The sequence below is a fragment of the Lissotriton helveticus genome, chromosome 6 (genome assembly GCF_964261635.1).
Source record: "Lissotriton helveticus chromosome 6, aLisHel1.1, whole genome shotgun sequence".
Lineage (NCBI taxonomy): Eukaryota > Metazoa > Chordata > Amphibia > Caudata > Salamandridae > Lissotriton > Lissotriton helveticus.
This window is the reverse complement of record NC_136067.1, coordinates 2,087,070,553-2,087,214,731: the sequence shown is the minus strand read 5'-3', so window position 1 is coordinate 2,087,214,731 and position 144,179 is coordinate 2,087,070,553. Positions and strand designations below refer to the sequence as shown.

Sequence of the window (144,179 nt, the reverse complement as noted above, 5' to 3'; positions counted from 1 at the left end):
GCACCCGCCACCATGGCCTGCTCCCAACGCTCCAGCGAGGCACACATCGAATTCAGAAGCCAGGTGTCAAAATGCCAAAAAGAGGTAGCCGAACAGGTGCGGGTGGGCTCAGGGCTCAGAGCTCAGGAAAGCTGAACTACATCACATATGGGGTGCCTAAGCCCTATCATGGACTACCTACACCCCTCAAAGGAGACCGACACAGTGACAGAGACACAAGCATTTGCACATTTCCTGTACTGAACCATGCCCAGAGCACCGGAAGTACCATTCACACACCCACGCTGGACCTCCATACGACAGCCCAGTACACTCCTCTTACGTATTGAGTGGCTGACAACAAGGCTACATGTCCAAGGTCGTACGCGCTGCCAGTGGGGGAATGGTTGCATCCGCTCTACATAGCACAGTGTAATGTTGTAGGGCCCGGGCCCTCATGCATACATTATGAGCACATGGACACACTTATATAGTTGGTGGGACTGGCTACGGGCACGTGCACCCGGCCCCTTTATTGGCTGGGTCACATGTACAGTGACACCTGTGCTGGATGTGTGTAGGGTGAGTGTAAGCCAGCCCTCACAGAGTTGTTCGTGCTGGCAACAACTACAACAGTGAACAAAAATAGAAACAGAAAACACCAGCATTACTGAGACAACAGCGGAGCATCATGGTGGTAGCCGGAGCAAGTACAGAGGTCACCCAATGAGCAAACAGAAGTGTCCATGAGTTGCAGTGCACTGAGGTTGGGGCACTAGAGCTGAGCGCGCTAATGTGAAGAAAATGTCTAGGATTGTGTCCCTTTGCAGTGGGGGGGTGTCACACCTGCATCATCTTCCTCATCATCATCCCAGGTCTCCCACACTGCCTGAGGTGACATTGCTACGTGAGCTCTCCACAGCACATAACCAAAACAGAACTGGACGATGACTCGTGATGCACTGATTCAGTGGCACCTGGAGTGCTGAGGAGGGTATCGGGGTGATGTTGGCATCCACAACAGGTGTGAGCAGCTCCGTTAGTCTGCCAGTACGGCTGTTTTGAGTCTGGCAGTTGGTGTTTGGAGGTGGTTCTGGCGGTGGTGGCGTGCGCCTCCTGCGGTGATGCGGCATCCGGGCCGGTCAGGACTCAATTTGATGTGTGAGCCCTGGTGGACCGCAGTGTAGGCTGAAGGCAGCGGACAGAGCAGGGCCACTGACACATGACGTTGAAGACCCAAGGCCATCGTCTCAGAGGCCATCCAATATCTCAGAAGACAGGGTCCCTGAGCTGCACAGAGTCAGTAGCCCCAGATGCACTGCGGCCAGCACAGGCATGCCCCCACGGGACAGTGACTTGCGGTGCACTGAGGTAGGGCCACGCGTACTGAGTGGGTCCTCATCGACGTCCAAGGGGAATGTGGCAGAGGGCTGCAGGGGACAGTGGAAGGTGTCCTCCAGGGCATGATGCAGAGGGCAGAAGCCACCCATAAGTGGCAAATTGAGGATTGGAATGCTACTGCCTTGTTACTACCACCAAGTCTGCATCAGCTACATGAGGATGAAGACAACCCCCAGTCCATAGACTCCAATGTCACCAAAGTTCAACCAGAGAGTGTCTATGAATGTCAGGAAACAGACTTAGTGCCACCGGGGTTGAAAGGTGATGCAGACTTTGATGAGGTCGGTACAATGATATGGACTCTGCCATTGCAAAATCAAGACTCAGTCCCAAATGTGTGACCTACTCGACCGCAGTGTAGGCCGGAGGCAGCGGTCATCAGTGGCCCACATCCACGTGTATTTGGCTCACGATGCACAGAGTTGGTGACACCAGGGCAGTTATCGGTAGTGATCGATCACCTTCATAACGATGCTCCTTTTTTTCCTCATGACTGCAACGCATCATCCTCTTACACCACTCCTTGCGTGCAATGATATGTACTCTGCCACAGAAAAATCAAGACTCAGTTCCAAATGTGTCAGAAAAGGGGGTGGTGATGAACAGAGTGTCTGAATTAAGCAGACCACTCTTACCCAGTCCAAAGATCAGGGCTTGATCCATCACCGTTATTTATCTCACTGCCCCATCCCAGCTCAGAACCTGGCTATATGCAAATTAGTCTGTCCCTGGCCCAGTGCATCATGGGAACAGGGCAGACCAAACTACCAAGCCAATTCTTCACCAGAAAGGAGACAAGCTACCGGGGACCGGTTTCTGGCATTTCAGCCTCTTTGGCCCGGCTTGCTTGAATCCTGATGGAGCAGTGAGAAAGGGACTCATGTCTGAGTATACCCTGCCACACCTATAGTGGCCAAAAACGATTCAGAAAAGGGGGGTGGTGATGAACAGAGTGTCTGAATTAAGCAGACCACTCTTACCCAGTCCAAAGATCAGGGCTTAATCCATCACCGTTATTTATCTCACTGCCCCATCCCAGCTCAGAACCTGGCTATATGCAAATTAGTCTGTCCCTGGCCCAGTGCATCATGGGAACAGGGCAGACCAAACTACCAAGCCAATTCTTCACCAGAAAGGAGACAAGCTACCGGGGACCGGTTTCTAGCATTTCAGCCTCTTCGGCCCGGCTTGCTTGAATCCTGATGGAGCAGTGAGAAAGGGACTCATGTCTGAGTATACCCTGCCACACCTATAGTGGCCAAAAACGATTCAGAAAAGGGGGTGGTGATGAACAGAGTGTCTGAATTAAGCAGACCACTCTTACCCAGTCCAAAGATCAGGGCTTGATCCATCACCGTTATTTATCTCACTGCCCCATCCCAGCTCAGAACCTGGCTATATGCAAATTAGTCTGTCCCTGGCCCAGTGCATCATGGGAACAGGGCAGACCAAACTACCAAGCCAATTCTTTGTGGTAAATAAATAAATAATACCCTATTTTTGACTAGACTTATAGCATAACAGATAGCTCAATAAATAAGAGTCAAGATTCGAGGTAGTAGGAGTTTCTGCAGGTTTATTACAGCATAAGGACAGGATCAGGACAACCTGCATAGGAACAGAATGACAGGGCCCAGCAGGACAACTGGGGCCCAGCAGGGGAAAAGAGGCCCAGCAGCTGCTGGGGCTAGGTCTGGGATGAGCGCGCTAACATTTAATAACAAAACATTGACTTATATACATAGCGCGAACACATAGCATTACATTGCAGTAGGCGTAACAGTGGGTGGAGCAGAAGGCGTGACGCGTAGCAGTCGCGAAAGATAACAGTAAAAAGAGGTGTAACTGGGAGTATACATAGACATGTGATGCGAACGTAACAGAATATGTCATGAATGGGCGGAAACATAGGAGGGGGCTACCTAAGGAGCCGGGACCTCTAACCTAATGGTGCGCGAAAACTGGCAATGACGTATTACTAGGAGAAGCTGGGGGCTACGAACTCTGTGCTAGGAGCAGAGACTAGAGTCTGGAGGGTCGGAGCGACATGTACCTAAACCCTATCTGGTATCTGATGTTTAGGGAACATGTTGATATGAACTAGAAGTCATGAGGGGAGAGGCTAACATGACTCTAAGACTGGACCATGCATTATTCTACATGTAGTGCGTGATGAAGAATACTAAATGACCATTAAATACAGTATTTCTCTAACGTGGAGCCGAGTAGGCTAGACAATGACGGAAACTATTGATGCAGTTCAGTAGCTTAGGAATGCAGAAGAGGAGGACTGAACTGATAGCTGGAACTATAACATACTCTTGGCAGACTCAGAGGCAGAGCCAAGCTGCACCGGGCACTGCGAGGCAGGAAGTAAGTGAAGGGTCGAGGATACAGGTGGGGGCTGTATCGCTCCTCAGCGAGGCTTTCAGGAGACAGGAGCTGAATCCAGGGTCCGGGCCCTTTTGAGGCCTAGAAACGGGGATTTTATAATGGAATAACGTGCACACTGAGAAACGTGGCAACATTACTTTACATAGGCCTGATATTCGTAGTATTCACGAGGACTGGAAACTAACATACCAGAGGTGGACACAACTGTAATTGCGTCATTAATCGGACATGGGGAATAACATATGCATATTGGTCATGCACACATAACATATGATGGATGAGGCGTAGGGACACAGAACATGGCAAAATTTACTTTTCCACATTCCCTCCTTGTCACTACGTTTCCATCAGGAAACATCAATTTTCATGATACCATCTATCATTTCATACAGTACCATTTGCTCGTCTCGAATTGTCTTGGAACGGGATTTAGAACGGGGCTTGGGACTAGGAATACAAGAGGTAGCACACATGCTGCAAATCGCAGGGCCACATTGTATACAGAGGCAGCAGCTGAATATGATCGCTACTGCAATACCTAGGAAGGACAGGACTTTCCATCCCCATGCGGAAATTATATTCCAGAACCAACCGGACCATGTCCAGGTGCCTGGATCTTGATGTAACAGATGGGCAATTTTATGGAGTCTGGTTATAGCTGAATAAACAGACGGCGCGTTATTTGGAATGAAAATGCAGCAACTAGATCCGATGACTCTACAGGCCCCGCCCCTATCGGCCAGTATGACGTCAAGGACGAGACGATTTTGCAAAACGACAAATCTCATAGCAGATTGTTCTTCGGTTAGGTTACCTAGAGCAGAGGCAGTCTCATTAACTACAGCTTCAAGGGTTCTTGTTAACCTACGGATCAGTTTACTATTCTGGACAGGTCCTACAAAGAAGAAGAAACCTTTATTGAAATCTGTATACTGTTCTAGAGTAGTTTCAGTATAATCGACAATTGGGGACTCCCTTCTATGTCTAATGTGTACTAGATGTGTGTTTCTGTGATAATCAGATGGGGCTAGGAAAACAGGTGGCAGTAGGAAGGCAATGTAACAGGTTCCCTCCCAATCGAGGGGCAGACGGACATATGCAGTTTGACCACAAATAAAATAAGAATGACGTGAAGCTTTGAAAACAGATTTCCCACTGTCACTATACTGAATAACAGTAGTACATTCACTATGACCTATGTGTATAGAACCATAACTTTGGACACATAATTCGCCTTTGACTGGTAGTACTGAAATAGCAGGTAAGTCTGGAGTAGTATCAGACTGAACATTCAGGACCATGAAATTCGACGAATAATTACCTAAATTATATACTTCATTTTCTAGATCTAAACCTGTCCTGTGGGGAAAACCTTGCTTGTCTGGAAAACATGTACTGTTAAGAAAAGACATATCTGTTGAGGACGACGTTAACGTGGACCATGCTCCACACGAACCATTATGTGAGAATGGATAAGGAAACAGTGGCAGAACTCCCTTCGGTGTCTGGAAAGGGGGGAGTCGACCACACACCCAACAATTAGTGGCATTGCTGGTCTGGTGTGAATAATGTAACATACGGATGAATGTGTTGTTGCGCATAGCGAGGCGGTAAGAATATTCGTGAGGAGGCAGATCACTAAACGTGTGCTCTACTGTAGCATTAGCAGACATATTTACATGAGGAACTGGTAAATACAGGAAAAATGCGTAGCTGGTGCAGGAAATCATTATGCTGAGAAATAATATGAAACTCAGAAAAACGATACATTGAAGTGAACTTCGACTGACTCTCTCACTATGGGGGTCTATTTTATACATGTCAGAAACAATTTAACCGTTTCACCTAGGGGAGGACTTATACAATCAAACTGACTGACTTATTTTACTAGACCTTAATTTAAGCGTATACTCCTGTTGCGGAGTTTTCTCTAACAAGGGAGGGGTTGTAATAATGTCTTGTGCGGGACAGTCCTTAAGAGCAATATTTTGGCAGTCTTTCGAATCCTGGAAAATGTTTTTAGACGCTGGTTTCAATCCTTTGAAAAGTTTTACATGAGAAAGGTGGACCCACCCCTTCCTGCCTTCCAACTTGACGGCAGTTCGGGTGGTCAAGAGGACCTGACGTGGCTCCTTCCAACGTGGTTCCAGCGGACTTGATCTGTCAAAATTTCTGATCATCATAAGGGAGCCTGGAACGATCTCGTGCGGTGCCACCTCGGTATTGTCTGGAAATGCGGCGGCAACCTGTGAACGACATGAGTTGAGGGCAGACATCAAGGAAGCTAGGTAATCTGTCAGCATATTACATGAAACATCGGTAATACTTCGGGGTCTAGGAGTACCCCACATGTTAGGGGGGCGGCCGAATACGACCTCATACGGGGATAGACCTGATCTGGAATGTGCGACCATACGCATATAAAATAAAGCGACTGGCAGAGCTACTAGCCAGTCTACACCTTTGTCCTTACAGACTTTTGCAATGCGGATTTTCAGAGTCTGATTATGTCTCTCTACGAGACCGGCTGCTTCAGGATGGCGTACACAATGAAACTTCCACTGGTACCCTAACAAAAGGGAAACGTGCTTCATTAATTCGGAGGAGAATGGCTGACCGTTATCAGAATATACGACTCTAGGGAGTCCGTATCTAGGGAAAAATTCACGAACCAACTGCTTGGCAGTGGTCGCGGCTGTGTAATCTGGGACTGGATATGCTTCTGTCCACCTGGACAAAGCGCATACTACTACAAGGACATACTTGAAACCTCGACATCGCTCCATCTGAATATAATCCATCTGGAGGACCTCAAAAGGGTGGTCAGGGGGCTGGAAACCACCTTGTTCCACCGGGACACTTTTACCTGGATTAAACTGACAACATATCATACAGGTACGGACTTTCTGCTTGGCTGCAGCTCGTAAATACTTGTTGAACCAAATGTTCTGGATACTGTCTAACATAGCTTTTTCTCCTAAATGTGCTGGACTATGTGCGGTATTGATAATGACTTGAACCATAGAATCGGGGAGAAACCATGTGGCTCTACCCTTCGTTAACCATCCTTGATCTATCTGGACCCCTCCTTGTTCAGACCATTTCTTGATTTCATCGGGGGTAGCATGTAACTGAATATCTATGACATCTTGTGTAGGGTCCTTAACTGTCATGCATGTAATCAGATCTGGAGTATGTGTCATGTTTACTGGAATGTCTGGAGTCTGTGCTGTAAGCTTGGCTGTGCGGTCTGCTAGATCATTACCTTGGGAAATAATGTCAGTGACTTTCGTATGTGCTTTGCATTTCATGATAGCAATAGATGTCGGTAAATGTATGGCATCTAACAGGGCTTGAATAAGGAGACCATGCTGAATCTTGGTTCCATGAGAAGTCATGAAACCTCTCTCCTGCCAGAGCACTCCGAAGTCGTGTACAACTCCGAATGCGTAACGTGAATCTGTGTAAACATTAACTTTCAGGTTCTTGGCGTGTATACAGGCTTGTGTCAGAGCAACTAGCTCTGCTGCTTGAGCGGACAGAGTATCAATACGGTGTGTTTCAATAACTTCAGTGTCAGTAGTCACTGCATACGCGGCGACTAGTTCTCCTGTACTAGTTCTCATACATGAACCATCCACATAAAGTGTCAGGTCAGGATCTGGTAACGGAATGTCTGTCAGGTCTTGTCTTGGCTTTGTCGTAATGTTAACTACTTCCACACAATCATGTGGGTCTGGATTTGAATTAACTGATGGTAACAGTGTAGCAGGATTCAGAACGTTGCAGCGTCTAATTTCTATGTGTGGCTGGAACAGTGTCAATTCATAACCTGTTAAACGTGCAATTGTCAAGTGCTGAGTTTGTGTTCGGTTTAAAAGAACTTCTACTGAATGTGGAACTTGTACTGTCAGGGAATGTCCTAAAACTATGGAATCACTTTGTCTGATAGCTAGTGCTGCAACTGACTTGAGGCACGCAGGCAACGCCTGGGCGACTGGATCTAATGTGCTCGAAAAATAAGCACAGGGCTTGTATTGACCTGCTTGATCTTGTGTGAGAACAGATAATGCTGTACCTTCGCGTTCAGTAACAAAAAGTGTAAAAGGCTTACTGTAGTTCGGTGTAGCTAGAACTGGAGCTTGACATAGGGCTTTCTTTAACTCGTTGAAACTAAGTGTATGTTCAGATGTCCAAGGGAGGACAGTCGATACGGCTGCCTCCTGTGTCGTTAACTGTATCAGTGGCTTGGCTAGAAATGCATACTGGGGAATCCATTGTCTACAATAAGAAGTAAGGCCGATAAAGGCACGTACCTCCTTCTGGGTTCTGGGCTGGGGAAGACTCGCTATTAACTGGATACGGTCGGGTGTCAACTGCCTACCCCTCTTGGACAGCAAGTGTCCTAAGTATACCACTTGCTGGACACAAAATTGAAGCTTCGAAGGTGACACCTTGTGCCCCATCTCGGCTAGAAAATACAGAACTGCAAGTGATGCTCGCTCGCAAGCACGTTCAGAACGGGCTGTGATCAGTAGATCATCGACATACTGGAGCAGGGCAGTGTCAGTTGGCATGTGAATATTGTCTAGTTGTCTCTTGAGTGCTTGACTGTAAATACTAGGGCTTTCTGTGAAACCTTGAGGAGCGCGTGTAAACATATAGCTCCTTCCATTTAAACAAAATCCGAAAAGAAACTGGCTGTCTGGATGAATTGGAACACTAAAAAATGCATTCTTGAGGTCAATGACAGTGAAAAACATGGCTTCGGAATCAATGGCTGTTAACAGGGAAGAGATGTCTGGAACAACTGGGTACTGAGGAATTATACATTTATTAAGCTCTCGTAAATCAATCACTAATCGATATACTGGGGGTGCATTTGGATCAGTACGTTTCATGACTGGAATGATCGGAGAATTGCATACATTGGAGTCAGTTTCTACAACTACTCCTTGAGCCATGAGCTCGTCAATAATTTTGGATAAGGCTGCTACAGCCTCAGGTGGCAATCTGTACTGTCTGATTCGGGGTAACACTACACCTGGCTTGAGAGTCACACGATGGGGTGTGATTTGCATGTAACCTACATCAGTTGGACCTTGCGCCCATAAATGCTGCGGAACATTAGACAATCTTGAATCAAAATCTCGTAACACATAGTGACCCTTAAAGTCACGTAGGAACAGACGTATTCCCTCTGGGGAACAGCAAATAACTGCACCTAACTCTTTCAGTGTCTTAATACCTAACAGATTTTCTGGACATGACTTAGTAAGTAACAGATCAGTAGTACGGGACAATGGACCTACTTCTAGAGTAACTGGCTTTGATATCTCATTAACGATGGGTTTTCCTGAAAATCCAAGGGAAACATTTCTTGAGCCTGAGAGCGGAGCCCCTGGAACTTCGGCATGACTAATTGTGGTCCTACTTGCCCCTGTATCGATCAAAAATTTTCTGTCTTTCCCTAATACTTGGCTGTGAACATAGGGACCTTCTTGATCTACAGGTATCTCGATGAGAGGCAAGCCTACCTCCCTCTCTAGGCTGTTTCATGAATATGACTGGTACTCTGGATACTCAGACTGTGCATACTGGTACATCTGCGATGTAACATGCTGTGTTGCAGCAATAGGCTGCGGTACTGTAACTGTCTGTTGTGCATTCTGTGGCTGAGGAATCTGTGAAACTTGTTCTTGTCTAGGCGGACGTGGTCTTTCTTTAGTCTTACCAGTAGCTATATTATGTTTCAGAACTGCACACTCGTTTATAAAATGACCTGGCTGTTTACAATAATTGCAGTTCCCTTTAACGGGAGCTGCAGGATGACTGGCTTGATTCGGACCCCTCTTCTGACTGTCTTGAGGAACAGATTGTGCAACTAGCACTTTCATTTTCGTGTCTTTCATACGTTTTCTCTCGTGTTCTTGCTCTTCTCTGATTCTATTCTGGTGATACTGGAGCATCTGGAGCATCTGGGACGGAGTATTTGCTTGCCAGGTGCTTTCGACTTTCAAAACTCGGTTTTTAATTTGTGGACTTGAATTCTCGACTAATTTGGTAACGAAAAGATGAGGGTATGACTCACTACTTATCTTGAGACCACTGTTGATACTGAAACATTTCTCGAATCTAGAATAAAAATCGCTAATATCCTCGTCTTGCTTCTGTTTACAGGCTGAGATTGCATCCCAGTCTTCTTTCCTAGTTGTCAATAATCTGGGTAAAACTTGAATCAATAATTCTGGTAATTCTTTACATTTATCTCCAAGACCGGTACCTGGTACTCGTGCCTTGTCTTCAGCTTCTAGAGCTGCCCAATCGATCTTTTTCTCTCCCACCTCCCATTCTTTTTCTTTTAACTTTTCATACACCCCTGCGGGTAACAGGACCTTTAACATTTTAATGATATCTGGGTAAGTGTATTCTCCCATACGGAGCATGTCTTTTAATTCTCTATGGAACCCTGCTGGATCTTTGTCATGACAGGGAATTAATTTCTTCATTTCAAGAAGTTCCATCTTTGAAATCGGAGTGTATACAAACACTCGTTGCATTACGCCACCCGCCCCTTGGACTGGGTGGACTTCTCGTAACGGATTCTGTCTGTCTATGTAAAACGATTTACTTTCTGGGGGTGAGACATGAACAAAATGCGGGTTCAAAAACGTTCTATATTTGTGGCGCTGTTCTAGAATGACAATAATTAAATCGGTACCTAGACCTCTCCATTTATACTGGAGTAACTCGTTCAGGATATCGTGTAACGGGCCTGGATCAGAATGTTGACCCTCATACAGAGTAATGAGGTGCTGGATCATATACATACCCACCAGTCGTTGCTCGGCTGGGGGCAGTTTCAGAAACATTTGTGCCACTATTTCGTCTGGAAAAGTGGTAGAATCAGTAATCCATCGGACTGCTGATCGGGCTAGTTCTTGTTCATGCATGGTACTTAACTCACTATAACCGACTCGTGATTTCAGAATGTGATCGGTAGCTTGAAATACTTGTTCTAGAGAACCTTGTTCTGGTGCTGGATGATGAAAAACAGACTTGGGTTCTAGGCGTAAATGGCGATCTGGAAATCTGGATTTTCCTACATACGCTATTCTGGCGGGATTCTCGTTCTCTTCCTCTTCAGGATCAGAGATACTTTCTTTCTCGCTTACTTGTGCTGCTTTACGCTGTTCGTGTAACCTTACTATTTCTTTACGAATTTTCTTGTACATACTCTCCATGGCACTGACGGTCTTGTGCTTACCCTCGGCTATATTATCACTCCACCTTGTCAGGATTCTCATTTCGGCGGGATCTTTAGACGGGTAATCTTGTTCTCTTATTAGACAATTGATCAGGAACTTTAATATCATGAGCTGAATCTCGGCTTTCCTTTGAGACATAATCTCGCCAATACTTTCTGGATCATCCCCTGTACGGATGAAACGATATATTCTGTCTAGATCTTCTTTCATATTCGGCAAGGTGACTAGATACTCGGTCACTCTCCTTACACGTAAGGAATATAAAACCATAGTATATTCGCCTGGAACTGGATCATAAACACATTCGTTAAGGGCTTGCCTGATTTCTGTAACAGACTTATTACTTTTAGGAGTACGCTGTGATGCTTGAGCATGTAATTCGAGTGCTGATAAACGCTTGTGTGGCGGCGGGGTTTGAGGAGCAGCTCCTCCTGCGGCCCCTAAACTGGAGTCGTCTACTGAGGCTCTACGTCCTGGCAGAGTGGGAAGTGGAACTATAGGCTGGACCGGGGGTACCGTAACAGGTACTCCGGTGTCTGGAGGAACATGAATTACCTGGTTTACAGGAACTGGCGGAGCGCGAACAGGATTGGCATATTCGGGGACTGTGTCGTCCAAATAGGACGAAATAAAAATATCAGCTGCGGTCGGTTTGTGACGTAGCTTGGTCGGAACTAATGGTGGCGGGAAATTACTGGATGCCTCTGGGGTCGCTTTTTGCACACCTTCGGCAAGAAGAGGATACATACCCTTAATAAGGGCATGCCTCTGTCTGTCTGACTGTTCGGTTTTGACTTGTTCACCTATCTCGATTAATTCTCTTTCTTGGGCTCGTTCTTGGGATTCTCTACTTAACTCTGACTTTCTGACTTCCTTTTCCGTTCTTTTATGAGCTTCCTTACGCCATAACTCGATGGCATCTTTCTGTGACTGTCTGGCTTTCTTTTTCCATAATGCTTCTTCTACTCGCATGATACATTCGGCATCCCATGTACCCGATACGGGCCATCTATACTTTTCTTCTAACTGTTTGGTATACTCTACCCACAAATCTAGATACATTATGGCGCTTATGCCATGTTTCTGATACATAAAGTGACCTGGACTGTCCCTAGGCGGGACAGGAACTGCTTCCTCTAACAGACCCTTTCTGGTTTTTAACTGACGTAACTTGGAAAAGAGCGGCATTCTAAACTTGAATCGGAACACAATACAATACACGAAAAACAATAACAATTGGGAAAACAATTCAGGCATACCACGACATTGGAAATACATTAAACAATATCATAACATAACAGTTCGAACAGAATACTACCTGAAAATACTGAAAACAGAAACAGAACAGAATTCTCGAGAACGGAACAGACTAGAGTTGCTGGATGCACTGCTGTAACAGTACGGAACATACCGGTCCCATAAAGGAACGCATCAAGACCCGTATCCACCTAGGTGAACACTTCGTTTGTGGGCTTGGGTACCACCAACCCACGGACCAGGAGTCAATTTAGACTGACCCTGTCTAGATACTACCCCAGCAATGGTACTCACCGGGCAATACGGAACGGAAAGCCTCGGACGGGACTGGACTACGACGGACTTCGGACTTCGGACTTCAGTTACGGGTGGGCCTCCGGATACCTCGGACCTTGGACTCTCGGCTTGGGCTCTGGTCGGGACTCGCCGCGTTCCTCCACCGTCTCGTTTGGATGCTGGACCGCCTCCTCCGTCTCCTCCGTGGGCCTGAGGGATACTTGGAGCAGAAATATCTGCCAGTGCACGGTATGGTTCCGTCACGACTGCAGAGGGTCAGGGGGTCGGCGTGGCTTCACCGACGCGTGGGGAAAGGGCAAGTCCCTGTTCGGGCGCCATTATGTGGTAAATAAATAAATAATACCCTATTTTTGACTAGACTTATAGCATAACAGATAGCTCAATAAATAAGAGTCAAGATTCGAGGTAGTAGGAGTTTCTGCAGGTTTATTACAGCATAAGGACAGGATCAGGACAACCTGCATAGGAACAGAATGACAGGGCCCAGCAGGACAACTGGGGCCCAGCAGGGGAAAAGAGGCCCAGCAGCTGCTGGGGCTAGGTCTGGGATGAGCGCGCTAACATTTAATAACAAAACATTGACTTATATACATAGCGCGAACACATAGCATTACATTGCAGTAGGCGTAACAGTGGGTGGAGCAGAAGGCGTGACGCGTAGCAGTCGCGAAAGATAACAGTAAAAAGAGGTGTAACTGGGAGTATACATAGACATGTGATGCGAACGTAACAGAATATGTCATGAATGGGCGGAAACATAGGAGGGGGCTACCTAAGGAGCCGGGACCTCTAACCTAATGGTGCGCGAAAACTGGCAATGACGTATTACTAGGAGAAGCTGGGGGCTACGAACTCTGTGCTAGGAGCAGAGACTAGAGTCTGGAGGGTCGGAGCGACATGTACCTAAACCCTATCTGGTATCTGATGTTTAGGGAACATGTTGATATGAACTAGAAGTCATGAGGGGAGAGGCTAACATGACTCTAAGACTGGACCATGCATTATTCTACATGTAGTGCGTGATGAAGAATACTAAATGACCATTAAATACAGTATTTCTCTAACGTGGAGCCGAGTAGGCTAGACAATGACGGAAACTATTGATGCAGTTCAGTAGCTTAGGAATGCAGAAGAGGAGGACTGAACTGATAGCTGGAACTATAACATACTCTTGGCAGACTCAGAGGCAGAGCCAAGCTGCACCGGGCACTGCGAGGCAGGAAGTAAGTGAAGGGTCGAGGATACAGGTGGGGGCTGTATCGCTCCTCAGCGAGGCTTTCAGGAGACAGGAGCTGAATCCAGGGTCCGGGCCCTTTTGAGGCCTAGAAACGGGGATTTTATAATGGAATAACGTGCACACTGAGAAACGTGGCAACATTACTTTACATAGGCCTGATATTCGTAGTATTCACGAGGACTGGAAACTAACATACCAGAGGTGGACACAACTGTAATTGCGTCATTAATCGGACATGGGGAATAACATATGCATATTGGTCATGCACACATAACATATGATGGATGAGGCGTAGGGACACAGAACATGGCAAAATTTACTTTTCCACAAAGGAGACAAGCTACCGGGGACCGGTTTCTGGCATTTCAGCCTCTTCGGCCCGGCTTGCTTGAATCCTGATGGAGCAGTGAGAAAGGGACTCATGTCTGAGTATACCCTGCCACACCTATAGTGGCCAAAAACGATTCAGAAAAGGGGGTGGTGATGAACAGAGTGTCTGAATTAAGCAGACCACTCTTACCCAGTCCAAAGATCAGGGCTTGATCCATCACCGTTATTTATCTCACTGCCCCATCCCAGCTCAGAACCTGGCTATATGCAAATTAGTCTGTCCCTGGCCCAGTGCATCATGGGAACAGGGCAGACCAAACTACCAAGCCAATTCTTCACCAGAAAGGAGACAAGCTACCGGGGACCGGTTTCTGGCATTTCAGCCTCTTCGGCCCGACTTGCTTGAATCCTGATGGAGCAGTGAGAAAGGGACTCATGTCTGAGTATACCCTGCCACACCTATAGTGGCCAAAAATGATTCAGAAAAGGGGGTGGTGATGAACAGAGTGTCTGAATTAAGCAGACCACTCTTACCCAGTCCAAAGATCAGGGCTTGATCCATCACCGTTATTTATCTCACTGCCCCATCCCAGCTCAGAACCTGGCTATATGCAAATTAGTCTGTCCCTGGCCCAGTGCATCATGGGAACAGGGCAGACCAAACTACCAAGCCAATTCTTCACCAGAAAGGAGACAAGCTACCGGGGACCGGTTTCTGGCATTTCAGCCTCTTCGGCCCGGCTTGCTTGAATCCTGATGGAGCAGTGAGAAAGGGACTCATGTCTGAGTATACCCTGCCACACCTACAGTGGCCAAAAACGATTCAGAAAAGGGGGTGGTGATGAACAGAGTGTCTGAATAAAGCAGACCACTCTTACCCAGTCCAAAGATCAGGGCTTGATCCATCACCGTTATTTATCTCACTGCCCCATCCCAGCTCAGAACCTGGCTATATGCAAATTAGTCTGTCCCTGGCCCAGTGCATCATGGGAACAGGGCAGACCAAACTGCCAAGCCAATTCTTCACCAGAAAGGAGACAAGCTACCGGGGACCGGTTTCTGGCATTTCAGCCTCTTCGGCCCGGCTTGCTTGAATCCTGATGGAGCAGTGAGAAAGGGACTCATGTCTGAGTATACCCTGCCAGTTCCAAATGTGTGGCCTACTCGAGCTTAGTGTGGCCCGAGGGCAGTAGTCTGTGTGGGCCCACAGACACGTGTGGTTGTAATGCTATGCACAGTCTTGGTGGCACCACATCGAAGGGAGTATAGTGACATAAAATCCGCCATAAATAATGTTCTCTGCCATAGTGTAATGAAGACTCAGTTTCAAATGGGTGACCTACTAGTCCGCTGTGTATGCGGTTAGAGTATGTAAACGAGAAAGGAGTACTGCAGGCCTTGCTCGCGGAGGCCGTGATGGTCATAGCAGGTTGCCAGGGTTGCGGGCCTCGGGTTTGGATCTTGCACCGGCACATGTTGGGCCCTCTTCGACACAGCAGGTGAGCAGTGAGGCCTTGCTGCACAGAAGCGGGCAAGAATGGTTCCGGGACCAGCAGCCTGGGGTGCAGCAGGAGTACAGGATTGCAGGCAACACCCCTCACGGCGACGGCATCGGCCTGTGGCAGGGTGAGGGATGCCGTGCTGGCAAAGATGTTGGCCATTCCAGAAGAGAACCACGCCCAGAGCTAAGTTCTTTTTATTCACACCCCTACACTGGCCTGGCATACGCCGGGCCAGCCCACTCCGCTCACGCTTACAGGAGGGGACGTAACAAGCTACATTTCAGCGATCTTCCCCACTGGCTGGTGTACACTCTAAACACCAGCGGTGTATGTCGACATGGATATGTGTGTGGTCTGCATACTGAAGTCTGTCCATCACATCCATGGCACACTTGGCATAGTGTACATTCTCATTCATCGAGCACTTGCCTCCTTCGCACATGCCTGGTTCCCACTTCTTCTCACAATCTTCTATCGTGTGGTTGAGGTGCCATGCCATTGATGGATTATGTGCATGGCTGGCCCAGGTTCCCACAGTAAGTTGTGTTGTCGTGTCTGGTGGGTGGGCATGTTGTTTGGCATGTTGTATGTGAGTTTGTAACGTGTGCATTACCAGTGTTGTGAGTTGCATGATTGTGGAGTTGAGGTGTGTGGTGTGTTCATTTGGTACTTGCCAACAAGCAGTGCATTTCCTTAGGTGCCATTCTGGTGGCGCTGGTTGATGATGGACTGTCGGTAGATGTAGGAATCATTCACACTGCCTGGGTGGTTGTCGTTGGCGTTGGTGGAGATTCCCCAGTGGTCTAGTATTGCCTGCACATTGATGGAATACGTGTGCTTTCTGTTGCAGTTATTGTGTGCAGTGTTTCCAGGGGGCACAAGTAGGACACGTGTGCATTCAATTGCCCCCAACATGTGCGGGAAGCCAGCTATGGCATAGATGCCTTACTTTGTCTCCAGCTGTTCCTTCGCAGTGTGGGGGAAGTTAAGATAGTGGGGTACCAAGCTGATGATGTCATCCACAACCGTTGTGAGGAACTTGGATTGGGCTGGCTGTGAGACTCCTCCAGCTCTGGCTGTTGTTGGTTAGAAGGTACCAGAGGCCAACACGTGCAGCACTGCCAGCAGCTTTTCTGAGGTGGGATGTTGATTGTCCGCTGTGTTGGTACCGTCAGCCTGTGGGCAATGGTGGTCAGGATGGTTGTCCCTTTGAGCCTGTGGTGGACAATGACATTCTCTGGTGTTGAGTCTGTGAGGTTGGTGCGTTTTCAGGGGGTCGCTGTCTTTGTCCGCGCTGCCTCAGTGTTGATCCGGGTCCGGTAAGGGCGGTCCTGTGGGTGGTGGCGGTGGGTGTAGTGGCCCTCTTTGGTGTCCGGGCTGCATGATCAGTGTTTCCATGGCATCTGTTATTCTTCAGGTGTGGCTCTGACCTGGCCTCCCTTTTCTAGTGCAGTCTGTCATCCGACTTTACACCGGGTAAGAGCAGGTGTTACATTCCTGCTGCTAACGTGCCTTATCGCCTGTTTTGAGATCTTATCGTCGATCTGGCTGGTCGTTTAGAATGTTGCGGAGTGGTGTTGTTGCGGCTTTTGGCACAGGAACACCTACTCTGCCTCTCATTAGTGATTGTTGCCTGAGTCATCTGTGGCGATGTTTTTTGCAGCTGCTATTGCAGGTAAACTGGTGATATGGGTTGTTATCACCAGTTTGTGAATGGGGCGTTAGTTTTATTGCAACTTTGGCTGCGATAAAGTGCAGATAACGCGGTGATAGTTCCTTGAGAATATGCCATACAGTTGCTTGCAGGAGATCCCGAATGTTTTACTTTAATAAGAGTGGCGTTAACACTTTTTTCATATGGACAGCGCAGTTACACAGTTCCATAGGATATGCAGGCAGTCACACTGAATTATTAAATCACAGGTGCAGTTTTCCTATCACGGCCAGTTTCACCTTACTGCTCCAGAAAGGATGTAGGTCAGTTCTTAATCTGTGTACCTCATATCTAAGCTTGGGATTGGGTAATGCCTCTATGTCCGGGAGCCATTCCTCATTTTACCATGAATCATATGCAAATTGGGGGATGTCTTACCCCTAAATTCCCCACGTCATGTTCTCTGTTTGCATTTATTGTTAAAGTGGGAAGCTCCCTCTTCGTGGTCTTAATTACCAGATCTTGTCTATGTGTAGCCAACATTACTCTGCTACATGAGCCTCCCAGTTTTTACTCTGACTCTATTGGCCCATTTCAGTTCACTGTGTGTTATCTCATGTTTACAGTGTGTTGCTACCTTTTGTCAATCACCTGTTGTTAGGCAAAGCCAGAATCTCATCACCTCAACATCTGCAGAGTAGCTCCAGGACGGTAAACTTGTCTCCATCCTAATAGACTGTATCATTGTTGTCTCGGGTAATGTCTGTCGGGTAATAACAGAACTCAAGAACTTCAGGCCCATCTCCCTCCCCACTTCCCAGCCAAGGTCATCGTGAAGGCCCTCAACGTGCAACTCTCCGAGTTCATTGAAGTGAACTACTTCCTGGACACCTCCCAATCCGGCTTCAGAAGTAACTACAGCCTGGAGACCACACTCCTCGCTACCACCTACAACACCCACTCCCTCCTCAACAGGGATGAGACCGCAGCCCTCATCCTACTAGACCTCTCGGCCACCTTCAACACCGTCTCCCACGGCACCCTAATCACAAGACTCCACAACGCCGCCATCTGCAACAAGGCACTGTACTGGATCCACTCCTTCCTCCCTGGCCAGACACAGCGAGTCAAACTACCACCGTTCCTCTCAGAACCCATAGAGATCAGCTGTGGAGTCCCACAGGATTCCTCCCGGAGCCCCACCATCTTCAACGTCTACATGGCCCACCTCGCAGCCATCATCAGAAGCCATGGACTCAACATCATCTCCTACACCGACAACACTCAGCTGATCTTCTCCCTCACCAACGAACCCACAACTATCAGAACCAACTTCCACAGTGGAATGAAGACCATTGCTATTGATGAAAGACAGCTGCATCAACTTGGACAAGACCGAAGTACTCATCCTTGGACTCACCCCTTCAGCTTGGGATGACTCACGGTGGCCAGCCGCTCTGGGCATTCCCCTGACCCCGACACACCACGCACGCAACCTCAGCCTCATACTGGGCTCATCGCTCACTATGAACCACCAAGTCAGTGCAGTTTCCTCAGCCTGCTATGAAAGACATTCAGATGGATCCCCAGAGAATCCAGAAAGACGGCATCCACACACTCATCACTAGCAGACTTGACTACGACAACGCATGGTATGTCCTACCACTGCATAGCCTCATAATTCTGTTGTAGGTTGCCCGGAATCACCCGGAAACAGCTCAATAAACTACAGAAAGTCCAAAACACCACACCCAGACTAGCCCGCAGCCACATCACGCAACACCTCCAACAACTACACTGGCTTCCAATCAACAAGAGAGTCACTTTCAGGCTCCTCACTCACGCCTACAAAGCTCAACATGACGAAGGACTAGCATATCTAAACCACAGCCTCACATTCCATGTAGCTGTCAGACAACTCTGATACTCCCAACTTGCCCTTGCCTCTGTCCCCAGGATCCACATGGCCAGAACTGGTGGAAATGTATTCTCCTACCTCACCGCCAAGCCCTGGAACACCTGGCCTCACCACCTCAGGCAATGCGCATTGCCGACCCTATTCAGGGCTGACCTAAAGATCTGTCTCTTTGAATACTCCTCCACCCAGTCCGATCAGCAGCCCCCCGCACCTTGAGACCCTCATAGGAGAGTAGCCCTCGATTTATTGATTGATTGGCTGATTGATTGACAGCAGGCTTTTTAAACATATACCCTCTTCCTACTTCCAATCCCACTTTCCACTTAAATTTAACATCACAACTCCATAGTGGAATTGCAGGCGAACCCTAGCCGCATATGCATTTAGCACAGGTCTTAAATACATACCACTGTAATCTTTGTTTCATTTCTTTAGACCACTTACTGAGACCATTGCTCTTGTTTTTAATGCTTCGATGTGCTTCTTCCACAAAAGCTTCTTCGCAAACCATACTCCTAGGTATACATATTTGCCTCAACCTCTAGTTTATTTGTACCTAGGGGCCATTCGTATTTGGCTACTTTTTCCCCAAACACCATCACTTTCATTTACCACGTTTCTTCTCGTGATAATATTCCATAAAGACATCCAAGTTCCAGTAATGACAAGATCGTCCGCATATAATAAGCATGCCAAATGTTTGCTGTTCATATGGGAGCTTAACCCTCTTGATGCAGCGAGCAGTGATGGCGAATCTGCTATAGACAGGGAGAAAAGCAGCAGGGCCAAGACACAGCTCTGGCGCGGCCGCTTGTGATTGGTATTTTCTGGGACAGTCTTCCTTCAGTGTCCGTTATTACCTGCGCCCAATTCTGACAAAGAAGTGCTTTGAAAATAGCCAAAACACTCCTAGGGATACCTAGATTTGGACATTTTTCCCAAAGGCAGTGATGATCCACTCAATCAAACGCTGCACAGAAATCAACAAAGCAGCAGCCAATGGAGCCCTTTGTTTTACGGCCTACAGTGAGAGCCCATAGGCTAAAACAGTGATCTGTAGTCGAATGGCCTCCTGAACCCCTCTCCCGTCCTAATGGGACTATATTATGCGTTTCTGCCCATTCTTGGAGCCTTCCCAACATCACTTTAGAAAAACATTTTCTCCCACTTCGAGAGGTTGACTAAGTTATTGTTTTTGGGGTCCGTAAACTCCTCTTTTTTTTATATATCCACTTTATTTTTGCACCATTCCTGCTGTCTTGAATCTTAACAGTTGCTAATATTTTCTGGAAAGCTATGTAGAAGAATATGGCCCTCCAATCTATCTTGGTTTTAATTATAACAGCTGCACAGATTGCTGGCTTCACAGTCCTGGTTAGTTTTAGTGTCCCTATGGTGGCTTTAATAATCTGGAAGGCGTAGTATGTCCTAATTTCCCTCACTACAGTAGACCTTTCCTCCCTTTCTTTTGCCTTCTCCTCACATCCAGCACCAGACATATCTTTTAGGTGCTTTACCCATTCCTCTTCTTCTACAACACACCTCAATGACCTTCCTGTACCTTTCTGCACCAGCTGCCAGACCTTTCTTGTATTGTTAGTTTCTATTGCTTTCTGCATGTTTGTCCAGCAACTCTCCTTATAAGACCTTTTCCTATCGACTATTAATTTTCAATATCTCCGCTTAGCGCTGAGTAGCTGGGATTATTTCTCGTGATCATATTTTATCTTCAAGCTCTTCTCCCATTTTCATATCTGGCTTTTTAGGTTTCTACATTCCCTATCAATCCATAAGTCATAGATTCTTATATAGCGCACGAATCACCAAAAAGGTCTCAAGGCGCTTAGCAGAAAGAGATAACGACCCTTGAGTAAGAAGGTGACACTGGTTAGTTAGGGAAGAGCCATGTTTTCAGACCCTTCCGGAAGGCCATATGGTTAGAAATGGATGAGAGATAAGGAGGCAGTTTGTTCCAGAGTAAGGGGGCTATATAGGAGAATGCCCGACAGCCATTTCTCGTAGTTCTGGCCCTTGGTTGGACCAGAAGGCATTTAGAGCTGGATCTTAGAACTCTGGAAGGCTTGTACGGAACCAGTTTCTTTGCTAGATAAGAAGGACCAGTTCCCAGGAGAAGCTTGTGGACAATACAAAGTATCTTAAAGTGGCTTCTTTGGCGCACAGGGAGCCAGTGTAACTCCCTGAGGCTAGGCAGAGCAGATGACCTAGGGGGCAGGCCAAGCACCAGGCGGGTTGCGGCGTTCTGAACCGTCTGTAGCTTGGTCAACAGACACTCATTTATGGAAGCAAACAAGGCGTTGCCATAATCCAAGCGACTGATAATGAGTCCCTGAATCAAGGGTTTCCTGGATTCAAGGGGGAGCCACTTAAATATCTTACGCAGGCGGCGCAAGAGGCCATAGCAGGTATGGGACACAAGATTAACATGGGATTTCATAGAGAGGGTGGGTTCAATCATGATTCCCAAGTCACGAACCACCTCTTTGGGCTCGGGGCAAGGTCCCATTTCCTGCGGCCACCAATCCTGGGTCCATATCTGCTTGGCCTTACCAAACAGCATTATTTCCGTCTTGCCGCAGTTCAGTTGGAGTTTGTTGACACTCATCCAGTCCTTGATGGCAATCATACATTTCTGGAATCTGGAACGAGTGTCAACAAAATCCAGACTGCAGGTAATCAACACCTGAGTATCATCTGCATAAGATACTGTGGAGAAGCCGTAAGACTTTATTACTTTAGCCAGAGGGGTGAGGTAGAGATTAAAAAGCAGGGGACTTAGAATTGACCCCTGGGGAACTCCAACGGGAAGGGGGATCTTGCTGGATTCCAGGGAGTCCACCTTTACATAGGTGTACCGGCCGGCCAGATAACTCTCAAACCAAGCACTGGCTTTGCCTCTGACACCGATCTCCCACAGTCGTTGATGAAGAATACTGTGGGAGACGGTGTCAAAGGCGGCTGATAAATCCAGCAGGACAAGGACCGCGGACTCACCCCTATCAAGAGAGAGGCGGATATTGTCCACTACCTCCATCACAGCAGTCTCGGTCCCATGAGCAGCCCGGAACCCCGACTGTGAGGGATCGAGGAGACCCTGTTCCTCTATAAATGTTGAAACTCGCTTATTAACAAGATGCTCCAGTACCTTACCAAAGTAAGGCAGAAGCGAGATCGGCCTATAGTTGGACAAGATGGTAGGGTCACTATTGTTTTTTTTTAGAATAGGCTTGATCTGAGCCACCTTCCAGCAACTGGGGAACGAGGCGAGGTCAAATGAAGCATTAAAAATATTGGTAAGAGAGCTAATCAAAGAAGGGGAAATCATTTTACACTTGCGTGGGATCACAGAATCTGTAGGGGAACCAGATTTCACCTTCAAGAGGGTTTCTGACACTTCCTCTGTAGTGATGGTCTCAAATTCCAGAATGGAAGGGGATTCAGTGTGGGCAGGGGCAGCAAGAAGGCAGGGTGGGTCCTCTCTGATTTGGTGGGTATCGAATTTAGGGGTAACAAATGTGGAGTAGATCGACTTAATTTTATTGTCAAAATAAACTGCAAGTGAGTCAACCCACTGAGCTGAGGGCAAGAATGCTGACTGCTCCACCTGCGGAGAGGTGAATTCTTTAACTATTTTATAAAGTTCTTTGCTCGAGTGGGCGGCTTTATTAATCCTGGACGTGAGGTAAGTGGATTTAGCAGCATGAACCCGTTTATAATTCAGACGATTTTCTGGTGTTCCGGTCTTTCTCCACAGTCGTTCCGCCGATCTACTGGCGGATTTATCCGCTTTGAGTTCATCCATGAACCAAGGCGATGCTATAGATTTCACCTTGACTGTTGTTTCAGGTATGATAGTATCCAAAGTACCCCTAATTGATGCTTTTAGCTGGGCTGCGGTTAAGTTGATATTTGTTACATGAGGGTTTGGGGGAGTAAAAGCTGAAGAAAAAGCTTCTAGGGTCAACTTACGCCAGGGACGTACTGATTTGGTGTCTGTGCGTTTGGAAGGCCTGGAGTCAGTTGGTCTGCAAAAACTAAATTTTACAAGGTGGTGATCGGTCCACGTCATAGGTAATGGGGGCTCACAATTAAGGCTAGGAAGATTGGAAAAAATCAAGTCAAGAGTGTGCCCCGCTTGATGTGTCGGTCCAGTGACTCTTTGAGATAGTGATAGCGTTTTTAGAGTAGAAAATAGATGGCAATTATCTTCATCGTGGTCAAGTTCAGCGTGGAAATTAAAGTCACCTATCAAGATGAAATTATCAGTGGCCAATACATGGGAGGCTATTGTATCAAGAAGAACATTGACAAATTTGGTTTTGTCTCTCGGGGGTCTATAAACTAGGGCAGCCCTTCCCAATGGTGTATTGTTGTACAAGATGTTAACTATTAATATTTCAAGCATTGGTTTAATGAAAGAGTCGAGAAGGGTAATGGAGATAGGAGGTCTGGCCGCCACCGCGACTCCTCCGCCTTTCCTACCTTCTCTATCTTGCCTGATTAGATGGTAGTCCTGGGGAAATGCAATAGCCACATCTGGCGAAGCAAGGCTATGTAACCAGGTTTCAGTGAAGTAACAAATGTCAGGCCGCTCCATATCTAAAAGGCTCCAGATCTCAAGAGCATGCTTGGGGATGGATCTAGTATTGAGGTATAGGGCTGATACCTGAATGCATCCTTTGGCTGTGACCGAATTCGTAGGGGCGGAGCAAACAAGATTGGGCAGAGGAATAGCGGTAACTGTGGATTTACAGGTACTAAGCTTCAGTGTGCTCTGCACAACTTGGACTTTATGTACATTCAACGAGTTTCTGGGATTGAGGGCTAATAATTCTTCCCGTGAGTAATGGAGCATGATAGCTAGGGAAGAAACTTACCGCTGTACAGCTAAGGAGGTATGTAGGGGTCGGGACGGCAGGGCGGCGTCCTGGCGCGGACGGGCGCAGACGGGCTTGCCTTTGGCGCGCCGCCGGCGCGCCGCTGCGCGCGTCCGCGCTATGGAGTGGAATATGTAGGAGAAAGAGGCGGGGCAGCTCTGATGACGCTGCTATGTGTTCCCTTGCTGAGTGTCCCTCCGCAACAACCGGCACAAGCCGTGGCGGACCGGGGACCAGCAGGCGGTACGCGTAAGTAAAAGTTAATTGTGGTAGTATTTACTGCAATTTACGAAAAAAAGATGCATTTGTAAAATAAGCAAACATAATGCCACATTAGAGCACGAAGTGCAGTTAAAAATGAAAGCCCAAAATATACGAATACACAGTTCAGTTTTAAATCACTGCTAAGCATGGAAGTATAGCAGAGTCTCTCCACACAGATTCACACAGTGTAAAGCAACGGACGTCAGCTACCTTACAACAGGGGTGCCGCTCTAGCTGCCATAGGTTCTCTTTCACATCCCAACATTGGTCCTTTATTCTATTATTCTATTGCTTGGGTAATCATATCACTATTTCTTGCTATGAAGTTCTCAGGTATGTCTTCCCACTGCATCACCTCAGAGTTCTGTTGTAGGTTGGCCAGACCTTGCAGCTAATCTTCTGAAATCCTGGTGATTAATGTTAGGGTATTCTACCTGTAAGGGGTCTAACTTTTTTAGAGCTGGTCCCCACTGAAATTATTACTAGATTCAGGGGCTGCATCCATGCTGCATTACCTTAAAGCTTATGCTTTTATACCATGAGTATACAAAGATATAATCAATCAGACACAATTGCTTTTTCCATTTCAAAAGGTCTGTCTAGCGGGACTATCTAGGGTATTGCGGCCATTTATACTGAACTTTCCTATTTGGCTCAGATGTTTTACCAGTGCAGCCTCACGCGCTGTAGTTTTACATGCTGGGAATCTTGCAGCCCTAATATTATATGCTCTCGGGGTAACTTTGACCAAGGGGTCTCTTTTACTTGGATCCAGCATGATCATATCCTTACATATAATTTGTGCAAAGTAATTCAAGATCATCCTTGACTCTGAACCGAAATCCTCCAAGCTCCCTGCATGAATTATACATTAATTATGATCAGATCATCATAACCCTTATCCTTATTATGCACCTCCACTTGACAGATCACAGGCCAATTCCTGTTTGCCTTTATTTGTATTATTTTTTTTTCAATATTTCTTGAGATCGGAGTTATCAGCCCTCCCCGAAGGCCGTCCCAAGGCCCCATTTTTATTTAACTTGTAAAAACCCATTGACAGGAGATTCATCACACAGCTATGATTGTTGTAAGCATATTATCACATATATTCTGTAATTTCTTTAAATACTGCTCGACGTAGCATTTTTGTTAAACCTGGCACATTCCAAGATAAGATGCAGAGGCTGTGTGACAACCTTCATTCCTACTCTAGCTCTGCTGCAGCGATTCTGCACATACACAGAACTATGCACAGGAAAACAGGACCTTGGTGTATAGAGGTTGTACCTTCCTACCACCTTAGTGCCCAAAATCCCAAAACCGACAAGCTGTAGTGTCTCACTCATTCTCCTATATGATCACAAAGCTACAAATGATTAGACAACCCAGAACACAAACCTCCTGACTCTCTCAGGAATCACGGTAGCAAGACATACCCTTTTGCTCACTCACTCGCACTTCTCCACAATAAGGATTGTCAGAGTCACTGTATAGTTCAAAATGTTTATTTTAACTATCGTGCTCTATAATGCAGTATACGAGCGGATACCAGCAGCATAATGCATAAGCCTACCACAGTTAGCATTGTTACAATACCATAGAATATGAAGGGGGTGTCATTATATACAGACAGTGGAAAAACAACTATAAGGCCTAACCACCCTCCCCTTGGTAAGTTGTGGTTTATTATATAAAGGACGATCTCTGGGCTTTGTCAGCAAACCTCAAACCTTAGAGCCTAGATGGTAGCTTTACATCAAAGGAACAGCATGGCTCTTCTCCGAAGAAAAGATTTCCCTCCAAATGTGTGTGAACAACATGCAACTCCGAAATATCAAAGCACGAGCTCTCCAGCAGCGCAACTGTGTGTAGCATGTTTTGTCTAGGTAATAGGGACTGACCAGAACAGAATACCAAGGGGCATTTTTATCAACCTTGCACATCGGGTTCAGACTGAACACCAGGATAAACAGAGAAGGCAGAAAGCAGAACGTTCACATGTGAAAGGCACAAACAGAGTCTTGCCAAATAAAGTCATGTAGTAACGAACGCAAAAGCAGCATCATGGCAGCAGAGCTCATGCTAACTTAGCAATGTCGAGAATGACCACAATCGGCCATATAACAGCTCGCTCAGCCACCTCTCCACAGCCACCTCTCCACATTATAGGCAGGGGAGGCTAAGATCGCATTACAGATCACAACTCAATTTGCTTTCTAGTTTTCGTTGAAACAGTACTGTGAAACTGTGACTTTTAATGTTCCTTCTTTATTGTTCTCTACCTGTCTTCTATGCCTATTCTCTTGTCGAGCCAATCTTACTTCGCTGTTCCCTAAACCTGCCGGTGCTTCAGAAAGGGGTTGTTCGACTCACCCTCATCTACTGTTTCATTGTTGGGGACCAATTTCATTCCTTCACTTGACACCTCCTCTTCCGCTCTCCCAAATGCATCTTTCACCATTACTGAATAAACTAAAACTTTTGCGTCCTCCTTCCCTGGTTTACTTTTAGTAAAACCTACTAGCCTTATATCCCTTGATGCCAATGTTTTCAAACTAGAGCATTTAGCTAGGGAGAACAATAACTGCGTGCAGTGTACGGGGAATTAACTTTCTCGTTACCTCAAATTAACTTCCAGGTTAACTCCTCAGAGGCCTCACTTACCTCCAAGTTAGAAGCTGATAGATTTATTATTAGCTGTTGCTTACATTTAATAACATCCAGTTGGAAACAAGCTCTTGATGTTAGCTTTCGATCTTGGTGGAACGCTATAGGTTTTCATCATAGATTAGACTGTAACTATGTCTCACCTGTATTGTGCTGGGTCTGGTGGCTCAGTCGACTAATGCTTCCACTGCAGCGGCCTGTGTCTGACCTCATGGTCTCAGGTTCAAATCCTGGTGGGTCCACTCAGCCTTCCATCCATCTGAGGTTGATAAAATGAGTAACATTTAATTGGGTAACAAATCAGCATCTGTTCTTCAGCATCAAGATACCTATGGGTGAACGTGTTATGTTGGCTATACAGAGATCTGTTATGGCTTCCACTTCCTCCTTATTCATTACTTTCTAGTTCACTTGTGAATAAAACCATTAATGTGTCTGCTGAAGTAAGAAAGCTCCCTTTAACTTACACATCTGCCGTTTTATATTTCATTATTATACAGTTTACAAATATGTATGAGTAATATTTGCTTTTCATAATGTCTAGAGTTTCTATTGTTATTAGCTTTTTAATCTTTATTGCATAGTTATATATATTCTTATTCTTCCCACCTTTCTCTGCCCATATGCACCTTATACATTTACATGTTTTGCAGCGTAACATGTAATAGGATTATACTTGCTATGTATTGGATTTTATATTTATTACTCCTGTCCTATCTGATTATCTTTGAATGTGTCAACTATTATGTGCTTTTTTTTAATTTCAAAGTATTTTATTACATTTTTAAATACATTTATCATCGCTTTACCATTACAGGGTATCAGCCCAAACTGGCTGTCTTTGCCAAGGATACAGGTAAGTGGTATACATGTTTGGCTGTTCCCCTTTCCACTGTCTTGCTAGGAGAATACGAGTGGATGAAAGGGAAAATAAAGAGACTAGAGGAGAGAAGGGAGGAGATAGCATACAAGAAGATTACTTTAGTCGTGGGTCTTTTCTGGGCCTGTGGGGATATGCTTTGTGGCCAGGCGCCCTTCTTCAGTTGAGTTCACGGGAGTACGTAGGGGTCCAGGGACTCGTCCAGTGATGCCCACATTCCCCTGGTTGCTGGTCTCCAGGGTGAGTTCCGCAGGGCGGTACTGTCTGCGCCTCTGAGGTACGTCACCCAATTGAGCCGCCTTTGAATGTCGCCTTAGCTGTATCCTTCCATTTGGAAAGTACCATTTTCACTGCCGAGGTCAGAAGGAGATCCAACAGGTCCCTGTCATGCTGTGAATCTAGCTCTGCGGTCATAAACGCGGTGGCAAGGGTAGAGAACTCTGGTTTTAGTGTGCACCCCAGCGCTTTTTTTATGAAAATGAATATTTTCTCCCAGAACCCTTTCATTTTTGGACAGTAGAAAATGAGGTGTGCTATGTCCCCCTTTTCGTTGTCGCAGTTCCAGCACAGGTTGTTTTCCCTGAGGCCTAGGGCTGCTAGGCGAGCTGGGGTCTTTTCATTGTTCTAAATTAACTCGAATTAACACAAAACAAAAATGAGTTTCTGTTCTAGAGGGATATGTCCGCGTCGTTATATAGCGAGAATCCTATACCTCCCATTGTACACTAACGCCATCTTGTGGCCTTTGATAAACAGTTCTCAGAGTTTAGCTTTTACATGTCCTAGCTAAGTGGGAAATTGGAACTACACAGTTTTATCCCACTTCAGCACACGGTTCAACACACAGTTTCATCCCATCAGCTGTGGAGGCTCTCCCAAGTGTAACTCTTTTGAGTGACAATCTCAGGTAATCTGGGAAAATTACCGAAAGTGTGTTATTCTAACGTAAGATGTGTTGCACTTGGCAGGGATTTTAAACATTATATCCCTAAGGTCATAGGGGTTGTGAAAGATCCAAGCATCATACAAAAAACAGTGCAGCACATGTGCCATGCACATTCAGTGGAAGAGTGTTGAAATAATGGGTGGAAATTGTGTTTCATGTAAATTAATCATTTGCGCATCACCAAGTAAAGTTGCCGATTCTAAGAAAATCTGTGTTTCAATCACATTGCAGAATTACAAAAAACATGTTTAATTTGTGCTTTCCTAATTGCTGATATAATTTAAAATATGTGTAATTACTGTAATGATTACCTACAAATAGTAGGTGCAATCATAACCCGATAGCTGAGCCCCATTAAATTGTGTTGTGTTGGACCTGGCTCCTTTTGCAAGGTTATCCCCAAACCTTTTGCCTTCCTGCACATATTTTTCTGACTTCTTTTGTTGTCATTAGGACTCTGGGCACTTTACCACTGCTAATCAGTGCTAAAGTGCATGTGCTCTTTCCTCTCAACAAGGTATGATTGGTCATATTTGATTTACTTTTGAGTCCCTTGTAAAATGGTATATCATATACTGAGGGCCTGCAAATTAAATGCTACTAGTGGGCCTGCAACACTGCTTATGCCACCCACAGATGTAGCCTTTCAAACCTGACTCAGGCCTGCCACTGCAGGGCCTGTGTGCGCAGATTACTGACACTGTGGCCTGGCATTTAAAACTTCTTTTCAAGCTTTAAATTACCCTTAATTACACATAGGTCACCTCTAAGGTAAGCCCTACATCTCCCCTGAGAAGGGGGTGGTCAACATAAAAGGTAAGACATGTGCCTTTATGTTTGGTGTGTTCTAGTAAAGATAAACAGCTCATTTTCTCACTGATGTGAGACCTACTCCTCTCATTGGCTAACATTGGGAATTCCCTTTTTTGTGGTAGCTCCTGATCTGAAGGGAGTAGTGTTGCCATGTTTGGTATGTTTAGAATGGTGGCGATAAAATCGGGTTACTGGTGTAGTTAAATTTTACATCACTATTTTAGAAATGCCACTTTTAGAAAGTAGCCAATTCTCTGTGCATATGGCTCTTTGTGCTTTGAAGCCTGACTCCAATACACAGCTAGGGCTGGGTGACAGCTACACGTGGTGCATACTTTCCAGACAGCCACAACACAGGAAGGGCAAGGTGTGACAGGGTTACATCTGCATTCACCATCATACTGATGGTCTCCCTGGGCCATGAGAGAGAAAGGTTGTTCACACTTTATATTTGAATAGGTTGTGTCCTGCCCTCACACAAAGGGCTGATTTACCCCCATTGGTCTTCTGGAGCAAGGACTGGGCTGAAAGTGATTGTTGTGCACATCCAAGGGGTCCTTTGAAGTCACCACTTCATCAAAGATTTTTTGAGTATAAGTACTGGTGCTCTGACCCCATGTTTTCTAGTCACTGTGTGGACTGCTGGCTTTACAAACTGCACATTGCCAGAGGACAGCTGTACTGCCAGGAGGAACCACCACTTGGACTACTTGCTTTGTTGTGCTGACCTGCTTCCTGCTGAGCTGCAAGAGGCACTGCCACTCCGTTACAAGTAACTGTGTGCGCTGGCCTGCTTGCTCCTCTTTGTGTCCTAAGTGCTCTCCCACAAAATATTGGCTTTCCCGCGGTTCTCAGAGTTTCAGGCCAGAAAAGACTTGCACCCTTGCTATTGCTGTTGGACTTGAAGTCTGTCAATTAAACAAATAATCAAAACATACGAGAGCTCTATCCTGCCCGAGCACCGTGCTTTTTGCTACCTGGAATTCATGCGCTCTGGCCTGATTGCCAATGTGTTTTGAGGATCACTGAGGTGCACAAGTTTTCATGAGGACCGAGAGTCCTGGGAGGTGAAAGTGACCCGATAGCACCAAAGAATACCCGCCAGCGCGGCCCACTCTGTGACGACTAGCCTTACGGGCTGATTTGCATATGGCCATGTCTGAACTGGGTGGTGTGGTGAGCTTAAAAACGATGGATTTAGGCCCAGATCTCTGTACTGGGGTGAATATATGACATTGTTCTGCATTCTGTCCATCAACTGTTGTTTTTGCATTTCTTACCCAAGCCTCATTTTTCTTCTGGCCCGAGGTCTTTTTGTTTTCTCCTTTCTGAAGCTGCTGTTGATAGTCTGTGCAAGTTTCAGACTATACTGCATGGCATACTATTCCCCTACTTGCAGTGCTTGATTTGTCAAATTAAAATGAAGTGCCAGGGCCTTCGTCAGGAGGCCATGCAGCTTGCACCACCCATTGACCCTGGCGGCGCTGCCAGTGACAGTACCAACACAACTACTAACCCTCACATTCCTATAAGTGGGATAATTCAGACTATTCCAGGAGCCCAATGCTCCGATCTGGTACTCGCAGGTCATCACAAGACAAAATCAGAAACCATTCAGCACAGCAAGAAGAGTTACCAGGAACAACTGTGCGGTGGGGGCGAAACGGTGCCTAGATAGACAAGGATGGTGATAGTGAGAGAGAATGGGAAAAAACCAAAAATAAGTGTGAGGCAAACGGAATGAGAAAGCAACGAAAGGAAAGATAATAGAATGCAAATAAGGAAAGAAAGATGAAAAGACAGAAGAGGAGAATAACAACATGGAAGGAAAACAAAGATAGGATACCATAGAGGGGCGAATGAAGGGCAAGAGCATGATGAAAGAAGAAAGGAGCAAAAAAAATGAAAGAATAAGAATAGGGAAATATGGAAAGGGGACAAAGTAGGAATATATCAAGAACAGACAGAAAGATTGAGAGACAAAATGAAAGGACGCAAACCGAAAGATGGAAAAAAGAACAACATGAAACTGGAAAGAATAGAAAATATAGAAGAAAGATGGATAGAAAGAAGGACAAGATAAAAGAAGAAAATAAGGACAAAAGAAGATTAAAAAGAAAGAATGAATAAAAGAAATGCTAGACAAATTTCTTCCATGCTTTAACATTCAAAATTAAATGCAAATTTCCACGAGAGGATCAGTTCTCACTGGCGTCCAGAAGGAAGGCCAGGGTCGCTCACTTTGTTCTGTAAATTAGTGTCATACAAAGTGGCGAGTATTTTATTGTCCTGGCTACTCCATCAGTGTGAGAACCTCCAGGCCTTGATCTGGTATCATACACTTTCCTAAACTGGCATGAACCCATCCATAGGGGTTCTCCCAGCAGGCAGTGGCATCTTAAAGATTTAGGGGGGCCCTGTTTGTACAGCTTTGAGCTTATGATCCAGTTGAGCTCTTTCATGCCCTCTTTGGCCAGGTCACTGACATTGCACTGTCCAAATTCTAAATCTAAATACATCTGATATTCAGAAATTGTGACGTGTGTTTTCAATATTGTATTATAGTGTCCCTTAGTAATACTTCTGACAATAATCTCTGTGACACCCTCCTATTCTCTGATGTCAGGTCCTGTTTTGACCTGAAAGAAACTTTTTTATGGATGTTGCATGAAATATAAACACACATTTCTCTGAAAAATGTCTGTAATAAACACTCACACAACGGCCAAAATAAAGATAAAGGAAAGGAACATGGTACTTAAAACAAGCTTATCAGGGCAAGACTGTAGAACAGAGCTGGCTCTGTCAGGGGCCCCTGGAAGGCTGGGGCCCCGGGCCAGAGCCCTCGTTGCCCATGTCAAAGGTCTCTGCCAGCAGGAGTGTTACCAGCCCTGACTCTCGAGCTTTACCCATGTCAAAGGTCTCTGCCAGCAGGAGTGTTACCAGCCCTGACTCTCAAGCTTTGCCCCCGGCAAAGGTCTCTGCCAGCAGGAGTGTTACCAGCCCTGACTCTCGAGCTTTGCCCCCGGCAAAGGTCTCTGCCAGCAGGAGTGTTACCAGCCCTGACTCACAAGCTTTGCCCCCGGCAAAGGTCTCTGCCAGCAGGAGTGTTACCAGCCCTGACTCACAAGCTTTGCCCACGTCAAAGGTCTCTGCCAGCAGGAGTGTTACCAGCCCTGACTCTCGAGCTTTGCCCCCGGCAAAGGTCTCTGCCAGCAGGAGTGTTACCAGCCCTGACTCACAAGCTTTGCCCACGTCAAAGGTCTCTGCCAGCAGGAGTGTTACCAGCCCTGACTCTCGAGCCTTGCCCATGTCAAAGGTCTCTGCCAGCAGGAGTGTTACCAGTCCTGACTCTCGAGCTTTGCCCATGTCAAAGGTCTCTGCCAGCAGGAGTGTTACCAGCCCTGACTCTCGAGCTTTGCCCATGTCAAAGGTCTCTGACAGCAGGAGTGTTACCAGCCCTGACTCTCAAGCTTTGCCCATGTCAAAGGTCTCTGCCAGCAGGAGTGTTACCAGCCCTGACTCTAGAGCTTTGCCCACATCAAAGGTCTCTGCCAGCAGGAGTGTTACCAGCCCTGACTCACAAGCTTTGCCCATGTCAAAGGTCTCTGCCAGCAGGAGTGTCACCAGCCCTGACTCTCGAGCTTTGCCCATGTCAAAGGTCTCTGCCAGCAGGAGTGTCACCAGCCCTGACTCTCAAGCTTTGCCCATGTCAAAGGTCTCTGCCAGGAGTGTTACCAGCCCTGACTCTCGAGCTTTGCCCATGTCAAAGGTCTCTGCCAGCAGGAGGGTTACCAGCCCTGACTCTCGAGCTTTGCCCACGTGAAAGGTCTCTGCCAGCAGGAGTGTTACCAGCCCTGACTCTCGAGCTTTGCCCATGTCAAAGGTCTCTGCCAGCAGGAGTGTTACCAGCTCTGACTCTCAAGCTTTGCCCATGTCAAAGGTCTCTGCCAGCAGGAGTGTTACCAGCCCTGACTCTCAAGCTTTGCCCATGTCAAAGGTCTCTGCCAGCAGGAGTGTTACCAGCCCTGACTCTCAAGCTTTGCCCGTGTCAAAGGTCTGTGCCAGCAGGAGTGTTACCAGCCCTGACTCTCGAGCTTTGCCCATGTCAAAGGTCTCTGCCAGAAGGAGTGTTACCAGCCCTGACTCTCAAGCTTTGCCCATGTCAAAGGTATCTGCCAGCAGGAGTGTTACCAGCCCTGTCTCTCGAGCTTTCCCCATGTCAAAGGTGTCTGCCAGCAGGAGTGTTACCAGCCCTGACTCTCAAGCTTTGCCCATGTCAAAGGTCTCTGCCAGCAGGAGTGTTACCAGCCCTGACTCTCAAGCCTTGCCCATGTCAAAGGTGTCTGCCAGCAGGAGTGTTACCAGCCCTGACTCTCGAGCTTTGCCCACGTCAAAGGTCTCTGCCAGCAGGAGTGTTACCAGTCCTGACTCTCAAGCTTTGACCATGTCAAAGGTCTCTGCCAGAAGGAGTGTTACCAGCCCTGACTCTCAAGCTTTGCCCATGTCAAAGGTCTCTGCCAGCAGGAGTGTTACCAGCCCTGACTCTCGAGCTTTGCCCATGTCAAAGGTCTCTGCCAGCAGGAGTGTTACCAGCCCTGACTCTCAAGTTTTGCCCATGTCAAAGGTCTCTGCCAGCAGGAGTGTTACCAGCCCTGACTCTCGAGCTTTGCCCATGTCAAAAGTCTCTGCCAGCAGGAGTGTAACCAGCCCTGACTCTCAAGCTTTGCCCTTGCTGTGGGGTGTGTGTCTTACAATGGTACTGTGCCCTGTGGACACATCCTGCTGCGCTCTGCTGTGTGCTGGAAATGCTGGCACCGGCTCCAGGACGTCAAACACCGGGACAGGCAAGGACAGGGGGCGGCGACTCAATGGGAGGCGGAGTCAGAGGAAGATACAGGTCCATCCCCCGCCCCCCATTGGCCAGCCATGCGAAACGAAGAGGCAGAGGCCTATAAATATGGAGGCTCCACCACTTGGAGTTCAGAGCGTCCCTCGGATATCAAGATGAAGAACACTGGCTGTTACCTGCTCGCCCTGGCCCTTGTGCTGGGCCCCGTGCTCCAGATGTGCGCAGCTCGTGAGTACAGACTCTGTGTGGCTTCTCTACACACTGCCCAGGGGCTGCTCCTCTGCTATGGTGGAGGAGGGTCCCCCACTGCAGATGAGGGCGAGTGTGCGAGCTCCCTTGGAAGGGAGCTGTGTGCAGCTTCAGCACATAAGGGGGGGGGGGGTGCTAGCTTCCTTGGGAGGGAGCGGTGTGCAGCTGCAGCACATGAGGGAGAGGGTGTGAGCTCCCTTGGGAAGGAGCTGTGTGCAGCTTCAGCACATGAGGGAGAGGGTGCGAGCTTCCTTGGGAGGGAGCTGTGTGCAGCTTCAGCACATGAGGGAGAAGGTGCGAGCTCCCTTGGGAGGGAGCTGTGTGCAGCTGCAGCACATGAGGGAGAGGGTTTGAGCTCCCTTGGGAAGGAGCTGTGTGCAGCTTCAGCACATGAGGGAGAGGGTGCGAGCTTCCTTGGGAGGGAGCTGTGTGCAGCTTCAGCACATGAGGGAGAAGGTGCGAGCTCCCTTGGGAGGGAGCTGTGTGCAGCTGCAGCACATGAGGGAGAGGGTGTGAGCTCCCTTGGGAGGGAGCTGTGTGCAGCCGCAGCACATGAGGGAGAGGGTGCGATCTTCCTTGGGAGGGAGCTGTGTGCCGCTGCAGCACATGAGGGAGAGGGTGTGAGCTTTGTTGAGAAGGAGCTGTGTGCAGCTGCAGCACATGAGAGACAGGGTGCGAGCTTCCTTGGGAGAGAGCTGTGTGCAGCTTCAGCACATGAGGGAGAGGGTGCGAGCTTCCTTGGGAGGGAGCTGTGTGCAGCTTCAGCACATGAGGGAGAGGGTCCGAGCTCCCTTGGGATCGAGCTGTGTGCAGCTTCAGCACATGAGGGAGAGGGTGCGAGCTTCCTTGGGAGGGAGCTGTGTGCAGATCCAGCACATGAGGGAGAGGGTGCTAGCTTCCTTGGGAGGGAGCGGTGTGCAGCTGCAGCACATGAGGGAGAGGGTGCGAGCTTCCTTGGGAGGGAGCTGTGTGCAGCTGCAGCACATGAGGGAGAGGGTGCGAGCTTCCTTGGGAAGGAGCTGTGTGCAGCTGCAGCACATGAGGGAGAGGGTGCGAGCTCCCTTGGGAGGGAGCGTTGTGCAGCTGCAGCACATGAGGGAGAGGGTGCGAGCTTCCTTGGGAAGGAGCTGTGTGCAGCTGCAGCACATGAGGGAGAGGGTGCGAGCTCCCTTGGGAGGGAGCTGTGTGCAGCCGCAGCATATGAGGGAGAGGGTGCAAGCTGCCTTGGGAGGGATCGGTGTGCAGCTTCAGCACTTGAGGGAGAGGGTGCGAGCTCCCTTGGGAGGGAGCTGTGTGCAGCTACAGCACATGAGAGAGAGGGTGCGAGCTCCCTTGGGAGGGAGCGTTGTGCAGCTGCAGCACATGAGGGAGAGGGTGCGAGCTTCCTTGGGAAGGAGCTGTGTGCAGCTGCAGCACATAAGGGAGGGGGTGCGAGCTCCCTTGGGAGCGAGCTGTTTGCAGCCGCAGCATATGAGGGAGAGGGTGCAAGCTGCCTTGGGAGGGAGCAGTGTGCAGCTTCAGCACTTGAGGGAGAGGGTGTGAGCTCCCTTGGGATCGAGCTGTGTGCAGCTTCAGCATGTGAGGGAGGGGGTGCGAGCTCCCTTGGGAACGAGCTGTGTGCAGCTTCAGCACATGAGGGAGAGGGTGCGAGCTCCCTTGGGAGGGAGCTGTGTGCAGCTGCAGCACATGAGGGAGAGGTGAGAGCTCCCTTGGGAGGGAGCGGTGTGCAGCTGCAGCACATGAGGGAGAGGGTGTGAGCTTCCTTGGGAAGGAGCTGTGTGCAGCTGCAGCACATGAGGGAGAGGGTGCGAGCTCCCTTGGGAGGGAGCTGTGTGCAGCTTCAGCACATGAGGGAGGGGGTGCGAGCTCCCTTGGGAGGGAGCTGTTTGCAGCCGCAGCACATGAGGGAGAGGGTGCGAGCTGCCTTGGGATCGAGCTGTGTGCAGCTTCAGCACATGAGGGAGGGGGTGTGAGCTCACTTGGGAGGGAGCTGTTTGCAGCCGCAGCACATGAGGGAGAGGGTGCGAGCTCCCTTGGGAGGGAGCTGTGTGCAGCTTCAGCACATGAGGGAGGGGGTGCGAGCTCCCTTGGGAGGGAGCTGTTTGCAGCCGCAGCACATGAGGGAGAGGGTGCGAGCTGCCTTGGGATCGAGCTGTGTGCAGCTTCAGCACATGAGGGAGGGGGTGCGAGCTCCCTTGGGAGGGAGCTGTTTGCAGCCTCAGCACATGAGGGAGAGGGTGCGAGCTTCCTTGGGAGGGAGCTGTGTGCAGCTGCAGCACATGAGGGAGAGGGTGCGAGCTTCCTTGGGAAGGAGCTGTGTGCAGCTGCAGCACATGAGGGAGAGGGTGCGAGCTCCCTTGGGAGGGAGCGTTGTGCAGCTGCAGCACATGAGGGAGAGGGTGCGAGCTTCCTTGGGAAGGAGCTGTGTGCAGCTGCAGCACATGAGGGAGAGGGTGCGAGCTCCCTTGGGAGGGAGCTGTGTGCAGCCGCAGCATATGAGGGAGAGGGTGCAAGCTGCCTTGGGAGGGATCGGTGTGCAGCTTCAGCACTTGAGGGAGAGGGTGCGAGCTCCCTTGGGAGGGAGCTGTGTGCAGCTACAGCACATGAGAGAGAGGGTGCGAGCTCCCTTGGGAGGGAGCGTTGTGCAGCTGCAGCACATGAGGGAGAGGGTGTGAGCTTCCTTGGGAAGGAGCTGTGTGCAGCTGCAGCACATAAGGGAGGGGGTGCGAGCTCCCTTGGGAGCGAGCTGTTTGCAGCCGCAGCATATGAGGGAGAGGGTGCAAGCTGCCTTGGGAGGGAGCAGTGTGCAGCTTCAGCACTTGAGGGAGAGGGTGTGAGCTCCCTTGGGATCGAGCTGTGTGCAGCTTCAGCATGTGAGGGAGGGGGTGCGAGCTCCCTTGGGAACGAGCTGTGTGCAGCTTCAGCACATGAGGGAGAGGGTGCGAGCTCCCTTGGGAGGGAGCTGTGTGCAGCTGCAGCACATGAGGGAGAGGTGAGAGCTCCCTTGGGAGGGAGCGGTGTGCAGCTGCAGCACATGAGGGAGAGGGTGTGAGCTTCCTTGGGAAGGAGCTGTGTGCAGCTGCAGCACATGAGGGAGAGGGTGCGAGCTCCCTTGGGAGGGAGCTGTGTGCAGCTTCAGCACATGAGGGAGGGGGTGCGAGCTCCCTTGGGAGGGAGCTGTTTGCAGCCGCAGCACATGAGGGAGAGGGTGCGAGCTGCCTTGGGATCGAGCTGTGTGCAGCTTCAGCACATGAGGGAGGGGGTGTGAGCTCACTTGGGAGGGAGCTGTTTGCAGCCGCAGCACATGAGGGAGAGGGTGCGAGCTCCCTTGGGAGGGAGCTGTGTGCAGCTTCAGCACATGAGGGAGGGGGTGCGAGCTCCCTTGGGAGGGAGCTGTTTGCAGCCGCAGCACATGAGGGAGAGGGTGCGAGCTGCCTTGGGATCGAGCTGTGTGCAGCTTCAGCACATGAGGGAGGGGGTGCGAGCTCCCTTGGGAGGGAGCTGTTTGCAGCCTCAGCACATGAGGGAGAGGGTGCGAGCTGCCTTGGGATGGAGCGGTGTGCAGCTTCAGCACATGAGGGAGAGGGTGCGAGCTTACTTGGGAATGAGCTGTGTGCAGCTGCAGCACATGAGGGAGGGGGTGCGAGCTCCCTTGGGATCGAGCTGTGTGCAGCTTCAGCACATGAGGGAGGGGGTGCGAGCTCCCTTGGGATCGAGCTGTGTGCAGCTTCAGCACATGAGCGAGAGGGTGCGAGCTCCCTTGGGAGGGAGCTGTGTGCAGCTTGAGCACATGAGGGAGAGGGTGCGAGCTTCCTTGGGAGGGAGCTGTGTGCAGCCGCAGCACATGAGGGAGAGGGTGCGAGCTTCAGTGGCAGGGAGCTGTGTGCAGCTGCAGCACATGAGGGAGAGGCTGCGAGCTTCAGTGGCAGGGAGCTGTGTGCAGCTGCAGCACATGAGGGAGAGGGTGCGAGCTTCCTTGGGAGAGAGCTGTGTGCAGCCGCAGCACATGAGGGAGAGGGTGCGAGCTTCAGTGGGAGTGAGCTGTGTGCAGCCGCAGCACATGAGGGAGAGGGTGCTAGCTCCCTTGGGAGGGAGCGGTGTGCAGCTGCAGCACATGAGGGAGAGGGTGCAGGCTTCCTTGGGAGGGAGCTGTGTGCAGCTGCAGCACATGAGGGAGAGGGTGCGAGCTTCCTTGGGAAGGAGCTGTGTGCAGCTGCAGCACATGAGGGAGAGGGTGCGAGCTCCCTTGGGAGGGAGCGTTGTGCAGCGGCAGCACATGAGGGAGAGGGTGCGAGCTTCCTTGGGAAGGAGCTGTGTGCAGCTGCAGCACATGAGGGAGAGGGTGCGAGCTCCCTTGGGAGGGAGCTGTGTGCAGCTTCAGCACATGAGGGAGGGGGTGCGAGCTCCCTTGGGAGCAAGCTGTTTGCAGCCGCAGCATATGAGGGAGAGGGTGCGAGCTGCCTTGGGAGGGAGCGGTGTGCAGCTTCAGCACTTGAGGGAGAGGGTGCGAGCTCCCTTGGGAGGGAGCTGTGTGCAGCTGCAGCACATGAGAGAGCGGGTGCGAGCTTCCTTGGGAATGAGCTGTGTGCAGCTGCAGCACATGAGGGAGGGGGTGCGAGCTCCCTTGGGTTCGAGCTGTGTGCAGCTTCAGCACATGAGGGAGGGGGTGCGAGCTCCCTTGGGAACGAGCTGTGTGCAGCTTCAGCACATGAGGGAGAGGGTGCGAGCTCCCTTGGGAGGGAGCTGTGTGCAGCTGCAGCACATGAGGGAGAGGTGAGAGCTCCCTTGGGAGGGAGCTGTGTGCAGCCGCAGCACATGAGGGAGAGGGTGCGAGCTTCAGTGGCAGGGAGCTGTGTGCAGCTGCAGCACATGAGGGAGAGGCTGCGAGCTTCAGTGGCAGGGAGCTGTGTGCAGCTGCAGCACATGAGGGAGAGGGTGCGAGCTTCCTTGGGATGGAGCTGTGTGCAGCCGCAGCACATGAGGGAGAGGGTGCGAGCTTCAGTGGGAGGGAGCTGTGTGCAGCCGCAGCACATGAGGGAGAGGGTGCGACCTTCAGTGGCAGGGAGCTGTGTGAGGTGCAGCACATGAGGGAGAGGGTGCGAGCTTCCTTGGGAGGGAGCTGTGTGCAGCCTTAGCACATGAGGGAGAGGGATTCGAGCTGCCTTGGGAGGGAGCTGTGTGCAGCTTCAGCACATGAGGACGAGGATGCGAGCTGCCTTGGTAATGAGCTGTGTGCAGCTTCGGCAGATGAGGGAGAGGATGCGAGCTTCCTTGGGAGGGAGCTGTGTGCAGCTTCAGCACATGAGAGAGAGGGTCCAAGCTTCCTTGGGAGGGAGCTGTGTGCAGCTTCAGGACATGAGGGAGAGGGTTCGAGCTTCCTTGGGGGGAGCTGTGTGCAGCTTGAGCACATGAGGGAGAGGGTGCGAGCTTCCTTGGGAGGGAGCTGTGTGCAGCTTCAGCACATGAGGGAGAGCGTTCGAGCTCCCTTGGGAGGGAGCTGTGTGCAGCTGCAGCACATGAGAGAGAGGGTGCGAACTTCCTTGGGAGGGAGCTGTGTGCAGCTTCAGCACATGAGGGAGAGGGTGCGAGGTTCCTTGGGAAGGAGCAGTGTGCAGCTTCAGCACATGAGGGAGAGGGTGCAAGCTTCAGTGGCAGGGTGCTGTTTGCAGCTTGAGCTGTGTGCAGCTTCAGCAGATGAGGGAGAGGGTGCGAGGTTCCTTGGGAAGGAGCAGTGTGCAGCTTCAGCACATGAGGGAGAGGGTGCGACCTTCCTTGTGAGGGAGCCGTGTGCACACTGACGCTCCCTTAGGGTTTTTTTGTACACAGACGGTGCTCACGGATACGTGTGTCTGCACACTGATGCTTTTGGTGCACTGTGTAAGGCTGCACACTGATGCTTTTGGTGCTCTGTGTAAGGCTGGACTCTGATGCTTTTGGTGCACTGTGTAAGGCGGGACTCTGATGCTTTTGGTGCGCTGCGTAAGGCTGGACTCTGATGCTTTTGGTGCTCTGTGTAAGGCTGCACACTGATGCTTTTGGTGCTCTGTGTAAGGCTGGACTCTGATGCTTTTGGTGCTCTGCGTAAGGCTGGACTCTGATGCTTTTGGTGCGCTGTGTAAGGCTGGACTCTGATGCTTTTGGTGCTCTGTGTAAGGCTGGACTCTGATGCATTTGGTGCTCTGCGTAAGGCTGGACTCTGATGCTTTTGGTGCACTGAGTAAGGCTGGACTCTGATGCTTTTGGTGCGCTGTGTAAGGCTGGACTCTGATGCTTCTGCACTCTGATGCTTTTGGTGCGCTGTGTAAGGCTGGACTCTGATGCTTTTGGTGCTCTGTGTAAGGCTGGACTCTGATGCTTTTGGTGCTCTGTGTAAGGCTGGACTCTGATGCATTTGGTGCTCTGCGTAAGGCTGGACTCTGATGCTTTTGGTGCACTGAGTAAGGCTGGACTCTGATGCTTTTGGTGCGCTGTGTAAGGCTGGACTCTGATGCTTTTGGTGCGCTGTGTAAGGCTGGACTCTGATGCTTTTGGTGCGCTGTGTAAGGCTGGACTCTGATGCTTTTGGTGCGCTGTGTAAGGCTGGACTCTGATGCTTTTGGTGCTCTGTGTAAGGCTGGACTCTGATGCTTTTGGTGCTCTGTGTAAGACCGGACTCTGATGCTTTTGGTGCGCTGTTAAGGCTGGACTCTGATGCTTTTGGTGCTCTGTGTAAGGCTGGACTCTGATGCTTTTGGTGCTCTGTGTAAGGCTGGACTCTGATGCTTTTGGTGCTCTGTGTAAGGCTGGACTCTGATGCTGTTGGTGCGCTGTGTAAGGCTGGACTCTGATGCTTTTGGGTGCGCTGTGTAAGGCTGGACTCTGTAGAGCCCCTGTCTGTGCTCAGCCGTCGTCCGCATTTTAAAAACTGGCTACAATGATCATGAAAACACTTCAGGGGCTGGATCTGAAGGATGAGGCCGCAGACTAACCGACTCTTACATTCTGTTCATTGCAGAGGGCCTCCCGTGTGGTGCGATAGATGAGCGTGTGATAGCAGCGTGCAAGAAAAGCTTTGAGCTCAACGATCGATGTGGCAAGGACAGACTCTGCCCTCCGCCAAAGAAATGCTGCCAAAAGAACTGCAACTTGAATTGCCTTCCATTAGGTAAGGGGGCAATGCAGGGGTCTCCATGGCAACGCCTGGGGGGCTCACACACTTCCGGCTGCTTTGGGTCCGGCAGGGCCACGGAACTGGCACAAAGCAGGGGGCGGGGCCTGATCTTTACCATAAGTGTAAACTGAACATACATTCAGACGGGTAGCGCTGCAGGCAGAGGGCACATTCCATGGCACTGTCAGAGTCCAGCCTGTGCCTCTCTGAGAATAAACCCATTACATCTTCACCCTTCACAAGTGAGCCCAGAGCAGGCCCAGGCGCACCTGACAGACAGACGTCATCCCTGATGCTAAGGTTCGGGAGAAATATCTATATATGTAGAATAATAATGAACCTCAATACATGGCATAGCCACGGTTAGGGGCCCCGGTGCCAAAAAAGGTTCCTTCGAACTTTATTAAGATGCAGAAAAGGAGTGCAAGCTTCCTCCACACACGGAACAGGGGCAGCACTGGCTGCAGCAGTGCAAGCTTCCTCCACACACGGAACAGGGGCAGCACTGGCTGCAGCAGCGCAAGCTTCCTCCGCACACGGAACAGGGGCAGCACTGGCTGCAGCAGTGCAAGCTTCCTCCACACACGGAACAGGGGCAGCACTGGCTGCAGCAGTGCAAGCTTCCTGCACACACGGAACAGGGGCAGCACTGGCTGCAGCATTGCAAGCTTCCTCCACACACAGAACAGGGGCAGCAATGGCTGCAACAGTGCAAGCTTCCGCCACACACAGAACAGGGGCAGCACTGGCTGCAGCAGTGCAAGCTTCCTTCACACACAGAACAGGGGCAGCACTGGCTGCAGCAGTACAAGCTTCCTTTACACACGGTACATGTGCAGCTCTGGCAGCAGCAGTGCAGGCTTCCTCCACACACGGTACATGTGCAGCTCTGGCTGCAGCAGTGCAAGCTTCCTCCACACACGGAACAGGGGCAGCACTGGCTGCAGCAGTACAAGCTTCCTTTACACACGGTACATGTGCAGCTCTGGCAGCAGCAGTGCAGGCTTCCTCCACACACGGAACAGGGGCAGCACTGGCTGCAGCAGTGCAAGCTTCCTCCACACACAGAACAGGGGCAGCACTGGCTGCAGCAGTGCAAGCTTCCTTTACACACGGTACATGTGCAGCTCTGGCAGCAGCAGTGCAGGCTTCCTCCACACACGGTACATGTGCAGCTCTGGCAGCAGCACTGCAGGCTTCCTCCACACACGGTACATGTGCAGCTCTGGCTGCAGCAGTGCAAGCTTCCTCCACACACAGAACAGGGGCAGCACTGGCTGCAGCAGTGCAAGCTTCCTTTACACACGGTACATGTGCAGCTCTGGCAGCAGCACTGCAGGCTTCCTCCACACACGGTACATGTGCAGCTCTGGCTGCAGCAGTACAAGCTTCCTCCACACACAGAACAGGGGCAGCACTGGCTGCAGCAGTGCAAGCTTAATTTACGCACAAAAAGGGCCAGAGTTTGCAGCAGAAGCCTAAGTTTACTACAGAGACAGAGCTAGTAGCACCAGTACAAGCACCCGCAACATGTACAGCACTGGCTGCAGCAGTGCATGCTTCCTTTATGCACAGAACAGGGGCAGCACTGGCTGCAGCAGTGCAAGCTTTCTTCACGCATAGAACAGGGGCAGCACTGGCTGCAGCAGTGCAAGCTTCCTTTACACACGGAACAGGGGCAGCACTGGCTGCAGCAGTGCAAGCTTTCTTCACGCAGAGAACAGGGGCAGCACTGGCTGCAGCAGTGCAAGCTTCCTTTACACACAAAAAGGGCCAGAGTTGGCTGCAGCAGCCCACGTTTACTGCAGAAACAGAGCGAGTAGCACCAGTACACGCACCCGCAACATGTACAGCACTGGCGGCAGCAGTGCAAGCTTCCTTCATACACAGAACAGGAGCAGCACTGGCTGCAGCACTGCAAGCTTCCTTCATACACAGATCGGGGGCAGAACCGGCGGCAGCAGTGCAAGCTTCCTTCACACATAGAACAGGGGCAGCACCGGCTGCAGCAGTGCAAGCTTCCTCCACACACAGAACAGGGGCAGCACTAGCTGCAGCACTGCAAGCTTCCTCTACACACAGAACAGGGGCAGCACTGGCTGCAGCAGTGCAGGCTTCCATCACACACAGAACAGGTGCAGCACTGGCTGCTGCAGTGCAAGCGTCCTCCACACACAGAACAGGCGCAGCACTGGCTGCAGCAGTGCATGCTTCCTCCACAACCAGATCAGGGGCAGCACTGGCTGAAGCAGTGCAAGCGTCTTCCACACACAGAACAGGGGCAGCACTAGCTGCAGCAGTGCAAGCTTCCTTTACACACAGAACAGGGGCAGCACTGGCTGCAGCAGTGCAAGCTTTCTTCACGCATAGAACAGGGGCAGCACTGGCTGCAGCAGTGCAAGCTTCCTCCACACACAGAACAGGGGCAGCACTAGCTGCAGCACTGCAAGCTTCCTCTACACACGGAACAGGGGCAGCACTGGCTGCAGCAGTGCATGCTTCCTCCACAACCAGATCAGGGGCAGCACTGGCTGAAGCAGTGCAAGCGTCTTCCACACACAGAACAGGGGTAGCACTAGCTGCAGCAGTGCAAGCTTCCTTTACACACAGAACAGGGGCAGCACTGGCTGCAGCAGTGCAAGCTTTCTTCACGCATAGAACAGGGGCAGCACTGGCTGCAGCAGTGCAAGCTTCCTCCACACACAGAACAGGCGCAGCACTGGCTGCAGCAGTGCATGCTTCCTCCACAACCAGAACAGGGACAGCACTGGCTGCAGCAGTGCAAGCGTCCTCCACACTCAGAACAGGGGCAGCACTAGCTGCAGAAGTGCAAGCTTCCTTTACACAAAGAACAGGGGCAGCACTGGCTGCAGCAGTGCAAGCTTCCTTCACGCATAGAACAGGGGCAGCACTGGCTGCAGCAGTGCAAGCATCCTCCACACACAGAACAGGGGCAACACTAGCTGCAGCAGTGCAAGCTTCCTTTACACACAGAACAGGGGCAGCACTGGCTGCAGCAGTGCAAGCTTTCTTCACGCATAGAACAGGGGCAGCACTGGCTGCAGCAGTGCAAGCTTCCTCCACACACAGAACAGGGGCAGCACTAGCTGCAGCACTGCAAGCTTCCTCTACACACGGAACAGGGGCAGCACTGGCTGCAGCAGTGCATGCTTCCTCCACAACCAGATCAGGGGCAGCACTGGCTGAAGCAGTGCAAGCGTCTTCCACACACAGAACAGGGGTAGCACTAGCTGCAGCAGTGCAAGCTTCCTTTACACACAGAACAGGGGCAGCACTGGCTGCAGCAGTGCAAGCTTTCTTCACGCATAGAACAGGGGCAGCACTGGCTGCAGCAGTGCAAGCTTCCTCCACACACAGAACAGGCGCAGCACTGGCTGCAGCAGTGCATGCTTCCTCCACAACCAGAACAGGGACAGCACTGGCTGCAGCAGTGCAAGCGTCCTCCACACTCAGAACAGGGGCAGCACTAGCTGCAGAAGTGCAAGCTTCCTTTACACAAAGAACAGGGGCAGCACTGGCTGCAGCAGTGCAAGCTTCCTTCACGCATAGAACAGGGGCAGCACTGGCTGCAGCAGTGCAAGCATCCTCCACACACAGAACAGGGGCAACACTAGCTGCAGCAGTGCAAGCTTCCTTTACACACAGAACAGGGGCAGCACTGGCTGCAGCAGTGCAAGCTTCCTCCACACACAGAACAGGGGCAGCACTGGCTGCAGCAGTGCAAGCCTCCTTTACACACAGAACAGGGGCAGCACTGGCTGCAGCAGTGCAAGCTTCCTTCACGCATAGAACAGGGGCAGCACTGGCTGCAGCAGTGCAAGCTTCCTTCACACACAGAACACGCGCAGCACTGGCTGCAGCAGTGCAAGCTTCCTTCACGCATAGAACAGGCGACGCACTGGCTTCAGCAGTGCAAGCTTCCTTTACACACAGAACAGGTGCAGCACTGCTGCAGCAGTGCAAGCTTCCTCCACACACGGAACAGGGACAGCACTGGCTGCAGCAGTGCAAGCTTCCATCACACACAGAACAGGGGCAGCACTGGCTGCAGCAGTGCAAGCTTCCTCCAAACACAGAACAGGGGCAGCACTGGCTGCAGCAGTGCAAGCTTCCTTCACGCACAGAACAGGGGCAGCACTGGCTGCAGCAGTGCAAGCTTCCTTCACACACGGAACAGGGGCAGCACTGGCTGCAGCAGTGCAAGCTTCCGCCAAACACAGAACAGGGGCAGCACTGGCTGCAGCAGTGCAAGCTTCCTCCACACACGGAACAGGGGCATCACTGGCTGCAGCAGTGCAAGCTTCCTCCACGCACAGAACAGGTGCAGCACTGGCTGCAGCAGTGCAAGCTTCCTCCACACACGGAACAGGGGCAGCATTGGCTGCAGCAGTGCAAGCTTCCATCACAAACAGAACAGGGGCAGCACTGGCTGCAGCAGTGCAAGCTTCCTCCAAACACAGAACAGGGGCAGCACTGGCTGCAGCAGTGTAAGCTTCCTTCACGCACAGAACAGGGGCAGCACTGGCTGCAGCAGTGCAAGCCTGGCTGATGAGGATTATGAATCCGAAACCGGTCCCAGGATGCTTGTTTACGGTCCAGGGAAGACATGGCTTGGCAGTTCGGGCTGGATTGTTCCCATGAGGCACAGGGTCAGACTGATTTGCATATGGCCATGTCTGAACTGGGGTGGCGGAGTGAGCTAAAGAATGGTGATGGATTAAACCCAGATAAGTTGACTGGGGGTGAGAGTTTGATTTGCTCAAACGCTCCGTCCATCATCCCCTTTGGTATCACAATATCTAAATGTAGCCATGGGCATTGCACGATGAAGCCCTGCAGTGACCCTGGCTACACACCAATCAGCCAGTCAACCCACCCATTCCCAACTCGTCACATACTGGCACATGCATCAACAATGCCATTTGCGATTTCTTATCAGCGAAAAATAAAGATCCACTAATAAGGAATAGCAAAAGGCTATGCATGTAAAAAACATGTAAAAATTTGCGATTTCAAAACATTCCTTAATTGCGACTCACATAATTGCGAGTCGCAATTAAGGAATAACTCCCCATTCATTCCTATGGGCCTAGAGGCCTATAGGAATGAATGGGAAGACATTCTCAATTTGCGATTCTCAATTAGAGAATCACAAATTGAGAATCCAATTTCAAGGGTGCCAGGGTGTCAAAAGGACACCCTGTTGCACACCTGAAATCTGCATATGAGGACATCTTGCACACACACATGCCCCAAGGGCATGTATGTGTGTAAAATGGAACTTTGAAAAATGCACTTTTTTGCTAATTACCATGAAGTTCAACTTCATGGTATTTTGCTCCCCCTATTAGCAAAATCGCTATTTTTTTTACTTTAATGCATTGCATTTAAGGAATCTCAATTTACGATTCCTTAAATGCAATGGCAATTTAAGGAATCGCAATTTAGAGATTACTTAAATTGCGATTTTTGCATTTGGGATGATGCAGCCCAAATGCAAAAATACCAGTCGCAAAGGCACAGATTCTGAGAATTTGCCTGTTTGCGACCATTTTTTGCTTTGATGCCTGTGGGCCATAGTTGGCATCCGGGGGGGTGAAAGTGATGACAGAAACCTCAGATCTGTGACTGCGAATCCGAGGTTTAAGTTTCATGCTCCTGCCCTGATAGCAGAAAGAAGGACTCCAAATAGGGACAAAGTAGGCAACAGGGAGAGTACAAAACAACCTTTAAACACTTCGTATGTATGCATGAGAGTGTGTTCTTGAGAGTTAGTGCATGTATGAGCGAAATGTCTGTGTGTTTATGTGTGACTGCGTGAGTGTCATTGAAGGAGTGAGTCAGAGTGAGTGAGAATGAGAGACAGGAAGAGTGAGCACAAGTGAGGATGAATGAGAGTGAGAGAGAAGGACGGGAGTGGTGTGGCGCCGCGGCCAGGGCGACTGACGCTGGAATCTGGGGACCACGGTTCGATCCCCGGCTCCGGCGGCAGGTTAGCCCAGCCCCATGTGACTCTGGGCAATAGCTCGCTTAATCTTCCCGACGGCCCCCAGCGCCTAGAGACCCTTATGGGTGATTGTGCGCTTTACAAATGTGGACTTTTTTACTTTACTATCTGAATGAGTCATAGTCAGAGAATGAGTGAGATAGAGTGAGTCAGAGTGAGAATGAGTGAGATAGAGTGAGTCAGAGTGAGAATGAATGAGAATGACTGATAATGAGTGAGATAGAGTGAGATAGAGTGAGATAGAGTGAGTCAGAGTGAGAATGAGTGAGAATGAGTGATAATGAGTGATAATGAGTGAGATAGAGTGAGTCAGAGTGAGAATGAGTGAGATAGAGTGAGAATGAGTGAGATAGAGTGAGAATGAGTGAGATAGAGTGAGTCAGAGTGAGAATGGGTAAGAAAGAGTGAGATAGAGTGAGTCAGAGTGAGAATGAGTGAGATAGAGTGAGTCAGAGTGAGAATGGGTAAGAAAGAGTGAGATAGAGTGAGTCAGAGTGAGAATGAGTGAGATAGAGTGAGAATGAGTGAGATAGAGTGAGATAGAGTGAGAATGAGTGAGATAGAGTGAGTCAGAGTGAGAATGAGTGAGAATGAGTGAGAATGAGTGAGATAGGTGAGTCAGAGTGAGAATGAGTGATAATGAGTGATAATGAGTGATAATGAGTGAGATAGAGTGAGATAGAGTGAGTCAGAGTGAGAATGAGTGAGATAGAGTGAGATAGAGTGAGTCAGAGTGAGGATGGGTAAGAAAGAGTGAGATAGAGTGAGTCAGAGTGAGAATGAGTGAGATAGAGTGAGAATGAGTGAGATAGAGTGAGTCAGAGTGAGAATGAGTGAGATAGAGTGAGAATGAGTGAGATAGAGTGAGTCAGAGTGAGAATGGGTAAGAAAGAGTGAGTCAGAGTGAGAATGAGTGAGACTGATTGAGTCAAAGTAATTGAGAATGAGTGAGACTGAGACTAAGTGAAACTAGATAAGTCAGAGTGAGAATGAGCGAGACTGAGTGAAATTAACTAAAAATGAGTGACATTGAGTGAGTGAGTTGGAGTGTGTCAGAGTGAGAATGACTGTAAATAAGTGAGTCTGAGTGAGTCCGAGGGAGATTGACTGAATCATAATGAATGGATCTGGATTTAAACTGAATGAATGAATGAATTAATAATCAACTTGTAAAGCACTAACTATGCCCAAAGGCGTCAAGGCGCTGATAGCGGAAGCCAGGTCACAGGAACGTAGATATCAGTACTTTAAAGATTAAAGGGCAAAAAGCCAGGTCTTTAATGATTTATGAAAGAGGGGATGTGACTCTAGACAAGAAATTAAAATAGATAGGGTGTTCCAAAGTTTGGATGCTGCCGCAGCAAAGGCTCTTCCTCCACACTTTGCCTTCCTGAACCTGGTTACTACCAGCCGGTTCTTGTTGGCAGAACGCAGCTGTCTGGCAGGGACATAGCGCTGGAACAGGTATTTGATTACTTCTGGGCCAAGGTTAAAAAGTGCTTCATGATAGATAGATAGGGCCTTAAACAGAATTTGCTTTTCGGCAGAAAGCCAGTACAGTTATTAAATGGCAGGGAAAATCGAATGAAATTTCGGAAACTAAGCGAGACTAAGCAAGAATGAGTGAGTCACAGTGAACTTGAGAGAGACTAATTGAGTCAGAGTGGGATTGAGTGACAGTAAATGAGAATGTTTGAGACTGAGTGGGAATAAATGAGACTGCTTGACATTGAGTAAAACTGAGTGACTGATTGAGGCTGAGTGAGACTGAGACAGAATGAATGTGAATGAGTGAGACTCAGTGAGTCTGAATGAGTTAGGGTGAGAATGAGTGAGTCAGAATGAGTGAGAATGAGTGGGACTGAGTAAGTATAAGTGAGATTAAGTGTGTTTGAGTGAATCAGAATAGGATTGAATAAATCAGGAGGTGTTAATCAGGGAGAGCTTACGAGTCAGAGGGAGGCTGTGTGAGAACGAGTGAGACTGAGTATGGGTGAGTCAGAGTGAGACTGAGTTGAACGGGGACTCAGTGAGAATGAATGAGTCACAGTGAGATGGAGTGAGTCAGAACGATTTAGGATGAGATGGACTTAGTGCGACTGAGTGAGTCAGAGTGCGATTAAGTTAATCAGAATGAGTGAGAGTAAACAAGACTGAGTGAGATTAAGTGAGACAGAGTAAAACACTGGGTGAGTCACTGAGACAGACTGAGTCAGAGTGAGTAAAGGTAAGTGAAAGTACTAATGTGATTAAGTAAATGAGGGTGAGGGAGAATGAGTGATAGAGTAAGACTGAGTGCCAGTGAGTGTGAGCAAACACCCCTCACCCTCTGGGAAGCAGCCAGGCTTACTCATTAGAATTTGGATCAAGGATTGCACTTCACTACTTTTAAAAATCACCAGCCACCACTGCTGTGTCAGCTCATCATAGGGAGGGGAAAAATTAAAGACTGTCAATAAAGTGTTGTTTTGCTTTTATCTTTGGTGTTTGATGAATCAGCATCGAATCCAGCAAGCAGTAGGCAAGATACTCCAGGACCAGTGCTTCAGGTTTTATTATGCAGATCTAATGAGAGGAGAATAAAAGGAAGGATTCAACTATGTTTTAATGTACTTATAACTTTGGCACAGTTTCACTATCAACACAAATTCTGGCAGCCAACTTGTATGTTTAGCCTACTTCTGGGCGAACTTAAAAAAAAACGAAGGACGGGCTTCCTTCGTTTCTATGAGCCCCTGGGTGGGCCAGGTCCCAGAGGCAATGAGCGATACATCTGTGGGGGCCGTGCAGGCCCCCAAAGCCCCAGGGACTGCCACCTCCCCAGGGCTTTATTTATTATGCGGGGGCACGCTGCCCCCTGCAGCCTGGGGGACTGCCACCTCCATGGGGCTTTTCACAAATATGGGCGGGGGCGTCATGGGCCCCCCAAGCCCAGGGGACCACCACCTCCTCTGGGCTCCAATCTAATTAGAGAAGTGTGGGGGGGGCTCCTGCCCCTCCCCATACTGACCCGGGGACTACAACCTCCTCTGGGCACTAAATATGTTAATGTGGGGGTCCGTTGCAGATCCCCGAGGACCACCACCTCCACAGGGCTTTAAACTTGTTGGAGCCCTCCATGTCCCTGGGGACCGCCACCCCCCAGGGCCGGCTCCAGTAATGGAGTGCCCACCCCAGGGACATTGCAGTTTGCTCCCACCCTGTCATTGCAAACTCTGCTTCGCTTCATGGAGCGAGAGCAGAAAACCTCTCGCTTTCATGAAGCAAAGCAGATTGCATTTGGACAAGGGTAGCTGCATGTCAGCAGCTCCCCTTGTCCAAAAGCAATTCGGGCTCCCGCAGGAGGCAGGGAGCCAACTGGGACCACGGACCAGAGGTGGTCCAAGGCCATGCCCCTTTTTACACCACTCTGCAAACGCGCTTCTTTGCAGAGTGGTGGAGAAAGGGGGCATGGCCTGTGTCCACCTCTCATCAATCCCACTATCTGGGGCCTACTGGGGCCTACTGAAGGTATCAGGTAGGCTAGTTGGACCCTAAGAAGCCCCAGCAGCAATAGGGACTTTAATCCCCATCGAAGAGCACGCCAGGGATCGTGTTTGCAGACTGGTGGTCAAAAGGGGCATGGCCTGCAATGAGTACTTACCAATGCTGCTGTGTGGGTCTTACTGGAGGTAATAGGAGAGATAGTTGGCCGCCAAGGTTGTTCTCAGGGTCCAACTACCCCTCCTGTTACCTCCTGTAGAGGTCTTCGGGGGCCCCCCCTTTCTCCACCACTCTGCAAACGCCCCTCCTGGCACACTATGTTTTGGGGGATGAAGTCCACTATTCTCCTGAGGGACTTTGGGGGCTAAGAAGCCCTCCTGGTGCCTCCTGTTAGTCCTACGCAGCGTAATTCCTGAGGGCTGGTCGGAGGTCCAGCCCCCTTTCTCCACCATTTTGCAAACATGGCTACCAATTAAAGAAGCATTTGTAATGTAATAGGTCTCGCATTTGCAAGAGTTAGATGTTGGTGTTGTAAATGTAAACATTTTTACTAATGTTTTTTGAAGTGGAGTGGAGTGGTGTGGATGTATGTTGTGTGTAGTGGAATTATGTGGTATGTTGTACAGTGAAATTATGTGAATAGAAAGTATGTGGTATTTAGTGTATAGGTATTATGTAGAGTGGGATTATGTGTTATAGAGAGTAATTATGTGGTATGGTAGTCTGTGTTATGGAGTGATAACCTCAGGTTTAGTCTTCCTCGTTTCCATAGAAGCTAAACTATGAACTCAATAAGACAAAAAAAGAAGGAATCACTGAGGAGCACTTCTGGACCTAGTCAGAGGAAGGAGCAGGGCCACTGGAATTATGCAACTGCTTGGCTGCACTGACTTTCGCACAATTAAACATCTTCCGCATTAGCCATTTAATCCATCATCTGCTGCCTAATCTACAGATTTGAACAAAAAAAGCCTTGTTTCTAGCTCAAATGTCTGAGACTTTATCAAAAATGCAGCGACAAGTGTGACAGCGTGGTGAAGGTCAGTTGCAAACCTAGAATGGTCACCTGTTTCTTATTGCTAAATTGGGGTGCTAAATTGGTACTAATGGTGTGCAAGCAACTCTTGCCACGTTCTGCATTTCTGTTACTTACTTCTGTACCTTTCTTTCTTTTTCTGCCCTTCTCTTGCCTCTTTCTGCAAAGCTCTTCTACTTTCTGCACCTCTTTTGCCTCTTTCTGCAGCTCTGTTGCCTCTTTCTGCACCTCACTTGCTTTTTCTGCAACACTGTTGTTTTTTTCTTCACTTTTCTTGCCTCTTTCTGCACCTCTGTCGCTTATTTCTGCACTTCTCTTGCTTCTTTCTGCAACACTCCTGTGTGTTTCTGCACCCCTCTTGCCTTTTTTCTGCAATTCTCTTGCCTCTTTCTGCACCTGTTTTGCCTTTCTCTGTGCATCTCTTGCCTCTTTCTGCACTTCTCTTGCTGCTTTCTGAGTTTCTCTTGCTTCTTTCTGCACTTCTCAGGCCTCTTTCTGCACGTCTATTGCCTAGGTCTGCACCTCTGCTGGTTCTTTCTGTATTTCTCTTGCCTCTTTTTGCACCCCTCTTGCCTCTTTCTGCACCTCTGTTGCTTCTTTCTGCACTTCCCTTTCGTGTTTCTCCACCTCTCTTGCTTCTTTCCGCATCCCTGTTGTGTGTTTCTGCATCCCTCTTGCCTTTTTCTGCACATCTCTTGCCTCTTTCTGCACTTCTAATGCTTCTTGCTGCACTTCTCTTGCCTCTTTCTGCACTTCTCTTGCTTCTTTCTGTACTTCTCTTGCCTCTTTCTGCAACCTCTGTTGCTTCTTTCTACACTTCTCTGTGGACTTCTCTTGCCTCTTTCTGCGCTTCTCTTGCTTCTTTCTGTACTTCTCTTGCCTTATTTTCCACTTATCTTGCCTCTTTCTGCAACCATCTTGCCTCTTTCTGCACCTCCGTTGCTTCTTTTTGCCCTTCTCTTGCTTCTTTCTGTACTTCTCTTGCCTCTTTAGCATCCCTCTTGCCTCTGTCTGCACCTCTGTTGGTTCTTTCTTTCTGCAATTCTCTTGCCTCTTTCTGCACCTGTTTTGCCTTTCTATGTGCATCTCTTGCCTCTTTCTGCTCTTCTCTTGCTGCTTTCTGAGCTTCTCTTGCTTCTTTCCGCACTTCTCCGGCCTCTTTCTGCACTTCTATTTCCTCACTCTGCACCTCTGCTGGTTCTTTCTTTACTTCTCTTGTCTCTTTTTGCACCCCTCTTGCCTCTTTCTGCACCTCCGTAGCTTCTTTCTGCACCTATGTTGCTTCTTTCTGCACTTCTCTTGCTTGTTTCTCTACCTCTCTTGCTTCTTTCTGCACCCCTCTTGCATGTTTCTGCACCCCTCTTGCCTTTTTTCTGCAATTCTCTTGCCTCTTTCTGCACCTGTTTTGCCTTTCTCTGTGCCTCTCTTGCCTCTTTATGCACTTCTCTAGCTGCTTTCTGAGCTTCTTTTGCTTCTTTCTGCACTTCTCTGGCCTCTTTCTGCATTTCTCTTGCCTCGTTCTGCACCACTGCTGCTTCTTTCTGTATTTCTCTTGCCTCTTTTTGCACCCCTCTTGCCTCTTTCTGCACCTCTGTTGCTTCTTTCTGCACTACCCTTGCGTGTTTCTCCACCTCTCTTGCTTCTTTCCGCATCCCTCTTGTGTGTTTCTGCATCCCTCTTGCCTTTTTCTGCACATCTCTTGCCTCTTTCTGCACTTCTCATGCCTCTTGCTGCACTTCTCTTGCCTCTTTCTGCACTTCTCTAGCTTCTTTCTGTACTTCTCTTGCCTGTTTTTGCACTTATCTTGCCTCTTTCTACAACCATCTTGCCTCTTTCTGCACCCCTGTTGCTTCTTTTTGCCCTTCTCTTGTTTCTTTCTGTACTTCTCTTGCCTCTTTAGCATCCCTCTTGCCTCTGTCTGCACCTCTGTTGCTTCTTTCTTTTTGCAATTCTCTTGCCTCTTTCTGCACCTGTTGTGCCTTTCTCTGTGCATCTCTTGCCTCTTTCTGCACTTCTCTTGCTGCTTTCTGAGCTTCTCTTGCTTCTTTCTGCACTTCTCCGGCCTCTTTATGCACTTCTATTGCCTCACTCTGCACCTATGCTGGTTCTTTCTTTACTTCTCTTGTCTCTTTTTGCCCCCCTCTTGCCTCTTTCTGCACCTGTTGCTTCTTTCTGCACTTCTCTTGCTTGTTTCTCTACCTCTCTTGCCTCTTTCTGCACTTGTCTTGCTGCTTTCTGAACTTCTTTTGCTTCTTTCTGCACTTCTCTGGCCTCTTTCTGCACCTCTGTTGCTTCTCTCTGCACTTCTCTTGCTTGTTTCTCTACCTCTCTTGCTTCTTTCTGCATCCCTCTTGTGTGTTTCTGCATCCCTCTTGCCTTTTTCTGCACATCTCTTGCCTCTTTCTGCACTTCTCATGCCTCTTGCTGCACTTCTCTTGCCTCTTTCTGCACTTCTCTTGCTTCTGTCTGTACTTCTCTTGCCTCTTTCTGCAACCTCTGTTGCTTCTTTCTGCCCTTCTCTCTGGACTTCTCTTGCCTCTTTCTGCGCTTCTCTTGCTTCTTTCTGTACTTCTCTTGCCTTTTTTGCACTTATCTTGCCTCTTTCTGCAACCATCTTGCCTCTTTCTGCACCTCTGTTGCTTCTTTCTGCCCTTCTCTTGCTTCTTTCTGGACTTCTCTTGCCTATTTCTACACCCCTCTTGCATCTTTCTGCACCCCTCTGTCCTCTTTCTACAGTTCTCTTGCCTCTTTCTGTAACTCTGTTGCTTGGTTCTGCACTTCTCGTGCCTCTTTCAGCACCCCTCTGGCCTCTGTCTGCACCTCTATTGGTTTTTGCTGCAGTTCTTTTGCCACTTTCTGCACCTGTCTTGCCTTTTTACTGCGCATCTCTTGTCTCTGTCTGCACTTCTCATGCCTCTTTCTGCACTTCTCTTGCCTCTTTCTGCAGCCCTCTTGCCTCTTTCTGCACCTCCATTGTTTCTTTCTGCACTTCTCTTGCTTCTTTCTGCACCCCAGTTGCCTCTTATGCATTTCTCTTCCCCCTTTCTGCATTTCTGTTCCTTCTTTCAGCACGTCTCTCACATTTTCCTTCACCTATGTTACTTCCTTCTGCACCTCACTTGCTTCTTTCTGCACCACTGTTGTTTTTTTCTTCACTTTTCTTGCCTCTTTCTGCACCTCTGTTGCTTCTTTCTGCACTTCTCTTGCTTCTTTCTGCACTTCTCTTGCTTGTTTCTCTACCTCTCTTGCTTCTTTCTGCACCACTCTTGTGTGTTTCTGCACCCCTCTTGCCTTTTTTCTGCAATTCTCTTGCCTCTTTCTGCACCTGTTTTGCCTTTCTCTGTGCATCTCTTGCCTCTTTCTGCACTTCTCTTGCTGCTTTCTGAGCTTCTCTTGCTTCTTTCTGCACTTCTCAGGCCTCTTTCTGCACGTATATTGCCTCAGTCTGCACCTCTGCTGGTTCTTTCTGTATTTCTCTTGCCTCTTTTTGCACCCCTCTTGTCTCTTTCTGCACCTCTGTTGCTTCTTTCTGCACTTCCCTTTCGTGTTTCTCCACCTCTCTTGCTTCTTTCCGCATCCCTGTTGTGTGTTTCTGCATCCCTCTTGCCTTTGTCTGCACATCTCTTGCCTCTTTCTGCACTTCTAATGCTTCTTTCTGTACTTCTCTTGCCTCTTTCTGCAACCTCTGTTGCTTCTTTCTACACTTCTCTGTGGACTTCTCTTGCCTCTTTCTGCGCTTCTCTTGCCTTATTTTCCACTTATCTTGCCTCTTTCTGCAACCATCTTGCCTCTTTCTGCACCTCTGTTGCTTCTTTTTGCCCTTCTCTTGCTTCTTTCTGTACTTCTCTTGCCTCTTTAGCATCCCTCTTGCCTCTGTCTGCACCTCTGTTGGTTCTTTCTTTCTGCAATTCTCTTGCCTCTTTCTGCACCTGTTTTGCCTTTCTATGTGCATCTCTTGCCTCTTTCTGCTCTTCTCTTGCTGCTTTCTGAGCTTCTCTTGCTTCTTTCTGCACTTCTCCGGCCTCTTTCTGCACTTCTATTTCCTCACTCTGCACCTCTGCTGGTTCTTTCTTTACTTCTCTTGTCTCTTTTTGCACCCCTCTTGCCTCTTACTGCACCTCTGTAGCTTCTTTCTGCACCTCTGTTGCTTCTTTCTGCACTTCTCTTGCTTGTTTCTCTACCTCTCTTGCTTCTTTCTGCACCCCTCTTGCATGTTTCTGCACCCCTCTTGCCTTTTTTCTGCAATTCTCTTGCCTCTTTCTGCACCTGTTTTGCCTTTCTCTGTGCCTCTCTTGCCTCTTTATGCACTTCTCTAGCTGCTTTCTGAGCTTCTTTTGCTTCTTTCTGCACTTCTCTGGCCTCTTTCTGCATTTCTCTTGCCTCGTTCTGCACCACTGCTGCTTCTTTCTGTATTTCTCTTGCCTCTTTTTGCACCCCTCTTGCCTCTTTCTGCACCTCTGTTGCTTCTTTCTGCACTACCCTTGCGTGTTTCTCCACCTCTCTTGCTTCTTTCCGCATCCCTCTTGTGTGTTTCTGCATCCCTCTTGCCTTTTTCCGCACATCTCTTGCCTCTTTCTGCACTTCTCATGCCTCTTGCTGCACTTCTCTTGCCTCTTTCTGCACTTCTCTAGCTTCTTTCTGTACTTCTCTTGCCTGTTTTTGCACTTATCTTGCCTCTTTCTGCAACCATCTTGCCTCTTTCTGCACCCCTGTTGCTTCTTTTTGCCCTTCTCTTGCTTCTTTCTGTACTTCTCTTGCCTCTTTAGAATCCCTCTTGCCTCTGCACCTCTGTTGCTTCTTTCTTTTTGCAATTCTCTTGCCTCTTTCTGCACCTGTTGTGCCTTTCTCTGTGCATCTCTTGCCTCTTTCTGCACTTCTCTTGCTGCTTTATGAGCTTCTCTTGCTTCTTTCTGCACTTCTCCGGCCTCTTTATGCACTTCTATTGCCTCACTCTGCACCTCTGTTGGTTCTTTCTTTACTTCTCTTGTCTCTTTTTGCACCCCTCTTGCCTCTTTCTGCACCTCTGTTGCTTCTTTCTGCACTTCTCTTGCTTGTTTCTCTACCTCTCTTGCTTCTTTCTGCACCCCTCTTGCGTGTTTCTGAACCCCTCTTGCCTCTTTCTGCACCTGTTCTGCCTTTCTCTGTGCCTCTCTTGCCTCTTTCTGCACTTGTCTTGCTGCTTTCTGAACTTCCTTTGCTTCTTTCTGCACTTCTCTGGCCTCTTTCTGCACCTCTGTTGCTTCTCTCTGCACTTCTCTTGCTTGTTTCTCTACCTCTCTTGCTTCTTTCTGCATCCTTCTTGTGTGTTTCTGCATCCCTCTTGCCTTTTTCTGCACATCTCTTGCCTCTTTATGCACTTCTCATGCCTCTTGCTGCACTTCTCTTGCCTCTTTCTGCACTTCTCTTGCTTCTGTCTGTACTTCTCTTGCCTCTTTCTGCAACCTCTGTTGCTTCTTTCTGCCCTTCTCTCTGGACTTCTCTTGCCTCTTTCTGCGCTTCTCTTGCTTCTTTCTGTACTTCTCTTGCCTTTTTTGCACTTATCTTGCCTCTTTCTGCAACCATCTTGCCTCTTTCTGCACCTCTGTTGCTTCTTTTTGCCCTTCTCTCGCTTCTTTCTGGACTTCTCTTGCCTATTTCTACACCCCTCTTGCATCTTTCTGCACCCCTCTGTCCTCTTTCTACAGTTCTCTTGCCTCTTTCTGTAACTCTGTTGCTTGGTTCTGCACTTCTCGTGCCTCTTTCAGCACCCCTCTGGCCTCTGTCTGCACCTCTATTGGTTTTTGCTGCAGTTCTTTTGCCACTTTCTGCACCTGTCTTGCCTTTTTACTACACATCTCTTGTCTCTTTCTGCACTTCTCATGCCTCTTTCTGCACTTCTCTTGCCTCTTTCTGCAGCCCTCTTGCCTCTTTCTGCACCTCCATTGTTTCTTTCTGCACCCCTCTTGCATGTTTCTGCACCCCTCTTGCCTTTTTTCTGCAATTCTCTTGCCTCTTTCTGCACCTGTTTTGCCTTTCTCTGTGCCTCTCTTGCCTCTTTATGCACTTCTCTAGCTGCTTTCTGAGCTTCTTTTGCTTCTTTCTGCACTTCTCTGGCCTCTTTCTGCATTTCTCTTGCCTCGTTCTGCACCACTGCTGCTTCTTTCTGTATTTCTCTTGCCTCTTTTTGCACCCCTCTTGCCTCTTTCAGCACCTCTGTTGCTTCTTTCTGCACTACCCTTGCGTGTTTCTCCACCTCTCTTGCTTCCTTCCGCATCCCTCTTGTGTGTTTCGGCATCCCTCTTGCCTTTTTCCGCACATCTCTTGCCTCTTTCTGCACTTCTCATGCCTCTTGCTGCACTTCTCTTGCCTCTTTCTGCACTTCTCTAGCTTCTTTCTGTACTTCTCTTGCCTGTTTTTGCACTTATCTTGCCTCTTTCTGCAACCATCTTGCCTCTTTCTGCACCCCTCTTGCTTCTTTTGGCCCTTCTCTTGCTTCTTTCTGTACTTCTCTTGCCTCTTTAGAATCCCTCTTGCCTCTGTCTGCACCACTGTTGCTTCTTTCTTTTTGCAATTCTCTTGCCTCTTTCTGCACCTGTTGTGCCTTTCTCTGTGCTTCTCTTGCTTCTTTCTGCACTTCTCCAGCCTCTTTATGCACTTCTATTGCCTCACTCTGCACCTCTGCTGGTTCTTTCTTTACTTCTCTTGTCTCTTTTTGCACCCCTCTTGCCTCTTTCTGCACCTCTGTTGCTTCTTTCTGCACTTCTCTTGCTTGTTTCTCTACCTCTCTTGCTTCTTTCTGCACCCCTCTTGCGTGTTTCTGCACCCCTCTTGCCTCTTTCTGCACCTGTTCTGCCTTTCTCTGTGCCTCTCTTGCCTCTTTCTGCACTTGTCTTGCTGCTTTCTGAACTTCTTTTGCTTCTTTCTGCACTTCTCTGGCCTCTTTCTGCACCTCTGTTGCTTCTCTCTGCACTTCTCTTGCTTGTTTCTCTACCTCTCTTGCTTCTTTCTGCATCCTTCTTGTGTGTTTCTGCATCCCTCTTGCCTTTTTCTGCACATCTCTTGCCTCTTTCTGCAGTTCTCATGCCTCTTGCTGCACTTCTCTTGCCTCTTTCTGCGCTTCTCTTGCTTCTTTCTGGACTTCTCTTGCCTATTTCTACACCCCTCTTGCATCTTTCTGCACCCCTCTGTCCTCTTTCTACAGTTCTCTTGCCTCTTTCTGTAACTCTGTTGCTTGGTTCTGCACTTCTCGTGCCTCTTTCAGCACCCCTCTGGCCTCTGTCTGCACCTCTATTGGTTTTTGCTGCAATTCTTTTGCCACTTTCTGCACCTGTCTTGCCTTTTTACTGCGCATCTCTTGTCTCTTTCTGCACTTCTCATGCCTCTTTCTGCACTTCTCTTGCCTCTTTCTGCAGCCCTCTTGCCTCTTTCTGCACCTTCATTGTTTCTTTCTGCACTTCTCTTGCTTCTTTCTGCACCCCAGTTGCCTCTTATGCATTTCTCTTCCCCCTTTCTGCATTTCTGTTCCTTCTTTCAGCACGTCTCTCGCATTTTCCTTCACCTATGTTACTTCCTTCTGCACCTCACTTGCTTCTTTCTGCACCACTGTTGTTTTTTTCTTCACTTTTCTTGCCTATTTCTGCACCTCTGTTGCTTCTTTCTACACTTCTCTTGCTTGTTTCTCTACCTCTCTTGCTTCTTTCTGCACCACTCTTGCGTGTTTCTGCACCCCTCTTGCCTTTTTTCTGCAATTCTCTTGCCTCTTTCTGCACCTGTTTTGCCTTTCTCTGTGCATCTCTTGCCTCTTTCTGCACTTCTCTTGCTGCTTTCTGAGCTTCTCTTGCTTCTTTCTGCACTTCTCAGGCCTCTTTCTGCACTTCTATTGCCTCAGTCTGCACCTCTGCTGGTTCTTTCTGTATTTCTCTTGCCTCTTTTTGAACCCCTCTTGCCTCTTTCTGCACCTCTATTGCTTCTTTCTGCACTTCCCTTCTGTGTTTCTCCACCTCTCTTGCTTCTTTCCGCATCCCTGTTGTGTGTTTCTGCATCCCTCTTGCCTTTTTCTGCACATCTCTTGCCTCTTTCTGCACTTCTCATGCTTCTTGCTGCACTTCTCTTGCCTCTTTCTGCACTTCTCTTGCTTCTTTCTGTACTTCTCTTGCCTCTTTCTGCAACCTCTGTTGCTTCTTTCTACACTTCTCTCTGGACTTCTCTTGCCTCTTTCTGCGCTTCTCTTGCTTCTTTCTGTACTTCTCTTGCCTTATTTTCCACTTATCTTGCCTCTTTCTGCAACCATCTTGCCTCTTTCTGCATCTCTGCTGCTTCTTTTTGCCCTTCTCTTGCTTCTGTCTTTACTTCTCTTGCCTCTTTAGCATCCCTCTTGCCTCGTTCTGCACCTCTGTTGGTTCTTTCTTTCTGCAATTCTCTTGCCTCTTTCTGCACCTGTTTTGCCTTTCTCTGTGCGTCTCTTGCCTCTTTCTGCTCTTCTCTTGCTGCTTTCTGAGCTTCTCTTGCTTCTTTCTGCACTTCTCCGGCCTCTTTCTGCACTTCTATTGCCTCACTCTGCACCTCTGCTGGTTCTTTCTTTACTTCTCTTGTCTCTTTTTGCACCCCTCTTGCCTCTTTCTGAACCTCTGTTGCTTCTTTCTGCACTTCCCTTGCGTGTTTCCCCACCTCTCTTGCTTCTTTCCGCATCCCTCTTGTGTGTTTCTGCATCCCTCTTGCCTTTTTCTGCACATCTCTTGCCTCTTTCTGCACTTCTCATGCCTCTTGCTGCACTTCTCTTGCCTCTTTCTGCACTTCTCTAGCTTCTTTCTGTACTTCTCTTGCCTCTTTCTGCAACCTCTGTTGCTTCTTTCTACACTTCTCTCTGGACTGCTCTTGCCTCTTTCTGCGCTTCTCTTGCTTCTTTCTGTACTTCTCTTGCCTTTTTTTGCACTTCTCTTGCCTCTTTCTGCAACCAACTTGCCTCTTTCTGCACCCCTGTTGCTTCTTTTTGCCCTTCTCTTGCTTCTTTCTGTACTTCTCTTGCCTCTTTAGCATCCCTCTTGCCTCTGTCTGCACCTCCGTTGGTTCTTTCTTTTTGCAATTCTCTTGCCTCTTTCTGCACCTGTTGTGCCTTTGTCTGTGCATCTCTTGCCTCTTTCTGCACTTCTCTTGCTGCTTTCTGAGCTTCTCTTGCTTCTTTCTGCACTTCTCTGGCCTCTTTCTGCACTTCTATTGCCTCAATCTCCACCTCTGCTGGTTCTTTCTTTACTTCTCTTGTCTCTTTTTGCACCCCTCTTGCCTTTTTCTGCACCTCTGTTGCTTCTTTCTGCACTTCTCTTGCTTGTTTCTCTACCTCTCTTGCTTCTTTCTGCACCCCTCTTGCGTGTTTCTGCACCCCTCATGCCTCTTTCTGCACCTGTTCTGCCTTTCTCTGTGCCTCTCTTGCCTCTTTCTGCACTTCTCTTGCTGCTTTCTGAACTTCTTTTGCTTCTTTCTGCACTTCTCTGGCCTCTTTCTGCACCTCTGTTGCTTCTCTCTGCACTTCTCTTGCTTGTTTCTCTACCTCTCTTGCTTCTTTCTGCATCCCTCTTGTGTGTTTCTGCATCCCTCTTGCCTTTTTCTGCACATCTCTTGCCTCTTTCTGCACTTCTCATGCCTCTGTCTGTACTTCTCTTGCCTCTTTCTGCAACCTCTGTTGCTTCTTTCTGCCCTTCTCTCTGGACTTCTCTTGCCTCTTTCTGCACTTCTCTTGCTTCTTTCTGCACTTATCTTGCCTCTTTTTGCAACCATCTTGCCTCTTTCTGCACCTCTGTTGCTTCTTTTTACCCTTCTCTTGCTTCTTTCTGGACTTCTCTTGCCTATTTCTACACCCCTCTTGCATCTTTCTGCACCCCTCTGTCCTCTTTACTGCGCATCTCTTGTCTCTTTCTGCACTTGTCATGCCTCTTTCTGCACTTCTCTTGCCTCTTTCTGCAGCCCTCTTGCCTCTTTCTGCACCTCCATTGTTTCTGTCTGCACTTCTCTTGCTTCTTTCTGCACCCCAGTTGCCTCTTATGCATTTCTCTTCCCCCTTTCTGCATTTCTGTTCCTTCTTTCAGCACGTCTCTCGCATTTTCCTTCACCTATGTTACTTCCTTCTGCACCTCACTTGCTTTGTTTCTCTACCTCTCTTGCTTCTTTCTGCACCACTCTTGCGTGTTTCTGCACCCCTCTTGCCTTTTTTCTGCAATTCTCTTGCCTCTTTCTGCACCTGTTTTGCCTTTCTCTGTGCATCTCTTGCCTCTTTCTGCACTTCTCTTGCTGCTTTCTGAGCTTCTCTTGCTTCTTTCTGCACTTTTCAGGCCTCTTTCTGCACTTCTATTGCCTCAGTCTGCACATCTGCTGGTTCTTTCTGTATTTCCCTTGCCTCTTTTTGCACCCCTCTTGCCTCTTTCTGCACCTCTGTTGCTTCTTTCTGCACTTCCCTTCTGTGTTTCTCCACCTCTCTTGCTTCTTTCCGCATCCCTGTTGTGTGTTTCTGCATCCCTCTTGCCTTTTTCTGCACATCTCTTGTCTCTTTCTGCACTTCTCATGCCTCTTTCTGCACTTCTCTTGCCTCTTTCTGCAGCCCTCTTGCCTCTTTCTGCACCTTCATTGTTTCTTTCTGCACTTCTCTTGCTTCTTTCTGCACCCCAGTTGCCTCTTATGCATTTCTCTTCCCCCTTTCTGCATTTCTGTTCCTTCTTTCAGCACGTCTCTCGCATTTTCCTTCACCTATGTTACTTCCTTCTGCACCTCACTTGCTTCTTTCTGCACCACTGTTGTTTTTTTCTTCACTTTTCTTGCCTATTTCTGCACCTCTGTTGCTTCTTTCTACACTTCTCTTGCTTGTTTCTCTACCTCTCTTGCTTCTTTCTGCACCACTCTTGCGTGTTTCTGCACCCCTCTTGCCTTTTTTCTGCAATTCTCTTGCCTCTTTCTGCACCTGTTTTGCCTTTCTCTGTGCATCTCTTGCCTCTTTCTGCACTTCTCTTGCTGCTTTCTGAGCTTCTCTTGCTTCTTTCTGCACTTCTCAGGCCTCTTTCTGCACTTCTATTGCCTCAGTCTGCACCTCTGCTGGTTCTTTCTGTATTTCTCTTGCCTCTTTTTGAACCCCTCTTGCCTCTTTCTGCACCTCTATTGCTTCTTTCTGCACTTCCCTTCTGTGTTTCTCCACCTCTCTTGCTTCTTTCCGCATCCCTGTTGTGTGTTTCTGCATCCCTCTTGCCTTTTTCTGCACATCTCTTGCCTCTTTCTGCACTTCTCATGCTTCTTGCTGCACTTCTCTTGCCTCTTTCTGCACTTCTCTTGCTTCTTTCTGTACTTCTCTTGCCTCTTTCTGCAACCTCTGTTGCTTCTTTCTACACTTCTCTCTGGACTTCTCTTGCCTCTTTCTGCGCTTCTCTTGCTTCTTTCTGTACTTCTCTTGCCTTATTTTCCACTTATCTTGCCTCTTTCTGCAACCATCTTGCCTCTTTCTGCATCTCTGCTGCTTCTTTTTGCCCTTCTCTTGCTTCTGTCTTTACTTCTCTTGCCTCTTTAGCATCCCTCTTGCCTCGTTCTGCACCTCTGTTGGTTCTTTCTTTCTGCAATTCTCTTGCCTCTTTCTGCACCTGTTTTGCCTTTCTCTGTGCGTCTCTTGCCTCTTTCTGCTCTTCTCTTGCTGCTTTCTGAGCTTCTCTTGCTTCTTTCTGCACTTCTCCGGCCTCTTTCTGCACTTCTATTGCCTCACTCTGCACCTCTGCTGGTTCTTTCTTTACTTCTCTTGTCTCTTTTTGCACCCCTCTTGCCTCTTTCTGAACCTCTGTTGCTTCTTTCTGCACTTCCCTTGCGTGTTTCCCCACCTCTCTTGCTTCTTTCCGCATCCCTCTTGTGTGTTTCTGCATCCCTCTTGCCTTTTTCTGCACATCTCTTGCCTCTTTCTGCACTTCTCATGCCTCTTGCTGCACTTCTCTTGCCTCTTTCTGCACTTCTCTAGCTTCTTTCTGTACTTCTCTTGCCTCTTTCTGCAACCTCTGTTGCTTCTTTCTACACTTCTCTCTGGACTGCTCTTGCCTCTTTCTGCGCTTCTCTTGCTTCTTTCTGTACTTCTCTTGCCTTTTTTTGCACTTCTCTTGCCTCTTTCTGCAACCAACTTGCCTCTTTCTGCACCCCTGTTGCTTCTTTTTGCCCTTCTCTTGCTTCTTTCTGTACTTCTCTTGCCTCTTTAGCATCCCTCTTGCCTCTGTCTGCACCTCCGTTGGTTCTTTCTTTTTGCAATTCTCTTGCCTCTTTCTGCACCTGTTGTGCCTTTGTCTGTGCATCTCTTGCCTCTTTCTGCACTTCTCTTGCTGCTTTCTGAGCTTCTCTTGCTTCTTTCTGCACTTCTCTGGCCTCTTTCTGCACTTCTATTGCCTCAATCTCCACCTCTGCTGGTTCTTTCTTTACTTCTCTTGTCTCTTTTTGCACCCCTCTTGCCTTTTTCTGCACCTCTGTTGCTTCTTTCTGCACTTCTCTTGCTTGTTTCTCTACCTCTCTTGCTTCTTTCTGCACCCCTCTTGCGTGTTTCTGCACCCCTCATGCCTCTTTCTGCACCTGTTCTGCCTTTCTCTGTGCCTCTCTTGCCTCTTTCTGCACTTCTCTTGCTGCTTTCTGAACTTCTTTTGCTTCTTTCTGCACTTCTCTGGCCTCTTTCTGCACCTCTGTTGCTTCTCTCTGCACTTCTCTTGCTTGTTTCTCTACCTCTCTTGCTTCTTTCTGCATCCCTCTTGTGTGTTTCTGCATCCCTCTTGCCTTTTTCTGCACATCTCTTGCCTCTTTCTGCACTTCTCATGCCTCTGTCTGTACTTCTCTTGCCTCTTTCTGCAACCTCTGTTGCTTCTTTCTGCCCTTCTCTCTGGACTTCTCTTGCCTCTTTCTGCACTTCTCTTGCTTCTTTCTGCACTTATCTTGCCTCTTTTTGCAACCATCTTGCCTCTTTCTGCACCTCTGTTGCTTCTTTTTACCCTTCTCTTGCTTCTTTCTGGACTTCTCTTGCCTATTTCTACACCCCTCTTGCATCTTTCTGCACCCCTCTGTCCTCTTTACTGCGCATCTCTTGTCTCTTTCTGCACTTGTCATGCCTCTTTCTGCACTTCTCTTGCCTCTTTCTGCAGCCCTCTTGCCTCTTTCTGCACCTCCATTGTTTCTGTCTGCACTTCTCTTGCTTCTTTCTGCACCCCAGTTGCCTCTTATGCATTTCTCTTCCCCCTTTCTGCATTTCTGTTCCTTCTTTCAGCACGTCTCTCGCATTTTCCTTCACCTATGTTACTTCCTTCTGCACCTCACTTGCTTTGTTTCTCTACCTCTCTTGCTTCTTTCTGCACCACTCTTGCGTGTTTCTGCACCCCTCTTGCCTTTTTTCTGCAATTCTCTTGCCTCTTTCTGCACCTGTTTTGCCTTTCTCTGTGCATCTCTTGCCTCTTTCTGCACTTCTCTTGCTGCTTTCTGAGCTTCTCTTGCTTCTTTCTGCACTTTTCAGGCCTCTTTCTGCACTTCTATTGCCTCAGTCTGCACATCTGCTGGTTCTTTCTGTATTTCCCTTGCCTCTTTTTGCACCCCTCTTGCCTCTTTCTGCACCTCTGTTGCTTCTTTCTGCACTTCCCTTCTGTGTTTCTCCACCTCTCTTGCTTCTTTCCGCATCCCTGTTGTGTGTTTCTGCATCCCTCTTGCCTTTTTCTGCACATCTCTTGCCTCTTTCTGCACTTCTCATGCTTCTTGCTGCACTTCTCTTGCCTCTTTCTGCAACCTCTGTTGCTTCTTTCTACACTTCTCTCTGGACTTCTCTTGCCTCTTTCTGCGCTTCTCTTGCTTCTTTCTGTACTTCTCTTGCCTTATTTTCCACTTATCTTGCCTCTTTCTGCAACCATCTTGCCTCTTTCTGCACCTCTGTTGCTTCTTTTTGCCCTTCTCTTGCTTCTGTCTGTACTTCTCTTGCCTCTTTAGCATCCCTCTTGCCTCGGTCTGCACCTCTGTTGGTTCTTTCTTTCTGCAATTCTCTTGCCTCTTTCTGCACCTGTTTTGCCTTTCTCTGTGAATCTCTTGCCTCTTTCTGCTCTTCTCTTGCTGCTTTCTGAGCTTCTCTTGCTTCTTTCTGCACTTCTCCGGCCTCTTTATGCACTTCTATTGCCTCACTCTGCACCTCTGCTGGTTCTTTCTTTACTTCTCTTGTCTCTTTTTGCACCCCTCTTGCCTCTTTCTGCACCTCTGTTGCTTCTTTCTGCACTTCTCTTGCTTGTTTCTCTACCTCTCTTGCTTCTTTCTGCACCCCTCTTGCGTGTTTCTGCATCCCTCTTGCCTCTTTCTGCACCTGTTCTGCCTTTCTCTGTGCCTCTCTTGCCTCTTTCTGCACTTCTCTTGCTGCTTTCTGAACTTCTTTTGCTTCTTTCTGCACTTCTCTGGCCTCTTTCTGCACCTTTGTTGCTTCTCTCTGCACTTCTCTTGCTTGTTTCTCCACCTCTCTTGCTTCTTTCTGCATCCCTCTTGTGTGTTTCTGCATCCCTCTTGCCTTTTTCTGCACATCTCTTGCCTCTTTCTGCACTTCTCATGCCTCTTGCTGCACTTCTCTTGCCTCTTTCTGCACTTCTCTTGCTTCTGTCTGTACTTCTCTTGCCTCTTTCTGCAACCAATGTTGCTTCTTTCTGCCCTTCTCTCTGGACTTCTCTTGCCTCTTTCTTCGCTTCTCTTGCTTCTTTCTGTACTTCTCTTGCCTTTTTTTGCACTTATCTTGCCTCTTTCTCCACCTCTGTTGCTTCTTTTTGCCCTTCTCTTGCTTCTTTCTGGACTTCTCTTGCCTATTTCTACACCCCTCTTGCATCTTTCTGCACCCCTCTGTCCTCTTTCTACAGTTCTCTTGCCTCTTTCTGTAACTCTGTTGCTTGGTTCTGCACTTCTCGTGCCTCTTTCAGCACCCCTCTGGCCTCTGTCTGCACCTCTATTGGTTTTTGCTGCAGTTCTTTTGCCACTTTCTGCACCTGTCTTGCCTTTTTACTGCGCATCTCTTGTCTCTTTCTGCACTTCTCATGCCTCTTTCTGCACTTCTCTTGCCTCTTTCTGCAGCCCTCTTGCCTCTTTCTGCACCTCCATTGTTTCTTTCTGCACTTCTCTTGCTTCTTTCTGCACCCCAGTTGCCTCTTATGCATTTCTCCCCCCCCTTTCTGCATTTCTGTTCCTTCTTTCAGCACGTCTCTCGCATTTTCCTTCACCTATGTTACTTCCTTCTGCACCTCACTTGCTTCTTTCTGCACCACTGTTGTTTTTTTCTTCACTTTTCTTGCCTCTTTCTGCACCTCTGTTGCTTCTTTCTGCACTTCTCTTGCTTGTTTCTCTACCTCTCTTGCTTCTTTCTGCACCACTCTTGCGTGTTTCTGCACCCCTCTTGCCTTTTTTCTGCAATTCTCTTGCCTCTTTCTGCACCTGTTTTGCCTTTCTCTGTGCATCTCTTGCCTCTTTCTGCACTTCTCTTGCTGCTTTCTGAGCTTCTCTTGCTTCTTTCTGCACTTCTCAGGCCTCTTTCTGCACTTCTATTGCCTCAGTCTGCATCTCTGCTGGTTCTTTCTGTATTTCTCTTGCCTCTTTTTGCACCCCTCTTGCCTCTTTCTGCACCTCTGTTGCTTCTTTCTGCACTTCCCTTCTGTGTTTCTCCACCTCTCTTGCTTCTTTCCGCATCCCTGTTGTGTGTTTCTGCATCCCTCTTGCCTTTTTCTGCACATCTCTTGCCTCTTTCTGCACTTCTCATGCTTCTTGCTGCACTTCTCTTACCTCTTTCTGCACTTCTCTTGCTTCTTTCTGTACTTCTCTTGCCTCTTTCTGCAACCTCTGTTGCTTCTTTCTACACTTCTCTCTGGACTTCTATTGCCTCTTTCTGCGCTTCTCTTGCTCCTTTCTGTACTTCTCTTGCCTTATTTTCCACTTATCTTGCCTTTCTGCAACCATCTTGCCTCTTTCTGCACCTCTGTTGCTTCTTTTTGCCCTTCTCTTGCTTCTGTCTGTACTTCTCTTGCCTCTTTAGCATCCCTCTTGCCTCTGTCTGCACCTCTGTTGGTTCTTTCTTTCTGCAATTCTCTTGCCTCTTTCTGCACCTGTTTTGCCTTTCTCTGTGCATCTCTTGCCTCTTTCTGCTCTTCTCTTGCTGCTTTCTGAGCTTCTCTTGCTTCTTTCTGCACTTCTCCGGCCTCTTTCTGCACTTCTATTGCCTCACTCTGCACCTCTGCTGGTTCTTTCTTTACTTCTCTTGTCTCCTTTTGCACCCCTCTTGCCTCTTTCTGCACCTCTGTAGCTTCTTTCGGCACCTCTGTTGCTTCTTTTTGCACTTCTCTTGCTTGTTTCTCTACCTCTCTTGCTTCTTTCTGCACCCCTCTTGCATGTTTCTGCACCCCTCTTGCCTTTTTTCTGCAATTCTCTTGCCTCTTTCTGCACCTGTTTTGCCTTTCTCTGTGCCGCTCTTGCCTCTTTCTGCACTTCTCTAGCTGCTTTCTGCACTTATCTTGCCTCGTTCTGCACCACTGCTACTTCTTTCTGTATTTCTCTTGCCTCTTTTTGCACCCCTCTTGCCTCTTTCTACACCTCTGTTGCTTCTTTCTGCACTACCCTTGCGTGTTTCTCCACCTCTCTTGCTTCTTTCCGCATCCCTCTTGTGTGTTTCTGCATCCCTCATGCCTTTTTCTGCACATCTCTTACCTCTTTCTGCACTTCTCATGCCTCTTGCTGCACTTCTCTTGCCTCTTTCTGCACTTCTCTTGCTTCTTTCTGTACTTCTCTTGCCTGTTTTTGCACTTATCTTGCCTCTTTCTGCAACCATCTTGCCTCTTTCTGAACCCCTGTTGCTTCTTTTTGCCCTTCTCTTGCTTCTTTCTGTACTTCTCTTGCCTCTTTAGCATCCCTCTTGCCTCTGTCTGCACCTCTGTTGGTTCTTTCTTTTTGCAATTCTCTTGCCTCTTTCTGCACCTGTTGTGCCTTTCTCTGTGCATCTCTTGCCTCTTTCTGCACTTCTCTTGCTGCTTTCTGAGCTTCTCTTGCTTCTTTCTGCACTTCTCCGGCCTCTTTATGCACTTCTATTGCCTCACTCTGCACCTCTGCTGGTTCTTTCTTTACTTCTCTTGTCTCTTTTTGCACCCCTCTTGCGTCTTTCTGCACCTCTGTTGCTTCTTTCTGCACTTCTCTTGCCTGTTTCTCTACCTCTCTTGCTTCTTTCTGCACCCCTCTTGCGTGTTTCTGCACCCCTCTTGCCTCTTTCTGCACCTGTTTTGCCTTTCTCTGTGCCTCTCTTGCCTCTTTCTGCACTTCTCTTGCTGCTTTCTGAACTTCTTTTGCTTCTTTCTGCACTTCTCTGGCCTCTTTCTGCACCTCTGTTGCTTCTTTCTGCACTTCTCTTGCTTGTTTCTCTACCTCTCTTGCTTCTTTCTGCATCCCTCATGTCTGTTTCTGCACCCCTCTTGCCTTTTTCTGCACATCTCTTGCCTCTTTCTGCACTTCTCTTGCCTCTTGCTGCACTTCCCTTGCCTCTTTCTGCACTTCTCTTGCTTCTGTCTGTACTTCTCCTGCCTCTTTCTGCAACCTCTGTTGCTTCTTTCTGCCCTTCTTTCTGGACTTCTCTTGCCTCTTTCTGCGCTTCTCTTGCTTCTTTCTGTACTTCTCTTGCCTTTTTTTGCACTCATATTGCCTCTTTCTGCAACCATCTTGCCTCTTTCTGCACCTCTGTTGCTTCTTTTTGCCCTTCTCTTGCTTCTTTCTGGACTTCTCTTGCCTATTTCTACACCCCTCTTGCATCTTTCTGCACCCCTCTGTCCTCTTTCTACAGTTCTCTTGCCTCTTTCTGTAACTCTGTTGCTTCGTTCTGCACTTCTCGTGCCTCTTTCAGCACCCCTCTGGCCTCTGTCTGCACCTCTATTGGTTTTTTCTGCAGTTCTTTTGCCTCTTTCTGCATCTGTCTTGCCTTTTTACTGCACATCTCTTGTCTCTTTCTGCACTTCTCATGCCTCTTTCTGCACTTCTCTTGCCTCTTTCTGCAGCCCTCTTGCCTCTTTCTGCACCTCCATTGTTTCTTTCTGCACATCTCTTGCTTCTTTCTGCACCCCAGTTGCCTCTTATGCATTTCTCTTCCCCTCTTCTGCATTTCTGTTCCTTCTTTCAGCACGTCTCTCGCATTTTCCTTCACCTGTGTTACTTCTTTCAGCATTTCTTTTGCTTCTTTCTGCACCCTTGTTCCCTCTTTCTGCACCTGTTCCCTCTTTCTACACCTCTCTTTCTTGTTCCTGCATCTCTCTTGCCTGTTTCTGCAGTTCTCTTGCCTCTTTCTGCACCCAATTCGCCTCTTTCGGCACCTCTCTTGCTTCTTTCTACATCCCTCTTCCCTTTTTTCTGCGCACCTTTCTTGCCTCCTTCTGCACCTCTCTTGCCTCTGTAGTGTAGCTCCTATTTTCCCAATAGGCTCTGCGCATTGGAATAGTACCTACAGCAGTAAAGGCCTAGGCCAGACGTTAACTAGGTCTACTACTGTCGATACTAGACTTAATTTTTGGGTTTGCCAGCTAAGCTCAGAGTTCGCTAGAAACTTTCTCGAATGTTCAAGGAAGGATTAACTCCCCTGATTAGACAAGAAGGGATTTAGTTTCTGACAACCATAGAACATGACAACTTTGCTCTCCCCTAATCAAGAGTCAATCTCAAGAGTCGTGTGAGCACAAGGCAATTATTTTACTCAGTCAGTACGTGCATTCTTAGTCTCATCAGAATGTAGAGAAAAGGAAGAGACGGGCGTGTTCAATTAAAGATGTTATTTATTGATCAGTCTCTTTTCTCGTACAAGAGAAATGGATCGATATTATTGCGATACTTATAGTTAAGTAAAGTGCATACATTAGAAGCAATAGTATAAAATAATACTGTAAAAACATTGATATGGTTTCTGAGCCATATGATGTTTAAAATGATTAAAATATATTTACATACACATATACATTTGACTAAACGTACTCAACTGGTGTTTCTAAATAAGCCTACCCCGTGTACCTGACCTAAGTCTAATACGTGGGCGGGAATAGAAAGTTACAGTTTAAGTTAAGTTTGTTTTTGCCAAGTGAATAACTAAAGAATTCTCTAGGAGGGGTTATTCAGTTCGGTACCTGGAATTTAGGATGAATGAGGAATGGTATCTCTTTCTCTGCTCTCGATATTCCAGGCTGCCTGCGAGGGCTGCCCAGAAGCGCCGGTGCTGGGTCTCTCGGCTTGAGATAGCAGCGCGTCTCTCAGCGCGTCAGGAAGGCGGGGCTGCTGCCTGCGGGGTCTGCTTCGGCTCTCTGCTTCGGCAAGTATGGCTGCTCCGTCTTGTCACCACGCGTGTGTTTTGCATAGGGCAAGGTCGGCAATATTTATACCTTAAAGGTGCCGGGATTGACGTAAGGATGGACATAGGTACGTCAATAAAGATGTCATACGACTTGCTCGTTAGCACATTCTTTACTAAAGTTCTCTGTGAAATCAAAACAATGGCCGCACGGATTATCCAGGTTTTCATAGGTTTGATTTGTTATGAGAACGTCGTATGCCTTATCAGGGGCTGGAGGAATATCGCTTGTCTAATTAGATCTCAAGCGTTATGACCTAATCAGATAACACGTTCCTGTGCCGTAGTGTGACTGCGTCAGATAACGGTATCTGCATCATGGGGGATTTCTTGCCTCATGGGCTGACTGTTAGTTAACTAGCTAGTAAGTTTAACCAGAATAGGGTCAGGAATAGGGGGATCGATTCAGAACCTATAGAAATACACGACACCCACTCCACGCTAACTATGGTCATATCTACTAATCTATGCATAGTATAACATAGTACAACATACTATAGAGTATAGTGTATACCTTACCCCCCCAAAATACATAAATGCATTTTGAAATTTTCAAATATACTGGAAAATTGCAGTCATATATATTGTATGCACTTAAGCTATGAATTAAATGCAAAAGTAAACACGCATTGTTATGCATTATTGCTTGTTGGTATATGAGAAATACACATGAAATGGCTCTTAATATGGCTATACAGAAAAAAAGTCGAAACCATTTCATCACATAAAATATATTGTGAACATACCAGTGGGCAGCTAAAGTCTATATAAAGTCTATAAAGTATCTAAAAAAATAGAAATCTTAGTTCTCTAGGAATAGTTTCTTACTTTAAGCAGAATATCAGTGTCCCGGGAAAAAATATATAGAAAAATATTTTAGGGGCTTGCTGAAAAAAGTTGCTGTCCGTGAACTGGATTGTAATTGTTCATGTGACTTTATTTTTAAAGTTGAAGGCCGAATTCAGGGAACGCCGTGTGCGAGTTTACTCAAAAGTCTCTATTTCTGTTCCGGAGAGAACATCATATCATTCAGGCTTTCGAAAAAACTGTCAACAGCTTCATGGGAAAGTTCCTCTAAGTTGGAAATAGGGGTAACCATGCATTCGTGCGCATGATTGTCTCCATTGACATTCTGATTTGCATTGCTGACAGAAGGTCGTACCTGTTCGATGCTGCTTTCATCTTGAACTTCACTACTCTTCAATCGCAGTGGTGAAGATTCCAGGAATGCCGTCATCAGAATTGGCAGCCTTTGAGGGCAGCACAGTGCGTGAACCTTGGTAGGAACCAACAGTGTATCTGCATCCACCGGCGCATCCGATTGTAGCGTCAGACAGGTGTCTAACACGCATTCTTCTCCGCATAGCAGACACCTTAGTACAGGTAAAACACACCTTTGCCACATTGGTCGAAATGATAGAAACCAAGTCATGTTTAGGTCTCTAAGCCGGGAGAGTCCCAGGATTTTTGATATCCGGTCCCGGTATCCAATGGCTAGGATCGTATCTTCCATTGTCGTGAGATTTTGTTCTGTGACATGGGTTGCCATAACGAAAAATAAGGACCAGGAATAGGATTCCTGCAATTAGTCCTAGGATCAGGGGAAGTCCGCCAAAAATCGAATGGACGAAATCTGGAAAGATACCCAGTATGGCTTTGAATGGTGTTAATGCCATCGAAAATACTGTCTTAAATACCTTTGAGACCCCAGTGGTATCAGAAATATTTAAGATTTCGCTCAGGATTTCCGCGAAATGTACGGGGGAATTGGTTGATAATAATGTATGTATCTCTGCAGTCGTCCTTGCGACTTGTAGATCATACGTTTCTTTAGATGACGTGAGCCTTGTAGGCGTCTGAAGAAGCACTGTTTTCATTCTGCTTAAAGTGTCTATTCGAATAGAAGTAATTTTCAGACCGGGCCATGCCCTTGCCTCCCTGTCTGGAAAGGAGCTGGGGAACAAAGAACGTCCACAGCACTTGACCTTCGCCGTCGTAGTGACGAGATAAGGAGTCCCGGGCATAAGACTACAGCATCTGCGGTCTACAATAAGAATGTAACTCCCATTATAGAGTCTTTGAAAGAATGGTTCTATTTCAGTTGCAGGTGCGCCTTGCTGGTGACATGAAAGGTTGTATGAATTCCCTTCACAGGCTCCGTGCAAACTAATACCGTTACACAGAAGCGTGCCGCTTAGTGACATAGCACAATTGTTGCCACTAAGAAACACTTTCTGTCCTTTGTTACTGAAACATGCATGTGAATAGGGCAGGTTCCAAGTTGTTTTAAGGTACCCCTTTCCCAATTTCTCGTACATGCCAGCCTGTATATATTTTTGGCAGTATTGAAACCTGAAGGTTGAGATTGGAATATTTATGATTCCGTGGATTATCCATTCACTGACAGGTCGTTCTGACATTGTCATTGGTAATCTTTCTAGTTTTTCAATGCTCAAGATTGTATAATCAGCACCCTTCTGCGCCATACCGATTTGTCTATCAGTAAGGTTAAAGATTTGGAATAGTGACGTAGTGTTGATTAAACGCCAAGGCACGTAGCCTGAACGCAGATTTTGTAACGTCCAGCCAAGCTGTACAATAGAACGCAATTGTGACTGACCATGTTGTAATAACAGTAAGTCTTGCGATAATATATCGATTGCTGAAGACACAATGCTGTCCAATGAAAAAATTCTGGAGGACAGAGTCATTAACCCATTGTCCACTACAGAAAGTGATTTTTCCAAATTAATACGGTCAATTTCCCGTATTCTTTCTGCTGTCTCAATTTGAGGAACCTTCCAGGCCTCATTGTATGCTGCATATACAGAGGCTGCTATGAAACGCTTATGACGCTGTTTGCGTGGTCCCAGTATGAAATCACGCAAGTCAGCACCATCAGTAAGTAAAGTTAGGTGTTGCTTAATTTCAGGCAGTGTGGAAGTTTGTAGCCATTGAAGGCATAATTTGCCCACACTGTAGGTTGTTATTATCCCTGGGTGATGTCTTTGGGGATATCTAGGGTCTGGCCTGTTCATTTTGAAACCCTGTGTTTTATTCAGGAATCTATCTTGACAGTTATTTGTATCTGTGGGCCAGATCAACCATTGTTTCCAATCAGGATGTGTTCTGTTTTGGTTAAGTATATGGTTTATGTCTATATCAGAGTTATTGCTAAACATTGTTGGCTTTGGAATAGACAGGTTATTTAAATCTTTGATTTTTGCTAGGCCAAGACAGGTGGTTTGTTGAACGGTGTCATTTAAAAATATCATTTGTTCTGGGATCATGCAGGCTCTAAACAAAGCTTCTAAACCCTGTACTTGCCATTCTTTTGTACCCCAAACACTTTTCAAATCAACATTTTTGTCCCAATAATCAAATCCAAAGGTATTCATTTTTTCAAAGAAAGAATCTGAATATATCAATTTTGTGTTGGTTATCATGGTTTTCATCCCTGTCTTGTTTGACAATTTGTAATAAAATGTTTCAGCATTAGTTATGTTAAAACCTGAAAAATATGAATATTTGTCATAAACGGTTCTAGAGCTCCCTTTTGGAGGTGTAGCACAATGTTCCCATTGATTATAACTTAAAACATTTCTAGGTTGTGCAGATTTATGCACGAAATGGTTACCATAATGGTTATAGCAGTACATGCTGTCATAATTTGTAGAACCCTGCAAATAATCATGTTTTGTAAATTTAGCAGACATTACTAAGTCAGACATCATATTGTTAATACTTTCAAAGTCCCAATCATCAGCAAATGAGTTTGGTTTTGCAAAGTCACTCAAAGAGATCTTAATTTGGTGTGGATATTTCAGGATCTCGACCGGACCATAAATTTCATAGTCAGTGTTGTCCCAGGCTACCCCACCAGGTATTGGAATTGCTGTGAAGTTGGCTGAAGAAAGTTCTGAAGAAAGTTCTCGTTTCTCGACGTGTGAAGATGTGTGTGGTTTGAGGACCAAGTTGATGTTCTGACTTGCTGTGTCCATTTTAGCATATTTTCCCTCAATGAAGCGTCCCAAGGTAAATACCATGATGAGCCAAAGTATGAGGATAAATGCACCAAAACCCACCCAAAATTCAATCCATGGAGAAATCAGATATGTTTCTTTTAGTTGTTTCAAAAGTTCCTTCGCTTTGTCCTTAAAGGATTTTGATGATGGCTGTGTCTTTTGTTCGCTGAAACCGTCGGAGGAATCATCGAAGTTGATGAAGTAACCAGATGCAGTTCTGTCAATTGTTCCAATTGGTTCAGGATTTTTGTTTCTTGCATTTTCACTTGGTACTTCATTGTAGATTGGTGTGTCTCTGCTAAATGTCTTTATTTGGGTTTTCAGAGGTCTTAGTTCTATTGCATTGTTGCATAGTCCTTGTTGTTCTTCTGTAGGCGTTTCGAATGTGATGAGCCTCTTTGTTAGGACCTCTGTACTGGTAGCAAACCTTGGTGTTCTGCTACTTATTGGGAGTCCACTTGGCCTACCGTTGGTTATCGGCCACATGTTGTGGTTTTACCAGGTCGATGGATACAACTCGGTTCTCCTTTTTTCCAGCAAGTGGCGGTAGTACAACTGATCTTGTCCCGTTGACAGACAATACAGGAACTGCTTTTCTGTAAGAAGGCCCAAATTCCTTCTTTACCGCGATCTTCTCCCTGACTAGATCCCCGACTTTTGGAATCCAGACAGGTCTTGCTGGGACAGGTGGTGATTCTTCAGTGGTTGTTGGCTGTTCTTTCAACTGTATGTTGCTCAGGTCTTTTCTTGTTTTGTTTAAGTCCTGCAAAATAGCCAAACGGTCTTTGACATCAAAGCCTTTTTTCTGTTACCACTGAAGTCTGACTATCAAGGTCAGAGATCAACATCCTAGTTCCGAATAATAATTCGTACGGACTGAATCCCTTCAGAGAATTTCTTGGCAAGTTATTTAGACTACGTTGGACACTTATTAGATGTTTGACCCACCCAGCTCCCGAACCTAATATCCTTTCTATTATAGATTGCTTTCTGTCTTGGTTTTTTCTTTACACCATCCCATACCCTCAGGAAGGAAGTGAGAAGATTCCCGCTGGGCTGTGCTCATTTGGCCATTCTTTCCCCCCCCCAGGCTGGATTGCCTTAGAAAAAGATAAAATTGGTCGAATGTAGCATGCTCTTAGCGTATATGCCATTTAGACTCGCAAATCTTGTATAACAGTCCGGACGTCAGCCGAGTGCTGTGGATCTACATTATAAGTGGGAACTAGCCTGTATATGTTAATCGCAAGCCATTCTTTTTACTGGTAATATTATCTGCCTTGATACGACGAGGTATTAAACTGCTTCTCTCCCCACTGCGATCTCTGTTGCAGTTTGGGCAGTTTTTTACAAACATGGTGTAGTGCAGGCTCATGCCTGGCCACCAGTACCGTGATTGTAATTCTTCCAGAGAATCTTTTAATTTAAGGTGTCTGAGACCCTCGCCCATGTGTGCGTCTGCGATTAACAAGTTTCTCCTGTCCATGTTTGGAATCACTCTATCCCCCACTCCAGGGATTCGAGCAAAAGGAATGGAGTTTGCATCTATGATGTATGTGTAATTGAGTGGATAGTTGATCGGTAACGCCGAGCAGTCGCCTTTTGATGACGTTTTTACTGCCAGCAATGTTTCGCCGTCAATGTATTTTAATGTACGCTTTTTCCGATCTACGGGAGCCGGTTTAGTGGCTGCCGCTGCGGCTGTTTCAGCCAATGAATTCCCTACAACGTGAACGCCATCACGCTGGTGACTCAGTGAGTGTGTCACGTGAGTCTTTGGTAGTTCTTTTTTCAAAAGAGCTACCTGTTCCCAGAGCAGTCTCTGCTTTATTGGTGCATCCGTGTCATCTTTGTAATCGTTCTGAATCCAGGTCTGGAAATCCTTGTTATATGCTTTGACGCAGAAATATGAATCTGACACTATAAGTGTCGGGAATTCGCGATCCGCATTATCTAGCGCCATTTTCAAAGCTAATATTTCAGTTTGTAGTTCTGAATTAGTTTCTACTGAGTGTGATTTTGTTAATAGAGGTCTTAGTTTACCTCCGTGCTACACTTCTTTTGTAATCTCACATGTGGGATTGTATGCATGTTCTCCCCAAACGGAGGGTTGAGCATGTCCGTCTGTATAGATTACACAGGCGTAGTGTCGTAGAGGCATAATGTCGATTGGCAGAGGATACGTTTTTTCATATTTTAGATTTTTTAATTCTTCTAGTTCTTAAAAGACTGTCAACCAGGCAATACTTGATAATTCATATCCTCCGTACTGGATTTTCAGATGGGCAATTCTGGATTTTTTGAAGTTGAATTTGTAACCCTCTGCAGCGAAACCAAGTATTATGGTGTTCACTCTTTTCAAGTGAGTTTCCAAGTCATCATCTGTTAAGTAAATGTCATCGACATAAGATAATGCTTCATCATCATATAGTTGTAGTAATTCTGTTACTCTCGCTGAGAATACCCCCGGGCTGTTCTTGTACCCCTGGGCTAACCGACAGAATTGTTTTTGAGTGCCATTTACTGAGAATGCAGTTAAATATCTGCTCTCTGGTGCTATGTTTTGACAAAAGAATCCGTTGGAGATGTCCAAGGTTGTTTTGTATTTTTTGTGCACTATGTTATTCATTAGTGCAGCACTGTGTGAGTTTTGCACTGCAAAAGTTTTGCAACATGTGTTAAGGTGTCGGTAATCCAAAACTAGACGGTACGAATTGTCTGGTTTGGAGACCGGAAACAAAGGATTGTTCATTTGTGAGGTGCAAGTTTCAATCACCCCCTGGTATTCTAGCTGATCTAGTATTTCATTTACTTGTTTTTTAGCTTCTTGCTTAATTGGGTACTGCCTTTGTGCAGTTGGTTGTGATTTTAACTGGATTTTGTGAGGAGGAGAATCCTCATCCCATCCTACATGATTTTTATATAAAGCAGGTGCTAAGGCCACTGCCCACTTTCTAGCAAGTGTGTATTTTTTATGAATCGGTATTTGATTCGAGAAGGCAGGCATAATTACTTCTTCGCCATGAGGGCACTCCCTGACAAACTCTGGTGGCCAGTCTTTTTCAGCTAGAAGTATGTCATAGCCTTTGGATAGGTTATCCCAAAATAGTCCCCTTATTTTCCTAGTCTTATCTCCCTCTATACGTAATGTTATCTCGTATATTTTGTGGGGCTTGCTAACTCTGGTATCTGCAGTTTCCACTTGAAGGTATTCATTCGTGTCCACTGTCTCCAGATGATCCATAAGGACTTTGCGAGCTATGCTCACCTCTGCTGCGCTGTCTAGCATTGTCTTAGCCCATTCTCCGTTTTTCAGTTGTGTCCTCAGTATTCTCGGCATTGTTAACTACCTTGATACTGGCTACCTTCTTTTTTGGAAATTGTGATTTCTTTTTCAGTTGAGCAGGTTCCTTGTCTTTGGACTTGGCGTGCTCTTCTGATCGTCCTCTTCTTTCCGATTTCTGCGAGGAATTCTGAAAAGATTGAGAGGGACGTGTATCAATGTCTTGATATCTATCAGGTTTTTTAATATTATCCCTATTTCTAAGGTTATATCTATTCCCAGAGGGGTCACTCTGAGGTGACCTTTGTCTCGGGTTTGGAGATTTCTCTCTTCGCCTAGGAGACCTTCCTCTGGACTGGAATTTCTTTTCTTTGGGATTGGATTGTTTGTTCCCATCCCAGTTCTTTTTTGGTGAATTATTATTATTATTAAAAAACATTTTTTCTGGACTTGTAGTCAGTTGCGGTTTTACTGGTATTCCACCTAGACTATCTCTGCCTAGTTCTTCATAGGATTTTTCTATGATTCTGGCAATTTCAGCTGGTTGGTCTGCTATATCTGTCTCTTTTAACCTCTGGCGGATCGCCACGTTTGCTGCTTCACCTTTTATGTTGGCTAGTAATATAGCCGAGACCTGCTTGAAGTCTTTCAGTAATTTCATACCAAGAGTTAAAGCAGGTTCTGGACCGTATTCATCTTGAATTTGTTTAAGCACATCTGGTATTACCGAAATGGATGGAACACCGTGCGTTTTTGTGTAGATGGAAGCAAAGACTGTACCCCAAGTGTCACAGTCCTCAATGTGTGGTGCGATTCCCATTGGGAGACATATAGTCAGAATCCTGTGTTTTTCCAGCGGGGTGGTGTCAGGAAACACCGCCTCTATTTGGGTAATTTTCTGTGCCAACCAGAATGGTATCTGTTCCCGTTTAGCTGGAACTTTACCTAGGCAGGATTGGATGTTCTGTGGTGTAATTTTATTTGTGTTCCCCTGGTGAGGGGTCAGCTGTGGAAGTTTAATCGCTGGCTGAATTGTTGAAGTCCGCATTACATACTGAACTAATTGTCTGTGAATTTTTAGTAGTTGTTTTAGCTGTATTAACAGCTCTGCTGCAGGCATTCTTTCGATGTCTGGATGTGGTGTGTATCCGGCTAAGACCGGCCACGTTGCTCCTGGTCTTCCTAAAGGACCGAGCCTTGTAATGTGATTATTATGTTTTAGGGCGCCATCAAATAAGAGCAAATGCTCTTGGAATTTGAGTGGTACTTCCACCTCCTCGAAAGGAGTGTACTCATTAGGAGGTTCCTCTACTTTGTAATAGTGGAAGTACTTTGTTACAGCAGTTGCTGCTGGAAAATGTATCCATGTATAGTATACCTCTGTCTGCCGATATTCGTGTGCCTCGATTACGAATATGACTGTGCCACCTCTAGGTGTCAGTCCATTTTCTATAAGTTTTAAGGTTATAGATCTTTTTTTGGCGACCGGAATGAGTATTATATCCGCGTCTGCTGCTTGCATGGTAGCATCAGCATCTGCTATTTCAGTAGCTAATCTAGTAACCTCTCGTTCTTCATCGCTGTCCATTTTGCTGACAGGATGGTATTATTTTTATTTGCAGATCAGGTTTTTTATGGAAACAGAGATTAGATGCACAATATTCTGGAACTGTTTTATCCTTCAACGTTGACTAGACCAAAAACCATACATAGGAGTTCCCTCCTGCGAGGTTTTGGAGGATATAATAACCTTTCACCCACTCCAGACGTCTTTGGAGTATTTGGAAAAAGGGGTCTGAGTGAGAAAGCACGACTGAGTTACTCTAAATGTCTTACGTTAGTTTTATCGCCCTTTCCAAACACGTTGGGCGCCATGTAGTGTAGCTCCTATTTTCCCAATAGGCTCTGCGCATTGGAATAGTACCTACAGCAGTAAAGGCCTAGGCCAGACGTTAACTAGGTCTACTACTGTCGATACTAGACTTAATTTTTGGGTTTGCCAGCTAAGCTCAGAGTTCGCTAGAAACTTTCTCGAATGTTCAAGGAAGGATTAACTCCCCTGATTAGACAAGAAGGGATTTAGTTTCTGACAACCATAGAACATGACAACTTTGCTCTCCCCTAATCAAGAGTCAATCTCAAGAGTCGTGTGAGCACAAGGCAATTATTTTACTCAGTCAGTACGTGCATTCTTAGTCTCATCAGAATGTAGAGAAAAGGAAGAGACGGGCGTGTTCAATAAAAGATGTTATTTATTGATCAGTCTCTTTTCTCGTACAAGAGAAATGGATCGATATTATTGCGATACTTATAGTTAAGTAAAGTGCATACATTAGAAGCAATAGTATAAAATAATACTGTAAAAACATTGATATGGTTTCTGAGCCATATGATGTTTAAAATGATTAAAATATATTTACATACACATATACATTTGACTAAACGTACTCAACTGGTGTTTCTAAATAAGCCTACCCCGTGTACCTGACCTAAGTCTAATACGTGGGCGGGAATAGAAAGTTACAGTTTAAGTTAAGTTTGTTTTTGCCAAGTGAATAACTAAAGAATTCTCTAGGAGGGGTTATTCAGTTCGGTACCTGGAATTTAGGATGAATGAGGAATGGTATCTCTTTCTCTGCTCTCGATATTCCAGGCTGCCTGCGAGGGCTGCCCAGAAGCGCCGGTGCTGGGTCTCTCGGCTTGAGATAGCAGCGCGTCTCTCAGCGCGTCAGGAAGGCGGGGCTGCTGCCTGCGGGGTCTGCTTCGGCTCTCTGCTTCGGCAAGTATGGCTGCTCCGTCTTGTCACCACGCGTGTGTTTTGCATAGGGCAAGGTCGGCAATATTTATACCTTAAAGGTGCCGGGATTGACGTAAGGATGGACATAGGTACGTCAATAAAGATGTCATACGACTTGCTCGTTAGCACATTCTTTACTAAAGTTCTCTGTGAAATCAAAACAATGGCCGCACGGATTATCCAGGTTGTCATAGGTTTGATTTGTTATGAGAACGTCGTATGCCTTATCAGGGGCTGGAGGAATATCGCTTGTCTAATTAGATCTCAAGCGTTATGACCTAATCAGATAACACGTTCCTGTGCCGTAGTGTGACTGCGTCAGATAACGGTATCTGCATCATGGGGGATTTCTTGCCTCATGGGCTGACTGTTAGTTAACTAGCTAGTAAGTTTAACCAGAATAGGGTCAGGAATAGGGGGATCGATTCAGAACCTATAGAAATACACGACACCTCTTTCTATAGTTCTCTTGCCTTTTTCTGCAACTCTGTTGCTTCTTTCTGCACTTCTCTTGCCTCTTTCTGCATCCATTTTGCGTCTTTCTGCACCCCTCCTTCTACTTTCTGCACCTCTCTTGCCTCTATCTGCACTTCTCTTTCTACATTTCTGTTGCTTGTTTCTGGATGTCTCTTGCCTCTTACTGCATCTCTTGTGCTTCTTTTTGCACCTCTCTTCCCTCTTTCTGCACCTCCCTTGCCTCTTTATGCACCTGTGTTGCTTTTTTCTGTACTTCCTTTTCCTCTTTCAGCACCTTCCTTGCCTCTGTCTGCACCATTGTTGGGCCTTTCTGCAGTTCTCATGCTTCTTTCTGCACCTCTCTTGCCTTTTTCTGCACATCCTTTGCCTCTTTCTGCACTTCTCTTGCTTCTTTCTGTACTACTCAGGCCTATTTATGCACTTTTATTGCCTCTTTCTGCACCTCTGTTGATCTTTCTGTACTTCTCTTGCCTCTACCTGCACCCCTCTTGCCTCTTCCTGCACCTCTGTTGTTTTTTTCTGCACTTCTCTTGCCTCTATCTGCAACTCTATCGCCTCTTTCTGCAGTTCTCTTGCCTTGTTCTGCCCCTTTGTTGCTTCTTTGTGCCTTTCTCTTGCCTCTTTCTGCATCCATTTTGCTTCTTTCTTTACCTCTCCTGCTTCTTTCTGCACCTGTTGCCTCATTCTGTACCCCTCTTCCCTCTTTTAGGACCCCTCCTTCCACTTTCTGAACTCTCTTGCCTCTATCTGTACTTCTCTTTCTACATTTCTGTTGTTTGTTTCTGGATGTCTCTTGCCTCTTTCTGCACCTCTCTTGCTTCTTTCTGCACACCTCTTTCCTCTTTCTACAACTCCCTTGCCTCTTTCTGCACCTGATGCTTTTTTTTTTAACTTCTCGTGCCTTTTTCTGTGTATTTTTTGCCTCCTTCTGCTCTTCTCCTGCCTTTTTCTGCACTTCTCTTGCTTCTTTCTGCACTTCTCTTGCTTCTTTCTGTACTTCCCCGGCCTCTTTCTGCACTTCTATTGCCTCTTTCTGCACCTCTGTTGGTTGTTTCTGCACTTCCCTTGCCTCTTTCTCCACCTCTGTGGCTTCTTTTAGCACTTGTCTTTATTGTTTTTCCCCCTCTCTTGCTTCTTTCTGCACCCCTCTTGCGTCTTTCTGCACCCCTCTTCCCACTTTCTGCACCTCTCTTCCCACTTTCTACAGTTCTCATGCCTCTTTCTGTACCTCTGTTGGTTCTTCTGTACTTCTCTTGCCTCTTTAGCATCCCTCTTGCCTCTGTCTGCACCTCTGTTGGTTCTTTCTTTCTGGAATTCTCTTGCCTCTTTCTGCACCTGTTTTGCCTTTCTCTGTGCATCTCTTGCCTCTTTCTGCACCTCTCTTGCTGCTTTTTGGGCTTCTCTTGCTTCTTTCTGCACTTCTCCGGCCTCTTTCTGCACTTCTATTGCCTCACTCTGCACCGCTGCTGGTTCTTTCTTTACTTCTCTTGTCTCTTTTTTGCACCCCTCTTGCCTCTTTCTGCACCTCTGTTGCTTCTTTCTGCACTTCTCTTGCTTGTTTCTCTACCTCTCTTGCTTCTTTCTGCACCCCTCTTGCGTGTTTCTGCACACCTCTTGCCTTTTTTCTGCAATTCTTTTGCCTCTTTCTGCACCTGTTTTGCCTTTCTCTGTGCCTCTCTTGCCTCTTTCTGCACTTCCCTTGCTGCTTTCTGAGCTTCTTTTGATTCCTTCTGCACTTCTCTGGCCTCTTTCTGCACTTCTCTTGCCTCGTTCTGCACCACTGCTGGTTCTTTCTGTATTTCTCTTGCCTCTTTTTGCACCCCTCTTGCCTCTTTCTGCACCTCTGCTGCTTCTTTCTACACTTCCCTTGCGTGATTCTCCACCTCTCTTGCTTCTTTCCGCATCCCTCTTGTGTGTTTCTGCATCCCTCTTGCCTTTTTCTGCACATCTCTTGCCTCTTTCTGCACTTCTCATGCCTCTTGCTGCACTTCTCTTGCCTCTTTCTGCACTTCTCTAGCTTCTTTCTGTACTTCTCTTGCCTCTTTCTGCAACCTCTGTTGCTTCTTTCTACACTTCTCTCTGGACTTCTCTTGCCTCTTTCTGCGCTTCTCTTGCTTCTTTCTGTACTTCTCTTGCCTTTTTTTGCACTTCTCTTGCCTCTTTCTGCAACCATCTTGCCTCTTTCTGCACCTCTGTTGCTTCTTTTTGCCGTTCTCTTCCTTCTTTCTGTACTTCTCTTGCCTCTTTAGCATCCCTCTTGCCTCTGTCTGCACCTCTGTTGGTTCTTTCTTTCTGCAATTCTCTTGCCTCTTTCTGCACCTGTTTTGCCTTTCTCTGTGCATCTCTTGCCTCTTTCTTCACTTCTCTTGCTGCTCTCTGAGCTTCTCTTGCTTCTTTCTGCACTTCTCCGGACTCTTTCTGCACTTCTATTGCCTCACTCTGCACCTCTGCTTGTACTTTCTTTACTTCTCGTCTCTTTTTGCACCCCTCTTGCCTCTTTCTGCACCTCTGTTGCTTCTTTCTGCACTTCTCTTGCTTGTTTCTCTACCTCTCTTGCTTCTTTCTGCACCCCTCTTGCGTGTTTCTGCACCCCTCTTGCCTTTTTTCTGCAATTCTCTTGCCTCTTTCTGCATCTGTTTTGCCTTTCTCTGTGCCTCTCTTGCCTCTTTCTGCACTTCTCTTGCTGCTTTCTGAGCTTCTTTTGCTTCTTTTTGACCCTTTCTGCACTTCTCTTGCCTCGTTCTGCACCACTGCTGGTTCTTTCTGTATTTCTCTTGCCTCTTTTTGCACCCCTCTTGCCTCTTTCTGCACCTCTGTTGCTTCTTTCTGCACTTCTCTTGCTTGTTTCTCTACCTCTCTTGCTTCTTTCTGCACCCCTCTTGCGTGTTTCTGCACACCTCTTGCCTTTTTTCTGCAATTCTTTTGCCTCTTTCTGCACCTGTTTTGCCTTTCTCTGTGCCTCTCTTGCCTCTTTCTGCACTTCCCTTGCTGCTTTCTGAGCTTCTTTTGATTCCTTCTGCACTTCTCTGGCCTCTTTCTGCACTTCTCTTGCCTCGTTCTGCACCACTGCTGGTTCTTTCTGTATTTCTCTTGCCTCTTTTTGCACACCTCTTGCCTCTTTCTGCACCTCTGTTGCTTCTTTCTGCACTTCCCTTGCGTGATTCTCCACCTCTCTTGCTTCTTTCCGCATCCCTCTTGTGTGTTTCTGCATCCCTCTTGCCTTTTTCTGCACATCTCTTGCCTCTTTCTGCACTTCTCATGCCTCTTGCTGCACTTCTCTTGCCTCTTTCTGCACTTCTCTAGCTTCTTTCTGTACTTCTCTTGCCTCTTTATGCAACCTCTGTTGCTTCTTTCTACACTTCTCTCTGGACTTCTCTTGCCTCTTTCTGCGCTTCTCTTGCTTCTTTCTGTACTTCTCTTGCCTTTTTTTGCACTTCTCTTGCCTCTTTCTGCAACCATCTTGCCTCTTTCTGCACCTCTGTTGCTTCTTTTTGCCGTTCTCTTGCTTCTTTCTGTACTTCTCTTGCCTCTTTAGCATCCCTCTTGCCTCTGTCTGCACCTCTGTTGGTTCTTTCTTTCTGCAATTCTCTTGCCTCTTTCTGCACCTGTTTTGCCTTTCTCTGTGCATCTCTTGCCTCTTTCTTCACTTCTCTTGCTGCTCTCTGAGCTTCTCTTGCTTCTTTCTGCACTTCTCCGGCCTCTTTCTGCACTTCTTTTTTTTTTTTTTATATATTATTTTTTATTTTTCTCCCCGCAAATTTTTCCATGCATTCCTGTATATGTTACAGCACAAAACAGTTTACAATTTATGCTATACATTACATTCCATTGTTATAATTATAGTACATTATAACTGCAGAGTTCTCCAAGTCTGTCCATGACAGCATATTACCTATATATTGCCTATTTAAATTCAATAATACACAGATATATACCCATTAAGAACTTGACAGCCTACTGAACACTACCCTAGGTTTAACCTGCTGCTTTTCCACCTAGTAATAGGTTGCCATATTCTGCTACCTAGTACCTAAGCTCTTTTGCCTTTCCTCGCATAGATTGCTTTTTCTAGGTTGTACGTAGATAATAGGCTTGCTATCCAGACCTGAAATGAAGGGGGAGCCTTGTCCACCCAATTTCTTGCTATACAAATACGATAGACTGCAAGTGCAACAAAAGTAAACTCTACAAAAATATCATCCACCGTATCCCCAACCCCCAGAATAATTAGTTCATCCGTCATTTTAATCTTAATCCTAAGTGTTTTATCAAAGAACTCTTCGATAGCCATTTTCAGAGTAAACAATTGTGGGCACTGAGAAAACATATGTACAATGTCTGCTCCCGCTGAATTACATCGGGGGCACGTTATCCCTGTTATGCCGCCCCACTGGGCGATCCTAGCCGGGGTATGGTACAGAGAGAATATTGTCTTGAAGTGTTGTGATTGCAGGGTAGCAGAACATAACACTGTCCTAGCAAGATCCAATGACAGCTGAAAAGTTTCACGCCCTGACCCTAGTTTACCCGTCCATTTTTGAGCATATTTCTCTCTTTCATCCGTTTTGGTACCTTTCAGGTCTGCGTACAGTTGTCTTATTGTACAGAGACTAGTTGTTTCTATGTAATCCATAATTTTACATTGTCCCAGCCCTGCCGGGCCGCCTTGTTTTTGCATTAAGAAACTTCTGGTTTGCAGATATTTGTAAAAGTTGTTATGTTCTATCCCGAATTTCGTTTGTAGTGCCCCAAACTGTAGCATATTTCCCTGACTATCAAGCAAATTCCCTATTTTCACTATGCCCTTATTGTGCCAGACCCTCATAGTGAGATCCCTGAAAATGTCCCTTGGTAGTGAGCAGTTTGTGTATAATCTCGTATAGTTATTAAATCTGCCTAATCCAAGTTTTTTTGTCAATCCTTTCCAAACCCTATAAGCCGCCTTTAAAGTCTTGAACCGTGTGTGTTTAAAATAAGTGAAGTCGGTTGTGTTTAGAAACCCATTCTCCGCCCCTTCGCCCAGTAGTGTAGTATATACATTAGTAAACCTTGGCCTAGCTTCCGCTGTGTGATCTGTATCTCCCCGCCAATTAACCCCCGATAATACTGTAAGACAGCAGCCCAGTAATAGAGCCTAAAGTCGGGGGCCCCCCATCCCCCCTTTTCTCTAGATACTGTTAAGTGTCTATAGGCTCTCCTTGTCTTCCCTTTAACCCAGATAAATTTATTCAAAATTGCTTCCAACTTATTGAACCATATGTTATCAAAAAATAATGGAATGGACCTAAACAAAAATAAAACTTTTGGGAATGTTTTCATTTTTATTACGTTAATTCTGCCCATCAGGGTCAAGTGCAGATTGTTGATCCTTTCCGTATTGGCTTTAATTTTCCTCAGTAGTGGGGTCATATTGATTTCAACAAGCCGATCTAAGTCAGCCGTGATCTTAATTCCTAGATAGGTGACCTCGGGAGCAACCCTTGTGTCATGAAAGTGCACCCAGTTATTTTGTATAATTTGTGCCTTCCCTTTATTCAGTGAGTAGCCTGACACTGCCCCAAAGGCTACAGCCTCTTGTTCAATTTCAAAAATAGCCGACCCTGGATTCGGGGTAACCAGCGCCACATCGTCTGCATAAGCAAGTGTTTTGTATTCATGAGATTGTAGCTTTATTGGTAAGATGTTAGGATTCCCTTCCACTCTGCACCTCTGCTGGTACTTTCTTTACTTCTCGTCTCTTTTTGGACCCCTCTTGCCTCTTTCTGCACCTCTGTTGCTTCTTTCTGCACTTCTCTTGCTTGTTTCTCTACCTCTCTTGCTTCTTTCTGCACCCCTCTTGCGTGTTTCTGCACCCCTCTTGCCTTTTTTCTGCAATTCTCTTGCCTCTTTCTGCATCTGTTTTGCCTTTCTCTGTGCCTCTCTTGCCTCTTTCTACACTTCTCTTGCTGCTTTCTGAGCTTCTTTTGCTTCTTTCTGGCCTCTTTCTGCACTTCTCTTGCCTCGTTCTGCACCACTGCTGGTTCTTTCTGTATTTCTCTTGCCTCTTTTTGCACCCCTCTTGCCTCTTTCTGCACCTCTGTTGCTTCTTTCTGCACTTCCCTTGCATGTTTCTCCACCTCTCTTGCTTCTTTCTGCATCCCTCTTGTCTGTTGCTTCTTTCTACACCTCTCTCTTGACTTCTCTTGCCTCTTTCTGCGCTTCTCTTCCTTCTTTCTGTACTTCTCTTGCCTTTTTTTGCACTTATCTTGCCTCTTTCTGCAACCATCTTGCCTCTTTCTGCACCTCTGTTGCTTCTTTTTGCCCTTCTCTTGCTTCTTTCTGGACTTCTCTTGCCTCTTTCTACACCCCTCTTGCATCTTTCTGCACCCCTCTGTCCTCTTCCTACAGTTCTCTTGCCTCTTTCTGTAACTCTGTTGCTTCGTTCTGCACTTCTCGTGCCTCTTTCAGCACTCCTCTGGCCTCTGTATGCACCTCTATTGGTTTTTTCTGCAGTTCTTTTGCCTCTTTTTGCACCTGTCTTGCCTTTTTGCTGCGCATCTCTTGTCTCTTTCTGCACTTCTCATGCCTCTTTCTGCACTTCTCTTGCCTCTTTCTGTAGCCCTCTTGCCTCTTTATGCATCTCCATTGCTTCTTTCTGCACCCCGGTTGCCTCTTTTGCACTTCTCTTCGCCCTTTCTGCATTTCTGTTCCTTCTTTCAGCATGTCTCCTGCATTTTCCTTCACCTATGTTACTTCTTTCAGCATTTCTTTTGCTTCTTTCTGCACCCCTGTTCCATCTTTCTGCACCTGTTCCCTCTTTCTGCACCTCTCTTTCTTGTTCCTGCAACTCTCTTGCCTGTTTCTGCACTTCTCTTGCCTCTTTCTGCACGTCTGTTGCTTCTTTGTGCCTTTCTCTTGCCTCTTTCTACACCCCTCTTGTCTCTTTCTGTACCCAATTTGCCTCTTTCAGCACCTCTCTTGCTTCTTTCTACATCCCTCTTCCCTCTTTCTGCGCACCTCTCTTGCCTCTTTCTATAGTTCTCTTGCCTTTTTTCTGCATCTCTGTTGCTTCTTTCTGCACTTCCCTTGCCTCTTTCTGCATCCATGTTGCTTCTTTCTGCATCCCTCCTTCTCATGCCTATTTCTGTAATTCTCTTGCCTCTTTCTGCACTTCTCTTGCCTATTTCTGCACTGCTCTTGCTTCTTTCTGCTCCTCTCTTGCTTCTTTCTGTACTCCAGTTGCCTCTTTCTGCACTCGTCTTCCCTCTTTGTACACCTCTCTTGTCTCTTTGTGCACCTCTTTGTTCTTTCTGCACTTCTCTTGCCTCTTTCTGTACCTCTGTTGCTTCTTTTTGCACTTCTCTTCCCTCTTTGCGCATTTCTGTTCCTTCTTTCAGCACTTCTCTTGCCTCTTTCGGTACCCCTGTTCCCTCTTTCTGCACCTCTCTTGCCTGTTTCTGCAACTCTCTTGCCTCTTTTTGCAGTTTTCTTTCCTGTTTCTGCAACTCTCTTGCCTCTTTCTACTCTTCTCTTATCTCTTTCTACAATTGTCTTGCCTCTTTCTGCACTTCTCTTGCCTCTTTCTGCACTATTATTACTCTTTCTGCATATCTCTTAGTTTTTTCTACACTTCTCTTGAAATGGGAAGTGCAAGCTGTTAATTTTAAAGGTCTGCATGCTCTCATGACTGAGGTATATGTCTATTTTTACATGTATTCTCACATGTGTTATGGATCTGAAGATGGTAGCTTAAAATGGGGTTGCTTCTCTTATAGATGGTCAAATCTTGTTAGTTCTGCTCTGTCATTCGGTTGCACAGGCAGACATGTTTTATGTAGGTGTTATAGAGCCCCTCAAATGTACTATTGAATATGCATGTGCCCTGTATTAGGAGCAGAAAGGGATACATGCACCATCTTGTACACAAATTTACAGAGTATGTTGTCTGAAACACAGATATTCAAGTTTTTGCACATTTAATTTTATGTAACATGTCACCAGGTAAAAGCAGAGACACACACATGCATACCTTCACAAACTTTGGCAGACTTGCAAAAGTGACAGGGTTAGGATTGCTGTTTTACATTTGGTAGGCCAACAAATTCTGAACAGTCGATGAACAGTAAACCTTCAAGAGAAAAGGGAGGTTTAAGACATCTTGGGAAAAGGATTAATAATTAGGCTACTTTGTACGAATCTGTGGAAAGGTACAGTCGAAGTAGGCTTCTTTCTGCACCTCTGTTGCTTCTTTCTGTACTTCTCTTGCTTCTTTTCTTTTTGTATTTTACCTGTGTTTTCACCCCCGCCGCCATTCAGAAACCTTGGTGTGCCGGTGGTCTGCAGCTTCCCCAGACCTTCCCCCTGCAGCCGAGTAGACGCTGCTGGGGCCCCCGCCATCTTGGTTGAGGGCAGGAGAAGGGCGAGCAGTCCAGTGCTCGGCCCCTCCCACCCTCCCACCCCTCGGCAATACAAAAAGCCCCTAATTCACATTCCCCCTGACTACGATAGTGAGCGCAGTGTGGCAAAAGCGTCCTGAGGCGAAAAGCCGGGTCTTGCCTGCAAATAATCTATGTGTTTAGCGTTTTTAACCACTGTGGCTTTTAACTTCTCTTAACGTTTTTAACTTTGTGGACTGATTTTACTAGTTTGCACAATTGTATTTTACCTGTGTTTTCACCCCCGCCGCCATTCAGAAACCTTGGTGTGCCGGTGGTCTGCAGCTTCCCCAGACCTTCCCCCTGCAGCCGAGAAGACGCTGCTGGGGCCCCTGCCATCTTGGTGGAGGGCAGGAGAAGGGCGAGCAGTCCAGTGCTCGGCCCCTCCCACCCTCCCACCCCTCGGCAATACAAAATGGAGCCATCATCCCGGAGGCGCAGCGGACGGGCGCAGCGGGCGCGCCGTCAGCACACCCAAGGTGCGCCAAAGGCAAGCCTGTCTGCACCCGTCCGCGGCCGGCAGGGGCAAGGGGCACCACACTCTGCCCGGCTGATCACCTACCCCCCATATCAGCTCATCTCCCATTGTATTCCTGGCACCATCCCCTCCCCAGTAGCAACCCTGGTGTCTGCCCTTGGCCTGTCTGCCTTCCCTCCCCGCTCCCCTCCTACGATTGTGTCACAAATTATACCCCCGCATGTCCCACCGTCCTCGATCCCCGACCACCCTTTTACTCCCCATCTCACCCCCCACCGTCTCCCCCTGCTCCTGGTATGATCATTCCCTTATCTCATTCTCCCTTGCCCTTGCCCCCAATGCGAAGCCTCCACTCCGCAAGAACATCTGGGCTAGGAAATGGGGCAAAGCTGACATGCCTTCCTTTTGCTCGTCCCTGGCCAGGACCAGCCCTGACCTCTCAGGCCTCGCCGCCCCTGCCCAGCTGGCAACCATCAACAACTGGCTAACTCAATCAGGCAACAAATTCGCTCCCCTGAGACGCATCACGGTAAAAAGGGCTCACGCAGCCAACAGATGGTTCAACTCAGACCTTAAGGCAAAGAAACTAGCAACGCGGAGAGCTGAGCGAGCTTGGAGGAGAGCCTACTCCCCTACGCTGAAAACCGCTTACCTCTCTGCTCTCCAGATCTATAAAAAAGCCATACTTGAGGCTTAGACAGCTTTCTACTCTAACAGGGTCTTAATGGCCGAGTCCCAGTCCAAAGAAATCTTTGCCACGGTGCACGAATTAGCTGCATCCAACAGAGCCACGGCCACGATCCCCCCTTCCCAGCATCTATGCAACTCGCTCAATGCTTTCTTTCTTGAGAAGGTTGCTAAAATCAAAATTAATATTCCCCTCCCCTCACCAACTTTCGTTAATCCCTCTCCCCCTCCCACTGCCACCAAACTAACCACTATTCCTCCTCTGACCATGGACTCTCTTCCCCCGTTGCTTCAACGGGTAAAATCTGGCTCTCCCCTAGACTTCGGCCTTGCCCACATTCTTAGAGGGATCTACCTAAACTGCCCTGTCCCCCCCCCTCACTCTCCTCAATGACTCGCTCAGCCATGGCATTGTCCCCAACTTTCACAAAGCAGCGGTCGTTATTCCAATCCTGAAAAAACCTGGTGTCGACCCTTCATCCCCTTCCAACTACCGTCCCATCTCCCTATTACCCTACTTGGGAAAAGTTTTGGAAACTCACGTCACCACCACCCTGAGTGCTCACGTGGAAGCAAACCACTGTCTCTCCCCTCGTCAGGCAGGCTTCCGACCGCTACACTCCACAGAGAAGGTAGTGATTTCGGTAATGGATGGACTTCGCGAAGGCATCGACACCAATCTCTCACAGGCCCTTATCCTTCTGGACCCGTCCGCCGCCTTTGACACGGTGGGCCACTCCACCCTCCTCACCCGTGTCAGGGCGGCGGGCATAGAGGGCTCAGCCCTTTCATGGGTTGAATCCTTCCTATGCGATAGGGCTCAAGCGGTCCACCTTGCTGATTTCATTGCCGCTCCACGCAAGGTGGAGTGCGGCGTCCCCCAGGGCTCGTCACTTTCCCCCCTTTTGTTTAACCTTTACATCTACCCCCTCATTTTTATGTTGCAGCAGCTGGAGGTCACGGTATTCAACTATGCCGACGACCTCCAGCTAATCTTTAACCTCTCCCATTCCCCTTCATCCGCTCAGAACGTTCAAACTGTAATGCTATTCATTCAGGACTGGATGAACTGCAACCACCTCAAGCTTAATCCAGACAAGACTGAGTTAGTCCTGACTGGAGGTGGCTGCAGACCATGGTCCCCGTCCTTTTGGCCCCCCTCACTTGGTACTCCCCCACTCCTGGTCCCCAAAGTCAAGACCCTTGGGATCCTGCTAAATGCACAACTTTCTGTACATTCCCAAGTCAGCTCGGTAGTATCCTCCTGTTTCTTCTCCCTCAGGATAATCAGGAAAATATCCCGTTTTTTCTCCCTCCCGGCGCTAAAGGTCATCATAATGGCTATGGTGCTTTCGCGCCTTGATTATGGAAACATAATCTACAATGGCGCACCGGCCTATGCCATACATCGCTTGCAGCTGGTGAAGAACCAGGCTGCCCGCCTGATCTATGGATTGCCCAAATACCATCGTGCCACCCCATTGTTGAAGGCCCTGCACTGGCTGCCTGTGAGAGAACGATCCCTATTCAAACTGGGCTGCCTCACTTACCAGGCCAAGATGGGCACTGCTCCCGAGTTTATCAACTCAGCTATCAGCCCCTACTTACCGGGCAGAGAACTTCGTTCAACCCACATGGCTCTCCTGACCGTACCCCGCTTTAAGAAAAAGAAAGCTGGCGGGGCAAAATTTGCGGCCCTAGCACCAACTTTCTGGAACTCCCTCCCCTTGGGGCTCCGTACCTCACCCTCTTACTTAGAGTTCCGGGAAAATCTTAAAACTTTTCTCTTTTCCAGCGCCTTTTCTACCTGCTGGTCGTAACCCTTAATAGCGCCATGAAACCGCTTGGTATAAGTGCGCTCAATAAATGTTTTTAAATTCAAATTCAAATTAAATTCAAATTCAAATTTTTTTTTGCACCTTTCTTACTCTTTCTGGACTTATGTTGCCTTTTTCTGCACTTCTCTTGCTTATTGTTGCGCATTTCTCGCTCTTTCTGCACATGTCCTACCTATGTAGGCATATTTAGAAATTAGGATTTAAAAAACCTTTCACTGAAAAAACAGAGGTTTCAGGAAAGTTATAGTTAGGAATTAGCAGTTAAAAAGCCTTTCAAATTTACTGAAAGAAAACAGGTTTCAGGGATGTTATAGTTAGTTGGACTTTCACTCGTAAAAAAACCAGAGAAATGTGTCCAATATAGGTTACAAATTGGGGTGGGGTCGCACACTACTCACACACCGGCGGTATCGCCCCTAAGGACTCTGGTTAATGTAGTTACGTGTTCCGCGATGCATCTTCTTTCAATTCTCTGCTATCTTCGCTGTCTTCGCCATCCCTGGACACGTGTTTCGGGGTATGCATACTGGTGTGATTTAGAACCTTATAGCCCTTCTCTTGATTAGAAGGAGGAGGGAAACTAAAATTACATACCTAAACAAGCCTGTGCTCGTCTTTTCTCCTGCCCCGCCCGTTCCGACGCGGTAACCAGTACCGTTGCGCGGAGGGCGGGCCAGGGAGAGCCAGTCACTTCCTGCCGGGACACTCCACGAGCGGTTAGCGCTCTAGTGCACTAATCTGGAGGGCCTATTTAGCCATCGCCCCTTTTGAGCGCGCAGCGATCGCGCGCAGCATCGCCAAAGCAACGCAGAAGACCAGCCAAAGAGCTGCCCGTCTGCGCCCGTCCGCGACAGGACAAGGCAGACTGAGGCATAAAGGCTATAAGGCGAGTTCACGATGATTCCCGGTACAGAAGGTACTAACCATGTCACTTATACACCCGTTACCCTCCGACAGCTACAGCCCAGGGTGATGTGTGATACACGGTTACAATATAAACAGCTTGAAGGGAGTTTCTCTTGCCTCCAATGTCGTTTTCAGTCGGACATGGTAGGAAACACCACTTTCGACAAAGCTTCTAGAACTATAGCTCCCCCGTAATTTAAATGTCTCCTTTTAAATGTACGTTCTATGCCTAAGCACCAACTACAGATTTGGGATCTTATTTTTTCTGAACAACCGGACATTTGTTTTTTTACTGAAACCTGGATAAAACCCCATACAACACCGGCTGTTGTGTTGGGTGTTCCCTCAGGATATAAAATCATACATGTTGACAGGCCCAATAAAACAGGAGGCGGCTTAGCGATCATATTTAAGGATATGTTTAAAGCTACAATTTTAGACAAAATGTGTAGCCCTATGATGGAAATGATGATTTTTAAAATTACAACAGGAAACACATCCTGGAAAGGAGCTCTGCTGTATCGCCCACCACTCCCCAATCCTGATTTTGCTCTGCTCCTCCTTGAAATATTAGCCCCCCATATGAAAGCCAAGGAGGATTTTATCCTCCTTGGGGATTTCAATATACATATGGACAACCCAGAACTTCCAGGAACAATTCATTTAACAGCTGATTTATCTAATCTGGGGCTCAAAGTAATGAACAACGGTGCCACACATATAGGTGGTCATTCCCTTGACCTTATATTCTCCAACTGCACCGAATTAAGATGTCTTCCTGCAAAAAAAATCCTCTGGTCAGATCATTTTCTGATTGAGTTCCATCTGGCTGGACCGACTAAAAGAGTTCAAAAAGCCCTGCCCCCGCCAATTCTTCGTCGAGAATGGCACAAAATTTCTGTCTCCAACTTGCATGAATACTGGGTGCAACCGATAGTCACGGCTGCAGACACAGCTGAGTCTGCACTAGAGAAATTTAATAAATCCTTGAAATCTGCTATTGACACCCTTGCCCCCCTTAAACTGCACAAACAATACCCCCATACCAAACAGGAGAAATGGTATACAGCTGATCTCAGAAAGGAAAAACAAAGATGCAGACGATTAGAAAAAATATGGAGAACATCTAAAAATGAAGAGGCTAGGAAAGCCTTTCACGAGGTTCAGTCATCATATTACAAAAAAATCAAATTAGCTAGGAAAGCCCATTTCTCCGTACAACTGGAGGAGGCAGGAAACTGTCCACGTGAACTATTTAAAATCTTGCAAAATTTTATTAAGCCCACAGCTACTGAAAGTACCGAGGATGCTTCACAATTTCTCTGTGACGAAATTTCTGAGTTCTTTGAGGACAAAATAAACCTGATTTACAATAAAATTTTAACCTCTAAGGGTGGGGTCACTGTATCCCCTCCCCAAGCTAAAACCGTCACTCAGGTCACAAATTCCCTACTTGTCATCCCTCCAGTCACAGATCAAGACCTTGCAACCCTCATCAGCCATATGAAAACTGGCTCTCCCAACGACTTCCTCCCTGCTAAAATAATGGCCCCTCTGATTTCCATCTTAGGTCCCTCGATCCAAGCAGTTATAAACACCTCCCTGGCCAAAGGACAAGTCCCCATGGAATGGAAGATTGCGGTAGTAAACCCAATTAGGAAGAAGGCGACCCTACCCTGGACGGATCTATCAAACCTCCGACCTATCTCTCCCTTGCCATTCATCGGCAAGTTAACAGAGAAGCACGTGAACACCCACTTTTCAACCTATATCGAGACAGCGGATGGCCTAGATCCTTCACAATCTGGATTTAGGCCCAACCATAGCACCGAATCCGCCCTACTGGCTGTCACCAATAACATCAGGATGACGCTGGATAGTGGAGGGTCGATGATTCTGGTGCTATTGGATTTATCCGCTGCCTTCGATACGGTGTCTCACGAATTGCTTCTCGGCCGTTTGAGAGAGATAGGATTGGGAGGCACGGCTCTGTCCTGGATGGAGAGCTTTCTTTCGGATCGCTCTCAAGAAGTCAGATTGGGCTCCTATAAATCCATCGCTAGGGAGCTCACCAGGGGTGTGCCACAGGGCTCATGCCTAAGCCCCACATTATTCAATGTGTACGTGGCCCCCCTGGCTGACTTAGTGAGATCCTTTGGGTTTATACCGGTGTCCTACGCCGATGACACCCAACTTCTGTTCCCTTTTAAGACCTTCTCTCCTGCATTACAAAGAACTTTTGCAGAAGGGATGAGGGCAGTTTCTAAATGGATGGCTGAGAACTGCTTACAGTGCAACGTAGCTAAAACTGAGGTTGTACTCTATGGGGAAGCAGTAACATTATGGTCCAAAGAGTGGTGGCCTCTTGAACTGGGACCTGCCCCTATCCCTAAACAGACCATAAAAAATCTGGGAGTGTTATTCGATCAGTCATTGACATTCAAAGATCATGTCAACCAGGTTGCTGGTACTTGTTTTGGGGTTATTTCACTGCCGAGAAGGGTGTTTCCCTTTCTCCCGGATCACCACAGAAAGACCTTGGTCCAGGCTCTGGTCATCAGTAGACTGGACTACTGTAATGGCCTTCTTTTGTCATCTAATGAAGGCCAATTTAACAAACTTCAAGTAGTCCAGAATACGGCCGCGAGGTTAGTCTTGAATGTTCCATCTAGGACTCCCTCCCGGCCACTACTGATGGAACTCCACTGGTTGCCAGTGCGACTTCGCACCAGATTTAAAATCTTGTGTACAATTCACAAATGCCTGATTGGGAAGGGCCCAAAATTTCTCACCACAGCCTTTCTTCCCTATGTCCCCGGCCGCTCACTACGTTCCAGCAATCTCCAGCTCCTTCAGGTCCCTAAAATTAAAAAAACCCGCCAAGGAGGCAAGGCTCTGGCATATGCAGGACCTGTTCTTTGGAACTCCCTCCCCCTTTCGTTAAAACTCATTACTGATCACCTGTCTTTTCGAAAAATCCTGAAAACTCATCTCTTCTCCAGCATTTAATCATTTCCCGCCATCCACTACCCACTAGTACTGCTCGGGCATAATACCTGGTTCTTCTGTATGACAAAGCGCAGAGATACCCCTTCGGGGGTCTATTCAGGCGCTATAGAAGCATATAAATAAAAATAAATAAATATCACCCCTCGTCAGCAGGGATAGGCAACCCCAGAACACGGACTATCCCTGCTGACGAGGGGTGATACCCTGAAACACGTGTCCAGGGATGGCGAAGACAGCGATACCGCTGGTGTGTGAGTAGTGTGCGACCCCACCCCCATTTGTAGTGTCCCTTATAGGTAGTTGAGCTAACTATAACTCACGCCCCCGCAATGCTCTCGCTGGGTAATCTGCAGGGCTGGTGTAAACCAGAGGACATAGGTCCATGTCCCTGTGATAATTTCTCATCACAGGATACACTGCACTTTATAATGTTCTGTGACTATTACAATGAAATTCGCATGAGATTTTTAGTTCCTCAATTGAGGGGAAAGGCCTTTTTACAGGTTAGACCGGCATTACTTTATCTCCAACTGCTAAATGAGACATGGGATATTTTTAATATTGCCAGTTTTCTAGTTGCAGTGGTTCGTCTTAGGAAAAAAAGGTATCCAATCCTAAACATTGCATGAAAATGTGTGTTATATTTTTCTATGAAATTTCTCTTAAGAGTTTTTAAGCTTTAATGTATTTTATAATTGATCCTGTTGTATTAATTCTTCTTTTAACATCGCCCATACGTCTTATTGATCATATTATTGTATTATATTGTGTATCGTGTACTGTACTTTTATGATTTTAATTTATCGAATAAAGTGATTTCACTGACTGACTGACAGTACAGGCATAGTAAACAATCAATTTATTTATTTTTAAAGTCCGTAATAACATGGATTTTCCTTCTTGGAGTCGAGACTTCCTAAAGCTCTGAGGGAGAGAAAGGGTCCACAAAAGTGCATTTGCATTAGATATAATGAATTAATAACCATCATACAAAAGCAGGAGCCTAGAGTTAGTAAAATCTGCCTGACCTCCAATTGACGAATACGGACTTTAAAAGTGCCTGTGCCTAAAGTGCAAAAGGATCTGAAGATTGATTACAATGATCCAAAATCTGGTTAGGTTCAAACTATCTAAGAAAATAATAAGAGCGATAAAAACAATTATAATGAAGACCAGGAAGTATAGCAGCAAAAGTCTATGCCGTAAGAGTTAACGGCATGACCCGTCATGCAGTACAATTCCATGTTTAGTACAAAACAAAATTAATGGATAGCTACTTATATAAAATCATTTAAGAAATATTAAAATACAAAAGGATTATGTCAGTTACATGGTCAAAGCGTGTTATCTACTAATCCATATTTTACCTAGAAAGTTTGCAACGTCACAGAGAATTAGTATGCTGGAGTCAGATTTTCAGGCATGCAACGCATCACTGTGACAGCGGGTACCTAGCTGTTTGCAAATAGGAGCTATCCGCCTAGATCTCAATTGGTGGTACCTAGGGCATGCCAAAAGTATGTGACTATCATATGCACTCATACACCCATACAGACACTCACACACCGCCACTCACTCATTGAATTACTCACATTCTCATTGGGCCCCCAGCAGAGAGGCCGAGTGCCTCTCCGGTGTGTTACGACGCCTGATTGCAGCGGAGCAGGTTTTTTTGGGTGACAAGTGCTGGTGCATAAGGTGAGATTAAAATGGGCTTACTGCTGACCAAGAAAATTTTAAGTAGGTGGAGAGTAAGGCCAGGTTAAAAAGTTAAGGTGGATGCTGTGATTGAGTAAATTGCTCAAGTGCATCCAAGGTTTAGCTTGTCTATATCTTTACAGCTTCATAATTGTATTGATTTTATTCTTCATTTGCTCCTTAGATATTTAATCTGCTCCTCCACCACCCCCTATTAATGACAAGCTCCTGCTCCGCCTGCGCTTGTCAATGGAGGCGCCGGACAGATCTCGCTCTCCTGTGACCGACATCAAGAATCCTTTCCAGAGTCCACTGCATGAAGGACCCTTCGATGAGGGAAGGATGTGCTTTGCTGACACCTCTGCGTCTTTCTGATCATACCCCTTTAGACAGAATATTAGACAGCCCTGTGTGAGCCCAAAGCATTCAGTAACTCCCTGTACATTGAAGATTACTTGTGGCAGACAGACACGTGTCTGGATAAGATCAATCCCATGTCTTCTGAAGATAGATTTGCATAGCCCATCTCTGACAATACTTTCTAGCTTGCTCAGCGGTGGGGCGCTGTTTAGGGATCATACGGAGGCCACAGCACATCATGAGTGTCTGATAAGAGTATTTGTTGAGCCAGACACAAGCCTGATTTACTTTTGACAATACCAGCTGACCCCCTTGACACTGTCCCTTGGATGAGGGCAGAGCTCCCCTTGACACTGTCCCTTGGATGAGGGCAGAGCTCCCATTGACACTGTCCCTTGGATGAGGGCAGAGCGCCCCTTGACACTGTCCCTTGGATGAGGGCAGAGCTCCCATTGACACTGTCCCTTGGATGAGGGCAGAGCGCCCCTTGACACTGTCCCTTGGATGAGGGCAGAACTCCCCTTGACACTGTCCCTTGGATGAGGGCAGAGCTCCCCTTGACACTGTCCCTTGGATGAGGGCAGGGGCTATAGGTAGATTCAGATCCAGGTGTTGTGTTACTTTGCCTTCTGTCTGTCTTCCATCTATATCCTTGTCTTGTACACTGTGTTACTGTTTCAGAGAAAAGGTAGAATGCCTTGCTTGTAGTTCTGTAATTGATTAAACCAATGTTGAAACTCCAAATACGCAATAAAATCTTAATGCTTTACCATTGTGGGGTGTCATTCTTGTTTGCACTGCACAGAGATTTTATTACTGTACATCGCACTAAAGTAAACAGTGAGGTTTTAATGGACAGACCCTTTGAGAGACAAAAACCTTTACTTTATTGTTTGCTCTGGTTCATTGGCCCATTAATGTAAGTAAATACAAAATGTATGCCACAATTTAAAAGTATAAAATCTTGATAATATACTTCAGCTAAACAAATTCTTTTGCTTCATAAATGCTAAAGGAATACATTAGAATCACAGAAATCATATCATTCACGACATTAAAAATAAACTCCATAAAAATATGTACACCCTTTGTATTCAATCTAACATCAGGACTTCATTAATTTTAAGTTTATACCTCATGCCTTCTGCAAAAAGCTGGATACAGCAAACAGTATGCAAGTATTAGTATCTGCTTTGCATGTCATCAACATCAGCCTTATTTTGCTGATTTCACACCATGAAAGTATATTAACAACATTAAAAAGTATCTCAATAAAAATGCAATACCAGACAAAACGTTGTAAAAAGATTAATTTAAAACCTCAGTTGGATATTAGAAATGACAAAAATAGGGCGGGAAAAAGTAAAAAAGAATCAAAGGGACTGATTTGGATCTTGGCAGATGGGACACTCCATCACATAGGTGACGGACATGCCGTCCGCCGAAATATGAATCTCATAATACCTTATGGCATTTAGATTTCACATCCACTGAAATCTGAATCAGGCCCTAAGTAGTGAGACAGCTTGAAAACAAAACCAAGTTGACTGTCCTGGTTGGTTAAATAAATCACAAACAGTCTACTAAACCTCAGTTTTGGATCTGGGGAGTATTCCGCCTGTGGGTTGAAAAAGCCTCCGAGGAGCCAAGAGATATACATAGGGGGATTGGTGTCACTACAACGCGGTTTTTTACAACGCATTCCGTTACATCGGAATTTTTACAACGCAGGATCCATTACATCGGATGCCATTACAACGCATGGCATTACATAGCAGATGCTATTACAACGCATGGCATTACATCGTAAGTATAGATAAGTATACCTTTTTAAAAAAAATGTAATCAAGTTAATTTAATTAATTTAATTTAATTAATTTAATTAAAATACATTTTAAAATAGTAATTAATTTAATTTAATAGATTTAAATCTATTTATTTAATTTAATTTTAATAAAAAATTTAATTAATTTTAATTAATTAATATAATGAAATTAATTTAATTTAAATATTTTTAAAATTGTAATTAAATTAAATTAATTAAAATTATTTATTTAATTTAATTAAAAAATTTAATTAATATAATATAATTAATTTAATTTAATAAATATATTTTAATTAATTTATAAATGGTAAATATAATTTAATTAGCCCTAAGCACAAACCCAACCCTGAACCCTAAAACACCCCTGTACCCCAAAACCCAAACCCAACCCTGAAACCTAAAAATACCCCTGTACCCCAAAACCCAAACCCTGCCCTGAAACCTAAAAACACCCCTGTACCCCAAAACCCAAACCCTGCCCTGAAACCTAAAAACACCCCTGTACCCCAAAACCCAAACCCTGCCCTGAAACCTAAAAACACCCCTGTACCCCAAAACCCAAACCCTGCCCTGAAACCTAAAAACACCCCTGTACCCCAAAACCCAAACCATGCCCTGAAACCTGAAAACACCCCTGTACCCCAAAACCCAAACCCTGCCCTGAAACCTAAAAACACCCCTGTACCCCAAAACCCAAACCCTGCCCTGAAACCTAAAAACACCCCTGTACCCCAAAACCCAAACCCTGCCCTGAAACCTAAAAACACCCCTGTACCCCAAAACCCAAACCCTGCCCTGAAACCTAAAAACACCCCTGTACCCCAAAACCCAAACCCTGCCCTAAAACCTAAAAACACCCCTTTACCCCAAAACCCAAACCCTGCCCTAAAACCTAAAAACACCCCTGTACCCCAAAACCCAAACCCTGCCCTGAAACCTAAAAACACCCCTGTACCCCAAAACCCAAACCCTGCCCTAAAACCTAAAAACACCCCTTTACCCCAAAACCCAAACCCTACCCTAAAACCTAAAAACACCCCTGTACCCCAAAACCCAAACCCTGCCCTGAAACCTAAAAACACCCCTGTACCCCAAAACCCAAACCCTTTAATTATAATTAATATTAATTAAATTTATTAAATAAAAATTAAATACTTACCTATACTTACGATGTAATGCCATGCGTTGTAATAGCATCTGCTATGTAATGCCATGCGTTGTAATGGCATCCGATGTAATGGATCCTGCGTTGTAAAAGTTCCTTTGTAATAGACTCCCGTTGTAAAAGTTGCGATGTAACGGTGCATCACCACATAGGGCGATGGATAACAATGAGTGTCTTCTTTGCAAGGCTGATATGTTCAGTAGTTTATACATACATGTAATAGATTGGTTCCATGGTAATACGCAAATAACACAGTAGTAATTAACTGATCGTCATTAAAAGACAAAAGCTAAAAACATGTAAAGTACGGTCCATAGTCCATCCAAAACTAACTAGGGTACACAATTCAATATCTCTTCATTCGATCACATAGCAATGGATCATAAAAAAAGACATCAAAGGGCACAATATACAATTGTGGCAAAAAAAATTAGCCACAAAAGAGTAAAATAAGAAGGCATTAGATAAAGTGCAAAAGATATCAATGTAAAAATACTAAGACCCTAAAAACAGTGAATACATCAAGTACCATGTGTATATGTGCCATCAACATATTTAAATGTATAAAAGAGTAACAGATTCAAACACATCATGCCCAATAAATACCATTATTAAAACAGCATTGACTTTCGCAACCGTAGAGCGTTCCCTAAAAAGAACCAACTGCTCTGCATACCAATTGGCATTTCAGCTGCTAAAGAAAAAGTAGCACAGCTGTCCACCTCCTGAATTTTGGATTTCATAAAAGTGGAATCACCTTTTGACCAAGAGGCCATAAAACGTACAAAACAACACTAGGTGCAACAGCGACCAGGTGAGGTCTCATCATGAGGGCATAGTAAAATGTCAGCAGATACAAATTGTCCTTAGGGGAACCACAGAAATCATCTGCTAGAGCAGGTTCGAAAGCGTGTTAAATCACCCTTTCCAGGGAATTCTGTACAAGAACCAGGAAGGGAGCTACAGCGTCCACTGTTTGGACAAGGGAGAAATCTCTGACAGATAGTTTCCCTTCTTCCTCCCTCTCTTGACCGGCCTTTCTATGGGAGAGGAAACAATCCTCTATCCACCCTTTACCCTCCTTAGTAATGCTTCTAGGGTTGTCAAAGACATGAGGGAAGCCTAGGGCAAGGGTGGTCTCTCTAATATATCTGAGCCACGGTGATGCTAGGACCATGGTGACAGGAGAGGCAGTCAGAGATAAAAAGACAGCTAAAGTCAGCCTCTTAATCTAGCCAAATTGAGCACCATAGAAATAAGGGAGCGAGGCGTATATGATCCATGACCTATTCTAGTCCAAACTCCTGCTGGACTTTAAAATGGGAGGTAGACGACGGAACCCCCAAGGGCAGTCAACAGACCCTGTTCTCTTCCACTAGTGCCCTTATGAGGTCCCTGTGTCCTCATATCCCTGAACCATATATCAGGGAAGAAAGACACTTCCTCATGAAAATGTCTAAAATAGGAATAATAGGCTTGCCCCCAAGGGAGTAACTAGACAGACCCAACCGCGCAAGAATGCCGGCTTACTCTACTCAAAACACACAGGGACCATGAACAACCTTAACGGACATCATCCCTAAATATGGGAACTGGCTCGCTCTAGCGATGGATTCCTGACAAACACAAATGGGGCATGTTTTGATGTTATGTGGTCCACATACCATTATGTGTGTCTGACAGATTAGTCTGCAGACCTAGCTTCTCCAAAAAAACAACAAGGAACGTAATCAACTGCTTCAAGCCATTTGCAGTCCTGGCCAGTAGCACAGCGTCATCCGCATAAAGGAGAGCCGGCGTGGGCTCACTGTTCACTACGGGCACATCAGCCCCCACATTTACTACAACGGATTCAAACTAATTATTGTAGAGCAGGTATAGGATCAGGGAAAGCAAACACCCCTGCCTGATCCCACAATTACCTGAGAAGGTTTGTGTGCACTCACCATTGTTGCCATATCTAACGGTCAATTTCAAGTCTCAATAGAGATGTTGTAAAAATGCAACAAGATCCGCCTCCAGGCATGAAGATGTTAAAATGACCCACAGTTTTGACCGGTTAACAAAGTCAAAGGGGCTGGATAAATCCAAGAAGGCCAGTTGAAGGGAAGAACCCATGGCATCCTTATATTTAGCTACTAGTAGCTGAAGATTAAGGGAGTGCACAGTAGTTCCAAGGCCTGTCCTGAACCCGTACTCAATTGGGGAAACTATCTCATTTCATGATGTCCACTCTAACAAGCGATCCAGTACTATGTGCCCAATTATTTTTGTGACTGAATCAAGGAGGGTGATGGGTTCATAGCATGCAGGGTCCACCAAGCTATCCTTCTTGAAAACTGGAACAAAATCTTATTTGCACCAAGATACAGGAATGCATGTCTTAGACACAGTGTTAAAGACATTGGCATGTAATGGTGACCAAAATTCCATATTTGTCTTATAGGTCCATAGCGACCCCATGTGGTCCAGGGGTCTTTTTGACATGGCTATTTTTAATAGATTTAAAACCTCTTTATTAGTAAAGATAATGCCCAATGGCAAGGGTACATCAAGCAGCCCGTCTACCTCACAGCTGGTATTGGATAAATAGATGTTACTAAAATACATGTTCCATATATCGAGCCGATATGATAAGTTGCTAAGTCAGGGGGGACCCCCGGGCTAAAGACTGCACTAACTGTCTTTCAATCGACTTGGGTGCCCCTAGCATGAAAAGCAACCTCTAAGGTTTCCCACTTTTCAACCTGCATATCACAGCATATCAGCCTTTCTTGATTTTTGGGAAAATTTGGAGTCCTTCCCGCAATCACTCATGGTCCCTCGGGATGGACTTTAGAGCAAGGTGCAACTTATCCCTTTCAACCCTACTAGACCTATCAAAGCATGACTTCCAAAGGGTGTTATGATGTGGCTTGGACAAGGACTTCATATATGAGTGGCCAGGGCACTGAAGAGGGTAAGGATAACAGAGGGCTCCAGGACCTCGAACAGACAGCCCAACATTAGACCAGTACACTCACTAACAAGTTAGGCTATCAATTCTTCATGTCGGCAGAGCGCCAAACTATTCTTCGACCTGCCTCTTTAGTGACCAGTAACTGATTAGCTTCTCTTGCACTAGTCTTCTTGTTTCCAATGACAATAGAGAGGGCTACGGGGTTTATGGTCATTACAAAGTGTTGCAATCACCCTTCCATCAGCTAACCGGGGGTGGAGTCTCCAAGTGGTGAAGATATAATCTATTACTGACCCACCCCTCTCCCAATGTAGGGTGGCTAATGGCAGAGACATGAACTGGGACAGCCCAGTCCAAGTCCTGGGATAGCAAAAGGGTATGTAATAAAAACCCTCTGGTGTCCATGGCAATATCATAAGCATGGTCTACTCCAGACAAATCTGGTGCAAAGATTGCTGATGTCAAGGGCTGCAAGATACCTATCTGTGCATTGAAATTGCCTGCAACAATTAGGTTAAATGGACCATATGAGTCAATTGTTTAACTGACCTTTCGTCAATTTGAGGAAACAGGGTGTGCAATATTCTATTATCCCTGAAAGAGAAATCATTATTGTAACAAGCATTTGAAATGCAAGCGGTTTCGCCTTTGGGGCTTTATATGTATTTAGCCGTGCTGCACTTTGGCCTGGGTGCTGAAACTTCTACTGTTCTTTAACATGGAGGGAAAATAAGTACCAAACTGCGTGACATGCCAGTTATGGAAACACATGGAGAGAAAGATTGTCTTTCAGCTGGAAATAGTATAGCCCAAAGCTCTGTTTTTAATATAAAATCAGGGTCTTTGGCGGTCATATCTCTGAAAATACAAGATTTAAAAAAAATATTATGGTCTACGGGTGCTCGTGGAAGACAATTTCTATGGACTGGGATCTAGAAAATGCTAAAGTGATTCTGGTATTTTACTGACCTCTGCTGGTCATTTTCTATCAAGAAAGGTAAATAGAAGTAGTTGCCAGAAAAATAAAAAAAAGTTCCTCAGCAGAAAGCAATTCTGGTGTTTTACTGACCTCTACTGGTCGTTTTCTATCAAGACAGTTAAATAGAGGCAGTTGAACAGAAAAAAAAGTCCCTAAGCGGAAGCAGACAATTCCAGGGATCTCCAGAGCCTACAAAGTACATAGACATATAAGTATATAATAAGTGTATACTAAATTAAATACAAGAGGTCTCGAATGCTCAACCAAAAAATGTATTATAAAGCTAACGTGTCTGGAACCCCACCTTGACTCGAAGGTTTGCATAAACACATCGCCCAACCGTAATGGGGATATTTTTAACCCTTGCATCCAAGTCACCCTGTACTCGGCCCCATCAGATGGAGAGGCAGCAGCAAGGGTATATGCGATATACCCATCGAGGGCAACATCCTCTCGTGACCTTGTCTGCTGAGGAAATAAAACATTGTATCCCTTAATAAAAGTAACCCACTCATCATTATGTAGGTTGTAATGTACACCCAAATTGTCCAAATAAGGGAATTAAGTGGGAAACTGAGATTCCTATCAGGAACACACAAAGGTGATACACAACTGCTCAATCCAGGCCCCAGAACAGTTTGACAAAGAACCGGTCAAAATTAACCCCAAAGTACATGAGTCCAAGAGCGGGGCGGGCGGGGCAACTGGGGCCAGCGAAGGGGTAACAGCCGATCCAGATACACTTTGGTGCGAGTTCATTGGCTTTATAGGGCACACAGTTAATACTCTTTAGATTAAATATAACATTTTGATCCTCACATACGAATTTATTAGGACAAAATGAGCCACAGCAAAGACTAAAATATCTTGTGTGTGAATTTAAAACACGTAAAGCCTCTGTGTGCCGTATGACATGTAACAACTGGTGTGTGGGTAACATCCACTTCTTTCAATGGGCCACACATGGAGGGTAGAGATAGACGTAGTGGAACTCCCAGGGTGAACATCAAAGGGCTGGGAGGAGCTGACAGCACCCCAACTGCTGGAGAACCCTGTTGGGGAAGAATTCCAAACCATTTGACACATTAAACTCTTGGCCGTGGTTGGTGAAATAACATCTAGAAATGGGTCGAAATGCGGGCGTTTTTACCAATCAGAAAAAGATAGCCAATGATCCCCCTGTTTTTTATATCTTCAATGCTTCCCTCTGCCTTGACATTCCCATAGGGTGGCACAAGGGAGCAATCCATTTAGATCTTATGTTATGGTAAAATCTACAAAAGAATAAGAGATGTTCCACACTTTCAGGAGACCTATTACACGCCAAAGAGGAGAGCTATACCAATCACATGTCCATTTAAATGTACAGTGGAAGTGTACCAAGCCTAAATCTGATGGACAGGGCCTTCTTCTGAGGGGAAGTGATCTAATTTAGCAAATCCTCAATGTGTAGATCTCATTTGAATGTAAAAAACAAGCTATAAAAATTCATGTCAATATTTCTCAATATCTAGTTGCAATATTACTGAACCGTGTCTAGGAATCTGCCAGGGATCCAACCAGAACAGTCCTGGCTGAAGGTTTTTAAGGTGAATTTCACATAGGCAGCCCAGATAATCTCTAGGGCGCCTGGTCTGGTTATGACATCTAGTAGTCCTTCTCTATCTGTATCTCGTTTACAGTCCACAAGCATATCCAGCACAAGAGAGGTTTTGTCTTTGGAAATAAGGGAAATGGGTTTTCAGGCACAATCAATTCTCAGTGGAAGAGTCGGAGTGCTTCTCAGGACCTTCAATAAAGGTCTAATACGTTTATTCTTTCTTTTATCTAACACTTCAAACTTGGGATGGCCCCAGAGATCCAAACCATAGAGCACTGTTCTGACAGCCTTAGCCCTACATATTTCTAGAACAGGAGATATAAAAAGTGGACAAGCAGTTGGCAAATGTAGGTAACGCGGTCGCCCTGTGATTTAACACTAAATTGCTCTTTTAGTTTTAATCACATTTTATTGATTTTGCAATTTAAACAGAAAACACACTGGCCAACACACCAGATAAATGACAAATAAAATTACAAAGGAAAATTCAACTGTCTGCACACACATGCCTCCGACATCTATCGACAAAATGCAACACAAAGCCACATGTGACAATCAGTATCAACCACCCACCCACCCCGTCCGCCCTCAGCTCATAAATGGCCGGATGTCATCATCAATCGATTGATACTTGAGATGAACGGGTTGCAACTCTATGTCCCGGTAATCGGCCCACCCCTGCCATATCTTGCGCTGCTTCTGGGGGCAACCCCTTGCTTTAAATACTGTCACTTCCAGACCCATAGAATGGTCCATTGCTGTCTTCCAAACAGCCAGGACAGGGGAGTCGCAGCCTTCCATTCCCACCCCATGTCAGGCTTTGCTAAAGTGAGACCCAATCACAAGAGAGATAATCAGTACCTATTGCCACCCAAATCGTCAGTGAGATGTAGTTGGGCACGTTTGGCATCCATTGGGAAATGACCAAGAGAAAACCCTGCTATAACAGGCAGAATTTCTGCAAATCAGGTCAGCTCCACACTGTATAAATAAATGTGCCTTCCCCAGTGCCACACTGAAGACAGTTTGGGGAGTCGTTCACACCCATGCACTAGAGTCAATTGGCATGTAAAATATACCCTGTGGAGATACTTAAGCTGGATCAGCCTGAGTCGAGCCGCTACTACAGTCAATCAAGGCGCCTCCATTGCCTTTCTCCATAACCAAGAACCTCAACATCTGCCTCCCATGCAGCCCCGTGGACAAGAAGCCTGTTGGGATGATTGGAGAACTAAATCACTGTTAACTAGAGCGACCATGTGCTTGAACCTATGGACTTTATCCAAGGAAAAAACCTCTGTAGCACTCAACCTATGAAATGATTTTTGGAGACTGAGTACCATGACATTTAACTTTGTGGCATCCATTTCCAGTCTATGATTTACGCAAAACTTAGAAAAGCTCTCTAAGAAAATGCCCATTGGAGTCCTGGATAATAATAAATTGTCGTCTGCAAAGAGAAAACCTGGGACTTTCTGACACGGACTCTAGTGGAGTCATTAGAACAATTTGAGAAAATATCAAAACAACAATTCATAAAGAGTTGGAGCCAGGCCGCAGCCCTGGTGAACTCCCTTCTTTATTTTTATTTTCTTTGTAAGCTCTCCGTGTACACCCCGCTGAATTTGAGCAGAATTCTCTGAATGCAATTGGATTAATATATAAAATAAATGTAGAGGGTCTCCATGTTTTGCAGGCACCTCCCACAGGTTTGATCTCTGGTCAAGATCAAAGGCCTCCTGAAAAGGCCACAAAAGCCAGATCCTAGTGGTATAGAAATAGAAACAAAGAGATAGGAGTAGACCCATTAAACCAGTCGAGACTCTGGTAAGTGTGCCTACAAAGAACAATGTCTCAATTAGAAATTATTTCACATGGCAAATTTCGAAACAGAATTAATCACAAGGAGTAATGGAAAAAAGGGAGACCAAAAGAAATTCGTAGAGAAACAAAGGTTCTTATTTGCATGTAGTTATAACAGCACTACAGTACATTTTATGTATAAGAAACCATAAGTGGGTTGTGCACTGAACGTGCTGCTGACAGTGAACGGCGCAGGGACACAAAAAGGTGAGAAAACAGCGTGAACGGTGCAGAAAGTACAACAACATTTGTGTTCAATAACAAAAGACGGTATATACTAGGTAAATATGTTGTTAGTTATTTTAGGTTATTTCAATTGACCACATTGGAGCCAAAAGTAACACTGGATGGTCGACAGCGTTTTGACCTGTCTGACTTCAGGTCATCAGCAGGACCAGGTTACTTGATTTGGTAATAGTGCTGAATAAAAGGAGAAACAACAGAAGAAAACAGGGTATGCCCAAATGACACTCCTATACCTGGGCAAAGAACATCAATTGGGTGAATAACAAGGAAGTACAGAGGGATTAATCACACATTTATTTACTACTAGGGCACAGTTAATTATCCTAACGTTGTCATTATATTAAACAAAAATTACACATGATTTACTTTCACACACATGCCATTAGACCAGTCTCTGGTCCACCAGTTGCTTCAAAAATAAATTGATCAAAAGACATACAATGATATGTCCATAGACTTACATAAAACATAAAAATATGCATATATATATACACAGCACAATTTCTCTAATACCCTAACTAGAATAAAAGGATAAGGCGTCCCATGCGAGGGGCATGGGAGCAGAGGTGGTCCAAAAGGAATCTGCAGGCGATTGGAGCAGGTAAAGCTATGAGTGAAGGGTGTCTCATCCGTTGGTAAAAGAACAACTTAGACAAGCAGGCGCTGATAATTGTTGCGCACGGCAAGGAGAAACAGCGACTCATAAATGTGAAAAACTTGGTCTGTTTGTAAGCGACGATCCTCCAGGAACAAAAATGTTTATAGGGTTCGTGCGGTAATGGTGATACCGAACTGCCGCACACACTTGCGTAAGACTTCACCTGGAGACTGCGTAGTTATTAATTGCAGGTTACCAATGCTTGCAGGGCAGCTGCGATTTCGTCTAATCTGGGGCCTAGTCCAGGGATTAGCATTGTGCCACTTGGTTTTGTACATAGGAATCTTACATCCACAGGTTCAATTTCCCCACTAAATGTATTTAAAGCTGAGAACCCAAAGTAGAGTCATGAGCTCTTCCAGCTCGAAACAAGAAATAGATTCCAAGCCCTCACTGATCTGGACACCCCTGATTGGCTAAACCCTGAAACCACGGAATTATTAATGATTTGTGAGGTATTCCCTGGTATCCAGTTGGAAGGAATTAACTAAAATTAAGAACTCTAGTGAAACTGTATATTCTGGTCCAGCCACCAAGTTATGTCAGCCCGCACTAAACAGACGTAGAGAGAGTAAATCCCACAACGAGATATCAATCCCAGGAGTGCATAAAAAATTATCAAACTAAATGACCCAGAATGTTATAATTTAGTGGATGGATTACACCTATGTCTGTTCCAATAAACTTGGGCGGTGGAGCAGGTACATAGATTGGGGTTTAATACTTTTAGTATTGAGGCCAAGCGTTCTCAAGCTAGTTGTCCAGCTGGTGGAATTATTGATCTGGGTTAAGACTACCCTGGCATGCAAAATTAAGTTATTGAAACTAGGATCAGAGGAGATACTTGGCTTAGAACTGACATCACTGAAAGATAATATCTATATCAGGTTGTTTAATCTATATAATCGCTTTAGCAGCCCCCACAAGCCCTCTGATACGATAACCTCACTAACCAACTTCCTTGATACATCTAGAAAAGAGCACCATCTTATAGTCACTGGTGATTTTAACACAACTTTTGAGCCAATTGACTACGTACAGGAGTTAGTGCGGGATGAAGATCAAGCTAGAGGGGTCAACAAGCTCCAGATTCCAGCGATTAAGAAATGCACTAAGGTGTGGCAACAGGTACTATCTTTTGCCCTTGCCTATGGAGTCCAAGCCTGTAATGGGCGGACGCACTCGGACGTAAATGCTTGCTTTACATTTAAGAGGAGGAAAGCTAGGAGCAGGATCAATTATATTCTGATAGATCTTGACCTATGGCCAAATGTAAACTACATGATCGTATTAAATCGGAAGGATAGCGATCACAATGCTCTGGCACTGACAGTATCTAGTCTTGCAATTTTGTGTGGCGAATTTCGACAGATGGTGGCCGCTGTTGTTACCAATGCTAGCAACAAAAGAGTAAAATGGCCACAGATACTAGCCAATGGGATTCTCCTCCTCAAAATCTATGCCGATGTAGCACAGATCCTTCCTGTCATGAGTAATCCAGACACTAGTGACGGGGATATTATGGCCACTTTTCATCAATTAACTTTTACCCTAAAATCCTACTTCACTAAACAGTGCAATCTTAATCTAATCCAACGGAGCAATGCCCCATGGCAGAATGATGCTTGTAGACAAGTAAGAGACGAACTAGTTATGGCAGCTAAGAAAGAAATTGTATAAAAAGGCACAGGCAGAGGCAAAAAGGGATTGAGAGTCAGAGAACTGGCGTACCCTTGGAGAAGCCTCAAAGCAGAAGGCCTGACAATTATTCTGGTACCTCTAGTCAAAAGGGCCACCCAAGCAGAAAATTGAAACAGATTTTTATATTTAGACCCACGTTTGGGAGGAGTACTTCATAAATCTCTACACAGGTAAAGTGGATGATTCCTGTCTAGATCAACAGTTTTCTAGAGTAATTAGCACAATCTGATGTGATTAGTTTCTCAGTAGAGGAAACTGATATAGCTTTTAACTCCTTGCAGAATGGGAAAGCTCTGGGGTTTGACACCCTAGTGGGAGATTTGTTCATATCGGAGCCTATTATGTGGGGTCCTCTGCTACAAACTGTTTTCAGTGCTATTCTGCATGGTGGAGTCATACCTGTGACCTGGAGTGGTGCGGAAATAATCCCGATATTTAAAAAGGGAGATAAGGGAACATAAGCGAATTACAGGCCAATCAGCCTTATAGATGTCTCTCAAAAAGTTTTTAGTAAAATTATTTTGCCTCGGTTCCAAGATTGGATCGCGGAAAATAACATATTATCCAATCTACAGGCAGGTTTTTTAGGGCTTTCACGAGCACTCTTGACCAGGTATTTAGATTTCTCCTGCTTATATGGAAAGAAGTGACAATTAGGAGGGGTCACTTGTATGTCGTGTTCATTAATCTTAAAATGACATTTGACTCCATAGACCATATTTATCTCTGGCTTCCCTCTGAGATTTAGGACTCCCTATACATTTACTCCAACTTCTGATTCGCCTGCACCAAGATAATTACGCCAAAGTCAGGTGGAATCTTGATGACAGTTTATCCAACAACATTCTGGTCTCTAAGGGAGCACTACAGGGCTGCGTTCTTGTCCCAACCCTTTTTACCCTGTACATAAACTGACTTATAGGAGAGTTGTGCCCTCCTTGCTATTTCAAGACAATATGCTGCTTATATCAAAGACGCCAATGGAGATCCAGAATGTCCTAAACAAATTTGCGAAAGCGTGTAAGGACAGGGGCCTAGAAATCAATTGCTCCAAAACAAAATATATGGCATTTAACCCCTACAAATCCATCAAGGGCAAACTGATTTTGGGCTCCCAGGTCTTGGAACAGGTTAAGGTGTTTGACTGCTTAGGAGTCCGAATCAGTGACTGTCTAGCGTGGACACCCCAAATAGAAAACAGCGTTCTAACCCGTCAGCATGTCGATTGTGCAATAGCCAGGAGGGTAAGGGGGTTAAGCTTTCAACCCTCTTCTCCGGTTCTGGAACTACATAGGGCAAAAGCGCTAGGCGCAGCCTAATATGGGGCTGAGTTGTGGGGGCTGGAGAGCCTGAAGCACTTAGTACTTGCTGAGAATAAATTCATAAGGGAAATCCTTAATCTACCAGTGAACACCCCCCTAATGCCGTTACAACTTGACCTTGGTCTTAAACACATTAATTATTTTGCTATTCTCAGGTCACTTTTGTTTTGGGTAAGACTATGGATTATGAGCACACAGGTCCCAGTAAAGGAGGCCTCGGAAAAGCTACTGATACTACAGAAACAATCAGGACGCCTTGCCTGGTTCAATAAGATCAAGGACTGGTTTACTAAATTATTGGGGTTCATGTGGGAGGACCCAAAGTCCATTACGAAAAAAATGGTCCCTTGCCCGAAAAAAGGTACTGGGAGTACGTTGATCTACAATGCACTGATGTCAATGCACATGGCACTTTAGCCTCCAGCGGTACGAATGTTAAGGGGTGCTTTGCTTTTGAAATGTTTATGGATGATGTTGAACCACTGCATGCCCGAACGCTTAATATCCAATTCAGGTATGGGGAACTCCCTCTTAACCTTAGGAAAAGTTCCTGGGCAAATGCCTCTGTAACATCTTTGTGCCCGTCCTGTCACTCCTCACCTGAGACCCTAGAATACTTTGTGTCTCTTTGTCCCGCCTATGCTAGTCTTAGGAAAACCTGGATAATTCCTGCCTGTAGAGTCAGAGTCAAAATCACTTTATTCGATTATTTTAAATTCATGAAAGTATGCTATACCTATACATGATGACTTTCAGAATTATATAGTATATAAAAACGATTTGATAAAAACACTACAGTACATGGATATAAAAACAGCGGCCTATATACATAGTTCTAGGATTTTTTTTTTTTACAAAAGTATTCATTATCTAATAACAAATATTTTCTGAATTTGTAGCGTTATTAATTCATTATATACATGGGAGTTCATTTATGATAGCTGTGGCGATTAAACACTTTTCGGTTCCAATGATGTAATATCCCTTAGTCTGTTCCGTCTAGCACGGATAGATGCTATCAAAAAGTTCGCAACCCCAAACATCACTACTGGGGACTCCATAAGTTGTAAATATAGCAGTGCAGGTTTTAACTGTATAAACCCTTTATCCCTTAGCAATGGTACAATATACTTTTTCCATCCTTCCACAAAAAAAGGGCAAAAAAACAAAATGTATTAGATCTTGGTCAGAGAAACTATCGCATTTACATGGTTCATTCTCCATTGGTCTACACCACTTCACGTAATAGCCCAGCAAAAAATGTGCCTGATTAAAACGAAATTTTGTTAAAAGCCACCGGTGGTAGGGTCTTGTGACAATGGTCAAATAAGGTTGTATAGACATTGTCGTAATCAGGGAATAATGTACCCTTACTGTTGGCTTAACAATTTCTCGGGCTTCACGCTCTATTTCTCTGTTACCAACAAAGTGTTTCTTTACCCATGCAATATCATCCTTGCTTAGGTTTTCAGGGTTAAGGTATAATTCAGGCCGACCCAGTTGCATTGCTGTGGCTTTGATAAATGACAGCCACTGGATATCCTTTGCTCTATCCCGTCCCATACAGTCCTTAATGATCTTGTGGTTTAGTGTAAGGTTTGGGTTCAACCATGTTTTGATCCAAAACAAGAGTGGTGCCATGTCAAGGGTATCCTCAATGTAACCCAGCCCCAGTTCCATATGTGCTGCAAAAGATGACGTGGAGTGGGGCAGCCCTAAGAGTGAACGCAGGAATTTATTTTCCTCTCTCTGTATTTGGGCAGAGTCTTTATAGCCCCATATCGCTGCTCCATACCTTGTTATGGCTATAGTTTTAGCTCTATATATAGCCAGTATGGCCTCTGCTGGTTTCCCACCCAGTCTTTTTGCGAAGCCTAATATAGCAGCCGACGATCTTCTCACGGCAGCTACTTTGTTAGAGAATTGGGGTGCCCAGGAGCCCATGTCATCAAACACCACTCCAAGGTAGGTGAAGACTAACTTTTGATAATACAACGCCATTACAGGAGAGTGTTTTAGTATTATTCTCCCCTTTCCCCAGGGACATAACATGGGATTTCTCCATATTTACCACAAGGTCTCTTTTGTGCATAAAAGCCCCAAAGGAGTTAAGAAGATGTTGTAAGCCGATGGAGGTCCTTGATATCAGGACCGTATCATCAGCATACAATAAAACAGGCAATGGGCCCCCCCCCCATGTATGGGACATCAACGGTAGCTGTAGCCAAGGTATTCCCTAGTGAGTTGATATACATAGAAAATAACATTGGGGCCAAAATGCACCCCTGGCGCACACCTCTACCCGACTTAAAGCCAGCAGTACACTTCCCCTCCTGTGTCATGCGTATTGACACTTTCAGGTCTCTATGGAGTTCTGCCAGGAAGTTCACAAGGGCCCGATCCAAACCCAGATCCAAGAGCATTGTCCACAGCTTGGACCTATTAACTAGGTCAAAAGCTGTGGACAAGTCCATGAAAGCCAGGTGAACTGACCCCTTAGATGCAACAGTATATTTATTGATTATAAGATGCAAATTTAGACACTGATCTTCTGTGCCTCTCCCAGTTCTGAACCCATACTGCGCATTACACAAGATATCGTTGTTATTAGCCCATGTAGAAATTTGTGCCAGAATAACTTTCCCTAATATTTTAAAGGATGAATCAATTAAGGATATCGGCCTATAACACCTTGGATCCCCCCTTTGGCCCTTCTTAAAGACAGGGATTATAATGGACCGGGACCAAGATGTAGGCAATCTAGTGTTATCTGTGCAGGCTACATTAAAGAGATTTGTAAGGACGAGGGACCAAATATAGGGATTGGCTTTATACATATCTGCCGGCACCCCATCTGGGCCCGGCGCCTTATGTCCCGCCGTGTCATCTATAGCCTTCTGCACTTCCTTAACTGAAAAACTCAGAGGGGGCTCTGAGCGCTCAGGTATTTTGGGTGTATAAGGCTCTACAGCGATATTACTACCATAGATTTTCTCGAAGTGGTCCAACCATTGCCGTTCTGTGATATTAAGCTCTAAAATGTCATTTTCTTTACTATTAAAAAGAGGCGTATTAACAATCGACCAAAATTTAGCACTATCCCTCAAGGTTGATCTTTCAAAAAGGGACTCCCATGCATTAGTCTTTATTTCATTCTTACGGGTCTCCACCGTAGTTTTATATTTTTTCCTTAACATAGCCACTTCCTGGGTATCTCGAGGTACCCTTTTTAGTGCCTCCATTAGGTCTTTATGGGCTTTGGAACACTCCGTGTTAAACCACCCATACGCTTTTTGTGCCTTATGGTTCGGCTTACACAATAGATCCAGAGCCACTTGTTGGCAAATTTTTTCAAAGGCAATAGTGACATTCCCTCCATACTTTAACGGGTCTCGACGGGTATTTAATTCTTTACCCACTTTTTCAGAAATTTCATCAAAAAAGTCATCTGGGATAATTTTGCTCCACTTTACCCGTCTTCCCTGGTCATGTACCCCTACCTTTAAGGGGTAATCTCTATTAACTTCTTCATTTAATAGGATTGGGTTATTGTTGATCAGTTCCATGATCACCGGGTTGTGGTCGCTGAATGTTGCATGTATAGCGTTATAAAAAATAACATTACGTAACAAGCCTGGAGATACAAAAATGAAGTCCATTATAGTATTACTGCCCCTAGCACTATATGTTGCCACTCTATCATTAGTGTCAATAAACTCTGGCTCGGACAAATCTATGTCTGTCAATAATTCTTCCAGGGCAACCCCATTTGCCGAGTGTTCAAAATGAGTGTGGGGCAGATAATCCGCATCTACATAGGCTCCATATTGACAGTGCAAATTACATAGATGTGTATTAAAATCTCCAAGAAGGATGAGATGTACAAAAGTGGTTTGACCCTCTTTATAATCAGTTAAAAATTTAGCAAGTAAGTCAATGTTCTCATTACCATAGGTGCCGTGTGAGGCATTATAGAAGTTGACATACACAATTTTATGCTTGTTAGGCATAGTTACTTCCAAAGCCATATAGTTAGGGGAGGTGGTGTTTAATACCTTAATGACCCCCATATGTCTAACAGAGATTAGAAACATGAGCCCTCCTCTATCTCTCCCTGCGGTTGAAGCTTGGGCTGCTAGGAAGTAAGATACATAGCCATCTATCCAGAAATTACATTCAGTGTCCCAAGTCTCCTGTAAAGCTACAACATCACAGCCCTTGATCTTCTCGAGCCATATTCTATCTTCCCTTTTTGGCGAAGACCAGCAATGTTCCAGCTCATAAGTTTCACAGCTTTCCCTCTTACCTCTATGTTAGTGGGGCTACATTGTATCTGATTTTCCGAGCTCGCAAAGCAGGTCAGTCAATCGTTTTCATCTAAATGTGATAGGGCTGTGAATCTGTTTGATAGCTCCAAGTCAGGTCTAATTACTGGTGCGATGTCTTTAATGGGTTTTGGAGAAAAATCTGGTGTTTGTGTCGCCCAAGATGATAGACAAGTGTTGCGTCTCGAGGTAGTATGATGTCCATTCCAGACATGAGGATAACTATGATGCTTGGGCGATGGGTAGAAGAAACCCAAGGGCACAGCTCGGATTTCTCCTTTCTTTACCTCAGTGGCATCCTAGAATAATCGAGTACATACATGGGGTCTGTTGAAGTTTACTATAAGGCAATCCTCAGGTACGTTTTTTTCTGTATGCCCCAACCAGTCAACTCTTCTCCCTGTACTTATGTTCGAGGATTTGTTAAAATAAAGTTCAATGGACAATCGATATTTGCCCGGCGGTGTCGCCTCTTTAACCCACGAAATATTAATCAATGAAGAGGCAGGCGCTGGAGACGGGAAGGCAGGAAACGAGTTTTATTCTCTCCGGAGGAGAACACATCAGTTCAGACAGCAGGTATCGTCATGAGGTGCTCTAACCGCATCTCTGAGGCCTGGCCTCTTATACACAGTTAAATGAGTTTTATTGCAGGTAACACAGTCTTGTAATGCTTTGAAGTATGAAAGGACATCCTCTGAATCTCCCCTACAGGCCCGTTCCCACACACATTTACAGTTGAAGTCCCCACCCCGGTCACAACAGGTGATGATTATCGCGCAGCTGGATATTCCGCCGATTCACGGAATGTGGGGGTTCGATCGGATCTCATAGGGTGGGGGCTTTGATCAACTCGGGGGTCCTTTGATGAGGGAAGCTTTCTACTGTACGGGGAGGGGCAATAAACAGTATCGGCAGAGCTAGGTGTCGGCCTGGGAACGAGGAAGACAAACGGGCACAGGAAAAGGGGGTTTTGTATCAAAGGGCCTGGGACCATGAAAGGAATGAAGGGAGGTGTCGCGCTGGGAACAGGATGGGGCTCTGAGGCAGAGCTGCGCTGAAAAGGGGTTTATGACCCAAGGCATGAGAGAGCGGGGGTTGTCAGTGTGCGGGCTTTGCGAGGGCGAAGGGCTATGCTGGGGGCCAGTGGCGTGCAGAGGGTGGTTCTGATCGAGGCACCTAAAATGGCGGGTGCGCACGACAAAAGTGTGGCATCCGGGGAAAAAGGGCATGATGGCGCAGATAATGTTTACCAAACCGTACTAATTTTCCACAGTCCCCCCTTTAACATATCCAGGACATCTTGCTGGCCTATTTCCTATCCATGTCTACTGTGGTGATCATAAGCAGAAAAGTAGGAACCCGGGTGAAGGAGCTATAAACATTACATTTAAAATCTTTCGTCTTAGGAGGCGGGTCTATTGAAAAAAAAACTCGTTTTGCAGGAAAGTCATAGTTATGCAATATCCGGTAAAAATTCTGTAGTGAGAGCATCGAGTACATTTCATAGATACTTATATTCATTTGGAATGTGAACTGATAGGTTGTTACATATGTAGTTCTGTTCATATTTGGTTGGAGCATAATCAATACAATAACGGCTGGGAGAGAAAATGAGACGTAGCAAAAACAATAATCAGCGGCGCCATTGTTCGAAGGGGAGGTCCTATTGTCATGGACCGTTATTAGTGAGTTCTCAGCGTTCTTTGTCGTCTTCTGTTGGCACGGTGGAGCGGTGAGTCCAGCTCTCTTCTGAGCTTCGCGTTGCAGGGCATGACCCTTTCCTCGCTTTCCTGGTCAAAAAGGTCCTTTTCGCCCTGTGTTCTTTGAGCCGATTGTCAAAAAGTTCAGGTGGAAGAAGAGTGTGTAGTCCATAGGGTAGGTCGGAGAAAAAGGGGGGATGGAGCTGGGCCAAATCGGGAACAGATCAGAGGGGGGGGGGGGCGGAAATTTCAGGTAGGCGGGCTCATGACCGAATTCAGAGAGCGGGGACTTTTCGGCACACGTTGAACAGTGAGCAGGGGCATCAGGTCAGCCCTTTCCTCTCATTTTGTCGGAAACAGTGCCTCGTCCTGCAACTCCTTTCTGTCGCGGTCTCGCCTTGGCCAATGTCGCAGATGTTCCACGATCTGTAGTCAGGCCACGTGCTCCCACATCCGGTCTCTCTTTCCTCCGACAGCTGTACCCTTAAATGAGTTTGAAAAGACAGTCTTTAGAGAATTGGCAGAGGAAGGTAATCACATAAGTCTATTTCTCTCCCAGCTCCAAGCACATAAGAAACATCCGTTACATTGGGGTTCACAACCACCATATAAATAATTGATGATGGGCTTGTTGGATTTCCTATAACTTTCCTTCGTAACTATTTCTTTGGTGCTTGTTGGCGTTACATTCATTGTCGTGGTACGAAATCTGGTACCTATTCATCGTATTTTGTGTATTACAGTTACGTCAGTTCTTCTGACAGAGACCCACCTTCCTAGTACGAGCCTTACAAAGCTATACCGTTCTCCAGGGCTTTATATTTTTCGGAAAAAAATGCAACGTGCTATCACCATGATCTGATAGGTATCTTTCTGAGGAACGAGCATAGGCTAAACATTTTTTTTCATTTCTATCAAGGCATCCTACCGTTTAGCTAAACATTTTCCTTCACCAGGGTTCATCGTAAAAATTCCTTCATTTCGGTCTAATCTTAACCTTTGCAGAACATCATTCTAATTCCTACATAGTCTCTTACAACCTGACTACTTCATAAAAAAACAGGGGGGGGGGGCTTGCGATAACTCTTTGATTCACTTTTATTTGTTTGGGCATTGAGATAGTTCGGGGCGAGGAAGGTCGTGTTACCTGAGGCATTTTTATCATAGCAGCCACTGACATGTAGTTCCCTTTATATGGGCCGGATGAGGGAACCTCAGTCGTCTTACCTGTCCTTTCCCTTTTGGTCAATTTTTAGGTTTCATCAATATTTAGTAGAAAGGAGAGGCAGTAACATGGCATCAAAGTGAATTTATCTAAGACAAATTTGTGCAAATACTTGTGGTATTTGGAGCCAATTGGGTGGTGGTTTGTCAATTTTGAGTCAGTCGTTAGGGAGAGCGAGAGTGTGGGAGAGAGGGAGAGAGAGAGAGAGAGAAAGAGAGAAAGAGTGAGAGAGAGAGAGAGAAAGAGAGAGATGCAACAATAGGCTAAATAGTACACGTGCAAAATAGGGAGCGGCCGTGTATTAAGATAGGCTATTCAGCGCATTAATCAACATGAGACGTCACGGGTCTGTGTTAGAATTTCGAGATGCAGACATACGTGACACGTGCCCATTCACGCAACACGGCATAGGGGTGACCGTGTCTTATCATATCATTCAACTTCTTGGCTCTTTCGTTACAAGAGTAGTTTGTGGGTGTGCTTAGATGCCATCTGGCAACGTTAGTCCGCTTCGTGTATCAGACATGGCGTGGCTTCGGATCTTCACCATACCTAAGTCGTGATCTCCAATGTAACCTGTAGGGGGAGAAAAAGAGGGGAAGGGAGGGGGACAACATTCGAGCATATCAGATGTACGGGCACGAAAATCCTTTACTTACCTCGTACTCGTCTTGTCTCCTCGGGATAGAATCCCTGGGGTCTTGGTTTCCGAAATCGGGGGGGGGGGGGAGTGTGGCAAGAATGGCGAGCGATAGGTAGTTCATGAGGGAGACGGTCCGAATGTGACATCATAGGCCGTGTATAGGGAAACGTTAAAGAAAATCAGAAGCGCTTAGAGCGAGGTGTCTAGTTTGCAGATGTATCTAGCTATCGGGGTCCTTAAATCCCTTTTCCTACGCAGTGATGTTCTAAGGCATATCGGCTCTTCAGCCAACTCTGTTCCCTAGCACCTTTGAGTGCCGTACCTTTATAACATTCTATCATTTACACCGCTTCACTTTACCCATCCTCAGAAGTCGAGGTCCTTCTTCGTGCGTTAATTCCTGAGCCAGTCGCATACTTGGAAGCAGGGTATCGTGTCGTAGATTCGATCCTTCATCCGGAGCTGGGCACCCATCTTTCGATAACCTTGAAAAGAGAACAAAGCAGGGTGCACAGAAAACCTCTCCCGTTGATCCCATATTTTACAAAAAGCATGCAGTACTCATTTCATAGTTTGGAAAACCTTTATTTGCACAATCGTTCAGCGTGGTGATATGACAGTGCGATCTCGGTTGGCCGGACACGGCAATGGCTAAAGTGCGTACAGTAGGGGGGGCTATTTTGTAGGATTAAAAACATGTTGAAAAGGTTTATTCATTCATTTGCAGGGAACTAAAAACGTTATCAAATAGTTGAGGGATCAAGGGGCATTCATTTCGTAGTTGGAAGCACAGTTGGACTAGTTGCAATCAGATTTCCTACAGGTATACCATGGGTGTGTGTTATAAGCGAGGTTACATGATAATATCATAATGAATCGTACATTGAAAAAAAACAGTTTTCACGGGGCCCTTCTACATGTTCGTCGAGTGAACCCTCCCTCTTTTTCGTCAAGTGTACAAAGGATCATATACATATTTCAGAACATCGAGTCTTTTTAGCTAAAAAAACACCACGAGGTGTTCGTAAGTTCCTATTGATACCGACGCCATTTTGGGCGGGGCCGGGTTAGTCCGGAAGTAGCGTCAGGGAAAAATGTTTCCTACAACCGGCAGTTGGACCAGAGTCCTTTTCGGCAGTTCGAGAATTCATGCTAACAGAAGGAGTGGCTATGTCATGCTTATTTCGTTAGCGATCAAGGCAGTTGTTCCTCACCGGAAGCCTGTAGGAGCCGAGGGCTCCTGGGACTTTTGTAGAATCTTCAAAGCTGTGGAGATGCTGTCGGAGGTGGGGGCTCGTGCCCCGGTGGACAAGCGTCCGAGTTACATTGCTGGTCAAAGTTACTCTAGCGGCCTAGACCCGCCTTCCAGGGGGCCCAGACGCCATTTTGCGGCCCTGCAGCAGCCGCCCTTTGTACAGTTTGCAAGAGTGGAGGAGACCTTTTGGAGTGAAAGAAAAGGAACTCTGTGTTGTAGGAGCAGGACATTCGGCTAGGGTGCAGCTGTGGTGCCCCCACCTGGGGGGGGGCGAGGGAGACTCGTTCGCGCCGTCTCCCTCTCCCGGTGCACTCCATGCCGCTCTCTTTCATGGGCATGCACGATGGCCTCTCCACATCCCGTGCTCCACAAGTCCCATGCCCAGTGCTGCGGAAGTATTGGCACCCTGCGGCGCACGTTCGGTGCTGCACAAGTATCGGTGCAGCCATTGCATGTTCGGTGCTGCGCAAGTATTGGCACTGCTGCATGTTCGGTGCTGCGCAGGTATTGGCGCCGCCCGGCTGGAGGATTTCGGCGCCGGGCCGGGGGCTGGGAAGCCTCCTACCTGTGGAGGTGGGAGAGGCTCGTCCGCGTCGCCTCTCCCTCCCAGCCCGACCAGGAGCAATTCCAGTGGAGGTACTTGTGATGGCCGGACTGGGGCTGGGAAGCCTCCTACCTGTGGAGGTGGGAGAGGCTCGTCCGCGTCGCCTCTCCCTCCCAGCCCAACCTCCAGAGTTGTCGCGGCCATTATTCAAGAAAGAAGTGGCGCCTGGCGTGTTGCTGCTGCCATTACGGAGGAGAAAAGAAAGAAGTGTCCCGTCCGTCTCTGGGCCGGGCTTCCAGTGGATGTCGGCCGGACGCCCCTTGCTCTGGCCCCATGAACGGGTTCCTTGGCTTATCGGCTGCAGCCGGATCCAGTTGGCCCCAGTCCCTGGCCATTGGTGGCCGGACCGGGAGGGCATGTGGCGGGACTACCTGAAACTCTCAAGGGCCACCGCGGCCGGGTCCCGCTGGCCCCTGTCTCTCCTTCGGCTCCACCCTATGTTACGATTTCCTGGCCGACTGTTGGCAGTAGGACCCGCCTTATATGGGTTGCTGCCGGCTGGGCGTAGCCGCAACCCTGCCCCACCTTGGAAGTTTCCAGAGTGGGGGGATGTTCTGCTGACTTTCATTTTCTACAGTTTGCCGTTCTTGTTTCTAACGTTTCTTGTTGTTCGGGCATTAATAGGTGTTATTATTACGTATTGTTATCGTTTCTTGCTTGTTATGTTAAAATAAAAGTTCATGTTCATCAGTGGCCTACCTATTTCGATTTCCCATTCCTTTCTTTCCAGGTTGTTTCATGCTAAGGCTTCTGTTCAGTCAAGTTAAGTAACACGGAAACATAGGCAGAGGGATGACATAGATTCATGCATCACGTACACACAAACTCAGACGGGGAGACAGTACAAGTATTATATACAAAGACCCAAGACAAACATAAAACAGTTATTGGCCATAATTATCTATTTCTATATGCTGCGCATACTTATTGTTCTGAGTTCTTTTTACCTGTTTCTTATCTTTAATGGAATGTATACTAATCTGTCCGAGACCACTCTGTGTATTGCTTCTATAAGTTATCCGAAAAGGGTGGCCTTTTTCTTTTGTGTTAGGGAACAGTAGCGGTAGTACGGGGTTCGTCACCTGGTAACTCAGAGCTAGGCTGGGTTTCTCATCTTAACATTGTTCGATCTATGAGGACTCGAACATGTCGCTGAAATCGGCCTGGCGAAATCTGTGCCATCGGGCATAATCGAACGTGGTGGTTCTATCTGGCCTGTCCATGTCAGTCTGATTCATCTTTGTCTCGCGCCTTTTCCCTTTCTGCCGGCCTGTTATTCCTATCGACCTTCTGTTCCTACTCTCGTTCAGTAGAGTCGGACATTGGGCTTTCCAGTGCCCGGCCTATTTACAAAAAGCACATTGGTTTTGTCCTAAGTCTGGTCGCCCTGTGCGCAGTGTCGGGGGATTACTTTCGGGTCGTTGTGTCCTGGGGTTGTCCTGTCGATATATTCCTGTACCTACTCTGTCCTCGTCTCTTTTCTTTCGTTGCATTGCTTCTTTGCGCCACATACCGAGACTGTCGAGCATAATAGGCGTTGTCTTATTATTACGAAGGGCTATTTCTAACGTTTCTATTTTATCAAGATCGAAGGATCCTATCAGTGGCCACTGTTTCTCTTGATTTTCTTTGGTATACCTGTGCCACAGTTTACTATAGGCTATGGTAACTAATCCATAGTTTATGAACATGTCTTTATTAGGGGTGCCTTCCAGCGGAGCTAGATGATCCACCTCTAATAAACGGTCCGGGCTGAACCAGCTATCAACCAGTGGGGAGAAGACAGACATGACAGCTCGCAATGAGGACAAAAAGTCAGCACTGCCTATCTTATCACTGCGTGCAAAGACTATACAGAATATTTCTATTCTACGTTGTTTGCACGCAGTGAATACCTCATGAACCAATAACAAAACAATAAATAACGACCAGTGGGGAGAATAAGTAGATCCGCAAAGGTCTGCGTCCTCTACCCTTTCACTATCTGCAAAGGGGAACCTGTTCTTTCCTATTTGTAGACAGAGAATCTCCAGAAAACAATCCGCGAACAGTAGCTCGGGGTCAAAAACCGTTAATCAGTGTGGGAGAGGGAATCTCCCGAAAACCGTTAATAAATAATCAATCAGTGGGGGAGAAAAATAGGCACAACGGCTTCATTACCTATCCTTCACTGTTTGCAAAGAGAGAAAGAGCCTACTGTTTATCCGTGTGCAGACAGTGAATCTCCAAATAGGTCAACAAAGAGTAATACTAGTATTTTCTGAACAATTAAACAATTATTTCGCAGTTCGTCGTGTTTACACGACCTTACCCGGACCGTATGGACAGTTTCTTGTCTTCCGAATCCAGCGCCCGATCGTCCTCCTTTCCTCGTATTCCTCGCAGCACTCCTGATGGTTCCCAGTCAGGACCGTAGATCACTCGAGAGAGGTCTTTTCGGAGCCAGTGAAGTTCGGATGATCGGCTGCCAGACGAGGGTCTATTGGGCAAGAGCTCTCCCGATCGTTGCAGTCGTTCACTCTGTCGTCAGGACCTCTCCCACTGGATCCACGAGTCGCTGATGGGCCCCACGCTTGGGACGCCAATTGTTAAAATAAAGTTCAATGGACAATCGATATTTGCCCGGCGGTGTCGCCTCTTTAACCCACGAAATATTAATCAATGAAGAGGCAGGCGCTGGAGACGGGAAGGCAGGAAACGAGGTTTATTCTCTCCGGAGGAGAACACATCAGTTCAGACAGCAGGTATCGTCATGAGGTGCTCTAACCGCATCTCTGAGGCCTGGCCTCTTATACACAGTTAAATGAGTTTTATTGCAGGTAACACAGTCTTGTAATGCTTTGAAGTATGAAAGGACATCCTCTGAATCTCCCCTACAGGCCCGTTCCCACACACATTTACAGTTGAAGTCCCCACCCCGGTCACAACAGGTGATGATTATCGCGCACCTGGATATTCCGCCGATTCACGGAATGTGGGGGTTCGATCGGATCTCATAGGGTGGGGGCTTTGATCAATTCGGGGGTCCTTTGATGAGGGAAGCTTTCTACTGTACGGGGAGGGGCAATAAACAGTATCGGCAGAGCTAGGTGTCGGCCTGGGAACGAGGAAGACAAACGGGCACAGGAAAAGGGGGTTTTGTATCAAAGGGCCTGGGACCATGAAAGGCATGAAGGGAGGTGTCGCGCTGGGAACAGGATGGGGCTCTGAGGCAGAGCTGCGCTGAAAAGGGGTTTATGACCCAAGGCATGAGAGAGCGGGGGTTGTCAGTGTGCGGGCTTTGCGAGGGCGAAGGGCTATGCTGGGGGCCAGTGGCGTGCAGAAGGTGGTTCTGATCGAGGCACCTAAAATGGCGGGTGCGCACGACAAAAGTGTGGCATCCGGGGAAAAAGGGCAAGATGGCGCAGATAATGTTTACCAAACCGTACTAATTTTCCACAGATTCCTGCCTGTAGTTTGCTATCTTTTTCACGCCCCTCTGAAACCTTATGTATTTTTAGGTCTGATACTACAAGGTGGATCGTATTTACAATTTCGAGATACTTGCTTCACGCCTGGTGGACAAGATAAAAAATGATAAATAAATGACTCTGAGTAAAGATAAATGATTATGCAAGCAACCTGGCTTTAGGGTTATTAGTGGATTATTGAGGCTTAGAAACGTTGAACTCTCACATTTTAGAATTGATATAAATCTGGATTTCTCTTTTAATCCTATATGGAATTTTAAAATGTCATATATTTACACTGATGGAGAGATGCGAAACTCTGTTTTATTGTAAATCTGACTTTTTACGCACAAATGAATTTTTATTGGTTGTGATTTATGCTGATGTAAGTGATCAAACTATTGATCGAATAAACTTATATATATATATTTACACAGCCTACCAAAAAGCTTGAAGAATCGACTTACATGAGTGAAGTCACATGGTTAGTCTTTATCTCAACGTATAAAGATGCAAGCACATTAACTCTCTAATTTATGACTGAATATAGGGTGAAATTGGAATTTTATGTACAATGCGCAAAACATACTGGTACCTGGGGCAGCGTTATCCAGAGAATATAGTTACTCACTGTACATTAACCAGATATCATTAAAATGACCCAACCAAGAATCGCGCTTCAGACACAAAAAGGCCGATTGCAAGGAGTTCAAGGACTGAAAATCATTAGTTCCCTCCCGAAGGCGCCTTTACTGACCAACTTATATCACATCAATAGGGCATGCTATTCATGCCTGTTAGAAATGGGGCCTCTATTTGGCAGTGGTTTGCAACCTATCCAAGAGGGGACTCTCAATCTAGTCGGGGTAAAGGAGTCACAAAGCTAAAATAACACCTTCTCACCCCCTTGGTAGCTTGGCATGAGCAGTCAGGCATATTGCAGAGGCAATGTGTAAAGTATTTGTACACAGACACAGTAAAACAGTAAAAACACTACAAAAGGAGTCCACACCAAATGAGAAAAATAGCCACTATTTATCTGATTAAAACAAGACCAAAACAACAAAAATTCAACATATATGAGTCACAATATCATTTTTAAAACATTATGGTTAGTCCATAGAAATCAATGAATGCATTTCTTTTAGCCCAAAGTACCTCAAATTCATCAAAAATCAAAGATGAAGCAGGAGCAGGGGAGGTGAGGTACCGGAAAAGAAAAGTAGTGCATCAGTTCCTTACTACACTGGGAGGTGATGAGTCAGTTCCTCAGTGACTGGGGAGGTGATCTGTAGGCTCCTTACAGCTAGGTAAGGGAGGTTATGCATTGGTTCCTTACTGGCAGGGGAGGTGATGTGTTGGTTCCTTACTGGCAGGGGAGGAGATGCATTGGTTCCTTACTGACAAGGGAGGTGATGTGGTGTGGTGTCGATGAAGAATCGGCGCCCACGGCGAAGAGTTGAAAATTCAAACACGCTGCATCAATGGGACAGTGGCGAAACAGTGCGATTTTGCAGTCGCAAAGCGGGTGTTGCACTGGTGTGGAAGGTAGCGGGTGTCACAGATTTCGGTGACACAGTGCTCGCAACTTACGCTTAGTAATTTTTTTGATGCGCTGCGATGGCAAGCTGGGACTTGCAGTGTAAGCCATGGTCAAAGCACCAATCAGGAACCGCACTTCTGGACAGGCAGCTGCGATGTGTCACTCTTTTGCAACGATGCATCAAGAAATTAAATTAAATGAAAAAGAGGTTTATAAAGCGCAAGTCAATTGCTCGAAGGTGTCAAGGCGCTAGCTCCTCAAAACAGACAGACAAATGGTTAGAGGTTAAACAACCATGTCTTCAGCGCTTTCCTGAATGCTAAGAGATGAGTCGCATCCTTCAATTTCTGGGGGAGAGAGTTCCAGAGTCTAGTTGTCCCAACCAAAAAACTTCTGCCTGCCCAAGCTCTTTTCTTGAACCTAGGGATAATCAGATTGTGGGATTGAACTGAACGTAGGAAAACAAGTGTTGGGAGTCGATGTGTGGATTTTTTCCTCAGAATCACCAGTCTCCACTTTCAAGAGCCCATGGACTGGATTTGGCGGCACTTGTTAAGTCAGGACTCTCAACAGAAGAGCCCGGGCACTGGCAGGTGAAGTCTTTGATGGCCAGGTGTAACGAGGTAGGAAGGCGTGACCCTCGGGAATGGTGGAGTCCGTGCAACACTGATACGCCACCTCCTTCTTTCCAGACTGACCGGTGGAAGGACGGACTACGCGACCACGAAGAGGAGGAAGAGAACCACGGCCCCTTTAACTGGGCGTTTGTAACCGAGGAGGAGGAACCGCCCCCAGAGGACGTCAGCGAAGCCGGATTGGTTAAAGGACAGGAAGTGATGTACTCGGTGTGTGTGAACACCCCGGAGGCGAAGAAGGCGGAAGAGATCACGGAGCAGAGCGGAGGAAGCGAAGAAGCCGAAAAACATCGAGGAGAAGATGAAGAGGCAGAGAAGGAAGGAGAGCCAGGAGGCCAACGACCCCGTGAATCGCCATGCCACACTCCCGAGGGAGGAGTGTGGCCGTCACAGGTACGGCGGCGTAGGGCAGCTTGGGTGGGGAGCCGGAGTGCTCAAGTGTAATTAGTGTAAATACCCCTGTGCGTCATTTCACCTTGTGGTTCTTTCGTTCGCTCCAATTCCCTTTTCCTCCCCCGTACCTCACCTCCTAGTCCTCACCCTCAATTGCACTGTACACTGTAGAAAGCGAGCACATTGTACACTGGGTCTATCCTCACCTACCCTGGCCCCTCTAGGTGCACGCCCCTAAGAGGATTTGAACTAACGGCCTCCCTCTTTGTTGGTCTCTTGCATGTCGCGGAGCCGGCGGTTGACAAGAGAAGCAACTCCCCGAAACACACCAACTGAACAGAGAAGAACACAGCCACGGATCCCAGCGCGTTCTCCCGTGATAGACTGACCCAGCGGAGGCGAAAGACTTTTGTGTTTAAAAGTGCTCTGAAAATAAAACCCTCTTTACCTGCATTACCTGGTGTCACGGTCATCCCTACTCCCACGCCCACACCATGAGACTTCTGAACAGGAGGCAAGCACATACAAGCCCTTGGAGAACATTGGAAGCAGGATATTGTTGGACAGGCCGCATGTTCGAGCTGTCCCCCCTCCCCGCAATGGGACCAGGACCCTGGCTCTCCCTGCATCCCCAGCCAGAGTCCACAAACGACCACCCGAAGTACCCTGCAATCCCTCCACTACAAGACACCAGCTCCGGACCCAGCTGGCCCGGGTCACCATCTACCCCACGACATCGACCCGGCCGCCATCTTGGGGCACTGCAGCACGAGGCCGCGTGGCCTCAACTCGACCCTAACCCAGGGCCCGGCCGGCCCCGACATCGAGGCCCCACCATCCTCCCAGGAGGCAGAGTGATCACTTGGCGAGTCAATGGGAGAAGGAATCGTCAACGGCTCTCCTCCGCCAGGTGTCGATCACCCCAGGCCGCCTGGGCGCTGGCTCCACCCCCCTGCTGGGTGTCTGGACTCCCTCATCCCGGACCTCCCGGCCCCCAGGCACGAGGGTCCGGACATCAAAGGGGACCAGACCTATAACTGGGGCAGGGCCAGACCAGGAAGGAGTTGTATCCTGGAGTCGAGAGACCCGAGAAGAACTCATCGTCTTGGCCTGCTGGCGCTGCCGCGGCCCTCTGCCTCGTGAAACCATCGTCTTGGCCTGCTGGCGCTGCCGCGGCCCTCTGCCTCGTGAAACCATCGTCTTGGCCTGCTGGCGCTGCCGCGGCCCTCTGCCTCGTGAAACCATCGTCTTGGCCTGCTGGCGCTGCCGCGGCCCTCTGCCTCGTGAAACCATCGTCTTGGCCTGCTGGCGCTGCCGCGGCCCTCTGCCTCGTGAAACCATCGTCTTGGCCTGCTGGCGCTGCCGCGGCCCTCTGCCTCGTGAAACCATCGTCTTGGCCTGCTGGCGCTGCCGCGGCCCTCTGCCTCGTGAAACCATCGACTTGGCCTGCTGGCGCTGCCGCGGCCCTCTGCTTTATGAGACTATCACCTTGGCCTGCTGGCGCTGCCGCGGCCCGATCCACAGACCCTCCAGCTCGAGGATTGTGAGCTCGCCTTTTTCCACTACCTGTACCGATCCGGTACCAAGACTGTCCCGCTACCCCCTTTCCCTACAGAGACTAGAAGTGAGAGGACCCCCGGGTCCAAGTTATCCTGTATCGCTGATATCCTTGCCTTAAGAACCTTATATAAAGCCTTGAACTCGACTTGGTGTGGTGCCTGTTTGTGGGAAGGGAGGGTACTTGTCTGTACGATCGCCGGAGACGGTCCCCCTCGGGGATCTCTCCATCGGTATCCGGCCGACCCTCAGGGTCCCCGTCTAACATTGGTGGCCAGCGACGGGATCCGAACCTACGCATAATCGTACAGAAAGTCACTCGCCCCACCACACACAACAACCATGTCAATAGAGAGCGGAACAACGGAAAAATTTCAGATGGAAAAATTGGAAGACTACAACCACCGGGAACTGAAGCAATATTGCATACAACTTGGACTTCCAACCACAGGTCTTAGCACAAAGGAAGACTTCAAACGAGCCCTAGAAGCTTGGGCAGAAACAGGTACGGCCGTACCCCGAACGCAAACAACCGAAACGAGCCCCGCACCAACTAAAGAAAGAGCGGATCTCTCCCTGGAAGAGATCCGAGAAAGAGAAAAAACCAGACTCCACGAATTAGAACTTGCCCGACTTCGCTTGGATGGGGAACTCAAGCTGGCAGAACAAAAAATAACCCTGGAACACTTACGGCTCAGGGAAGAGCGGGAAGACAAGCAAAGACAGAGGGAGCTAGAGGAAAAGAGACTAGAGTACGAACATGAGCGCAATCTCAAAGCACTGGAGATTCAGAAACAGAATAAAGACCTCGGGCTCCCCGAACGACCGACCCCGTCTGCCTCGACCGAGCCCAAGGTTCACATCCCCAAAGATGTCATCCGGGAATACCACAAGAACGATGATATCCAGCAGTGGTTTAAAGCCTATGAGGTGGCAATGACCTCCCACCGGATTCCCCGAAGCGATTGGGGAGCCGGATTATGGGGGAGGTTTGTCAACGAAGGGCGGGACGCCCTGCTGCAACTCCCGGACCAGCTGATGACCTCCTACGACCACATGAAGGCCGCCCTCCTCACTCGATACGGGCTCACACCTGAGATGTACCGCCAACGGTTCCGCGACTGCAAACGGATTCCGGGTACAACTTGGGTGGAGTACGTGAACTTTTTTAGCCGAGCCTTCGAGGGGTGGATCAAGGGCAACAAAGTAACCACCTACGAACAACTCTTTGACCTTATCGTATGGGAACACCTGTCGAACAACTGCTTCGTGGAGCTCCGGCAACACCTCCTGGACAGCAAGCTAACCGACCCTCGACAACTCGCCGCCGAAGCCGACCGGTGGGAAAGCACCCGAGTTGGCCGGAGCGCACCCAGCGAAGTATCCAGATCGTATCGCCCCCGAGGGGGAGGAGGAAGTCAGGGTCGGGGGAGAGACCCCGGCCCCTCGTCACCCCCCAGAAACCCCTCGACCCCGGTTGGCCGGGGAAGCCCTGCCGTCCGGGCCGGTTTCCGGGCCAACATTACGTGCCACAGGTGCCAGCGACCCGGCCACTACGCCAGTGATCCCAACTGCCCAAAGAATCCGAACACGACTCCCCGCCAAGTTGCAGCGGCGGCCCTAGGGGAAGACATAATCCCGGAAGACCAAGAGGAGTACGAGACCGATCCCTCTGAATGGGCACCCGCCGCCATGGCACTGGTCTGCTTAGGGGAGAGAGACATGATTCCGCGGGCCCCCCTTCCCGCCAACACACAGAAGTACGGCCAATGGGTTAACATCAATGGCCGCCGGGCGGAAGCCCTCCGCGACACCGGGGCCAGTGTAACGGCGGTCCGACGCCACCTCGTCACTCCAGACCAAATCTTGCCGAACATTCTTTGCCCTGTTCGATCAGCCGACAACTCCGAAAGCCTATGCCACATGGCCTGCGTCCCCTTCGAGTGGGGAGGAGTAACAGGGATGTTAAAAGTAACTGTCCGCGATGATGCCCCCGTGGACTGCCTCCTAGGAAACGACCTTGAAAGCTCTCCCTGGGCAGCTGTCGAACGGAGGGAGCACCTGGGGATGCTTGGCCTCCCCGAATGGGTCTGCGTCACGACCCGGTCCATGACCGCCCGCGCGGTCCCCAGCCCAGAAGAGCCCGAGTGGCCAGAACCTCCTCCCGCGCTCATCCCAGAGGAGGCCGCCCCAGAAGCCATTCCCTTGACCCAAACCGAAGAAGGACCCGACCAGCTTCGGGACGTCCCTGACCTGGCACAATGGAGGCAGGAGGGAGGCCCCACGCAGGAACAATTCCGGGCCGAGCAAAAAACCTGTCCTTCTCTCGAAGGACTCCGGCAGCAAGCCCTGGCCCAGAGCACCGGGGATACCTCGGGGGCCCACTGGATCTACTGGGACCAAGACCTGCTCTACAGCGAGCAGAAAATTGCAGAACTAGGGGCCAGTCGGGTGCTGGTGGTGCCCCTTCGCTTCCGAGACTTCCTCCTGAACTTAGCCCACGATGTCCCCCTTGCCGGACACCTGGGGCAGGATAAAACCTACGACCGCCTGGTGACCCATTTTTTCTGGCCCCACATGCGGAAGGATGTCACCAACCACTGCAAGGCCTGCCCCACCTGCCAGGCCAGCGGAAAAAGTGGCCGAAAAAACAAAGCACCATTACAACCCTTTCCTGTCGTCACCACCCCGTTTGAACGAGTGGGAATAGACATTGTGGGGCCCCTCGACCCTCGAACAGCCCAAGGACACCGGTTCATCCTGGTCCTTGTAGACCACGCCACCCGCTATCCCGAGGCCATCCCTCTTCGGACTGTGACGGCCCCCGTGGTGGGCCGGGCCCTGATGGGGATCTTCTCCCGGGTGGGGTTCCCCCGGGAGGTCGTCAGTGACAGGGGCACGAACTTTATCTCCAGATATATGAAGTCCCTCTGGCAGCAATGCGGGGTCACCTACAAATTCACGACCCCCTATCACCCGCAAGGAAACGGACTGGTCGAGAGATTCAACCGCACCCTCAAGGGGATGATTATGGGTCTAGAAGAACCCCTTCGACGCCAGTGGGACGTACTGCTTCCATGCCTCCTGTTTGCCTATCGGGAGGTCCCGCAGAAGTCCCTCGGCTTCAGCCCCTTTGAACTACTGTACGGGCACCCCGTCCGGGGCCCCCTCAGCCTAGTCAAGGAAGGTTGGGAGCAGCCTCCCCAGAAAACTCCCCCGGACATCTACAGGTATCTCCTGGCTCTCCGCAACCAGACCCGGCGGTTCCGAGACGCCGCCAAAGCCAACCTCGAGGCCAGTCAGGAGGACATGAAGAGGTGGTACGATCAGCACACGTCCTCCATTGAGTTCGAACCTGGACAACAGGTCTGGGTGATGTCCCCGGTTGAGCCCTGTGCCCTCCAAGACAGATGGTCCGGGCCCTTCAAGGTAATCGAACGCAAGGGGCCCGTCACCTATTTAATCGACATGGAGACTGCCCGGAACCCCCTACGGGTCCTCCATGCCAACAGGCTCAAACCCCATTTTGTGCGATCCGAACTCAGCCTCCTGATGGCTACCGATACTGGGACAGAAGAAGACTCCGAACCCCTTCCGGACTTACTGAGGGCCCTCGAGCAGGATGGCTCAGTGGAAGGGGTCCAGCTCTCCGAGGCCCTGTCCCCGGAGCAACGCCAGGACTGCCAAACGCTCCTGAGGCAGTTCGCCTCCCTGTTCTCCCTCACCCCCGGAGTCACCCCCTGGTGCCTCCACGATGTGGACACCGGGGACAGCCCTCCTATTCGACACCGAGCATACCGCGTACCAGACCGGGTACGAGCCTGCATCCAGACCGAGGTGTCCAAGATGCTGACCCTAGGAGTGATCGAACCCTCAGACAGTCCCTGGGCGAGCCCAGTCGTCCTGGTTCCCAAGGCAGCTGCCCCGGGCGTTGCCCCTGAGCTCCGGTTCTGCGTGGACTATCGAGGGCTGAATGCAGTTACCCGGACCGACGCTCATCCCATCCCCCGGGCAGACGAGCTAATTGACCGGATGGGGGCCGCCCGCTACCTGAGCATCTTCGACCTAACAGCGGGCTACTGGCAGATCGGCCTCACCCCTAGGGCCCAAGAACGATCCGCCTTCTCTACCCCAGACGGGCACTACCACTTTAAAGTCATGCCCTTCGGCATGAAAAACGCCCCGGCAACGTTCCAACGGCTGGTAAACCAGGTACTGGCGGGCCTGGAAGACTTCAGCGCCGCCTACCTGGACGACATTGCTGTGTACAGCCACCAGTGGACCGACCACCTCCGCCACCTGCGGGAGGTTCTACACGCCCTCCAGCAAGCCGGGCTCACCATCAAGGCCAGCAAGTGCCAAGTTGGCCAAGGGTCCGTGACCTACCTGGGACACCAAGTGGGAAGCGGGCTGGTGGCCCCTCTCCAACTCAAGATTGCTGCCATCCAGGCCTGGCAACCCCCTACGAGCCAAACGGAGGTCCGGGCCTTCCTGGGGCTCACCGGATACTACCGGCGGTTCGTGAAGGACTATGGCAGCATCGTGGGGCCCCTCACAGAGCTCACCTCCAAAAAGAGCCCCAAAACCGTCAACTGGACCCCGGACTGCCAATCAGCCTTCGAGAAGCTAAAGACCGCCATGTGCACGGCCCCCGTGCTCCAGGCTCCCGACTACAGCCGGGAATTCATTGTGCAGACGGACGCCTCCGATCATGGTGTGGGGGCCGTCCTCTCCCAACTCAACGCCGAAGGGGTCGACCATCCGGTGGTCTTCATCAGCAGACGCCTCTTGCCCCGAGAACAGCGCTGGAGCACCATTGAGAGGGAGGCCTTCGCCGTAGTCTGGGCACTCAAGAAGCTCCGGCCATACCTCTTCGGCACCCACTTCCGGGTGCAAACAGACCACCGACCCCTGCAATGGCTGATGCAAATGCGGGGGGAGAACCCGAAGCTGTTGCGCTGGTCCATCTCCCTGCAGGGGATGGACTTCACGGTGGAACATCGTCCAGGCCAGGACCACGCCAACGCCGACGGCCTGTCACGCTTTTTCCGCCTCAGCGAGGAGAGTCCCCAGGAAGATGGCTGACTCTCCCCGCCTTCAGCTGGGGGGGACGCATGTTGGACAGGCCGCATGTTCGAGCTGTCCCCCCTCCCCGCAATGGGACCAGGACCCTGGCTCTCCCTGCATCCCCAGCCAGAGTCCACAAACGACCACCCGAAGTACCCTGCAATCCCTCCACTACAAGACACCAGCTCCGGACCCAGCTGGCCCGGGTCACCATCTACCCCACGACATCGACCCGGCCGCCATCTTGGGGCACTGCAGCACGAGGCCGCGTGGCCTCAACTCGACCCTAACCCAGGGCCCGGCCGGCCCCGACATCGAGGCCCCACCATCCTCCCAGGAGGCAGAGTGATCACTTGGCGAGTCAATGGGAGAAGGAATCGTCAACGGCTCTCCTCCGCCAGGTGTCGATCACCCCAGGCCGCCTGGGCGCTGGCTCCACCCCCCTGCTGGGTGTCTGGACTCCCTCATCCCGGACCTCCCGGCCCCCAGGCGCGAGGGTCCGGACATCAAAGGGGACCAGACCTATAACTGGGGCAGGGCCAGACCAGGAAGGAGTTGTATCCTGGAGTCGAGAGACCCGAGAAGAACTCATCGTCTTGGCCTGCTGGCGCTGCCGCGGCCCTCTGCCTCGTGAAACCATCGTCTTGGCCTGCTGGCGCTGCCGCGGCCCTCTGCCTCGTGAAACCATCGTCTTGGCCTGCTGGCGCTGCCGCGGCCCTCTGCCTCGTGAAACCATCGTCTTGGCCTGCTGGCGCTGCCGCGGCCCTCTGCCTCGTGAAACCATCGTCTTGGCCTGCTGGCGCTGCCGCGGCCCTCTGCCTCGTGAAACCATCGTCTTGGCCTGCTGGCGCTGCCGCGGCCCTCTGCCTCGTGAAACCATCGTCTTGGCCTGCTGGCGCTGCCGCGGCCCTCTGCCTCGTGAAACCATCGACTTGGCCTGCTGGCGCTGCCGCGGCCCTCTGCTTTATGAGACTATCACCTTGGCCTGCTGGCGCTGCCGCGGCCCGATCCACAGACCCTCCAGCTCGAGGATTGTGAGCTCGCCTTTTTCCACTACCTGTACCGATCCGGTACCAAGACTGTCCCGCTACCCCCTTTCCCTACAGAGACTAGAAGTGAGAGGACCCCCGGGTCCAAGTTATCCTGTATCGCTGATATCCTTGCCTTAAGAACCTTATATAAAGCCTTGAACTCGACTTGGTGTGGTGCCTGTTTGTGGGAAGGGAGGGTACTTGTCTGTACGATCGCCGGAGACGGTCCCCCTCGGGGATCTCTCCATCGGTATCCGGCCGACCCTCAGGGTCCCCGTCTAACAGATATTGAAAGTAAAGTCCAGTCCTTTTACTTCCAGGACAGAAGCAGCAAACAGCAGGCTAGCCCAACAAAGCAATAGAGTGGCAGTCCCTCCTACAGTATCCAGCTCTTCTTCCTGGCAGAATGCGCTCAGTCAAAATGGTGTGTCAGAGGTCAGATATGTATACCCCTTTCTGCCTTTCAAGTAGGCAAACTTCTAAGGAAAGTCTTTGTAGTACGCAAGACCCTGCCTTTCCTTGACCTGGCTTCAGACACACTAGGGGGTGGAAACAGCTTTGTGTGAGGACAGCTTCAGCCCTATTCAGTTGTCAGTGACAACTCCTCCCACCACTCTAGCTCAGGAAGACCCATCAGCCTGGTGATGGCCCATCACGATATGCAAGGCACACCTCACCTCCCTTTGTGTGACTGTCTAGTCTGAATGCACAAGGGCCCAGCTGTCAGCCAACCCAGACGTGTATTCTACAGCCAGGCAGAGGCACAGGATGGTTAAGCAAAAAAACGCCCACTTTCTAAAAGTGGCATTTTTCAAACATGCAATTTAAAAAACAACTTCACCAAAAGATGTATTTTTACAGAGACCCCAATGGTCCAAATCTCTATCTGCTCCAAATGGGAAATTACACTTATATATTTCAAGGCAATCCCCATGTCACCCTATTGGAGAGATGGTCCTTGCAATAGTGAAAAACAAAATAAGCAGTCTTTCACTATGAGGACATGTAAAACATACCGGTACAAAAGGGGGTGGTGATGGACAGAGAATCTGAGCACATCAAAACACTCACACCAAGTCAAAAGATCTGGGTTTAATCCATCACTGTTCTTTAGCCCACTCTGCCACCCCAGTTCAGACATGGCCATATGCAAATCAGTCTGACCCTGTGCCTCATGGGAACAGTGCAGCCCGAACTGCCAAGCCATGTCTTCCCTGGACCGGAAACAAGCATCCTGGGACCGGTTTCGGATTCATAATCCTCATCAGCCAGGCTATCTTGAATCCAACGGCCAAGTGAGCAAGGGACTCACGTCTGAGCATACCCTGCCAACTTAGGGCGAACAAAGCGATACAAAAAGGGATGATGGACGGAGCGTTTGAGCAAATCAGAAACTCACCCCAGTCAACTGATCTGGGTTTAATCCATCACCATTCTTTAGCTCACTCAGCCACCCCAGTTCAGACATGGCCATATGCAAATCAGTCTGACCCTGTGCCTCATGGGAACAGTCCAGCCCGAACTGCCAAGCCATGTCTTCCCTGGACCGGAAACAAGCATCCTGGGACCGGTTTCGGATTCATAATCCTCATCAGCCAAGCTATCTTGAATCGAGTGGCCAAGTGAGCAAAGGACTCACGTCTGAGCATACCCTGCCAACTTAGGGCGAACAAAACGATACAAAGGGGGATGATGATGATGCTTGTTTTAGTGCCATAATAATGAAGCACAAGAATTGAATCATTCGTTACTCATTACCAGCAGACCACATATACATTTAAGAAGACCCATAACAGTACCACTCTCTTCATGAGCGCCAGCATCGGATCCAGCCTCAGAACTCATGGATTCCCGGGCAGAGCCAGGCCACATGCTGAAATCCAGCTTCAACCTCCCCGCACCTCTGACAGCTTGAGGAATTCTGTAACCCTTAGGCGCTAAGGGGTGTAGAAAACTCAGTGAAGGTACATAAAATGGATCAGTCTATGACTTCCGTTCATGGAAATCATTTGGGTCTTAGAGTAGTAATATGGACACTGTTTGCCACTGATGGGCCTGCCCAGGTCCTGCCGCCAATCCAATCTAGCCTTTAGCAACTCCAGCACGTGCGCTTCCTGTGCATATGCATAGAATTTGGTTGTTAGTTTCAAGGGTGATTCCATCTGCAACCAAGCTGTCAATGCTGGCATAGTCTACCACTCCAACAAGTTATCCCCCAGAAGCCCCCCGTAGAGTTTGCCTAGTCCTGTAATAGTGGTATCGTGTAAGCGTACAGGAAGCTGACAGAACCTTCAGCATTTCCTCCCGCTAATCACCCTGCCCTCTTTAATAAATGTCCTCCATGGGGACTATTCCCAATATTTTCAGAGCTCGCCATGCCCCGCTCGCCGGGTCCATCGGAAAGCACAAGCACCACTGTACAAGGATATGCGGAGGATACAGTAATGCCCTTGACTGTTTGTCCAGCAAACTCCGCCACTCGTGATGACTGCAAGGGAGTCAAAGACCCTGTGATATCGCGGAGGGTTACAAAGTATCTGGGGGGGCAGGAAGGGATCCGCAGCATCTCTCTCGAGGTATAAATGTGGCAGTGTCGACAGGCCATAAACCAAATATTTCGGAAAGGAGCTCTGGGCAGCCCTAAGGTACATCTTGAAGTCTGAAGCTTTAAGACCTCCCATATGATATGGTAAAGTGAGGACTTCCCATCGGACCCATGGCTGTTTCCCTGCCCAAGCCAGAGAAATTATAAGGGAACGCAGTTTATCAAATATGGTTCGTGACAGTAACAGCAGAAAATTCTGGAAAAAAGAAAAGAAATCTGGGAATCCCAACCATTTTCATAATGGCCACCTGTCTCATCAAGGACAGTGGGAGTTTAACCCAGTGCTCCACGTTCTCCGTAAGCTTCTGAATCACCCTGCTATAATTGTCTAGTAGTACAACCGTGGGGTCTGTGTGGATCTTAATCCCTTGGTAGTGCATGGATTCCGTTGTCCATTGCAGTGGATATTTTATGGCGATTGGGGTCATAGCGGGAGTAAGTGGAATTATTATACATTTATCACAATTGACCAAGGCCCGATAACCCCCAAAAATTGACCACCCCCTGAGTATCGGAGTGAGATAACCAGCTTGGTTCTGGACATATATGACCGGGTCATCTGCATATGCCTATATAACCAGGTTATAGCCTGGGAAGCTAAACCCCCCTCTCCCGTGATACTCGTGTAAAGAACAGGACAGGGGCTCGGCTACCAAAGCATATAATAATGGAGACAGGGGGCAACGCTTATGGATGCCTCTGGTAATTTCTATGACAGAGGAGACGGCGTTGCCAAATTGTACTCTGGCCTGTGGGTGGGCATATAGAACCACAAGGCGGCGTGAACAAATCTTACTGACTCCTATCCTGTGGAGAACGGTGAACATAACCCCCATTCAACAGAATCAAAGATCAACCTTATGAGAACAGGCCAGGGCATATCTACCGCCCGAGTCTGCATACAGCTTCTCAAATGTAATACCTGAACCCCGCCGGACCCACAGGAGGACTCCCCTGGCATGTGTCGTGAAACTGGCAGTATAACAGTGGCCCTGCATCCTATGCTGGGTCAGTAAATTATTGTCGGATCTAAGATGGTTTTCTTGCAGAATTGCCAATTCTATGCTATGTCTCTTGAGATATCCGACCACCTTATGCACCTTTCTAACATTATTTAGGCCTGTGACATTCCAAGTAAGGAAACATATCGAACTATCAGCTCCCTCCCTATATGCATCCGCAACCGTTGTCTATTAGGAAAACTGCACCAAACATACCTGGTCACCAAACCATTCATGCATTTTTCCCAAGCAAACTTCCCATTAAGATTTCAAACCAAAACCCACCCATGCTATGTGCCCTTCCCAACAGTCATAGCTTCAATGTTTTCCACCCGTCCCTCCAAATAAACAATAGAACATTGAGTGGAGCACCCAATGCAGCTCTAGCCACGTGTAACAATTGATAGAACAAATCGAACGTGCCTCCATTAATCCACACAGATTCTCCAAAAATCTCAACTAATACTATGTGCATTACAGTGTGGCATATTTTGACTTGAATTGATGAATCTTTGCACCTGTATAAGACTTACATCGTACCGAACTTGTACGGAGTGGTGGACCCCCACCCCATCAGACAACTCACACAACTGCTGCCCCAGGTGTATTCACTGTTCCTCTGAGCCCTGCATACTGCTCCCCTCACCATGGGTCCCCCTCGGAGACATGCGTCACACTGAAGCTTGTTCCTTTCTCTTGATGAATTGCAGAACAAGTTTAGGGTCTGTAAAATAAAGAACCTTGCCCTCCGACATAATCCACAACCCGGCAGGGTAGAGTATGCTGTATTCTATATTGAGCTCTCACAGCCTCTTTTTAGCAGGTACAAACAACCTTTAGGCTTCCTGTACCTGCTGGGTGAAGTCCGTGTACAAAGAGAGCTCAGATTCCCTCATATCTGAGTGTTCCCAGAGCCCGAGCTTTTCTTAAGGATGCATCTATGTCTCTATAATTGAGTGGCCTTGCAATTATAGGTTGTGGATTAGCTCAATGTATTGGTTTAGGGGTAAGGGATCGATGTGCATGCTTGTGAGAAGTTGGCCTGGCATATGCTGTCCACTAGTTATAGTGGGCACCTTGCACCAGTCCAAACAGCCCTTTAGAGGTGATAGGTTAAAGACAGCCTAATTTGAAAGCTATTCTAATGGTAGCTATGGAGAGCAGCCTTCAGGCTAAGTCTTGAAGAAATGTAAAGCAGTTTGTTTGACCAGTCTATAATCTTGTGAATGACCAAATGAAAGGAGAACCACACCAGGTATACATATAATGTATATGGATTTATTCTAAACACACGCTACTAGTCTCTTTATGAGGCTAGAGGTTACAGCACAAACTTTACACTTTTTATCACACAGTAAATTAGTACAATATACGTGGAGCTCTAGGGGTGTACCAAACCATATATCAATAAAGTGATATAAGAACCACAACTTGGCTAGACACAAGGCCTAGAGCCTGTAGTGCTGGGGTCACAGGGCATCACCCAAGGTAGTGTCACAGGGGACCCACGTGGGACACGTGCAGTGTGTGAACATAGCCGTGAATCACCGTTAACTTCAATGGGGAAAGTCGCTGCTGGAAATTTAAAGATTTAGGACACTTGGAAGAGGACTTTGAGTAAACCCATGTAGACTTCAGTGGTTCTAGGGCCAACACCCACATCAGCACCCGAGTACTAGTGTTACCTCACCCAGGGAAGCCGGGTGCATAGGTGTCTTTTGGTGTTGGGAATCATCGTTAATTTCAATGGCGATCTGCCGCAAAGTGCTGCTGCCGTCAAAGTGGAAAGTGTCTGGGTTAATCCAAGCCTGGATCGAAGATGAGAAGAATCTGAAAGCAGAGGGTACAGAGTCTGGGTCACTAGCCAGTGACCAGGGGCACGATAGGCGAATGCCCACCAATGTCTGGCGATTTCAGGTTGAGGAGGTGAAGCTTGACTCTTCAGCCACGAGGACCAGGAAGTGTCGTCAAGGACCAGGATCTGGAATCGAGCTGTCCCACTAAGAATGTTGAGTAGGGCGGTGTTGGTGCCCAGATTTGACCCAACACGCCTTGGCAACAGCAAACCCAAGCAGGAAGACAAAAGATTCTTCGGTGTGGACCACCACGGTCAGAGGGACTCACCGCCCGGCGGGAAGTCAGGGCACGTCTGGAGCAATCAGGGAAGCCCAAGGAAAATCAGAGCTGCCTTCTCAGGGATGCACCAGTCAACGGACCAGGTATCTCGAAGGTACCTCGAGTGGAAACACAAAGGGCCGGCTCACGGAACACTCGTGGAGTGCAGGCCAGCAATCTTCGGTGGAAAAGGTGCTCGGGGTCTGGGCTACAAGTAACCCAAGGCACAGCCTCAAGGGACGTTGAGAAGCTAATGCACATGCAAATGTGCACGGTGTCCAGGAGCTGCGGTTCCGCGGTACTCACGAGGGCTGCGGGACCCAGCATTGCTGGGAACTCAAGTCGGCCTCGAGGAAGTCTGGAAATCCAATTACTTTGGGGTCCAGCATGTCAGGATTGTGCTACGTTGCGCCTGCCTAAATGAGTAAAAACTACAAATCCCATGAGCCTCCTGGTTAGGAAGTGTATATTGCTATCCTGCGCTATTAGCTGATGCGCGTAATTCTATTTCCTGTTTTTGTTTTCACTCGTCGATGCCGAGTGAGGAATGCTAAGTTTCCTGTGGGTCTACTTTGGAATCCTGGTCTGGAGAACTTCTATCGTACTAAAGGTGCCGGTAAGAGGAATGCTTGGAGCGTCTAATTTGGGAGTCCTCTTCTGTTGCCGCCACCGCCAGGAGTCACTACTTTGCAGGCATAGCGCCGCCGCCCCGGGACTGCAATTCCCGGCTGCCTCAGCGGCGGCGCAGCTTCCACACGCACTGCAAGCGCCAGGAGGCGCCCATATACAGCGCTCTGCTCGGCGGAGCAGGTGGGGAACACTCACCGGAGCTGGGGGACGAGGGGAGTCCTCTTCTGTTGCCGCCACCGCCAGGAGTCACTACTTTGCAGGCATAG

General features: G+C 47.5%; 1 long non-coding RNA gene across 1 annotated transcript; it reads left to right on the top strand.

The window, feature by feature from the left end:
• The first annotated feature begins 34,699 nt into the window (after positions 1-34,699).
• Positions 34,700-100,583, top strand: LOC144762052 (uncharacterized). The gene is made up of 3 exons (XR_013596022.1): positions 34,700-34,785; positions 41,801-41,950; positions 99,639-100,583. It is a non-coding gene; the product is annotated as an uncharacterized LOC144762052 (long non-coding RNA).
• Positions 100,584-144,179: the final 43,596 nt, after the last annotated feature.